At 39.6% G+C, this 126,277-nt stretch overlaps 4 protein-coding genes across 7 annotated transcripts; 1 reads left to right on the top strand and 3 right to left on the bottom strand.

The window, feature by feature from the left end:
* Positions 1-774: 774 nt before the first annotated feature.
* USP13 (ubiquitin specific peptidase 13) lies at positions 775-53,566 on the bottom strand (the record flags this gene model as incomplete). Of its 2 annotated transcripts, XM_080623089.1 has the most annotated exons (21): positions 775-868; positions 1,508-1,592; positions 3,190-3,349; positions 3,871-4,037; positions 5,005-5,148; positions 5,930-5,956; positions 8,185-8,307; positions 8,681-8,769; positions 10,866-11,040; positions 12,928-13,081; positions 14,498-14,623; positions 19,085-19,178; positions 19,441-19,512; positions 21,229-21,416; positions 22,267-22,361; positions 27,542-27,726; positions 27,925-28,067; positions 28,481-28,602; positions 37,143-37,203; positions 41,608-41,733; positions 53,414-53,566. In XM_080623089.1, the coding sequence occupies 21 exons, from the start codon at positions 53,564-53,566 to the stop codon at positions 775-777; spliced, it is 2,583 nt and encodes an 860-aa protein (XP_080479215.1). The 2 variants fall into 2 exon arrangements, with proteins under 2 accessions (XP_080479215.1, XP_080479214.1); XM_080623088.1 differs by lacking the exon at positions 5,930-5,956 and having other exon boundaries at positions 5,005-5,180; positions 8,181-8,307.
* A 2,184-nt stretch (positions 53,567-55,750) lies between these two features.
* On the bottom strand, positions 55,751-61,583 carry NDUFB5 (NADH:ubiquinone oxidoreductase subunit B5; the record flags this gene model as incomplete). 2 transcript variants are annotated; one of them, XM_080622966.1, is made up of 6 exons in its annotated part: positions 55,751-56,995; positions 57,889-57,995; positions 59,015-59,076; positions 59,802-59,868; positions 60,768-60,856; positions 61,457-61,583. In XM_080622966.1, the coding sequence occupies 6 exons, from the start codon at positions 61,581-61,583 to the stop codon at positions 56,875-56,877; spliced, it is 573 nt and encodes a 190-aa protein (XP_080479092.1). In that variant the 3' UTR covers positions 55,751-56,874. The 2 variants fall into 2 exon arrangements, with proteins under 2 accessions (XP_080479092.1, XP_080479093.1); XM_080622967.1 differs by having other exon boundaries at positions 61,303-61,501.
* Positions 61,584-61,724: 141 nt separating this feature from the next.
* On the top strand, positions 61,725-69,110 carry MRPL47 (mitochondrial ribosomal protein L47). Its single transcript, XM_080623951.1, has 7 exons — positions 61,725-61,847; positions 62,402-62,547; positions 63,140-63,200; positions 64,371-64,467; positions 66,075-66,205; positions 68,048-68,143; positions 68,529-69,110. The coding sequence occupies exons 1-7, from the start codon at positions 61,747-61,749 to the stop codon at positions 68,644-68,646; spliced, it is 750 nt and encodes a 249-aa protein (XP_080480077.1). The 5' UTR covers positions 61,725-61,746; the 3' UTR covers positions 68,647-69,110.
* Positions 69,111-70,999: 1,889 nt separating this feature from the next.
* ACTL6A (actin like 6A) lies at positions 71,000-80,078 on the bottom strand. 2 transcript variants are annotated; one of them, XM_080623949.1, is made up of 14 exons: positions 79,960-80,077; positions 78,942-79,018; positions 78,578-78,752; positions 78,110-78,210; positions 76,707-76,804; positions 75,933-76,027; positions 75,585-75,691; positions 75,412-75,501; positions 75,179-75,240; positions 74,744-74,858; positions 74,283-74,363; positions 73,186-73,281; positions 72,006-72,092; positions 71,000-71,436 (listed from the first exon to the last, which is right to left on the bottom strand). In XM_080623949.1, the coding sequence occupies exons 1-14, from the start codon at positions 79,982-79,984 to the stop codon at positions 71,356-71,358; spliced, it is 1,290 nt and encodes a 429-aa protein (XP_080480075.1). In that variant the 5' UTR covers positions 79,985-80,077; the 3' UTR covers positions 71,000-71,355. The 2 variants fall into 2 exon arrangements, with proteins under 2 accessions (XP_080480075.1, XP_080480076.1); XM_080623950.1 differs by lacking the exon at positions 78,942-79,018 and having other exon boundaries at positions 79,960-80,078.
* Between the last annotated feature and the right edge of the window lie 46,199 nt (positions 80,079-126,277).

Below are 126,277 nucleotides of genomic sequence, written 5' to 3' on the forward strand. Positions count from 1 at the left end.
AAGAACTTGAAAAAGAAACATTCAAGAGAAGATGAAGAAACCTGTGCCTGCAAAAATAAAATCTACTATTTCTCTTTCTAAGAAAATGTGCAGGGCACTGGCAGGAGATTGCTTCCATCTCCATTTGTTTCTTAGGTTTATGCATCAAAAAGGTAAACCAAAATACTATAAAGCTGAATTACAACAGATATAACTCTAGTTGTATCTGTTGGAATTTTTCTCAACTACACCAAAAAAAATCTCTCAAATAAGACATTCTATTCTGAATTACACTCACATACCCCCTCCAATTCTATACGCAACATGATTTATCTAAGTGGTCTTGACTGTGGTTGAAAACACTGGTTCCCACTTACCAAAGGTGCAAGTATTTCTCTGTGGTTTTCAACAGATGCATCAACAGAACAGGCAGGAGCTGGGCTGAACCCCAGTTGATGGACTATTTTTGTTCAACCCTGAAACTTCTGTTTTCTCCATATACTAGCTGCAAACTCCACCAGTAATCTGCATGGTCTTAAGGTATCCTTTAACGTATACAAATTTAAAACAACAAAAAACTATACATCACCTAATAGAAATTTGCCCTCTAACACTTAAGAAAGCATCAAATGACTTTTTAAATAAACTATAAATATCCCATGATGTCCTTTGCTTTTTGGCAGCTCAAGGGCTAGGGGTCTTCTGTGGGTTTTCGATTTTCTTTTTTATTGTATGGGGTTTTGGGCTGGTTAAAAAGGCTTATGGCTTTTTAAGGCCAAGTAAGAGATTTCAGGCCTAACTTGGTATCCTGTGGTAAAAATAAATGTATCCCAGGTCTTTGGGAGGTCGTTCTGAGGCACAGACTCTAAGGTCATTGTAGATCACCCATCTGAAAGGAAAACAAGATTGATTACATTCCATGTGTATAAAAATCATCACAAGTTTATAAGGGACTTCTCTGACCCAGACTTCAAGAGCTTAAAATCTAAAATTAGGTACTGCCATAAGAACAAAAGATCAGAGAAACAGACAAAGCTGGATTACTGGCATAGTCAGGAACTAGAAAGGATGAGGGACATACAGAGGAATGTGTAGTTGCAGTTCAAGTGAAGGAAAATCAGATTCCCAGTGCCAAATAAGAGCAGCATATAAAATTCACAGCCAAGATCAGTATTGCAGTACTAGCAGTACTAATATCAGCCCATAATTTGATGGGTTTCTACTGATGGGGAATGAAAGGAAGCTGGGGGAAGCTCACATAAATGAAGCCAGATACAGAACTGACACCCCAAAATGAACAGATTTGGAACAGCAAGTACAGTAAAGCTGATGGTACATTTCAGCACAGACCTCGGCAGTATCAGAACTGACTCATCACATCTACAGTCTGTAACAATACCCATTTCTTTGGTGGGAAATGTATACCTGGTAACAACATTCATGTTTGCCTGCCACCCTGCTCTGTAGAGATGTACACTTCAAAGAAAACATTTGTTCATCCTTTCATGTCTCTCCCAGTTTCACTCACCTTCCTTCTTTTTTGAGATGACAAACATAGTGGCCACTCATTGTGGATGTTCCCATGTGGCTGATGAACCCAAACAGCTCATATCCTGTTTAAGAAATACAAATGGGACCATAAATCTTTTATTACTAAAATTACAATATGACTCGAGGGGAAGCTTTCTTTCTAACACTGGAGAAACAGCTAAGCACTCCTCACTTAGATTCTGCGTCCCCAAACACAGTTTCTGTTAAGACTGCAGCATATTCTTGCTTTAACTAGCAGCCAGATTCACTGTCAAAAATCAAAACAATTCAGATCAAACCCACATAGATCTGTACATATACAGCAGGGCTGTGATCACAGCCCCTACTAGGAAAGAAAACAGCAGATTCATTCCCAGTTCACAGAGAGCACCACAGAAAGTGCCAGGTACGGCATTCACTCTGCACACAAATTAGCTATGTCTGTAAGTGTGATCACAGACCCCTCTTCCTTTTACATGAAGAAAAATTTTGTGGTTAATGTCTCTGGAGAGCTCAACATTGGTTCTTTCTCCCCACCCATTCATGCCATTCACCCAAATTACCACCAAAAGTAAAAGGGTACCTTCTTTCAGGATATTGCATAAGGACAAGGGCCTGGATTTTGGTGGAGAGGGCTTTCTGGAGCCATTTTACAGTATCATGTTGGTTATCACGATTTCAGGCACTCAGTAAATGGTCTCAGTCTATAAAGGCTAAGTACCACAAAAAATTATTATTCCACATCTTTTTTTTAACCTTATGATAATCAATGTTTCCAATGTCTCCAAGAGACTTAAGATTGGTTTTAATGTTATAAAGACCAAAGAAATGAATATTCTTGTATAAGAACAGCAACCACAGAAATAAAAACCAAATTGGCTGTTAATTTTTATTATTTTTTTTCTTTGTAAGACCATTGCAGTCAAGGTCAGAGGTACAAGTTTAGAACATACTCTGTTGCTTGAACTGGTCACTCAAGACACTTCAAAAATCATCATGTGATACACTTCTTTTAGAACCATCACTGAGCTTTGGTACTCTAATGCTTTTACACTTACAAGAGGCTCTTCACCTACTTCACAACTTTGCTGTATATTAGCCCCATCTTGTGGTTTATTCAGTAGTAGTATGACTGAGGATCTCAAAGAAAAACAAACAAAACCAAAAAAAATAAACAAAAGAAAATAGCTAAACAGTACATGCAGGATACCAACTATACCTGCTGTATTCAGATTAAGGAACTTTGTCGAAGGAATTATCAAATCTCCCATCAGACCACAAGAGGACAAAAACTCAGGTGATCTGTAACAGCAATATTATCTTTAGGATGCTCAGCTTCTGAGGATTTAAACACTCTAGGGGTTTTTTTTTTGTCTTTTTATCTTATAGCAATAAAAACAAAAAATAAAGCTAGGCCAACAGAGACATATGCTGTGGCAACAAGAAACTTCAACTCAGGTTATTCAGTGAGTCCAGGGAGTTTTCTGAGCAAATGCAGCCCACAGAATCTAGCAGCCCCACAGAGCTGGACTCAGACCTAGAAGCAAGATTGAAGTAAATTGTCTGAATCACATCCAAAATACCCACAGTAACTACTTTCAAAACAGACAGGAGCTCTATGAATTGCATAGGTTTGACACAACAACATGATACCCAGTTCTACACTGAAGAACAACTTACTTCCAGACCCGTCTTTGACCCTGGGTCCCTCTGACCCCATCTCTGCAATATTGGCATTAGCATTGCTGTCCATATCCATCATGTCCAAAGCAGGCTCACTTTCTTCCTCAAGTTCAGGGTGGCTGAAGATCCATTCCAGTCCACGCTCTAAATTATTGTTCTGTGAATCAAACAAGCAAAACAGCAGCCTTTAATAAAATCTCTAGCATCATACTACTGCTAATCGTTCTTTGAAGAGAGGAAGATTCATGTTCAACAGCATGTACAATTTGTAAGATACATACTCTACCTTCATGAAAACAGTATTCAACAGTCACTCTGCAGAAGCTTGACAGATGGAAAAGAAATCCTCCCACAATTAATCCCCATGACCCCCAGGTTCTCATCTTGAAGATGCACAGTCTTTAGGCATCCAGCTTGTTTCTCAAAAGATGGTAAAAGAAGCTGAGTTTTTCCCCACTTTCCTCCACACTTCAACATTCATGTGAAATACAAACCACCTTCCTTACTCTAACCCAGTCAAGTCAGGCATCCCATGCTTTGGCAGAATAGTTCTATGTGCATCACCCACTAACTGGATTTTTATACACATTTCAAAGGCATCTGAGCATGCACATGTCACAAAGCATGTAACATGAAATGAAACCCAAGTGCTACCAATAACTAACTCCTGGAACTCACTGTTGCCTTCAGCGCTTGAATTGCCAGATTCCTTTGGAAGCCCATGGAAATTATAATTGCAACCATCTCTTCAGGAGGTTGGTTATCTAGCCCAACAGCTCCAAATGCAGCTGCTCCATTGAAAGCAACTTCTCCATATGCAGGTATGACCAATGGCTCAGCAAAGTCTGGAACAAAGAGATATTCATCAGTTTGTTCTTTTGCCCCACTGAAACGGAAATCAACAAATAGGACCTCAAAAGCAGTCCCAAAATCAGCGTAAGTTTATTTCACTGGACCACTTGGGATTTAGATGCCTGGAAAGCCTTAAAAACAACCAAACCAAACATGCACATTACAAAATATCTAGCTGGACAAACTCATACTGAGCCACCTGTAACAACTTGGCACATCACAGAAGTGAAACAACTACAGGAAAGCAGCAAAGAAGAGCATGGAAGCAATGATGGCACCCAAGTCGACACCCAGCTGATAAACATATAGCTGTAAAATCAATTGATTCCATAGCTGAAATACATCAGTTAAGCCCCAGTGAAACTCATTCTCCATTTACATAAGCAACACAAAAGCCCATGGTGAAGTGTGAACTCAACCAAATCAAGTTTCCTGGCAAGGAAGTGCTCAGATATACTCAGCGCTGAATCATGAGTCCAGACTTTGCATGGATGAAATACAGGAAGTGGAGAATATCTAACAGCCCTGTCCACCACTAGATAGCCCAGGTTCTAAGTACATCATGAATGGTCTAGCCTGAGCTACAGGAGGCCGATATGGAAGAAAAACATCTGGACCACAGGATTCTTTGTACTTACACTTGATCACAAGTCAGCTTCCCCCTTAGCAGCACGGACCTAAGCAAAGGGCAGAAAACAGAGAGCTGGCCCACATGATCAGTGAGGACAGGAGAGTACTTCTGGTGTAGCTTATGTTTGTTGTCTTCTAGGCAGAGGATGCCACACAATGGTAAAGATCTGCATATCCCAGGAACAGCTTAGGAAAATCCACCCACACCTCCAGGTTTCCAGGGGTGGGGAAGGTGCCCGTTGTTTCTCTGTTACACATTATAAAATTTCTATTGACTGCCAAAATATACAATCAAGAGTTGAGTTTAACTTACACCTTCCAATCACTAACCTGGTTCTTCCATGTGTGCAATGATCCAGTTGAAAGCAACTTCAGCACCCAGGTTGCCTGTATAGTACACAGCTTTCCGACATGCTTCCAAAGGAAAACCCATCTCTGCCAGTTGCATAACTGAACACTCATCAATATCTAGAGCTAAAAGAAAGGACCTTCTAAAATATAAAAGTCTAATTTTATCCATTATATACTATTTCTTATCATTATTCATGGTGCCACATATTACAACACATATCACAACACATATCGCTTGGATTTGTTTTAGTACTACAATAAGCCCACACCCATTAGAAAACAGCCTTGTATAAATCATTTGTTATGGACATTTTTTATAGTATTTATTATGGACTTACTGGTAATCTTTTGTCACCATAATCTACATTAGATCCTTAAGCATTTACAAATTCCTACAGGACTTTATTTGCTAAAAGCACTCACCACTGGATTTCAAGGGGTGAAAAAATTAGGTGTTGTGCTTAGCTAGAGATGGCAGCCAAAGCAATCACCTTTCTTAAAGCCAGGATCTTGCAGGTCAGAGAAACAACAGCTGCTGGATCTAGCAGTCTCCAGTTGAACTTCATGTCTGAATGACAGGGCTTGACAGCTTCAGATGAGATCAGAGTCCAGAGGGAGACATGATCAGGCAGCTATGACCCTGAGAACTGCAAGATCCCTCTGATGAGCAGCAGATAGAGGGGCAGCTCATATTTTGGCTATGCTGATGTTACTACAGACTCTCAAAGAATCCTGCACTCATGGAAGTAAATGTTGAACAGGTACAAAAATCAGCTGTTATTTAGAAGCATGCAGGGCAATACTTCATGCATTTCTATGAGGACAGAGAAGCCATTAGCTGAGCAGAAGCATGAAAAATTTTTAAGCCACTTAAGTACCAGTCTCAGAAAAACGAGATACGTACACTCCATGACATGGTTCATCATGCGACCTGAAAATTAAGAAAGAAGAAAAAAAAAAAAAAATCTAAACAAACAGGAAAAAACTTAATATTAAAGCAAAGTAGATTCATATGGGAAAAGCAAATCCACATTTTTAAAGTCATAGAAACATTTGACGTTTTCTATGCCTCACATCATATTTTTCTATGATGACATCATAGAAACATACGTTTCTATGCCTCATGCAGGTAACGCATGTTCATCCTCACATCCCTGATGTTTTTGCCATGAATTAAACCAGGGATGTTTCTGCCCAGTAATTTCCCTAACTAACCTCAGAGTGAAGTGTCACTGGTATTAGAAACTGGTAAGAAATATTGCTGATGGCTGACCTAAACCAATTTTAAGCAAGGATCTGTTTTGTTAAAAATCAGGTACATCACCCATAAATTTACACTAAATTTAGGTTAGTCCACTGAGCAAGAGGATAAAAAAGAGTAAGCCTTCATAAGGACCCTACAGATAAGGGACAAAATTAAAAACTTGAGAATTTTTCCCTAGCCTTTGCTCTGACACACAGTTTCAGGTGCTAGCTTCCTTTCACATACATACAGCTTGATATTATACCACCACTAGTGTAAATATCCAAGCAAATGGGGCAGTCATGTCATGGGAATAGTTGCATTACTGGTTTCCTATTAAATACCGAAGCACCCAAGCTTAAGACATCTGGAGGAAATAGCAGCAACCTGGGTCTACGGTCACACTATAAAACCAAGATTCTACTTGCTATAAACCATTTAATCCTCCAGATAAAGCCAGAGAATGAGGAGGGGGGATATATTCTAATATTCTTGTTTCTGAATTTCAGTAAGAAAGAAACAGTGTTCAAAAAAAAAAAAAAAAAAAAGCAGCATAGCATGTTAATCACACTCTTTCTGCTCTACAGCTATTTTAAGCAGCAGTTTGACATCAGCTCCTTGAGACAGAGCCCTTTTTAATGGCCTGTACAGCCCACATACATCCAGAGAAGTGGACTATGCATGCCTGCACAGCTGCTAGGGTCTACTGCAACCTAACAAATCTTGAAATTTAAAAATTAGTAAGATTTTGAATCTTAATCTATCCCTGTAAAGAGGTTTTCTTAAACTGTAGTCCTTCGTGTTTTAAGTATCACGGTACTGTAAATGAATCTATTCTGCAGACATAGCGTGTTTGTTGTTCCACCTTGAACAAAAGTGTTTCAAGTTATTAAAGTAAACCATGTTACTAAAGAGAAAACCATCTGCTCAGAACAGTAACACAAAAATCCTACAGCAAATAATCATAGTAACTGAGAGATTTTAAAATTCCTTCCAATCAGGGTGGACCATTTACTGTACACAAGAACTGACAGACAGATTTAGCTACAGTCCCACCCAGACTACTTTATCACCAGGTTTCAGACAAAATTTAGTACAAAAGTACTCAGAAGATAACAGCAGTTTAGTAACACATCTTATGAAAATGTAAGAAATGAGTAGCTTAACACCCCACCCCACTTATGACACCTGTCATGAGACTCAGCATATTGGTCTGAGTCCAAGTCCTTTGCACCAGCCCTGGGAAGTGCACAGTGACTTTACTGAAAGGGAGTGACGAACATGCACTGAAGGTTGATGAACGGTCAGAAGATGTTCCCTGCATGTAGCTGATTTTCATAAGCCTAGAGGTGTTCACACACTTCTCTGTTCCTTTAAGTCTTACATATCAATGAACATTCAGTGAAGATGAGCACAAGCATTCTTAACTAAGGATGATTACTCGTGCATATGGAAGACATGAAACAATTCTGCTAGTAAAGATGAAGACATCATAATGCAGCACAAGCTGCTCCACTGAGCAGCACTACACTATGGCAAAAGAGGAAACCACCACACAGCAGGGTATACAAGACTATAGTCAGTAAAGCAAATGAAATAATCTATTTCACAAAATAGAACATCCATCTATGAGCACAACAGTTTCACAAGAATACAAATTATTTTGAGAGTCCAGAACAACAGCATCAATCATAAATCCTGAAAACATCCAAGCAGAAAAGCTGGAAGGATCTAGAGTTGTCTAGTAGAGAGGAAAATAAAAAGCTGTGGGGTGTTGTAAGAGTCTTCAGTTATAAAAGCACAAGAGCTGCTTTACTGTTCCTAGCTCTAAAAGATGAAGATTAAAGAGAATCAGTATGTGCTAGAGGCAAAGAGGACTATAGGAGAGAATCAGAAGACAGGAAGTCAGTAAATACCTTTTGGGTCATCGGGAATGATAATGGGAGGAGCAATGTCTGGAAGTTCCTCTTCTCCTGGCTGGAGACCCCTGGCCCGAAGGTGGTTGATATCTAGGAAATCTGGCATGTCTATAGAAACATCTACAAAAGTAGAGAAACAGTCTGAGTTTATGAATCCAGTGAAATGACCTCATGGTGTAACCTACCCGTTCAGAGAGGCAGACTCTGGTACTCAAGGTACAAATACAGCCAGGATTGCCCTCCTGAAAACAGTTATTTGAGAAAGTCAGAACACTAAAGCACAGTTTATCTAGGAAGCCAGATTATATGAAACTGCATTTTAACTCAACAGACCTGACGGATTAGTTTGGGGGAAAGAAGATTCAGCTAAGATCTTTACAGGATAAACCTGAGACTCAATCCAGGTTCTCATTACAGACCGAAGTGTGTACTGCGTAATCTTCCAGATTACCTTTGGCAGAATGAGAAAAATGTAAATCTAAAAAGCACATACCAAGCTTTTTGGGTATCCAGTCAAGGCCAAAGGTGAATTTCTTTATCTGTACCACTAAGTATTCAGGAAATGAAGCAAACCGAGAAGTCCTGGGAAGCACAAGAAATATAATTCGTTGAAGCAAAATCACAAGCAGTACAGATTTCAGTACTTCATGCACACTGAGATGAATAACTTGAGCCCTGAGTGAGATCAAGTGATGGATTTTATAAACATAAACTTCACAAAGACGTTTCCAAGTACAGCGGAGAAGTATGGTAATACATTTCTATACATCCATATCCTGAATGTCAGCTCAAACCCTTGCAGACAATTCAGGTTCTAGGAAGACTACAGAAAACAACTAAAAGTAGTATTAAACTTGCTCACTCAAGGTGTTTTGAAGCTGAATGTCAAGAAATAATTTCCAAATGACACTGACTAGAACTTCAGGGCACAGGCTTAAAACACTTCTTGGACAGAATAGAGTAACAATTCAATCTGCATTTTATTCACTCCCTTTCTAGTAACAGTAGCATTGTCCATGAGGTCACCATTGTCCACCTATAAGGCATTTCATTTAGCAAAGATTGAAAAAGCTGTCATTTGTAGTTTTTCACATGAAAGTGCTGTATAAAATAAATCCTACATGATATTCTTACTGAGCTACTATAATATTTATCAAAATAGAGGATGACTCAAGTTTAAGGGCATCCCTGATATTTACCCAATTAACAAAAAGTTTAACCTTGAACACAGTATAATATTATATGTACCACCATTCTTCTCCTCTCTGAGTCAAGTACAGTAAATGCATCCTAAATATAAGGTCTTCTTACCATACAATAAGTAACTACTTCCTAAATTCTTCAGAGCACCACCTTACAATTTTAGTAACTTGCTCATCTGCAGCATGAAACTTTATAATTCTAAATAGCAAATTATTCTTCATCTTTCAGTATTTGTAAAGACCTAGAGGATGAAGAACAGCTAAATTACAAATTAACCTTGGATATACTTAAAGACCAGAATGTTCTTCCAATATGTTCATAGTTATTACAAAAGCCCTTTAGATTTGTTGCATTTTTCTTCACCAAGTGCACTTGTCTCCCAATTTTCAATACAATGTCAGTGAAACTATATCCTAAGACAGCAATGAGTCATTGGTATGCTAAGTGATCTAAAAATAGAAACTATCTTGTCACTTAGCAAACCAGTTGCAGAGTGCAATTTTCAACCACTCCTTGCTGCTGACATAAAAATGAAGCCAGATGAGAGACTAACTCTTGTCCTCAGCAAGAAATACTGCCCCTGAAAATTGCACTTATCTGTATCTGCCATACTATTTCTTCTTAATGCTTTTTTAAGCCCAAGATGGTTTTGGTTCTTTTATCTACCTCATTATAAACACACAGGGTTTCCTTGTTTAATATGTCCACCTTGTACCACAGCCCCATGTAAGTTACAGCAAACTTAACAGATGCAAGCAAACATTGTAGCATACAAAGGAGATGGGTTGAAATTCAAATGCAAACAATAAATAATATAAAATATATATTTTATAAATATATATTTTACAAATATATATTTTATAAATTTTATAAATATATATTTTATATAATATATTTATATATAAAATATATAAAATATATTTAGAAATTTTATAAAAATATATATAAATTTTATAAATATATATTTTATAAATATATACATAATAAAACCAAAGTTTCCATCACTTCACAAATGCAAAAGTTTCCATTTATCTAAAGAATTTTCTCAGAAGAAAACACTTGTTTGCTTCACCCTGTTTTGTTGTCATACAATGCCCCTCACCATTCTTAGTGAAATGAGACATTAAAAGACTAAGCAGAGAGATCCAGACTCTTCGACTACCTGAGACATAGGATCCAATTTTAAAACATGGGCAGACAATTAAGGTACAAGCATTTAAAGTTCAAGCTCTTAACAACCAGAACACATCACTTCCTGAAGTCTGACAACTGAGAAAAAATTCTTTCCTGCTCAATTGGGCATTACAACTCCTGTCAGGCTTGATCTACACATCACATTTGTGAACCCCAACACTTATATAATGCCAAAGCCCGCTATGCCTTTGTCTGTTTCTCTCTGCATCATGTCCAGGTACCAAAATAAGCATGCAGCACTACCATACATATTTTTAATAGGCAGCCAGACACACACTTACTTCACTCCTGCAGACTTTGCTTGAAGGGCACTGCTCCAGAAGTCCTCTACATTGCTTGGTTCAGAAAAGGCCTGCAGACACGCACTAAATGGGATCTTGGCACGGACAAGCTCTGGTAGAGGTCTCCTTGTAGCTTCTGCTTCTCGCCTCTTCAATTCATAGGCAATTAATTCATCTGAGAAATATGTATCACACTAATAGCTAAAGGAACATTGTCATGGTTATAATGTCCCTCACCAGTCTTATTTTTGAAAGTTTTAGAAATGCAAAACCCCGCTTATCAATAAAACACTTTACGGCTTTAACTAGGTATCAAATCCTTTGTCTGCATTCGGGTCAGGAACTACACTTACAACCACACCTGTTAAACACTTTATGGCTTTAACTAGGTACCAAATCTTTTTGTCTGCATTGAGGTCAGAAGCTACACTTAGAACCACACCTGTTTTTTGAATGCTTCTGTTCATGGTGACAACATAGAACTGGTAATACTGGGCAACAGGCAATTAAAATCTTGCCATGATAGCCAGAATCCTGTGTTAATGAGAACACCAACTACCTGCTTTATCAGCTCAATATGACTTGGAAAATTATTGCTGTTTGTGTCACCTGACTTTCTAGACAGCACAGGATTATGTACAATACAGAAAGAATCCTGACACTGGCAAGCTGAGCAGCACTGTACATTACATTCAAAACCGAGTATACCTCCTGAGCCATTGCCTGAAAATAACATGCCATTTTATAAGCATAGAATCATCACTGAAACTGATGAACAAAGAATGTAAGGTTCTACAAACCTTAGATTTTCAAGTCAAAATGGTCATTTTAAAACATTGTCCCATTCAAGAACCTGTGGGCTAGGTAAAAAGCAGTAGGTGCAACTGTGTTTTGTGCTATTTCAAAGGATCAGATCAAATAAACAGGATAGCTCCTTCTGGTTTTAAAATATTTTTTCATTTCAAGATTATGCAGGAAACCAGAGGAAGATCCCCCTTCTCATGCACCTGTGATGTCCCCTTCACTTCCACCTCAGGCATATGTTTATTTTGTTAACCTACAACACTCCACCACTGACTGCAGGGCAACCAAGATGTGTCAGTACCTCTCTCCTGCTTCCAAGTCCTCTAGCCACCTCAGCTATTTTCTCCTTTAAAAACAAGTATGCATTTTCAGGCAGCTCACAGACATGAAAAAAACACCCTTGTATATTAAATTAATATCTGCCACTTCATCCTCCTTCCCATCTCTCCTAAAGCTCTAGATATCCAAATTGTGCATTTTGGCGTAATAGACAACAAACTGTCTTATAACCCTATTCTCTATCACCCTGTTAGGCCTTATCATCTGCTGCTAATGAACACAAAGCCAATGTGGTGGGAGTTTTGTGTTGGTTTTTTTTTTGGGGGGAGGGGTTTGGTTGGTTGGTTTTTTGGGGTGGGTTTTTTTTTCATTGGTTGGGTTTTGTGAGTATGTGCTTGTTTTTACAAGATATTCATTACCTCGTATATTTGATCCCTTTTTTAGAATTAAGTAGTTTTTATATACTGGTTCACTGTCCAGAACAAAAGAAATCCAATCCTAATGACAATCTTTGGGCACGCATACGCACAAAACACAAGGGTAAATAAATTGTACTACAAGTGGTGTGGCACATCCCTGAGTCAAATCCAGGTTAAGGTTTTAAATCATAAATCACTGACATCTTTATCAAATAAACTGCTACCATTCTCTGTGATATATTGCTGAGTGGTGACACTTAATGGTGGTCCACAGTTTGAGGAGAAATCTGTCTGAAAACTTGCCAGGAGCATCTAGGTAGAATCCTTCTTCCCTAAAAATATAAGCAGGAACAGTATAGCCACAAACTGATGTGTGGATAAAATCTTGTTTAAAGAAAACCAAATCAAGTAACTTTCCCCAATCAGTTCATTGATGTGATTTGCCACATGGCCTTGAACCATCCTATCCGTGTAAAGAGATCATATAGCGGTGAGAACTTCATTCCCTCATGACTGAGAGTCACCAGAAGGTCAGTCAATAAACTAGTTTCTTTCCTTACCTTTGTTTGTTGCTGCCTCCATGGCAACAGGTAAATGCATGATATAGTCCACCCTCTCTGTGTAGCGGACCTTTCTAGACTGGCAGCATTGTGTGCGTTCTTCCACCAGAAACCTGAAAACATCACTAGGGTTTTCTGATCCTACAGAGTTCCTCTGAAAGGAATATCAGAGCAGATCATTTAAGTGATGACTATTAAAATGACCAGAGAAGCCAAAGGCTCCTGATTGTTTTATGGCAAGCACAAAGACAACACATCTTGCACCAGATCTGGCAGCTCATGCTGTCATGATTCTACATGCATTTTACTGCATGTAAGAACTCTTACATCCACAGAGAATCCCACTGAAGTCTGCAATACACAGCAGTATCTCTCTACACATAGTAACTTTCAGAGTGTGTCTCTAATAAATCTGAATGAGTCGAGGTGAACAAAAGAAGATACGAAGGTGGCTGTAACCTCATCTAGGTGTTCCTGCTCTGGCAGGGGGATTGGACTAGATGATCTTTTGAGGTCCCTTCCAATCTCTAGCATACTGTGATACTGTGGCAGGTTACAACAAAGATAGAAAGCTCAGGTAGATAACATGGAGCATCCTTTCAGCAAACAGAATTTCTCCTACCACTCTCAATCTACACTGAAACAGAACAAGCAACTTGTTCATTATCCAGATGGGAATGTCATACAAATAATATACCTCCTCTTTATTGTTCAAGTGAATGTCTTATCAGGCGAAAGCCAGAAAATGTCTTCTAACCATCCTATAATCAGCCCATGTATTTTGGGATATGGAACACAATGCATGCAAACGTGAATAACTTCATCTAGACTGTAACATGAATAAATACCCTCAATTCTTGGGGAAAAAGGGAAAAAGAGGGTAGAAGGATGGGCAAGAAAAGTGCTTTAAACCAAAATCCCATGTACTTGTAAATTCGCTTTTCAGAAAGACATCATTAACATTCACAGTACTGACTCTTCTACACACAGCATTGAGCTGGAGCTCAGTGGAACTAACAGATTTTATACTGTAATTTTATACAGAAATATTCAACTGACGAAGAGTCACTTTGCTGTAGGAGGTGTCCTTCCTCCCATAATGATTCACTGATGTACAGCTGGGATTTGTAAGAGAACTGGACATGGTAATTAGTTCACTCCCAACTATGATATAGATTTGGAATAATAGTAATAGCCAATTCATTAATATTCCAAGACAGACTTCAATATAGTAAACAAATGGATAGCATGTAATCACAAAATGAACAGCAATTTAAAAGGACAATCATGTACGTTTATAAATCTTATAGCCTGTACAGTAATGCTTGACCTTTCTGTATCTCTAGCTGTTGTTATCAGTAGCATTGGCCCTGTGTGTGGTCACACAGAGAAGGGCTGAAGTAAAGAGAAGGAAGAATTAAAGAAACAAGGGTTTATAAATCAAAATAATCAGTGCCATTTTCTAGGTACCCAAGGCTAAAAAAAAAATATAACAAAAAACCTGAGCTACTCAGCTCTGTCTTCATTGTCTAATATAAACAGGGAAAACAGGTAATTCAGATTTTCTCACCTCTACTAGATTTATAAGATGTAGGAAAAATTCCAGTGCATCTTGTTGTCTATTAGAGGAAAATTCTGGGTGGCCTTTACTTATAAAAGCCTTAAACATCTGAGGAGATATTCCATTGTGTTGAGCCTAAACAGAAGAAAGGGAAACCTTTTAAAACATTCTTATTAATTCGTGGACCAAATATCCCAAACTTACTCAACTAGATCTATCTAGGACCCATTTCTGCCACTGTAGAAATGATAATTTTGGTTTCATCTGGTTTTCCATTTTAAAAAACATGATCTGGGGGGTTTAGAGTATATATTATAACATAGTTCCTACAGCATTCACTCTATCTGATTTTTCTATGGCATTTGCAAGTTAAAAGAGATTACTAAAGGTTTCCTAAAGGTTAGTAGTTTCCAGAAGGCTAAAGGCTTACACTGTTTTCTAAAATCTGACTTTTTTTCAGAACCCTGTTACACCTAAATATATGTGGGCATGAAGTACTTTGTGTACCAGCTAGGAGCTTTTCTCAGGACATAACCTTTCCAGATATCTCTACAGAATCAAGCAGGGAACAACTAATGTGTGCAGCATGCCTTCCCAGATGGGCTGCTAAGAAGAGATAAGAATTTGCAAGTGTTGGCCATGTTGAAGGACCATAACATCCTACTTTAGTTTCAGTAGCAAACTACTCTAAACTAGAAAATCTTTAGCTTCCAAGGAAGTCCTAGTTTTTACTTTCTCACCCTCCATACCATTTGAAGAAGCCTTCGAACCACCCCAAATGGCATCCTAAAGACATAACTAGCTATTAAGCCTTTTAAATAACACATTTGAAAGGGTCAGAATCTCTTACTCAAATTTGCCCTCATCCTCCATGACACCAAATCATTTTCAAGACAAACCAACCAGAAGTGCAGCCTTTAGGATTTTAGAGGCTGTTAAAAACTTGGCCAATCTCATTCTTTACTACAGTTGTGCTATCACAGCAATATAAAAATAGAAAAAGCAGCATAAAATGGAAGTCACATAAAACACACACTAAAAGAGCAAAATTTTACTCTTGGTTTCACCAGGTATTCCTAGATCCACTGAATTCAAAAGTAGGTTCTCAATTTTAATGCTTTTTCAATTTCTGGCAGTACACCAGCAACCACATCAGGCTCAGATGCTCCTTAAAGGCTCTCGTAGAGAGACAGTATCAATATTGCTTGAACAAAGAGATATTCTAGGGATATCTGAATCTTGGGTTATATATATTGCTTTAGACTCCTCATCTGCCTTTCATCAAAGCTAGAAGTAGGGAGAAGAATGCACAAACCAGCTCAAATTACTATATACCAGGCTCCCTTGTACATCAGAAGCAAAAATATGGCCATGTGGCATATTTGCCTTGATGTATAATGGAGTAAATTTGGAATCAAGGCCTGTTTCCACCTATACACCTTTTACTCAGCCATTTGAGCAGGGAGAAGAGAAACATGTCGAGCATGACAGTCTTTAGAAGAGGATTGGGCCCTGCCCTCTAAACCCTTTCTACTTCAAGGACAAGTAAAATAGCAAAAGAAATGGCAAAGCTCTAAGTAGAAAATCAAGTCCTAGCTGACAACCCTTTAGGCTTTCAATTTGTTTTTAATGTTAAAGTGGGTACAAGAAAACTGCTGCCATCTCCAGACTAAAATTTTAGCTGCACAGTACCATGAATATTTACAGAATACCTAGCATACTTTCCCCATCAACAGTTGCAGAACAGATCAGCTAAATATAGACTGTGCTGGACCACTGCAGATCTCATATGAATGCTTTTAAAGGCAACAACTCCCCAAAACTCTGCATGAATTCCAGAGACCCAGAAAACTAGAGAACTTTGCATGTAGGAGAGGGGAGAAAAAAAGTGAAAAAATAAAAATAAAATTAATGATTGATTTTATAGACAGAAAGCAGAAGCACTTGAAACCACTGAAGGCCTAAAATCTTATGCAATTATATTTATTATAAATGTCAGTACAACTCTCTGGCTGAGAAAATACTAGCTGTACACATAACAGTATTACTGGGGGAAGGAAGGGGAAACACACCAAACAAAAAAGCACCCCAGATTGACAAAAGCATAAATTTGTATGCCCAGAGAGAGGGAATGGAGAAAGTATCTACACTTGATTTTTCTTTTAAAATAAATCTTCAATACAACAAAGAACAAAAGCAGTAAAAAGCTGTTTCAAATCCTACTACATGCTATGAATTACTTAAGGAAGTCATCTATTGCTACATGTAACTACTACTTTATTAAACTGAACTTATGAACAACACAAGTATTGTGAAATGCCAGCAGATGGCTACTACTTCCTGACAGAGTTTTATACCATCTGTAATTAAAAAAATCTCAGTATCTCATTGCTTGTAGTGGCTGCTCAGCTAAACATGAAAGTGACACTTCATTCAAAGGGTTCAAATCCCTGAACTTCAGCACGTTTTTCTTCATTCATATCTTGTGTGCGTTTAAGAAAGCAGGTAAGTCTGTTGAAATCTACTCCACTATTCCTTAGTCACAGTGATGCATTGATTAAGTTTTAAACAATTTAAAGAAAACAAACAAGATTCATTCATTGTTTCAAAACACTGAATAGCTACTATACAAAACAACTACTCAGGATTTCAGATCATGTAAACTACTCTGTACCAGATCCTCTATCTTTGCCCAAAATCTCCTTGGTATTCTGATTTCAGAAGGAGGAATTCCTGTATCAGCAACTGGTACAGGAAAATATCTATTACCATGGGACTGACACCAAGCTTCTGTGACAAAAGTGTGCATGATTTCTACTGTGTAGAAAACTACAACTTGGCATCAGAGATTCTTTCTCCATAAAGACAGCTCTTTCTACAGGTAGCATTTTCAGTATTGGTTATTAGTTGACCTTTTATTTCTAAATATCCCGCCAATGGAGTCTGTGGGTTGACTCCATATGCTGCTTGGGGTCACAATAACAGGAGGCTTGTAGGGATACAAACATTCTAAGTTCAGTGTTCCCAGTATCACTCTAAACAAGATGCTTCACAGTAGATGGTTTGAGTAATAAAACAAACCCAAACCAACATGTTTGCTTGGGTAGATAACATAGTCCCAACAACTAGTATTTTGGTTAAGACAACTGGTAATTGGATGACTCCAGGGAAAACAAAGACAATTTCAAAAGCAGTAGAGTTTAAGCAGAACAGCAAAACCTGAACTGATCTCACTCCCCAAAGGGTGATGTAAGCTTAAATCAACTTACAAAAAGAGAAGAATTTTTCCATCTCACCACCAAGCTACTGTGATTACTTCACAACATCAAGAAAGAACAAGTAAAAAAATAACCCAGCAAATCAGGTAATGCCCATTAACCTTGTTAATACAAAGAGATCAATAAGACCTTCAAAGATCATCCTTACTGCTGAAACCAAAAGGCTGTTGGACAAAGAATATGAAGTGGCTTTCTGATAGCTATAAGTGAATTTATTCATTGCTGGAGAAGGAGAAAAGCACAAACAGATGAAGACATGGGTCCATGGATATTACAATGCCAAGACATGCCTTAATGATTTTTGAAGCCTAAGAGAAACAAGCAACTTTCTTGTTGCTGACAGAACACCACAAAGGCAATATGAAGATTACAGAACAATAATGGAGTTCTCAAAGCTACATACTAGCTATAGTGAGCTAAGTATCTGTTTTGCTGCAAAAATTATTGCAAATTACAGTAAAAATAAAAGAACAGTCTCCCACTGGTAACACTGACAGAGAAATAAAATTCTGTATTATGTAAACATGAGAGAAAAGGTTCTTTCATCCTCCAGTTCCTCTCTTTCGCATCTAGGATGTTCTTGCCCCTCAGTATTCCTTTATTCTGAAATTACTTATTCTGAGAAAAGCTGATTCCAATATTTTTTACTATTATGAATTATTATAAATCAGGATACATACATTCTTCTCCCCTGGTTGTCTGGCAACTAGAATTTCCATTTATATCAAAACCCACATGCACTGCTGTTCTCAGTATAGATCACACTGGTACAGACATGCTTCTGAGTGATTTTTGTACCATGAAATAACCTGAGTAAAGCCCCAGCAGACAAGACTCTGCATGGTCCCTCCTTCATCTACATGAAGGCCTCTAGCACCACTTAATCTTGCATTACCCAGACAGCTTCTCCTGTACTCAGGTAGAATTCTGTCAGACACATCCTGGAAACAACTCTTTAGCTCTTTATAATTCTTTGTGAAATTAAAGACGCTTAGAAATTTGCTTCTAAATACACAGGATGCTCTAGATAACTTTTTTATTTTGTTCCTCAGAGAAGATAAATGTAAGTTGGAAGTTTTATGAACTTTTGCACTCATCACTGGAGCAGCAGCATACTTTATTAGCAGAACCAGTGGTTACTTTGATGCTTTGCACAAATAGCCCCTGACTAATATATTCCTGACTGAAATCCTGCACATTCCACCTTGCTAAGCATGCCATGACAGATCCACACGTTCTTCAATGCCCACCACCTGTTCCCTTTTCTCAGGATATCACTTTTACCTAGTTACCAGGCTGTACAAACTCAGGCAAATACCTTGTGTTCTTCTTTCATCACCTGCTCAATAAGCTCAGATTTCACGGGTGGCTTAGAGTACTGGCCTGAAAGGAGGCCATGTCCCAGTTTAGCCCTGTAGGGAAAAGAGTGATGGGGTAGAAACAAACATGTGAGAAAAACAAAAAAGAGAAATTTTATTCCAAGCAGAAAAAGTTTACTGTCTTTGACACCCTGCTGAAAGATCATCACCTGCAACTAAGTGGGCAAATCTTCCCATTCTACCTTGTGCCATTTCTCACTTTCAAGCCCACGCAGAGGTGTTTTTTTGCTCTGTCATTAAATTGTTTAGATTCTATTTAACTTGACCAAGTAAATCACTGAGAAGTGTCACTTACATCTGAGTGCTAAAATCTTGCGTTGGATCAAGAGGGGAGTAGTCAAATATTCGTGGAAGGTTTCCTACATACCTGGGCAGCAAGAACAAAGCAGAAACATTTAAATAGTGCAGTTAGATTTACTGAAGAATATCTTAGCAGATCCTCAGCGTGATATATTAGCAGGCTTCCTCTGAGCTAACACGTAAACTTTTGCATCATAGCAGTGACTTAATCTATCCCTGGTGATTGCTTCTGTCATGGAAAAATAGTAATAAATAAATTAGGAAATGGACATTAAAGTTTTGCTTAGATGTTTCTAGCTACGAAAGATATGGTGGTGGTGGCCATCTGGAATTTAAATTCTATTCCGTGACACTGAAATAGCTGCAGGATGGTGTTATGTTTTGATGTCAAAACAGAGCTGGGTTGAAAACCAATGTACTTTTTATTCTTAATCAACATCAGCAAATAAATTCCAAATTTGTATTAGGAATAAAACACATAAAAAGAATGTTTCTATGGAGTTTTTTCAGAGAAACAAAAACTAACTCCTGACAATAAATGCTGAGGTATACATTATTATAGCCAGTTTGTTGGACAGTGAGACATTTGGTACCATGCTATCTGAGCACTGCTTCCCTTGAGCACAAGAAAAAACGGGTTAGGTAGGTACAGCCATGTTGAAAGAACACATCTCATTTCTGCCTAGTCCCTCTTTCATCAAAGATCTTCACTACTTGGTTGATAATAAGTACTCCAGGTAACTCCAAGGACCATGCTGTGGGAAAACAGTCTCCCTTTAAAGTCCATTTTAATATTTCTTAAAAATGGAGGTAGAAAAACTGGCAGGCTATAATCTACAGACTGTACTCCATATGGCTAAAAAAAATATATATATATATATATTATTATATATATAAATATATATATATATATATATATATATATATATATACACACACATCTTCTCCTTCTTCTTCTCCAGAAGGCAATTGCTACATGACAATCTGGAAGGCTTTCCAAAACCTAAAAGCTTTACTCCGGCACACACTCTACTACTGCTGTGGAATGAAAGAGCATTCTGAACTTTATTGCAAACCATAGATAGTCACTTATAAAAAGGCTGCCCTCCTTGGAGTGATGTGATCAGCTTTGAACAGTCACGAATATTTCATATTCCTCTGTTGTGCTTTTGTCCTTTTACTCTTTTTTCAGTGGAAGAATATGCTCACAGTACGCTTTTCATGAAATGAGATTTTAATTTTTTTTGTAAGAATATTAATTTTAAAATGCCTCTGACAGTTTCCCTCTTTTTAGCCAGACCTGCACATAAAAGGTGCATTGCTTTACATTAGCATGGATCAACATTAGCATGCTTGTGCCAGTACTTTTTTTTGCACAAATGACACTGGAGCAATAGAATGATTCTTGCACCTTTAGAGGCATGGGCCACTATAAAAAACCTTAATGTGTTACTGATGATATTGAGATAGAGATCTATACATACATATATGAAAAACAGGGACAGCCTGTGGTTTTCTGACAGAGCAATCAAATTTACAAGGTAGCATATTATTTCCCACCACTAAAGCTAAGTTAAGAAGTTCTGATTTCAAAGGCAGATTGGCTTTTGTGTTCCAACCTTTTCCAGAACAGAATACAATCACTAAATCCTCCAAGAAGTCACTGAACTGACTGAAAGAGACCTGTTTGCAGGTGAGACAAAAATTAAAATACTGTTTTTCTTAGAAAAAGAGATTGAGGAATGCAGCAGCTGGTGGCAATAACTAGTTTGAAGCTACTTACGCTCGCTGGAACTCTGGGATGCTGAAAACGGCTTGCATGACAGCATTGAGGTAGCAGCTATTTCCCAAGTTCTTCATGCCAGTGTATCCTGGGCCATACATGGGCTTGAGTTTCACACCAGCTTCCTGAATCACTTCCCATTCAGAAACTCTTGGCTTTATATCATTATCTCTTAACCCATTCTCTGTCTGAAAGCAAGAAGATGATTTTTTTTCTCATCTAGTTAACTTCTGCAAGAATCATGCTGCTGCCATCATCACCAACTTTGTGATCTATACTCTAGAAAAGAAGAGCCAAGCCAATAGGCAAAGAGAGGTAAATCCTGCACATAGCGGAGGAAATCAGGGTCAGAACACTAGCAGCTTGTTCTGCTAATATACATCTTAGCTCTTTACCACAGACTACTGGCTCTTCGAGTGTTCCTAGTTGTGACCTCAAACCCAGCTGGGAGCTTCACTTCTGCTGGGGCTCTGACCTCATCAAAACACTGCATTATTTCAGGTTTCATATTCCACTTTTAATGAACAGGAATAACTGCTGTAGAAGCTGGTCCCAGCAAAAAAACCACACGAAAAGCTCCAGATCGAAGAACTATTCCCTTCTTTCAAATGGGAAAAGCCAGAATTTATGACACTGAAGTTTCTCAGCTTTACAGCTCAGCTTTCAGATACATCACTTGTTCACAGCTTGTAGGTGTGGATCACTATATTGTCATTTACTGCTGGCACTACTCCATCACTTCACTAAGAATTTCAGATTGGTCTGAAGAACAGAGATGAAACCTTTACAACAGCTGAGACTAAGTTTACAATGTTGCTGAGTAAAATAGGTTTTCTGGGAAGACCATTGGATAAGAATAACGATTCACTCAGACCTCAGAAAATAAAACATGAAGTGTCTGGCTTTACAAAATTAAATACTATCAGAACAGTCTGAAGGATCACACAAATACAAACTACCAGTATCATTCTTCTGTTTCTCTCCCACCCCCAGCTAAGACAAGTCAACAGCAAACTAAACAAAAGACAGATTTCCTACCACTTGCATCTGCAGCATATCAATTCCAAAGTGTGCCAAATGTTTTGCTATATGTGGGTCTAAAACCGGCTCCTCTTCATCAAAGGAATAGACATCTATGAAAGCAGAGAGAAACCAATGAGTATCAAATGTTATTCCTTCTCTTTGTTTACCAACATTTCATTCTCAGTACACAACTGCCTATACAACATGCCTCATTTATATTCACCAAATTTGGTTATGAAAAATGCAGAAAAACGCATAGACATCCATATAGCTCAGTAAGTATCTTCAATGTTCTCAACACAATCACCTGAACTACTCTCCTCAAAAGAAATAACATGGCTCACAGTATTAAAACGAAGAACATTTATAGTGATTATAGCATTTTCCCCTCAAAAAAATGGGAAATTTGTAGGGAAAACAAGAAATAGGGCACGAGGGTATGCAAAATTCTCAGACACAGGACCAGTCCACGTTTTGAACATGACAACAAGAGATTCTGAATTTTTGTGGAGCTGTTACATCAAAAATATGATGTAACATATTGTATCATTGATGGCAGATACATCAAAACTATGAGTATAAAGGCCCAACTACTGCCAATGGTATTTTAATATCTAGTACAATTTAAGGAATCCATCTATGCCCTTTTCCCACAGAGATGCAGAGAGAACTGAGAAATTCTGTATTAGAAATAAAGAGGTGTTTATTGGATTGGACACCACTGGAATGGCCTCTTCCTCTGTAGTGAATGACTACTTGCCTCCTTTGGCCCCTACTCATACCAAAATCCAGAATCCTTCTGCCAGTCTGCCTGTGCTTCTCAGCCACGTCTTCATGTCTAGCATTTTCTCACAGTGACCTTCCCCCATATGACCAGATGTAGGCTAACAGAGAAAACTTAACCAGAAGAAAGATTAAACAAACCCAGAAAAGAGCAGGAACCCACATAACAGCTGTCTGCAGCACAAATATAATTTCTAAAATGTCCTTACCCTGCCCTCTCCTTCAACTATAGACTCTGGCTCTGATGCAGCCCATCCCCTATGTAAGACTTCTAACAAAAAGGCAGCTTCCTTGAAGACTGCTAGTACCAAACACACAAAATGATAAGCTGAAGGTCAGCCAAGAACTCAAAGACCTAATGCAACTTTTTAAACTTATCAGCCCTATGAAAAACAAACACTCTCAAACCAAGGAACTGAACTTTTCAATTGTGCTGCCAGCTGCTGAATAGCCATCAGACTCTCTATTACTGATCCTGATGACCTCTCTGGCATGCCTGTGGCTGTAGCTGCCCATCTGCTGGAATTCCACTGTGTGGTAGCAAGCATACCCAGAAGATACAACTGTTCATCCACATACAAGACGTCACAACATTCTCATAGTCTTCTGGTGAGGTCACAGTGCAACCAACAGATCATGAAAAGTTCAAACTTAAATGGAGCGAGATTACACATCAGTTGATTTTGGGTGAATATTTTTGATGTGGAAGATTTGATTTTGTTTTTCCTCTGCTCTGGCAACTGAAGAGAAAGCAGCCATCTGGGACTACTGACCCAGAGCAGCAAAAATGGAACACAAAACACATTAATCTCTTTCTCAAGCCTAGCTTGTGTCGTGTACTTTAGTACTTTCTGCTTTAGTACTTTTCAACTTAAAATTCATGTGAGAGAGATATAATTCACTTTAAAAAAATAGAAATAAAACAAAAAAAAAAGCAACAAATCGTAAAAAGAGGATGAGATCCCACAAACACAGGTCTATAATGTTGTTATATGGACAAATGTAGACAAGGAATGTAGACAAGCTGGTAAACATGACACACAAAAGCTGGTATCCTTAGAGTGTGAAAGGGCGGAAAGGGAGGGAGGGGCACAAAAAGAAAAAAAAAAAGAAAAAAAAAGAAGAAAAAAAGAAAAAAAAAAGAAAGAAAAAAGAAAAACACACAAACCCACACAAACAAAACCCAAAACAAGAAAAAGACAAATCTGAGACAGATAACAATGTTATTAAAGAGAAAAAAAGCATTATTATTCATATAAATATAAGAAAAATTTACAATACTACCTGTACTTCCTTTTCCTCCACAGCTCAAGATTTACACCTGTTCTGGCTGTGTAGACATCACGCCTTCCTACTTAAAGGATAACAGGCTATGGCAACACTGTCCCTGGAGAAAAAATTGCTCAAGATCCCCAAAGAAGTATCTGACAATTGCCAAGACTGGCATCCACAAAGCAATTCATTCAAGTATCTGTCAGATATGGCTTCCCATGTCAAATCCCCATTCCATTCCTCAAGCCAGTTTCAAACACACAGCCTCAGATTGTCTTGAAATGAAATCTAATGGCATTGTCGAGAGAGGCAGCACGCCACATAGTCTGCAGAGTAGTACTCAACCTATTGAAGCAAGCAACATTTCTGGCACTCTTGTGCATCCTGTCCAAGGTCCAAGAGCAGAAGACAGAAGTTTCGTTCAATTTTTGCGCTGATCCCAGATGCATTTGTTGTCAGAATGCTACAAAAGGCTAATGCTCCAGAAATCTTTCATAATGTATACAAGACACATTTCCTACACAAGCAGCTCTCCTCTGCTCCCTCTGTTCACACACAGGAAAAGTGTAAGTGGAATACTGGCACCACCTCTTTCTCCTCTTACTGTTGTGAAAAAGGAGTAAGTTATATCGGCAGAGGGACTATATGCTTATTACTCCTCTACCATCACCTCTTCACCTCTAGCCCAGGGAACCAGAAACCAGACAGACTCTGCATCACAATCAGCCATGGAGCCCTCTTTCCTGAACCTGTCATCCAGCCCTATTGAGAGGTTATGACTAACACGGCAATACACATCAGAGAGAGAAAAATTACTGGAAAAGAAACAAGGAGGGTTTGGGGAAGGACATCCTTTCTATAGGGAAACTAAGTAAACATCATCCAGAGGAGCAAAGGTCTGTGCAGAAAAGCTGGTACGCCTCTTTCAGAGGGAAGGACGACAGCCTGTCTGTTGTTACTCCAAACACACAACCCATTAAAGAGTATTTTGTTTATTTTGTTGACGTCATCTACCTGGACTCGTGCAAAGTGTTCAACACTGTCCCACATGACATCCTTGTCTCTAAATTGGAGAGACATCAATTTGATGGGTGGACCACTCGGTGGATAAAGAACTGGCTGGATGGCCACACGCAAAGAGTTGTGGTCAATGGCTCAATGTCCAGCTGGAGACAGGTAACGAGTGGTGTCCCTCAAGGATCGGTGTTGGGACCGGTCTTGTTCAACATCTTTGTCAGTGACATGGACAGTGGGATGGAGTGCACCCTCAGCAAGTTTGCCGATGACACCAAACTGTGTGGTTCGGTTGATACGCCGGAGGGAAGGGATGCCATCCAGAGGGACCTCGACACGCTTGTGAGGTGGGCTGATGCCAACCTTATGAAGTTTAACCATGCCAAGTGCAAGGTCCTACACCTGGGTTGGAGCAATCCCAGGCACAGCTACAGGTTGGGCAGAGAAGAGATTCAGAGCAGCCCTGCAGAGAAGGACTTGGCGGTGTTGGTCGATGAGAAAATGAACATGAGCCGGCTTCAGTGTGCGCTCGCAGCCCAGAAAGCCAACCGTATCCTGGGCTGCATCAAAAGGAGCGTGACCAGCAGGTCAAAGGAGGTGATCCTGCTCCTCTACTCTGCTCTCGTGAGACCTCACTTGGAGTGTTGTGTGCAGTTCTGGTGTCCTCAACATAAAAAGGACATGGAACTGTTGGAACAAGTCCAGAGGAGGGCCACGAGGACGATCAGGGGACTGGAGGAGCACCTCCCGTATGGAGACAGGCTGAGAAAGTTGGGGCTGTTCAGCCTGGAGAAGAGAAGGCTGCGTGGAGACCTCATAGCAGCCTTCCAGTATCTGAAGGGGGCCTACAAGGATGCTGGGGAGGGACTATTCATCAGGGACTGTAGTGACAGGACAAGGGGTAACGGGTTCAAACTTAAACAGGGGAAGTTTAGATTGGATATAAGGAAGAAATTCTTTACTGAGAGGGTAGTGAGGCACTGGAATGGGTTGCCCAGGGAGGTTGTGAATGCTCCATCCTTGGCGGTGTTCAAGGCCAGGTTGGATGAGGCCTTGGGTGGCATGGTTTAGTGTGGGGTGTCCCTGCCCATGGCAGGGGGGTTGGAACTAGATGATCTTAAGGTCCTTTCCAACCCTAACTATTCTATGATTCTATGCAGTTGAAATCTACAACTGGGCAAACCCTAACACCTTCAATAATTCAGAGATTCGGATGGAAAACATCCAAGACCAGACTCATGCAAGGAAAAAAATATTCCATCTGGGAGAGAAAAGAATGAATTTTGCTTAAGTGTTTCTTAGGCAGCACTGGTTGAATCTGACTACAGTCTCCCTTCCCTGACACTGAATAGGAGGAAAGACAGGGAAAAGATGGGAAAAAGATGAAAAGATGAAAAACTCAACTGATATGTTAAAAAAGGGGCTGATCTAAACAGCTGTCTCTCACCCACATGGTCATAAGCATAAAACCCAAAATATAATTATGCTACGTGTTCTCCCATTTTTATTTCTCCATACTGCTACAGCAAAGGATTGCTTTGCTTATGACTTTTTCAGCTTCATGCATTTACTCCATTTAATCCTCACACACCATAATCCTCCACAGCAACACTGCAGAATGTCTGCATATTCTCCAAGTGTGACAAAGATATCTCTATAGCTTTTTCCCCCTTTCAAGATCATGAGGCATTTTACAAATGCGCATCACAGCAGCTTCATGAAGATAGGTGTTCATTAGACTGAACCAAATGTTGCCAAAACAGTAAGGAAAACTAGCACAGTTGCCAGTATAAAAACCCCCAACATACATGCTGTTAAGAACAGGCTTTTCTGACTTAAAAATTTCCCTGTTATCATTTCTATGTACATAAGATTGAACCATTTGCCCTAGTAAATGTAGAACTGAAAAACACTGTTCCTCTGGATTCTGCTGTCTCAAAATAATACCATTCTTCTACTATATATCTACTATTATGCAAACCCAAAAAACCTATTTACACTAAATATGAAACAGGAGGAGAGCAGATTAAAAAGGTAAGGGCTTTCTCTAAATGGAGTGCGTGTTAGTCCTCCCTATCCCAATGAAGATTCGCAGACTCACAGGGTTTTCTCTCCATATCACACTCTCAGAAAGATTTATACTAGAAGTACAAACGCACTTTGTAATAGATATACACATGCACAAAAGATAGCTCATCTCAGAACCTGCCAGATGGCTGACCTGCTCCATCAGGAGTGATGGTTCCCAACTTCACTGCTAGGGGATAACCCGTCTCCTTATAGTGCTCCATTGCATGTCCATTCCCCCCACTGCCATCAAAGAACCACTTTCCACAAAGCACAGAACCATCTGTCAAGTTTAGCCACAGATTCTCACGCAGGTCACATTTTGAGCATTTCCAACCACTGCAAGAGAAAACAGGAAGAAATTACAGAAATAAGTAAGTCAGGAACTAGTCCTGTATTTCCAATTATGGTAGATCAAACCAAGCATACACACCCAGCCCAGAGTCATGCAGAACTGTTGGCTGAGTTGCTGGCTTTAATTCTGTTACTCTGGACATTATTACAGAACCTACAACAAACCAATCTTATTACCCTTACCTGGGGGGAATTCTAACACCGTTGTCTAACTGTACGAGTGTTTTGGCATGTTTAGATGCCTGTAGTTCTTCTTCCCAGGAGTCAGGGTCCTGCTTCCTGTAGGGTGATTTTGCACTGAGGAGTGCATCACAAGCTATCGTCACCTGGAAGGCAAATGTATGTCAATCAAAACCTAACATGATTCAGTGACTAGACAGAACTTGGCATTCAGCCCACTGCCAACCACTTATAGGACTGAGTATCAGTAAGACTATTTATATACTTAAATATGCATGTAACCTTCTGGATTGCAGTTTTATTTTAGCAGAAAAGTAGACACATGTATTACGTGAGTTTCCCTGGGACAATCTAGCATCATAATAAGGGAAGGAATACAGGAGGTAAAAATGAAATGCAAGAAACAAAGACAAATCAGAGTTTTAAAAATTATTATTACAGCTGATTAAAAAAGATCTTTATGTAAAACCAAGCACCACACATGAGAAAACAATGCATCATCTTGATAAAAACTGAAGCAGAAGACAATTCCTATCACAACTTCCACACACTCACTGACCAGTGCTGGTAACTCTTCTATATTAGGTAATGGGATTTCATAGTGATCAGGAAATAAAACGAGTTTTGCTTCATCTTCATATTCAACGTCATCACTGTTCAGATCACTGTTTATCTCTAGATCTGGAAAACAAGATGGGGAATGTTAGGAGATTGTCCTGAAATCAAGGTTCCTAAATTGTGGCATGTGTACCATCATGAAGCATTGCTCGCCCAGCATCAGCCAGCAAGTTGATACTGTCAATAAGTAGTTTCTTTTGGCTATGCATGTTTGCAAAATCCTGATCTAAACTGAAATCTGACCATCCTGCAAGAGAATGCTCTGAGGGCAAAGATTTCCATCTTAATCTCATCCCCAGTCACACTTGATTTGGCCTCTCTCCAAGCAGACATCTCTGTTGCAGACATCACATTCTGGGAAGCAGCTAATAAAATACTGCTCATTTTGGACAAAACCAGGATGTAACACTGTTCGTGTCTTTCACCCAGGATCTTGAAATGCTATACAATATAGAGACCAGGTCACACTACCCATGTCCAAATTGCAGAGCAGGAATAATGCACCTCTGTTTCAGCCCCCCCATATTTTCCAGATGACAGGACTGGCTGAAACATGCTATGACTCTCATCCATCTTGAACCTCTGGCCTTTCTGCCCATGAAGATGTCCAAGGCTGGAAGTATTCACACATCTCATTCATACTCTCAAATAGCTACACAGCAAGTACAGTTTTACCAGCATTATACCTCTCTTGCAAACTCCACTCTGTAACCAGCATAAGTGTTTAGAAAACACTTACTAACAAAGCTTTCCTTTGAAGATAATGTCTTCCATAGTGTTTGTGTATCCTGTTATTCCAGTGTAAGGATGACTTTTTTGCTTAAAAATGTGCCTGCAGCTAAAACGTTCATCCAGAAATAAGCGTACCCAGAGAGAAGCCAAGGGGGTATATAAGTAGCTAAATCACTAGTATTTTTATCTCTAGCTTCATCAAAAACATAATTATCCCATAGTGACAAGACTGAGTTCAAGTCTTGCTCAGCTCTTTCCAGGACAACTGAAAAAGTTAAGACCAAACGTGCAAGTCGTCTGACATTTCACAAGATTCAGTTGCAAGAGTAGCCTAGGCAAGGATGGAATGTTCTGCATTCTTTTCTCATCTGAGATGCTGGATTGACTGTATTTCAATGTACCAGACAGTCACTGACAGAATAAGGTTCAACCAAGAAAGAAGACACGTTAGCAGTAGCTGAAGCTGGCTCTTATTTTCACTCTAAGTACATGTATATGCTTAATGGCTCACTCAATACTAAACAAGCATTGGCAGCAACCACTGCACCCAGAGAATGACTGAAATCTCAAATGTATATTTGGCAGAGAGGTGAGAATGGCAGAAGCCAGATTCAGAAAACTACTCTCTTTACCTAGTGGGCAGTAACAGCCTGAAATCCTAAGTGATAAAAAAAGTATCAAAAGATATTTTAACTTGACCTGGAAAGATCACTTCTTCAGAACAGCATAATTCAGTTTCCATTCAATTCTTGGCTCACCTGCTCACCAGACAGTCCTGAGGGGTGGCAACCCCCACTGTCAGCGACTTCCAGCAGCATGACCTCTTTCTCAGCAGTAACAAACAAAAGCCCCTTCTTATCAGCTGAATATAGACACAAAAGCAAGGACTTCTTCTTATACTGAATGACATTTATAAAGAAAATATTAATTCATTACTAATTCCTCAAATCACATTATTTTCATAAGGATCCCTTCCGTTACTGCAGCGTAAGAGATAACCAATGACCTCACTTTACTCTGGGCTTCTTTCCCATCTTATATTACAATCCTGTGTTTTAATAAAGGAGTGAATCTCAACAGACATGGTCTGTAACAGTAAGGTTTTTCATTCTCTGAAGCAAAGAAATTTAGTATCTCCAAGTTGACACAAGCAAAGGATCAGAGATTTAATGCCCTGAAATTTGATGGTGACCAGGATAGCAAAACCAGAAGCACTGACCATCTCCTAAATATGACAGAGGTTCTCCAGAAACCATGAAAACTCCGTGTATCTTCAGCTCGCTTTAAAGACAGCAAACGCCTCTTCCAGGGCCTGCAGTCACACACCTCGCTTAGCCACCAGAGGGAACCTAAGGACAGCTCACATCAACTGCTGTTACCTGCAGACATGTGTGAGATGGGCTGGTATTTTCATATCCTTATGACACCGACATTAAGCTTATGGTATTTAAAATCCGCTGTATAGAAACAGCAATGATACAGTTCCCTGGATTCAAAATTCAGACACACTTCAGCTCATCTCACAAGCCGAACAACAGCCAGCTAGTAGCAACTTTACTGCTGCTGACCTGACCTGCATTTGAACTAGTGATTCAGGGATAAAAGACTGAATAGCCTATTAGCAATCATCCACTGCCACCTATGGACATCACACACTTAGAAGCATCATCTTTTTGTGTCCAGTGGGTAGGGAAGTAAAGCTCCTTTTTACCTTCGTGGGTCTCATACCATTCACATTACCAAAAAAGCAGAAAACCATGTCCGTCAGCATGGCATTCTGGGTATCTGACACACCGATATGGCAGCATCATACTTCCTATTTTAAAGAAAGATACATGCAACTTCATAACAGGAAAAAAAAAAAAACAAAAGATGATTTAACTGGCAATTCAAATCACTTTTGAAGGTGACCATGTAAAGCTGATAGACTTCTACTCCACACTCCTGTTCCCTCTGAATAGGAGTTAAGTACTGTCAGTACTTTCTGGCAACTATCACTCTGAAGACAGTTTCTCAGGATTCAGACGCAGTACATAAGAGTGGAAAGGACTTCTAAGGTCACTGACTGAAATCCCTTGCTACAGCAGATGACCACATAAACTTATCCCTTCTGTTGACTGTCAGACAGGCCCCTTAACGATGTCCAGCAGAAAAAAAGCAAATCACTACTCATCCTTTTATACCTTGGCTTGTATGTGCTGAGAGCCATAGTTGGAAAGTTCAGTAAGAAGCTCTACCTGCATTATATTTTCCATGCCTGTACAAGAGCCAACACAGCTAAGAAAGCACAAGCATAGATATAATAGAAACAGACAATTATTACTTTTGAAGGTAACAGAGCCACACCAAATGAGGGCAGAGGTTGACCCTGTAGCCACCAGGCACCATCTGCAGTCTGTAGGCAGCTTTGAACTTAGATTTTAATACTAGAGCAGAATTTCAGAGAGGAGTAAGAGTAACTGTATGAAAGAGGAGCAGGGGGAAATTGACTTCCAAATGCACATTATTTGACTAAAAATTACTGTAATACTAGAGGGACTGAAAAATATGAACCTTCAAGCACTATACTTCAGACAAGAAGAACTTCTGAGGAAAAAAAAAGGCTTTACTCAGTTCCAAGACTGAGGCACAAGACAACCAACCAGTCTAATCTTTTTAAAGAGCTGACAATTTGATGGGGAATGCCCATATGACATTGTGGACTAACAGCTTTACGGTGTCTCCCCAGGGCCCCAATTAAACTCTGTGGTCACTAAAACAGTGTCCATAGGTCATAAGTGTGGTGTTGGGAGGACAGGATGACAGGCAAAGCAAAATAACAAACATTACAACAGGGGCTTGACTGATGTTATTTTGGGCAAGTAGTCAGTAGAGTTAAGTTTACTGCAGCTCATAGGCATCACTTTAGTGATGGTGAGAAATTCACTGCTGCTGAACTGATTGAAAACAGCAGCTGGAAGTGGAAGACAGTACTGTAAGCCAACCCATTGGAGGGGAAGAAAAGGAGTGGAGGTGCTCAGATCAGATTTAGACAGGTTACCAACAGACTGCACAAATAATAGTGGCATTAAGGAGACTCCAGCCAGGACTCCTAAACAGGATTTCCTGTGCATATGGATGTATCTATCTCATATGAACGGGAACACAAACACAAAAATAGAATGAGAATGTTAACTAGCAAGCCTACAACTAATTTTGAAACCCCAGAAAGACATCTTACGAATCCGGGCTTGACCCTGCTCTCTCACTGAAAAGCAATAGACAAATCTGTATTGACTTGGAAGTAGAGGACTGAGTCTTTAAATCAAAATGTTTCTTCCTGAAGCCTCTAAATAATAATGAATTGCAGCAACAGCACCTTGCAAAATAAAGGCTATTCAATTCATTTGTCTTCAAGCATATCTGAAACACTGACCTCACCAGATGAGCTATTTAAAAAAAAAAAAAAAAAAAAAAAAAAGGGAACAAGAAAAAACCTCTTTAGTAATGACAGTCTCCTTTATGGCAAAAGGAAATGCAAAACTTTGTACTAAGATCATTTAGATAATTTGCTAGCTGTAAAAAACATTAAAATTGCTTGCTATCAGTTCCACTTCTACTGCTGGTGAGTTCACACAACTTTACTGTGCTAAAATTTAAAAATATTGCCAGAACACATTCAAATCCTCCTAAATCAAGCCTTCCACTCATAGATGTATCTTTAAGTACTTACTTAAATACATATAAACTTAAACCACTGGTAGTAAAAGTCCTCTTCAAAAGCATCCATACTGAATATAGGGTTCTGCTACTCCCTGCTATGAGATTTAGGACAGTTAAGCGAAGCTGTGGTGAAATGCAGCATGGCCACTCTTATGAATGGTCTTTACAGTTAGAAACAGTAGTCATAAATACATTCACTGTCACACGCAGGCAGATGCCACCCAGGAAAAGCCCAAGAAGTTTACATGTTCCCCAGAAACTCTTAAGTGGAAGTTTTGTCTTCCTTTCCAAGGCCTTCTCTGAGACCAGCTGTGTGTCATGGATATGGCTCCTTAATGAGACTCCTCTCACCAGCAATTACCATCCCCACAGATTTGCTGACAGAGCTGTTCATTTGAGAACTTCAAAACACTTTCAATTGATGGTCTAAGTTAGCCCTGACTTTGCTCTAAGCAGAGTGCACACAACTTGCTGCACTGGCAGATCCTGCTATGGTAACTGATCTGGAAGAGGATGTCTATGGACAAGTTTTACAACAGCCCCTCTGTCAGCTCTGTTTAGCCTAGAGTTCAGACTTTGGCAGGGATCAACAGGTGCCTAGAAGAGAATACCAGAACAGGGCAAAAATGCAGTGATTCCTCCTGTGAGATATACCTCCTACCTTCCAGATAACTATCTAGGGAGTTTTGTTTGCTGGGGCAGTGAGGAGTGTGCTTGCCTGGTTGGTTTTGAGAGATGAGGGAGATACTGCATGCAGCTGTGGTTTCTCTATTCAAAAAGAGAGGTTCACTTCTTATTTATAAAGCAAAATAACTGAGAACAAAATATAAAATGCTGCTCTACTCCTGATATTTCACTTAACTCTCCCTGCTGCTGACAACCGAGCTGACATTTTCAGAGAACCATTCACACCATCTCTCTCAGAACTACTTTTCTGAACAGCTATAGCTAATTTAGACATCACTATGTACACACAGTTAAAGCACTTCTCGTCGTCTTTGCATTTTCCAACATTTACTTCATGTATAGTTTAGTTACTAGCACATTTAAAAATCTAAAAATGATTTTTAAAACCAACCACCAAACTCTATTTCCTCATTTTCCAGTATCTTCCCAAACCATTTATGATCACATTAATTCATCAGAATTAGAACATTATGAAGGACTCTGCTGATAACTACTGTAAGAACGGGGCCTCCAATCTTTTTAACACAAGGATCTTTTCCCTTATTCTACTACCCCTTTTGACCAGGGTCTCATAAGGAAGATCACAGCACATCCTGTTAACCAAATTGCTCTTATTCACATAATCACCGAATGCGTAGGGAGATTACTACACACAGTCACAGAATATTCTTAGACCCAGAACCATTACTTCACTTTGGAAAATCCATAATGGTTCTTATCTGTTAAAGCATATTTATACAACTTTCCCTCAGTTCTCATCCATTTGTTTCCTTCCAGACGTAAAAATATGAAAACAAAATTTAGTAATGGTACTTTTCCTTGTCCCATCATGTCTTTTTTTTTTTTTTTTATTTTTCTCCCTATACCTGGTATCACATTTACCACACTGTGGTTGATTTAAACAAGAGTTTGCATTCCAAAGACAACAGTGCAGCTGGTTCTTATCTGAGAGCCTTGTGAAGTCATGGGGAGCTACCATCTTGTCCAATCAATTAATTTTACAGACTGGATATAAAACCTCTTTGTGGGACAGCCACACATATTGACAAGCACAAAGTATCTTCAATCTTGCTAGCCTAGCTAACAATGCAGTGAGGATACTATTCCATGCATCATGACACAGTCTGCCCTAAATACCACACCAAATCCTCTGAAGCTTGCACATCTGAGCTGAAGTAACCGTATCTACACTGCCTAGCAACACCTAAATAACCTAAAGGCAGCACATCCATTTCAATGCACAATGTTTTATTAGTTTTCCTGATTACATAGAATACTCACAGGCAACACCCTCCAGCTTTCTCCAAAAGAAAAAAAAAAAAACAAAACAGAGTAAGCTCAAAACCCAATTTTATTATTATGCACACACACTTTGTTACGGATCTTTTAAGGTTTAGGGAAAAGATAAAGCTTCCAGCTGACCGACCCAACCAGTCTGTGTTTCCATTGCATTTGCTGGATATCAGCAGCGCTAGAAAGTAATCAGTAAGTATCCAAAAGATGTTGTCCTAATACTGAGGAGATTGAGAAGGGTTTAGTATCTTTAATAGCTTTACATCAAAGAGGATTATAAGAAGCAATGTAACAAATGCCCAAACTGGACCGAGTTTGTACACAAAGCTTAAATCTCCAGGTCTTCAGAGAATTCTTCAAAGACACCTAGAAACACCATGATGTTAGAGCTATCCATAGATAATTATCTATTCCTGTTTGACAGGGTAAGCCCTGCATTGCAGGCTACATATATGGGCTGATAATAGCCAGCTTTATGCAAACTTCTACCATAAGTGCCTAAGGTCATCACAATGAGAAAGACAGAACTAAAATGGCCTGGTAACATTAGAAGTCCAGCAGCAACGAACCAATGAGGAAGAGGTTGGATTAAGAGATAAAATGCCAAAATTTGGCTAACCATCTCTACTGCTGTCACATGCAATCAGCTGGCCTCTCTGCGCTTTGATTTCCTCAGCTATGAACAAGGACAGGAATAATTATTTGTTCTTTTCTTTAAGTATGACCAAAAAAATAATAAAATCTGCTGAGTCAAAGAAGTGAATACAAAGCATTTGGATGCATAGGAAGGATCAGAATTGATACCATCTTACTCCCAGCCAGCGGGGGCTGCAATGAAGACTGCAGTAGAACAGAACAGATGAGATACATTTTCAAAAGTACATTAGATTCCAGAATGTTGGATTAAATGGAGATAGTTCCATGTGCTAAATCCACCCCAGTGGAACTACACCACCTTCGTAAGTCTCCTGGGACACTTAGAACTGCTGCACCAGACTTATTCAGTGGGAACAAAATGCTCATGTGCAAGGATGGAATTTGAAGACTCCAAAATGGCACAGCAGAGGAACTATGCTACATACACTGTGTGCCAGAATACCACAATGACAGGAGCCTCAAAATGCAGGCAGTAGATCAGCAAGAATAAAATTAGATCATGCTTTTGTACTTATTTACACTCATATTGCTAACACTGTACAACCTTTGCTGCACTGCAACCAGCTTCGTTCTGAACCCATTATTTTATAAGCATCCAGTAAATTGACAGTAAATGGCATTTAGACCAGCATCTGCAAATTAACTCCTTAACTGACTTAACTCCTACAAAAGAATTTTCAGTTCTTTATGACTCATCTTTAGATTTCATTTTTCTTTTCTTTCTAAGCCCTCCTTTGAAATCTTACTCCAAACATTAACAACAATTTAATTGAATACAATCGGCAAAGTCCTCTTAAAGACACATTCCACAGACCAAAGTCATTCCAAGGGAGGCCATGCTATTGTTTCCCTTTATCCATAAGAGCTGCTAACTGTAAAGAAAATGTTTAACCTCTTCACTACCAGGAAAAAAAAAAAAAAAAAAATCACTATTTGCTATTAATACAAAGAGAATAAATAATAGATGAATCAGCTCCTTTCCATGAAGCAAGGTGATATAACTGTGGACAAAACAGGAAAAGAATTGGTAAAGAAATGCTCATGATATATGAACTGCTGCATTAATTACAGGAGAGACCATTTATCTAACAACTTTGAAATGATAATAACCCTTCCTATGACCAGTTGCTTAGCAGAACAATGCCACACTGAGGCCCTGTTATATCTAAACACTCAATCTAACTAAACATTTTAATAAAAGGGTGCTTTGCCAAAATCACAAAGAGAGAGAATTAGTCAAAAAAATACCTATCAGACCCTAAGCTGTTGTGAGAATAATTGAGGGCCTACTTTTTCAAACAAAAAACCACAACAACCCAATACAATCAAAACCAAACAAAAAATCATTCAACCAACCAACCCAATCCTCTTCCTCAACCCCCCTTCTTCCCCCCAGAAACCCCAAAAATAACAACCGACCAAAAAGAAAAGCCACAAGGAGCTCCAAAGCCAGACAATATAGTGGACAAAACGCAAGTTCACATGCAGACAGTGTCAGAAAAGGACTGTGTGAAAACAGTTGTTCACAATACCTAAAAATAGCTTAGCATTCCTCCTTTTTGGTAAAGCTCCACCAGATGCCCCTGGTACCTTCTGGAAAGAGAGAAAGAAACAGCTTGAAAAAAATCTATCAATTGAAGCAAGAGTAAACCAGCAACAACCCCATACCATTGCCACTTCTAACACACATCTATCTGTTCATGGTCCTACTATTAAATCACAGTCCTTGCTGAGCAAGAACTCCTCTTCATTCACCTCTGACAAGGGGACTCAACTCATCATTGCTTACTACCCTCATGGAGTGAGAAAGCCACCATCTGAATCTTTCATACTTTGCTCTGTTCATAATTAAACACAGCATGACTCATGGTCATCATGGGTGACTGCTGCTCTGTCCACAAACAGAAGCATCTACCATCACTCAGACCTATCAGCACTTGATCTCTTATAGTATTTCTTAATGCTAAAGCTGAATTACAGAGGGGAAGAAAAGGCTATTATGCACATAAAAGATTCAATCCTTCATAACTAATTCCAGTATGAACACTTTGCTGTGATCTATTAGTTCAGCTAATTCTCTTCTATCCAGAAAAAAATGCCCTTTCCAATAGGATCCATGCCTGCTTCCATTAAGATCAATCCAAGTTACCACCATGCTTTCTTAATATTAGAAAGTATGGAGGAAAACCTGACAACACCCAAGCAATTGTTTGAGAAGGTGGGTTTTTTTTTATTTTATAATTTAAGTAAGTTCCACAGCTGAGAGCAGTAACTTCCAAGTGACATTCCATTTCAAGAACTACTTCCCCAGTTCAAAATACCTCATAATAGGGAAAACACTAGAAGCCAAGGAAATGTGAAAGGCAATGCACTTGCTTCTTAAGCTGTTTATCAACAGCCATCATTAAATCAAATCAAGATAAATAAGCCTCTGTGGCTATAATGCCAACATGATGTATTATGTAGTATATAATGTTAGTATAAATGGTGAGGTTGTTGAGTAACTTTTTTTCCTTTTTAATAGCAATATTGGGATACAACAGGTGGAGAGAAACCAGCCAAGAACCTGTCAGCCCAGGGAAAGTTCATGTGTACCTCTGCTCCTTCGTAAGTGAAAGGGTCAGATATTTTGGGTGGTTCCCTTCACCATGTAAATAAAGCTTTGGCCAAAGCTACTGCTTAAATCATCAGTGAAGTCTTATACATCATAGGAAAGTTTTCCATTCTTAGAAAGAGCAGATGTCAACTAACACTCATTGGCTGCACTTAAGAACAGAACCTATTATCCATATATACAACTCCTAGCAAAGTGGAGTTGGGGTCACAAATCCAACATTTAGGAAAAAAAAAAAAAAAGTCCTCAATGAAGTGAAAATAATAAGCAGAACTTCGCCCCCCCCCCCCCCCCCAATACTACTGAAATTTAAGCAGTGGAAAGGAAGTTGCCAATAATCCAAATCTATTTTTAAAAAGCAGCAGCAAGATACAACAAATTAAACTTCAATAAGAGAAGTTCAGGTTAGATATAAGGAAGAAGTTCTTTACTGTGAAGGTGGTGAGGCACTGGAAGAGGTTGCCTAAAGAAGTGATCAATGCCCCATCCCTGGCAGTGTTCCAGGTCAGGTTGAACAGAGCTTTGAACAATGTGGTCTAATGTGAGGCGTCCCTGTCCACAGAAGGGGGCTTGGAACTAGATGATCTTAAGGTCCTTTCCAACCCAAACCATTTTAAGATTCCATGATAATCCAATTACAAATATACTATGAGTGCATATTTGAGTATGAATACATTTCTTATGAATAAATACCATACTCCAAGGATTATAGCTTCAGAACTAAAAAAAAATGTTACCAAAACTAGGAAGCTCCAATTGAATTCTGATGCCACCAAGTGGGATATTGTGAAAGTCATTAAGACTAGGATTTCAAAGAAGAATAATTTGCATGGAGTGTTTATCTGCCAGCCTGACATTAAATATTTCAGCCTGATTTTCCAAACTGCTGAATACATTTGAACTGGAATTGCAGATGCTCAACAGTCCTGAAAAAAACAGAAACTGACAGGGTTTTTTACCTTGTTTCTCCACCTGTCATCACTGAAAACATTCCCCGTTCACTAAACTATTTTGGCTTCTAACAGATGTGACACACACAGCAAATGGGAGTCCACACAATCCATCAGCAGTGGGACTAAATTCTGTTAGTGATGTTTCTCATACAAGGTGTCAGTGTAGCCTATTCTCTTTAACTGCACCATTGCCACATTTTTTAACAGCACAATCACTGAATAATATAATAACCCATTACTGTAGGAAATTTCATGCTTCTCCGCTCAGTGTTTTCAATAGGGCTGAGGTATTACTATAGCACCAAGCTAAAGGTCCACCCGGGGCTGAATACTACCCAGACGGTTGCATACACATCATATACTACAGCAAAGTGGCTGATTTAAAAATTCTGAAGAGTGAAACTCTGTGAAAAGAAAAAAAATATACAAAAATTTTCTTTTTTAATTATCTAAGAATTTTACCATAGGGTGCTTTGTAACATGCACTTGTGTACATTTCTGACAATTCAGCAGATGCTTCTGGTGCTGATCTGCTACTGGCAGATATTGCAGATCCACTTAAGCCAATAGGCTGAAGATCTGACCATTATTTTCTAACTCATTGTGACAAAATACACGACTCATTCCAGACAAGTCTGGAAGCAAACAGGAATTTCTGCAGCAACGCAGCGCATACTGCAAGCAGAATGCCAAGGGAAGCACAGGCAAGAATAGCAGCCTCACTAAAAGAGTCCTAAGATAGCGTATTCAATGTTTTGGCTTTACTGTATCCCACATCATCAAAAGATCGGCTTAAAAAAAACACACCCAAGGAAACCAAAACCCACAACATAGCATGTGCCAGACACTTCACAGAATTGTACCAGTGAAGGCCTGATGTTTCATACTGCCCAAAGGAAAACATGGATAGCACGTAAGAAGCAAACACCCATTGTAAACAAAATCCACAGCTAATCTACGAGGAATCTTATCTATGAGCTATGTCAGATGACACAATCTTCACCTGCGCTGTAGAGTCAAACACTCTTTCCTACCACATGTCCCAGTGCACCAGTGTGTCACCACCTTCATAGATAGCAGGCCCCTCTGCTACATTATGATTCACAGGGAGAAAACCAGGAACCACTGAACTAGATCAAATGAAGAACATCAAACAGCAGTCGATATATTTGTTCTCTTTTGGAGTTCTGTAGCCTAATCTTTATGAAGGAAAGGAATTTCTGAGGCCTTATTTTAACCCCAGTTTACCTCAATATTGAAAATTCCCAGGTCATATGCTGGGAAAAAAGTTACACACAAGGAAAGGTGACAGGATTTCTGCCCACCTGTCTCTAGTCCTAGATATCATCTTTCAGGAGTGTTAAATTCACTTGTAAGAACTGTTGCTAAAACTAGATGAGGCCCTCCAAAAACTCAGTTAAGAGTGTGAAGGAAAATACTGCTATCACTCTTGCAAGGAAAAACAATTCTAAAGTGTAACAAACACCATTAAGAACCTCAAACTGGAGACATGCAATCCACCTCACTGTAATTCAGATAAAATATGAATAGCCATCTACTGGAAATAAAATAAGTGGTCAGGGCACTGTACATATCTCAGGGCCTTCATCACCCATGGGAAACAGTGCTATAGAATGAGAAACATGAAGTATTCTATCCCACTCCAAGCAGCTATTTTAGCTCCTCTATCTTGCCGAAGGGGAGAGAGCTTATGGGAGAGCAAGCTGTAAGCACACCCAGTGCCTTCCATACAGCTCCAATCAGAAGTCATTAACAGCCCTTTAGAGATACTAGACCAGCCACACACAAACAGATGTTATGAAGAACAGGTTACAACTTACTGTAGATATGCAGTGATATTACGGAAGAACAGTGAACATGAAGTTTGTATGTAAACATCCGTATGTGTGTGGGTGTTAAGACTCAATGAGAGCAGTGTATGGCTCTAGAATCTAGCATTAATTTAAGCTAAACTTTAGATCCCAAGTCAGGATTAAGGCTTGTGATTTAATTATACAGAAATCTTAGGATGAAAAATCCCACTACCCTGAGATAATACCTCATATTAAAACAAAAACAGAAAAACAACAAGTAGTTCTACCAAGGCTTCAGAAAAGTAATTGGTTAACTACAGTATGCACGTAATATGCAGAAAATATGCATGGGATAGGCAAAAGCATGTAGTGAAAAAGATCAGTGGAAGCCAGGCAACTGGCTGCCTTGAAGTTCTGATTCTTTAGGGTCTTTGATTCACCACAGAACTGAAGTTACTGGATTGGCTGGGATCTAAGCACCTGAATTTGACATCCAAGCCTCAAATCTGAACGTATTCATCTCTGTCATTCAAGATTTGGTCTATGTCAGCAATGCGTTACCTAAATGAGACCCAAGAAATACTGGGGTAGTTAGTAGAGAAGCCACAGGTCTCACCTCTATCACATGTCGCTTCAGATGCAAATATACACACTGTCCTGTTTTCCGGTAATGCCTCTCAATGTGTTCCCTTCCAAATCCCAGAAATGTGTTCATGCACACATAGAGACCTCCTTCTGAATCCTAAAACGAATGACAAAAATAGTTACAGCACAGAAGGAACAGAGTAGGACAGAAAAGACCTAGAAAGCAGGAAAAAAAAATAAAAAAATGAAAGAATGAAAAAATAAAAACATAAAAAATAAAATAAAAAAATAAAAAATAAAAAATAAACAAAAATTTAAAAAATAAAAAAAAAATTGCAGACCCTTTCTGTTATCAGACAAGCACTTAAAATACACCTTTCATAGCACACTATGGTGTTTACATTAGTCATCCTCTAAAAATTCCACACCATATCATGGCCTTTAGAAAGTCACTGGAATGGGTCACTTTGAAGCTACAGATTAGCAAGTATCCAAATTGGAGGTCTACAAGTTAGTCCTGAAAAATTCCATTTAAGTGCCTGATCCACAGAGATTTGTAGATGCAGAAATTTGTAAAGCGTAGAAATAATCAAGCACAGCCATTTGAAACAGAACTTTTTTTGGACATTTGATTGCAAGAACAACATTCCAAATCAGAAGCGCGGCAGAGCTCATAGTCCAGGGATTCAGCCACAACTTCTACTGTTGATCAGAGTTTCGTCTGAGAAAAACAGATCTCAAGTGATCTTACAGCTCAAAACTGGCTAACAAGAAAATCCCCAAGCGTTTTGTGAACATTCTTCAGTGCCTATCAGGGACTCTCTCTATTCATGCAATTAGAGTGCTTGGAGACAAGGGTACTGAAAGGAAATACAAAGATGTATATTCCTGGTACTGATCACAAATGCTGACATAACCCAGCAGGAGTCTTGTCACTTTCTGTTCTCCCAAAAGCTGGGTGTTGATGCTGACTGTTACTGGGGTCTTGTTCCATTTTAATGCTACTCCTAGATCTCTCTTATATATTCAGACTCCCAGAAAGACTTCCAGTCATCTGGTTCATTGGTGTTGGATCAATTTTTTAAGCCCTCCCCAACATGTATTGTTATGAGTAGATGGTGCATAACAAAGATTGAGCCTCTCAGAAGCACCGTGACCTTCCTTTTATTGTGAACGTGTTTGTGCTATTGGAGCACAAACACAAGTACAGAAAAGCTCACGCTATATTCCTCAAAGAACATGAACTATAGGCAACTTGAAAAGAAATTAAGTAAATAAATAAATATAAATCCTGACATCCAGAAAATAAAAAAAAAAAATTACCTTAGGCACATACATGCACATAATCATGTATTGAGAATTGGTACATCAACAATTGCTTTGACAGGATACCACCTGATAGTGCCACACCTGAAATATATTCAGTGCAGTAAACCATGAAATTCTCTCCTGCCCAGCTTACCTCTCATCAGTGCTCTTCCAGGCAAGAACCTGTACTCTACCTCCAAGCCCTAGCAGGCCCCTTTCTCAGAGCGAACACAGAGCTGTCCATCATGCTGCACCAGCCAGTCACTGTACCAGTTAGACTCTTTCCAGTTCAGTGCACTCAAACAAGCAGCAGAGGGCAAGTCTGACAGAAATTGTAGCTGATCTCCAATATTCACCTACCTGCACCAGGTTAATACACCTTATTCTCGTCCAGAAAAAGAAGCTGAAGGGCTAATAGTGTTGAACAGTTGTTGCTCATTTGATACCTGGCATAGACCAGATAGAACCTGATAAGTCTCTCTCCTCCCACTACGAAAACTAGGCTTGAATGTGCCTCTCTAAACACAGTTATTTCTCCCCAGTCTCTTTCAACGACTGGCACTGAGTATTTCTAAGGTCTTGAAGGAACGCAAAGTTCCAGATTACCTACAACCCTCATCCATACCTCTATGCTACACCTTCAAGCATGTTTGTTTGAATCAATACAACTCCAGAATTGAAGAACTGTCTCAGACACCAACTAATACTGGTACTTCCACAGTGCGCAACACAGCCATGGAGCTGAGAAACACACCATGAAGACAGACCTGAGAAGGATGATTTACCCCAAGACTTTAGAAAATGTCTCTTCCACTTTTCTTCATGTGGAGCAACACTTACAAGCTTCAGTAACTCAGGTTTAGCAAAAGATAAACATGTAATGATCTATACAGCTGTTGCTTTAACTAACTAAAGGACAAAAAATTGCTCTGAGTATTCCAATCAATCTGAAGCATAAGGGTTTAGACTATCTGCCATTCACACTTAACATATAACAGGAAGTCATTCTTTCAGCATCTAAATACCACAATGATTATCTCTGCAGAGTAAATAGCAAACTATTTAGCCATCTAATTTCTGATCCACATAACACCTACCTGAGATTCTATTAAAAATAAAATAACCATACAGCTCCTTTAAATCCAAAGTGTTCACAGCTTTGAGAACACGGCTGATAGTTCAGATTGTGCTCAAAAGTAATAAAGTAGTTAAAACTGATAAACTGCTATGCAAAATATTCTTAAAATACAGTTGCATTTAAAACTGTAATTATATTAATTTAATTAATTTTAATTTACCCTACTCTTTCACAGATTTATCTATTTAAGGCCCATTATATTTTTGCTGTCTACTCTTACATCCTGTATTCTAAATCCTTTTGCATTATCTTCCCCTGTGAGAAAGTCATGGATGTGTCCTCTACAAGAGAGTCCTATAGGTACCCAACCTAAATAAAAAGACATAGGGTTGTCACTCTAGGGTCTCAGGAACTTTGTTTACAAATTTGTTTTCTTGGAGACCATCTTCTCTTTTTCTGGAGGGAATCCAAGAGACCACTGAACCGCTCTGATAAGCGGCCTATGACAACAATCTGACACTTTCAGTCTATGAGCTAAATGTAGAATCTGAGTAAGTTGGTTGTGGTCACTAACAAAACAGTTATTTCTCCTGGAGAACGCAGGCCTGCTATTCTCTCACACAATTTGGAAAGAATTGGACAGACTGTTCAAAAGCCCAAAAGGTCGCAGCAAAACAGGGATGTGTGAAAAAGACACCTTTGCAGAAGGCTGTATAAAGGATTAGGCCCCTGCTTGGTGCTTAAAGACTGTGATCTAAGACAAGCTTCATGCTGGAGAACTTAACCCTACTGAGTACACAACCAGTTCTGGAAGGAATAGTATTTTACATACCCTGTGGCATATAAATCTTTGCAACCAACAGTCATTTTACATATGTGTGAAAGTTTACACTGGAGAAAGGCAACATATCTAAAGTACTGAAGACAATATCTTATACCAGAAAAATATAGCTTGTCTCAAGAATCAAAGCTAAGATGGTCACAGCAGAATCACAGAATGGTTTGGCTTGGAAGGGACCTTAAGGATCATGTAGTTCCAACCCCCCTGCCATGAGCAAAGACACCTTCCATTAAGATTAGGTTGCTCAAAGCCCCACTTAACCTGGCCTTGAACACTGCCAGGGATGGGGCAGCCACAGCTTCTACAGGCAACCTGTGTCAGGGCCTCACCACCCTCATAGTGAGGAATTTCTCCCTAATACCTAACCTAGATCTTCCCTCTTCTTGCAGAACCCCTTTAGGTACTGGAAAGCTGCTCTAAGGTCTCCCCAGAGCCTTCTCTTCCCCAGGCTGAACAACCCTAGCTCTCTCACAGCCTCTCCACAGGAGATGTGCTCCAGCCCTTTGATCATCTTCGTGACTTCTTCTGGCCTCTCTCCAACAGGTCCATGCCCTTCTCGTATAGGTGGCTCCAGATCTGAATGTAGTACTCCAGGTGGGGGTCTCACCAGAGCAGAGAGGGAGAATTACTTCCCTTGACCTGCTGATCACTCTTCTTGCGATGCAGCCCACCACACGATTGGCTACAAGCTCACACTGCCAGGTCATGTGGAGCTTCTCATCAACCAACACCCCAAAGTCCTGCAGCTCAGGGCTGTTCTCAAGCCATTCTCCGCTCAGCCTGTATTTGTGCCTGGGACAGCCCTGATCCACATGCAGGACCTTGCATTTGTTGACCTTCACGAGGTTTGCACAGGCCTCCACTTCTCCAACTTGTCAAGGTCCCTCTGGAAGGCATCCCTTCTCTCCAGTATGTTGACCACATGACACAGCTTGGTGTCATCAGCAAGCTTTCTGAGGGTGCACTCAATCCTGCTGTCCATGTCACCAACAAAGATGTTGAACAGCGGCTGTCCCAACACTGACCCCTGAGGGATAACACTCATCACTGGTCTCCACTCACACATCAAAACATGACTGTAGCTCTTCAAGTGTGACCATTGAGCAAGTTCTTTATTCACTAAGTGGTCCATTCATCAAATCCACAACTCTCCAGCTTAGAGAATGTCATGCAACAATAGCATCAAATGCTTTGTACAAGTCCAGGCAGATGATGTCAGTTGCTGCCCCTTATCCACAAACACTGTAACCCCGTTATAGCAGGCGACCAAATTTGTCAGGCACAATTTGCCCCTAGTGAAGCCACGATATACCAGGTGCTTTACAGATACAAAGGGAGATTCAGTCCACACCAGGGAGAGAAGTTATGCTTTCTTTTTTAAAAAAGGTCTTCTTACTTATTTAGATGGCAATTCATGTTTTGCAGAGGAGCAAGGAAAAAGAGCTAAAATGCAACAGGCTTACCCCCTTTCAGGCATGAAAAACAGAGCAAGGAAGCTGGTGGACAAGAGGTGTGGTCAACACAAACTCCAGTCCACAAGGAAACAGAGAGAATATCACCTCACTTCACATATGCTTATGACACCACAGACTTAACAGCTTTCCAACACGACTAACCTGATCAGGATTTGAACTAATGGCCCGTATCTCATTACCAAACCTCAAAACGTTTAAACCCCTCAGGGAAATCTAGGGTTTAGCAATTTTAGACAATAATGAATTTATAAAACCACAGCTGCTGTGGTGATCTACTAATGCAGCAGTTACATACTCAGGCAAATCTACTACACAGCTATTTTCTTTAGGTCCACTAGAACAACAATAAATATTGCTAATATAGGTATCAGAAAAGAGGGCAAAATTGCACCTCAAGTCTTCACACCTAAATATAAAGAGAAGTTTGCTTATCCTATCACACATGAAGTAAAAAGTGCCAGTTATGACAAAGGGTCACTGGCTCCTCAGTGCATTTGGCCATGGTTTCCATGAGAGCATTTCACTACAAAACCCATGACCATACAGAATTGTTACAGGCTCTATTCAGACTGTTTATTCATCAGGAATCACCATAATTAATTTGGCTGTGGTCACAAGACCTTTGCTGCATAACTGCAATCCAATCTTGAATATATTTAGAAAATTTACAGGACCATCCCTAACATACACATATCACATTGAATCTCACAATAGTGTAACTAAATTAAAGCAGAAAAGGAATAATAAGAGAGTAAAATTCGGCATCTGGTAAAAAGGAGGAGAGGGAGAAGCAACAGAAAAGGAATGCGACGACACATACATAAGCATTAACGCGAAAACATATACAAGCAGTGAAGAGGAGGCACGTACTACTGGAACTGGTAAGACAAGAGAGATGGGAGGGGAAAAAAAGAGCTGGACTGGGCAGAGAAAGAAAGGACAAATGATCTGAAATAAAGTACAGGATTTCTAGTAACTGGACTGTTAGCTCCAAGTGGTAAAGAAATCCCTCCCATACCCTCCCATCAAAACAAACAAACAAAAAAAACCACCAAAAAGAAACAAATATATGTTACTATTTACTGTTTTGTCACACTTTGCAATAACAAGCAAAATACTGAAGAAATGACGCATAACCGAAATAAAAAATATATCCAGTTTCTGTGGTTCTGATATCATGCAGACAACCAGATGAAGTCATAACAGCAAATATATTACCATTCTGAAAGGTTTACAATTCATCATGTTCTGGGCTAAATGCCAAGTACTAAGGATGGCACTGGGTATTTCCCTACAATCAGATTATTCTGCAATTGCTTGACAAAGGTGTCTTATCTCCATTGGAGCTTCTAGATGGGCACACGGACAAGGCCAATCAAGTGCAGCACTCGTATTTCCTGGCAAGAAAAAAAAAGCTGTTCGGGCAGCCAGTCACTAAAATGAAACCAAATCACCATTCCAAGAGGTGGATTGACTGTTCACTCACATGCGTAAGTCACTGGCAGACTCCAGAACAGGGTATACATGATTCCAACACAGTATTCACAAGTCACATTCACAGGCAGGATCAAGGCTTCGTCGTAGGTAAGCAAATATAATGGTAAAACTACTATTAGGTACTTCTAATCTGCAACCAGGAACACAGAACTTCCACCCATCAGTCAACACTGAGGTCATATTACCCAGGTGCAGATTGTATGAGCCACTGACAGAGATCCCATCAAGGTTTACTTCCCAGCTCTAAGAGTGCCACCCATACTGCTTCCACGGCAGCTTTGAGAAAGCCTGATGATTTTTGCTTTGTGCAGAGCCCTACCCATACAGTTCTGTTGGTCACAAAGACAGTGCTTCCAGAACAGAAAACATGGGGAAGAGTTGAGCGGAAACCTAAAGGCTCCACAGAGATTCAGCAGAGGTGCAGAGTTGTCCATTCATCTGTATTTCTGTGTTTATCCTCTAGCACTCCAGGTAACTTACAATCAAAGTCTGTCTGCTACTCATAATATTCCAGCCCATCATTGCTCTGGATAACAGGATAACTAATGTTCGGTCAGTCATGGATATAGAGGGAAAGGCTAGTAAGATCCAAATTTAGATCAAACACACAGAAATGTACAATGCACACATACAACGTTTTTTCTCCAAATCCACATAGTTACTTCTCACATTTGTGAGACACTGCAGGCACAGCCCTTACTGATTTTACCATTCTCCAGCTTTGGAAGGCCATTTTGTTAACCTTGGTGTCCTGGTGCGCACCCAGCCAGCAAAACACTCACCCATGAGGCAGCTTTGGTACTGCCCTGTGATGCAATCGTACAACACTGCTCTGATTTTTCAGGTGATCACCCACAACCAGGCAATTCATTCCCTCAATAACTTGGATATAATTTTGCATCTAGGCTAAAATCCTTTGTCTGGAATATTCGATTTGTCTTGGTGTATTCATTCACCTTGTTTCCTCACTGCTGCTCCTGTCCCATCAACAGAAACAAGATACCAGGCTACCCCACCCAGACAGCAGCTGTAGTGAGTAATTTTCTTCAACAAATATTGACCAAAGGAAAAGCCAGATGAGAGGTGCTTATTTCTAGAAACATTTATGCAGCATGGTCACCGATATCCATGATACACTGCAAACTCTTAAGGATTTTCAGTCCTAGCTCTGCTGTTTATAAGACAGCAGAGCTTCAGAAAAGTCTAGCCTCTGTGAACTGTCCTAACATAACCATTACAGAGCCCCCCAGTCACAGAAATTAAGTCAGCAAGATTCACAGAGGAAGCCATCGGAAGCAGCAAGGTGTTCCAGCAGAACGAAGCCAAGCTTTAGGCTGCTCAATCAAACAGTTCTGCAACCTACAGAACCAGTTTGGTCCTGTTACTGTATCAGGCTCATGACCTGTGCTGTGGCTGTAAACAATGCCCTTCATGGAGAAGCTTTCAGAGCATATTCATTTAAACATATACAGCCTGAACGCAAACCTTTCTTATGCTCCAGTTTGTATAGCTTTCGTAGCAGCTGCCTCTCCTTCAAATATGTCTGGTCCAAAATGATAGAAGGCCTTTGAGACTAGGATCCCATTAAAAGACAGAATTTCCAGCTGAGTACTATACTTCTATTGAAATAATACTACTAAGACAAAAGATTATATAACACAATCTGCTGTCCATCTGCCAAAAGAGGAAGAGAGGTCACAGTGGAGACAGGAAATAGGAGACAGGAAACCTCCATGACAGGAGCACAGACACAGAAAAAGTCACCAGGAGGGACAACCATGTATCAGATCTGAAAAATGAGAGGTAGAGGACTTCATCAGCCAAGTTGGAAACAGGGAAGTGGTACTAGGCTACAATAGCTAGTTGCTGGGCCAGTCACTCAATTCCTGTATAAATAATCAATGGTTATCTGGAGTAGAGGCCCTCATCAGATAAAGTTTTTCTAGAAGCCACAAAAAAAAAAAAAAAAAAACCAACCAAAACAAAAAACACCACAAACCACAACCAACACCCAACCACCAACCAACACAGAAAAGTCATTAAAAATTAACTCTAAAAAAAGCATCTCTTCTAATCTTATGAGACAAGCAAACTAAAAAGTGTCACAGAAATTTGCCTCCTGTTTCTGCCAGCTTTCCTAGAAACCAACTCCAGTATGTTGTTGGAAATAGGCCAAATCTAAGGACATGAATTTCTCATCTCTCTAGTGGTCTTTCTAACAATACCACCTTACTAACAAGATCATCATGCTACAATTAATCCACATGGAAAAAAAAAAAAAAAAATTACACTGAGTATCCTCTTGTACCTCCCTCTCCTACCTCACACTTTTGATCTGAACTAACAACTCTCTTTGTAGCACAAAAGTACCACTGTTCTCAGATCTTCACCCCAGGAAGTAAGATTTCCAACTCATGGAAAAGGAATCTCAACCAATTTGAGAACAATCGGTGAAGCTGCCCATATCCACTAGAGCACCAACCCCAGTGGTCCTACACTGTTCAAATCCGGACAAGGGGACACAATGATAGAATGACAAAGCCAGGTCTCCCAGCCACTTTAAGCTTTGCACAACTGAAAGTTAAAGGTGGAGCATTACACCCAGTACCTCACTTCCTTTGACATCCCCTGACACAAATAGCTTTGGTTTTGACCATCCCACACTTGGTCCTTTTCAAAACTGCTGCAGAATTTTTTATTTATAAATATAATACTACTTTGTACCTTAATGCTCACGTCTGATGGTTAGTGTATTTTAAAGATCACAAGACTTCCTTACAGGAAAAGTAATAATACACAATTAAAAAGTAAAGTAAAAAAAGTAAAAAAACTTGAGTATAGAGTTGCCGTGTGACTGGATACAACACTTTAAAGACACAGACAAACACTCAGAAAATTTACTCCTCTGTGAGGAAATTTGCTTTGGAGAAGAAAAAGAAACAAAACAAAAAAAAAAAAACCAAAAACAAACAAACAAAAAAAATAAACCCAACAACAACCAAAAAAGGTAAAGCTTGAGAGACAATTTTACAGCATTAATTAAAGAAACTACTAAAGATCTGGTACTGAAGAAAAGTGACAGAACAAAATAATCTCACATTGAGTTGACTCCAGAGACATGCTGAATTTTAACTGTAACAAGGAGCATATTTAAAATGGCAAAATGAGTTGACGTGAAGAACACTGAGAAAGAAGCTTACAAAATACCTCTCCCATCAAAAAAGTAATTTGGAATTTTACCATGGATCATAAAACCAAGAGTGCATTTTTTAAACACTGATCATTTGCTTTAGTATTTAACAAAAAAAGGAAAGTATGCATCTTCTTCCAAAAAGAGGCAGACACCTCAATAGGAAGAGGCTTGCTTGGGTTATACATAGCTGACCTAAGAAAACAAATTGCAAAACTAACCTAATACAAAGCCTAAACATATCCCATTAGCCAAGGCAACAACCTGTCTGTATCCCTTCATCTTCCTTCTGAACAAAAGACTGAAAAAACACAGTTCTGCTATTTTCAATTTGTAAATAACATTGTTTAACCCAAGAAAAAACACACTTGCTCTTTAGCATTGTCATCCTATAAACAATATTCAGTATTCATTAGGTTATAAAGGAAGAAAAAATAAAATCCGAGGTAAGTCTTTGCTCAGCTAAGGTGCAGAGTGGTATGGGCTTGAAAACAATAGAAACTGAGACTAGTTTCATTTTTACTGGTACTGCACAGGTTCCGCTAAGCCTTTTGCCCAGTGAATGCCTATAATTCAATTTTAACAAAAAGCTTCAACAACAGAGAATAACATTGTCCAAAATCTGAAGTCTCTTTCCAATAAAATCAAAAGGCTGAAACATTTTGGGGAGAAATAAAAAAATAAAATCACACATGGCAATTCCAACTGCTTTTGCTAGTTTTATACAGAGTGTTAAGTTTTTCTCAAATATTATGTTCTGTTCAAACACATTGTTTTGCTACACACAGCTTTTGTTGTGTTTACTTGAGGCTTGTTGAGGGATGTGATTGCTTTTTCAATCTGCAGCAGTATTTAATATCCCTTCCTACTTGTTAATAGCAACTTTTATAAACCACAATTCTGAATACGAATGAAAGTGTTGCTAAAAAAATTAACCATGTGCTCATCCGAGCAGGAATTTAAAGGAAAATTGCTGTACATTGATTTCCTCCCTAAAAAAAAAAAAACAACTTTATGAAATATATAATGCAATTAGCACCTCTGCAGCAGTCTGCTTTGGCAGTTTTAATCTGACTGCCTCCCAGAACAGTCAGGGCTGATGGGTGACACTTGAGATCTGAAGAGTGTGGGTAAAAATAACCTCTGTTCAACAAGACATGATGAGCACCAGACAGCTGAGTCACCTTTAAACCAATTTTGATTTTCTGAATTAGAAAGTATTATCAAAAAGAGGGGGTTAAAGAATTAAAAAATCTGTTTGAAATGTATCTTTCGTTGAATATTCTGTAATGTAAACTCTGAGCTTCCTTTTGCTTGCTGCCATTGACTTCAACATCAATACAGTGCTCAACCACACCTCTGAGAAACCTCAACTTCATGTACAGAAGAAACTTATTAAAATTTCAGCTCCATTTAAAAAGTGTAACTTCTAAGCACCTGTTTTTTACAAAGCATTTATCATTCCTATTAATGATAGTTTCCAGCATTATCAGCAAAATTAAGAATTAGTCAGGCCCAAAACTGCTGCTGAACACGTACAATCTGTGGAGCTCGTGGGTGTTTTGCAAGACAGCTGTAACACCATAGAAAGTTTCCTGTACATCAAGCATTCATTTGACAGCAAAATAAGCAAGCTAGTGGGGAAATACTACAAGTTCATTGAAGCCCAGTGACAAAACGGAAACCTTAGGAGAGAGTGTTTCAGAAGTACTCTCACACTGATTTTCAGGAACAGCCTTTACTTTGGAAGCTTTCTCTCAAGACTGCAAAAAGAAAAATGAGCACCGACACAGCAGAAAAGCAAAACGATCGGCATCTACTAGCGGAAACATGCCAGCGAGGCGGCCAGCTACTGCCCTTTTTTACTACCCGTGTGAAAGCAAACACAAATCTCCCTACGGGAGCGAGCAGATCCCGGACGACTAAAGCCCACTTCCCAGCAGGCAGGAAAGTTTCCCCAAATCTGCTAAAACCCCATATTTAAGCAACCACTTCGGACCGCCTTAAGGAGAAAGGGAAATACACGAACAAGCATGACCACGGCGTACGAGCCGGCAGCGATGTGCCGAGAGGCGCTCTGGTGCAGCAGCCCGCGGGCACAGGACGCGGCAGGGCTGGGCCTCTACCCGCCGCGATCCCCACGCGTGGCGGGGTAAGCCCGGCAGCCTGGCGGGGGGTGGGAGTGAAGCGAAAGGAAGCCTGGCTGCGGAATAAGCCACGGCAGGTGGAGGCGGGCGGGCTGGTAACGGAAGGAACAGGCGAGATTATGAAGTCTGTGGAAGAAGCAGCGACCACGGGAGAGACAGAGACGGGGTGTTCCCCGACTGGGATGCGATGGAGAGCGGGCCGCGGGAGGGGCGGGTTTCCCGTAGAGCGCCGGCTGAGGGCAGGTCGGGCGCCGGAGGGGAGAGGGAGCGAAGGCAGGCGGGGGGGCTTCGCTGCACTCACAGGCGAGTCGTAGGAGAAGGCACACTCCGTCTTGTAGACCCGGTCCCCCGACTTGGGCACCCGGATTGTGGGCATGTAGGGGACAAGCAGCTCGCCCAGGTCCCCGGCGGCCATCTGCGCATCACCGCCGCTGAAGAGCGCGGCCCGCTGCATGTTTCTTCACTCCCGCCGGCCGACAGACGACGAGCAGGCAGTGCGAGGGCAATAGAGGCGGATAGTAGCCGGGCCCGGGGCAGGGCGCGGCGGGAGGCGAGCCGTGCCCGCAGGAGGGAAGGAGGAGGGAAGATGCTATTTTTAATCCAATGGCGGCGGGAGCAGCACCAGCTGCGGCGGCGGCACTTGAGGGTCCCGGCGCGGGCGGGAGGAAGGGAGGGGCAGGGCGGCAGGGGCGGAGCGGACCCCCGTGGCCTCCGCGCGTCCCTCGGCTGCCGGCGCCGGGAGGTGCCGCCCGTGGGGGCGGTGCGGGACGCTCCCCTGAGGTGATTCCCGCCCCCGCGCGCGTGCCCCGGACCACCGTTAGGTGGCAGCCGGGGGCGCGCGGCCGTGCTGCGCCCCGCCGAGGCCCCGCGGCGGCTCCCGAAGGGGTCGGCTCCCTCCCTGTCAAGTGTTCAAGGCCAGGTTGTACGGGGCTGGGAGCAACCTGGTCTCGTGACAGGTGTCCCTGGCCATGGCAGGGGGGTTGGAACGAGATGGTCTTTAAGGTCCCTTCCAACCCAAACCATTCTGTGGTTCTATGAGAGAACGGAGGCTTGGTCTCCAGGTCTCCCTGAGTAGCTCAGAGCAAGTTTGCATTTGACCAGTAATGCTGTGCTACAGGAGGCTTTATTTATTTTTAAGCAAGCAAAAACTAAGTGTATATTAATTCTCAGCTGCAAGGATCTACTAACTTTACGTGCCTAAAGTAAGCTTTCAGACCCGCCCTGCAGCTAACGGCAAAGGCGCCGTGACCATTGGGTACACTGGGCGAGCGCGGCGGCCCCGCCCTGGACAGCGCTGGTGGTGGTGCCTGGGGGCGAGCCCTGACCCAGTGGTGTGTAACCTGCCAGAACGAGCGGAACGGGCTGCACAGAGGAACGGGCTGCTGACATGCAGGGCAGGAAGACGCAGCCCGAGGTCTCCTAGGAAGCCTGCTGCAACACCAGCAACTAAACTCATGTCTTGAGAGACGGGACCTTTAGCTTAAAATTACCTTTTTTTTTTTTTTTTTTTCCCCTGCATTTGCTGTGTTTCTCTTTGCTTTTCACTTTGAAATAATACAGATGGGGAAAGGAGAAATGCAGTGAAGTAACTTTCTGGGCAAAAGTGACTTTTCTTCCCCCCTCCCCCTCGATATCTAATAACTATTACAGATGCCTGACAGCAGCAGGATTAAAGAAATGACCAATCACTTCAATTTAAGATCTGTAACGTAGATGAATAGCCTTCCACCTACAGTCCACATTATATCCAAAGATTCAATCCAAGCAGGGGATGTGACCTTGGCTAGAACCACTGTTTACCTCAAAAAATTAAGTTTCAAAAAGGTGATTCTAGTAAAATCCCAACTAACAACAGACTTGAATATTAACTTTGTATCCAGCTACAAAGAAATAGGCTGTGAGAGTGAGACCAGTGCAGTCTGTTCTTAGTATTCTTTCTAGCTTGAAAGAAGTGTTTCAAGTGTTGGGAACAGTGTGAAATACTAGGGCCAACATATGATATCAGTGGAACGAATGGCCTTGGGCTTAGTTGAAGAACAGACATTGCATCAAAAACTTGTGAGCATCGTTGGATGCTGAATAAAACCCAAATCGATAGAGTCACCAGACAGATTTATCTTACCTGAGAAAACTTTGTGCTTTTATAATGGCTTCCCTCATGATTAACTCAGAATTTATGAGAGCCACAGTAATACATACAAGCCGTCTAACCTGACAGATTGCCTCAAACAAAAAGGAAAAGTCATTGCACTGTGCTAGGAAACAGCAAACAAGGCAGTCTTTGCTTAAAATGGTCTGTGTAATGTTGCTTCACATAAATTTATGTTTTAACAGCTTCAAACCACAAGATGGCCAGGGGTTATTTTGGCTTATATCCTTGAAAAGTAGAAATTTTGAATTGGACAAATAGTTTAATGTCACAAACTGTCTGGGGCATCAATCCATCAATCTCTTGAGGCATTTAAAAGCAGAGGAGTACCACAGCCTCCGAGGAAACACACCCCTCTAGTGGCAAAAGTCTGCCAGGTAAAGAGTACCCTCTATATTCCCTACATAATTGTCAGAAGTGTAGAAAAACACCTAGTAAAGACTATCCTTCCCACAACTACATGTGATTCTTCATGTCACTAGATACATATTTAATAACATGAAAGTTATGTGACAATGGTATGTATCTCTAAGATTTTTCTGAAATATTAATGTATTACCTTGCACTGCGTTTTCATCACTGAAGATCTTTTCTGCCACAAAGGGAGTATGTGGCTCTGTTTCAGATATATTACCATTTAGAGTATGAAGCAAAAGTACCTGTTACACTTTTAAGCCTTATTTAAAACCAAACCATTGAACAACCAACCAAAAACCCCCAGAACCATGGAGAAATATGTTCAACAGACAACAATTTCTGGATGATCTACATAGAGAATTGCCCAGTTCAAAGGTTGTTTTTTGTTTGATGGTTGATTTTTTTTTTGGTTTTTGGGGTTTTTTTTGGGGGGGGAGGTTGGTTTGCCTTTTTAGGAGTCTGTTTACAAAGTCTTTTACACACATAGACTCTATATAGGAGGTGAAAGAGTAGAGAAGCATAAATTATGCATATACAAGAAAAAAAAAGTTTAGAACTGGTGGCAATAATAAAGGAAGAACAGCATGGGTGACACTATCAGGGATGAAGGCTATTAACAGTTCTCTAAAGAGAGAAACGTATGAAATCATGCAGAGAAAATAACAGCACATTGTTGAACAATATGCAAGTTGGGAAAAAATAGAGATGAATTCAACTACAAGTAATGAGAAAGAAACTATTTGCCTGAAGTGGTACATATAATCCTAATATTCCGAACATCTGAAGATATTTTTCTTACTTAGTTATTCTTTCACAAATTACCTGGGAACGCTTTGCACAAGAAGAAAGTCTTGCAGTTTCTCATACCTTTCATTGAAAATTTTTAATACTATAATTCACACAATGAACACTAATAACACCAACTTGTTTCATATATATTAGGTCACAAAGCCCATTCTACACCTGTGTTCTAGAGAAAAGGAATAATTGTTGGCAACTGACATAAGGCATTTTCTCTCATTAACAACTTTAACAGCTATATGAGCTTAACTACCACAGAGTTTCTTTCAAATTATGGGAATCAACAAAAACACGGTTTATTGATTTCCATCAGTTAACAGCAGGATGTGTATTACATAGCTCAGCCACAATCTGTTGGTATGCATTTAAGACCATGTATACAGTCTTAAAACTGCTTAATTGTCAGGTGTGGATTTCATAGAATTGTCAACAAGATTTTTATCAGGTGTTTCATAATGATACCAAGGTCCATCGCCCCTCTGTCTCATTAGTCTGCGTGCCTCCAACTCCATCAGCCTAAAAAAAAAAAAACCAAACCAACAGACACACTCAACATGAAGTTTATTGGATTTGATCATATGTATATCAATGTCAGCAATGAGTTTAGCATCTATGGTTAATAAATAGATGCTAAGTATGCTAAAGATGCTAAGTATGCTAAAAGATGCTAAATATGGTTAATACTACTGAAACATAGATAACACCAAAATATGAAGGGCTCAACTAAAACATGAGCTATTACAGCCTTCTAGTTCAATTTTTTTTTTTCAGCAAGTCATAGAAAAGTAATAAAAATACTTGCAGGAGTTCTGTCACAGATTCTTGGCTAGTAAGGGGCTAGACAGTTTTGATACAGCTTTCAACTAAGAATACATAGATGCAAGAAAATCAAAAGTAAATGTGATAGTAGAAGGAGTTATGCTGTCTTGGTCCAAGTGGCAACAGTTCATGGAACTCAAGACTTTCTTCCACCACCACAGTTTACTCTAAGTGCAGAACAAACTCAGTACAATGTCATTCCTGCCCACAAAATTTTCAACAGCAACAATGAACAGTATCAATCCTGTAAACTGTCACTTAGCTGCCCAATTAAGTGATGAGCATTAGCAGAGGGAAAAAGAGCTGTCCATCTGCTGACTCAGGAAGACAGAGCTATACGTTTAAAAATACTAACTGTTCTGAAGAGCCGCTGTTGTTTTACAAGACTGCCCTTGGATCCTGGTAATACTGAGAAGGCACAGACTACAGATACCCTAACTTCCGCTTTTGCACCAGCCAGTGCAGCAAGCACTCAGGGTAAAGTGATACAGAAGTAAGCATGTTACATCAGCATTCAACTTTGTAAGTTAAGCAAAATGGTCAACTACAGTATGTATCAGGTTTTTAAACCCCTGAGCTATATAACATACCTCATTTGAGTTTTCTTTGCTTCAACATGAAGTACAGCCATCTCCTTTTCATAGTTCTTTTCAGGGGGGTCAAGGAGGTAACGAGCTATCCAGCGACTTATAGGGTGCTGGAAAATATAAAAGCAGAGATTATTCCTGCAATTTCCAAGTAGAAATGTCATCATAACTAAACCATTTTGCATGTTTCTCGTCCTGAAAACGTCATCAACACTATGAGTGCTGCCATTCAAACCATAATAGGAAAGTTAAAAACACGCTCAACTATTTGTAAGATCAGAACTCTCAAATGCCATATTTCTTTTGACATTTTTGATGGCAAGATAACCTGCAGATGACTATTCTGTAGCAAAATTAAAGGCTAATGGAAGATGTGATTTATTTTCTTTCTGTGGAAGTAAAAACTTCCACTGTACTTACAGAAATGGACTCTAAACCTCTTACCATATTTCAGTGACATTTTAAAGTTTTGTTTCTACATAGAGGTCATTTCACTACGAACAAAAGTCTAAGTGAGTTGAAACGGTCATAATAGAATCACTGAATTCAATTACTTCCTACGAAAAAAGTGCTTGCAGCAAGAAGCCACAAACTAATTTTAAGAAAATATAATAAAATGAAAAAAGTATAACTGAGAGTTTCTGAATATAAAAATCTCCAGTTCTAGATATAAAAGCCTGTGTAGCGCTGGACTTTGAAATTACAGTAGCAAACAGTACAAAGAAAGTAATGTCACTTTAAACTCCAGTATCTTAAGATGTTGTAGTTCCAGAGCAAGAAACAAGGACAAAAACTGCATGGGAGAAATAAAGAGAATAGAAGACTGTTCTTACTACTTAGGAATATTATAAAATAATTCTTGACATACAGCTTCAGCAGTTTACTTGCATATAGTTACAGACCATTCATATCTACTTTTGTCAATAAACAGATCTCCTACAGCAACACGCATGTTCCATAAAGCTGAAAAAAGCAAGTTTACCAAAATCATAATTGCAGAATTTGAGTTCTGTTACACCAATACACAAAGGCCATCCTCATTATCACATTCCACACATTTTACTCCCAAAAGTATCATCAAGAGGAAGGTTGTTGATAAACATGCCACCCTTTTACAAGTTACACTCACTTTGTAGTATTCCCAGTACTCTGGAATATAACCTTCAGGAATTTCTGCAAGTTCAGCTTCACCTGACAAGGAAAAGGAAGGAACATTTAATTCAAGTATTTTTCTTTTATGTACTTTATATTTTGCTTTGTATATTGGGAAAAGATCATTATTATACATGGAGGGTACTTAATTCCTCAGTCTGAGCTCTATTCAGAAATATTTCCAGACACTTCACACTGTATGTATCTAGCTCATAGATTAAGCCACACAACGAAGTGTAAAATTAGCCGCTATACATAAGAAATAACTATGATCAAGTCCGCACAAACGCCCTTTAAAGCTGAAAGCATGGATTTTTCCTAATTTCTTTATTAAATCAATTCCATATTATTACAGTAGTAGATTTAAAACAAGTATTGCCAAGCAGAATTTTATTGCTAGATAAAAGCGACAGCTGCAGTGTATGCAGCCTTTTTAAAGTATGCCAAACAAAGTAACACAGACTCCTCATCTGAATACAGAACTGTTCTCTAAACCTCACCGATGTTTGAAAGACTGTCAAAAGATGGAATTCTTCTGGTTTTAAAAATGCGGTAATCTTCTTTTAAAAAAGCAACAACTACAGAAAAATAAAAATACTGGAAACATATTCCATGTACTTACAGGATTACCATAACTATTAGGCCTATTTCATGGTCTCCCAAAGAGCAAACCTTAAGAGATCACTTGTTTCTATCTGGCATGCTTAGTTTCCATTTGATAATTTTTGACAGTGTACTTAGCTTAGTCATGATAGAGCACTCACCAATGAAGATGTTGACATATGTTATAAATATTGCCGCTGGTATTCCCGTCAGAAATATATAGAATCGCTGTACAGGGGATAAAAGAAAAAAGAAACAGTACAGGAAACTCAGAAGGGTGACAACATTTAAATGAGGTTAGTCTGAAAATGATGTAAGAGCCAATAGATTTGCATTCATATGTTAGATAAGGATGCTGTATGTGAAGACATATTGCTGCTTAAAACGGCTTAATTAGAACACAGAAACGGTGATGCTGTGTCAGTCCAGGAGCCTATTTAGTTCAGCTTCCCATCTCTCAGTCTCTGCAGAAGCAGGCAGTAATGCTTTCCCTGAATGCTGTCTCAGCATCTTGTGATGACCAGCTTCAGCATTTAACCATACCAAGGCACTAACACCAATGTAATATAATCCATCATCCATCATAAATACAATCACTGCTGGCTTTGGTAACTGGAAGACAGATAAAGGATGCCTGATTGCACAAAGGGGGTTATATCAAGTTGGTTGTTACCGATCATAACAGGCTTTACCTGAAACCTATAGCTTTTTAGGGGTCAAATTCAGGTCAGGCTTCCAAAGTCTCATCTCTGGTGCTAGTGATTTGGGTAACTGAAGCCAAACCCTGCAGAAGTGTAACCTAATACATTATTAAAAGGAGGCTATAGTACAAAGCATTTGTAGGTTATGCATATACAACATATGCACATAATTTAAGAATGCTACTACAGCTTTAAGTACCTATCACAATCTTTGACATTCAGCCATTCTTTTTACTTCATCTTGCCCTGATTTTACAACACATGACAAAAAAATCTTTAGGAGGACTGGAAATTCTTATGTCAGTACTGCCAGCCACATTTTAGATGCTGTCATGTAAACAATAGAGAAAATTGTATCTTAGACATTTTTACACCATTTGCAAAGGATGTGTTACAGTGAATATAGTAAATTTGGTTTTAACTCACCAACAAGTTCAGAAATCGAGTATCATAAAATTTTGTTGCCTTGATAATAAACATTCTTTTCCCATGGCTGCTGCTATGTCGTACAGGAGCTGAAAATTGAACCAAAGTATTATGTGTTTTTCTCCCTTTGGTGACTGCGCCAGGGCAAGGTTAACAACACACATGGAAAACAAACAAACAAAGAGTATACAGCATCATCTGAATAGTTACAAGCTGGTTTTCTGGAGGATATCAATGTACCTACAGGTCTACTTCTTATTTTGCTAAGATGAACCTATTTTTCTTCTAACTTCCAACATAGGTCTACTTCTGCCTGCAAGTCCCAACAAAGAAACCACCAAATGTCATCATATGGGGCCAAGTAAATTCACAGATGAGTAAGTTTGGCCTCCCACCAATTTTGATCCCAGTTCTATCCCAGAAATGCAATTTCTGAGGGGAATGATAACACATGTTGCACCCCTTCAAGGGATTTTCTTCACGTCGAATGCGTTTACACCTGCACAGACAAGAGCGGAAGCAATGGTAACCGTACCGCACAGCAACCCTCTCCTGCCCCATTGCCAGGGCAGTGGGGAAAGGCAGGACGGGCGGCCCCTCATCCTCAGGAGAGCAGCTCTCCCACGGTCCCCAAGGTCACTTCGCCCCTGGCACACCCGCGCCCCTCATTCCCGCCGCGGAAGCCCTACCGACAGTGCCGGGGAGGCGGGCGGCTCCGCCGAGCCAGGGCAGGTGAGCGCCCCCCGCCGCGCCGCTCGCCGCCCGCCGGGCACCCCAGGCAGCCGCTGCCCGGAGAACCAGGCTCATGGCCGCCATAGCGGGAACTGGTAAAGGGCGGGGCCGGTGGCGGTGTTTTCCGCGGCGGGATGAAGCTAAGCAGCCGCCATCTTGGAAAAGGGCAAAGTCTTCTCTCACCTTCCTGCGCCCTTGCGGCCCGCCATCCGCGGCGCTAGGCATTGTGGGAGGAGCGAGGTGGATCATGGCGGCCGCCGGGGGGATGTCCGCCCTGTGCCGGCGCTTCGTGGGCTCACTGCGACTGTCAGGAGTGCGGCCGAGCTTGATGGTTGCTGGCATCCCTGGGTGGGCACGGCACAGGGCGGGGGAAGCACAGGCTCAGGAACTGGCTGGGGTGGGCGCGGGCGGGTCGCCGGGAGGAAGGAGAGCTGCCCTTAGTGGGAGGTGGGCTGTCCAGGTGTCCTGGCCTCTGAAACCACGGCTGAGTGTTGCCAGTGGCTTGTGGTGTGAGGCACTGTGTAAGCGTGAAGCGCTTCTTTTGCGTGTTACTGTTTTGTTGTCATGCATCACTGTGGCGTGGATTTTCTTTGTCCTTATACCGTGTGTTTACTGCTTTTGTCGTTTAGCTGAAGTCAGCGTTGGAGGATGTGTTCTTATACTATGTAGCTCAAACTTGTTCTTTTAAATTTCAAACTTATTTATTTCTGAGTATACATAAATGATAATTAGATGAGACGAGGGGAGGAGAAAACACCACTGAGATGACAGTTTTATGAAGAACTGAACCTATGCCTTTCCTCCCTGAACTGTGGCATTCATCTCTCTGTAGAACAATGTTTGCATTTAGATTATTATTTTTTTTCTTATCATATGTGGTTTTTCTTGTAATTTTTATGCAGGTTGACACCAAATCTCTTCCACAAGAGCCAGGCAAAAGTTGAGCTTCTCCATCAGTTGAAGTTTCTGCACACTACTTTGTCTCAGAAAGGTCTGGAGGAGTTTTTTGATGATCCAGTAAACTGGGGAGAAAAAAGTGTAAAGTCTGGTGAGTTTTACATTTATAATTTCTAATAGAGATCTTTGAGCCACTTATGCTCAGCTGAAATCTGACATCCTTTGCATTATAGGAAGCATTCATAGGTACACAAAACTTTTTTAATGTGTATATGTACACAATACTTTTGCATCTTTATACCTGCTAATTTTATTTTCTTGTGTGTATTCTGTGTTTATGAAAGCAAATAGCTATTACGCAGCAAAATACTTTACTGTAAATCCTCTGCCTTGCTCTTAAGTGAGAGTGTATCACAGAAGAAATGGTCTTTGATAAAATACATGGTAACTGTGGAAGAAAAATATTTCAATGTAAAGATTCATTTTTCATCTTTCTCTGTTCCCAGCCTCTTACAGACACAAATAAAAGTACACGTAATTGCCTTTTTAAAGTGTTTGTATGTGCAAAGAAAAGCTGAGTATCCACAAGGACAGCTTTCAAATGGTAGCTCTTTTTGAAAAAAGTGGCCCGTATGCTGTAATACTTCCAAGCCTGCTAATGGAAGCATTTCTCATTTTTTCTGTTGGAATAGGAGAACTTTGTTCTATTGAATTGACGAATTTTTTTGCTTCCCTTTTCACAGGGGATGCATGGAATATAAAGCAACTGAGGGCTAAGAGTAGTGAGGACTTACACAAGCTTTGGTAAGTATGTTTTAGTGAAGTAGCTGCTCTTGTTTCAGAGCAACTCTGGATGTTTTATTAAAATGTGGATAGTGAACTTACTAGTCAGTACATTTAGCTAATGCAGCAGCCTGCCGTATTGCTCCACATGCTTGGAACAGCCCAAGTTTAGGTACTGCTCAGCATGCACACGCTATACAGCAGGTGGCTATGTGACAGCTGTGCCCCATGCAGAGGGATCAGGTTTGATATGAAGAGGCTGTGCCTGGACCCTTTGGAGGTTGTTTGAACTACAGGACACTTGGGTGCAAGTGACCTCTGGGGGAGGCTGACCATTACATTAGATTAGGTTCCTCAGCTCTGAATCCATTCTGGTACCAAAGTCTTTGAGGCTAGAGATTGCATCACCACTCTAGGCAACCTGTGCCAGGGCTAAGATAGTTAGTATTTAATTATTACTGTGAATGGTTTTTGTTTTGTTATATATTCTTCTTGCTGTGTACCTGTAAGAATCTGGCTCTGTCCAGGCAGTGGAAGACTACTTAACATTAACCTTTTTCCTTGTTAGCCTTCTTTATTCCAGGTTAAGTAAGCCTTTATTCCTCAGCCTCTGCTTGTATGTTCTTGTTCAGCCTGGGGAAGAGAAGGCTTGGGGAAGACCTTAGAGCAGCCTTCCAGTACCTACCTAAAGGGGCCAACAAGAAAGCTGGAGAGGGGCTTTTACAAGGGCACATAGGCTAGAAAAAGGGGGAATGGCTTAAAACTGAAAGAGGGAAGATTTAGATTAGATAATAGAAAGAAACTCTTTACAGAGAAGGTCGTGAAGCCCTGGCACAGGTTGCACAGAGAAGCTGTGGCTGCCCCATCCCTGGTAGTGTTCAAGGCTAGGTTCGATGGGGCTTTGAGCAACTTGGTCTAGTGGAAGGTGTCCCTACATGTGGCAGGTGGGTTGGAACTGGATGAGCTTTAAGGTCCTTTCCAAGCCAAACTGTTCTATGATTCTGTGTGTCTGCCTTCCCCACCTCTGCTGGGCTTTCTGCAGTTAGTACCTTTGCCTCTTCATATGGAGCTAGAAGGCGTGGGATATGAGATCAGAGGTTGAACAACTCTGCTTTGTCCAGCATGTTAGTGACTGAATAATTGCTAAAAGATCCAGAAATTATTTCTGAAGTACTATGCTTTCTGATCTAGGTATGTCCTACTGAAGGAAAAAAACATGCTTTTAACTTTAGAGCTAGAATCAAAACGACAACTCAAGCCTATGCCAAGTCCAGAACGATTAGAAAAGGTAACTTTTTCATGCTAGCTGAAAGTATGAGTCTAAAATAGCTGAGTGAAAGATGAAGTGTTTTGAAACTTAATGACTTTTTTTTTTTTTTTTTTTTTTTAATATATATTCTTTTCCTGATTTTAGTATGTGCATAAACACTGCTCAGCACAGTGGGAAAGGTTTCTCTACCTGATATATAACATTAAGGAATATTCTGCTTTCTTTGTGCTAAAACTTCAGTATGCTCTCTCTCCTTATCCTCCACCGTTGCCAACTTCTTGCCTCTGACATTGTCTTCCCCAAACTTGTGCTCTTTAGTTCTTTGCTGTGCTCACATTCCCTCCTTCTCTTGCGTTATTGCAGTTCTGCTGCTAATTTACTGAATTCTTTCCTCAGTATCTTTACCATTGGAATCATCATTTACTTGTAAATCCACTGCCATCTCTATGCTTATGTCTCGCAGATGGAAACCTCCACCTTCACTACCCAGTTAAATAATCCAGCTGTTTGACATGAGAGATATTCTCAGATATCCCCGTATGCATCCAAATTAATTTGGGAAAAGCGTTTACATTGTTAATTTGAATTTCTTTGTATGTTTAATAATTCAGCTGTTATTTGCCATTACATATATCTGTAAAAGCATTATGATTTCTCTGTTTTCTGTCAGATGTAGAATGATTCAGTCTCCTCCTCTTGTCATTTAATCACTGTACTTGTAAATTAGGGAAGACCCAATATAAAACTGGATCTCAGTGTATCTTTTTCTAATGTATTGTAATACGATTTCTTAACTGTATTTTGTGATTCCCGTTCTGAACAGCATTTTTGACTTAGACCCACCTCTACACATCCCTATTCAGCAATTATGAATCACAACAGAACTTGTTTTTGGAGGGAACTTAACTAAGTGGCCCTAATGCTTTAAAAATCAAATCTTACTAATTGCCTGTAGCCCAAGAAAACTAGAAACCAAGCACCAGTTAAATACTATGATTGCACTGAGACAAAATACAGCAATCTGCTTATTAGAATTGGCTCTAGCAGCTTCCCATGCATTTAACATGTTGCCATATGTAATGCGTGTTACAGTAATATTATGGGACAGATCTGACTAAAACGCTTCAATGCAAGTGGCATGATTTAGTCAAGGCAGCTTTCTAATCAGCCAGTAGGTGTTATTGAGGCTCTGACCCAACTCCAAAATTAAAACTAGATTAACAAACAGCCAGTACAAATCATCTGACAGAAATACATAAAATATATGCTGCTGCTTCTACTTCTGCCCTGCCCATGCATCAGAGCTTTCTATACTTCTGGCATCAGCATTCGATCTGGCTTTGTGTATTATTATGCATCTATGCTTTAATGAAATAGACCATCAGTTATTTCATATCTCTTCTGCTTGTAAGTTAAGTTTTAAAGCACTGGTTCTTTACTGTTCTAACACAGGACCAATTCAGCTGTTTCACTCACTCCACAAGTGTGAGATCACCGATGACAGAACTCCCAGAGTGTTCAACCTTTGCTTTTTCTTTAGATTTTGTCTTATATCTTCATTTGAGATCTTAAATTGTCAGTATGGTGTTTTGTTGGCCCATCCTGAAACTGTTTCCTATTCTCAGGTAGAAGAGTCTATGAAAAATATAGATTTGGTTGTCAGAGAAAGAGAAATTGCTTTGAGGCTTCTACAAACTGGCCATGAAAAGCCAGTACCTGGCGAGTGGAGACATGACTTCCTAGGACGCACCTACTGGTATGAAAAAGAGAACCTTTTCTTCTAATTCTTATGTGACTTTTGCTTGTGGAAAAGTCTCTTTACATGAAATCCTTTTCTAATCAGGAAAGCATGCATGTAGTGTATAGAAAGAAATGTTTTCTGGCTAGTGTTCATGTCCTATTTGATTTTTGTTGTTTCTTTGGGGGTTTTTATGTGGTTATAATTGTTGCTAAACAATTCAATAGCAAGCTTTACCATTAATTCTAATAAAATTAGTTCCATGCAACTGATATGATTTCTGCACTGTAACTATTCTGCAACACACAGATGAACTAGGGAGTACTGCTCAAGTTGAATCATTTGGACTTCCCTGGTTCTAAAGCAAAATCCACATACTGGGAGACAACTACCCAAAGTGTTGCATGAGACCACCTAAACATCCCTTAGAATTCCCTGCTGCTCTTGGCAGATAGTTAACTTAGAAGCTTCTAAGAATTATTTACTGTCCAGATGCTTTCAGTAGTCTGTAACTTCAGGTGATGACACTGAAGGCTCTGGCAGGACCTGCTATTTCATCAACCAGTATTTTACCCTCATCATATTGGCATTTGATGCACTAATTACAGTATTAAGCTTGGCAGTAACAGTGCAGATAACAGAAGGTTGCATTTGTTTACCTGTAAAATACAAATCAGCATAGTACTAAAACGCACCAATGATTAGATTTAGATCTCTAGGGATGAGACTTCTTTCTGTATCTGTGACTCTCTTAAGGTAGCCAAGTACCTCATCGTCTAATCAGCGAGATGCAGGAATGGATAAACAAGATTACTACTGTCCCTACCTACTAGCCAGTGAAGCCACAGCCAAGAGAAGGGGCTTGGTGGAAATCAGTGGGGAAAGACCCTGTTGTGCTTGACTGTAGTCTGGTGCTGTGGATAGGACAAGGGGGAATGACTTCGAATTGAAAGAAGGTAGCTTTAGAAATGGATTAGGGAGAAATTCTTCACTGTGAGAGTGGTGAGATACTGCTACAGGTTGCCCAGAGAAGCTGTGGCTGCCCCATACCTGGAAGTGTTCAAGGCCAGGATGGACAGGGCTTTGTGCAATCTGGTCTAGTGGAAGGTGTCCCTGCCCATGGCACGAGGGTGGAACTGGATGGTCTTTGAGGTCCCTTCCAACCCAAACCATTCTAAGATACCTCTCTGCTTGGAAAAATTGTCCACAAAGAATTTACGCATTTATTTGAAAGTCCAGTCCCCAGTTAAAGCAGGGGGAAGGCTCAGACGCCATGGAGTGTTTTTTAAGCACATGCAGAAACTCTGCAGTATATAGCAGTAGGTCTGACGCAATCTTGATGCACAGGAGTATGCAGGTAAGTAAGTCTTCAGAAGCCATCTGTGCAGCCCATACACAGGAGATACTCCAAACAGACATAATAGAGTGTATTTAGAGGGAAAGACATTCAGGCAGATATCAACTTGACATGATGCTCCAACACTGGTATTTTAAAAGAAAATAATAGTAGAAACAAAACTCTTCACACACAGTTTGTTCACATCAGCTTTTGAAAGTTTTGTTATGAAGGAGTAACTTTAAAATATAAGTGTAAAGAATCACAATCTGTGCTGGGCCCTCCCTTCAGACTTCCAATTTTTAAAGCAACACTGCTTTCTACACTGAGAGACGCTGAGTTAAATATGAGCTGTAGTTACAAACCAGGCCAGCAACAGCGCTTAAAGCAAACACCCACAGGCAGATTCCGTGATTCCAGTGAGACCCCTTTGTCACTGTGCTGTGACCAGGCGTACCTGGTAGAATCCAAGAATGAAGACAGTAAGTGTTCATTCTATAACCAGTTTTATCTGTCTTTAACAGGTACTCTTACAAGGAATGGCCAATACCATGGTACTTGAACAAAAAATACAAAAAGAGGAAATTTTATTACTTACCTCATGTGGAACGCTTCATCAGGTAAAAAGATGTTTTTGGCATTTAAAATAATTTTCTGATCCGTTCCTCAGTCCTCTTTATTCCACTTTAAAAGGAAAAAAATAGTAGTTTTCCTATTTTACAGTTGGTAGATGGAAAATAAGGCTTTTTTAAAATAACAGCTTGCTCTGTTTTTTGTAGTTCCCATCTTAATCATTAAGAGGCTTGGTTACCTGTGAAGTTGCAGTACAAAAGTAACTTTACATGCAGGTTACCTAAGGTTGAATTTTTGTTGAATTCAAAAGCAGAAGAAAAAAAATAATTTGCGTTGAAGGCATTTTAGCTTATTGAAAATAAATGAATACTGAGCTCATGAAGGTTTTTAGAAGCAATCTAGAAATTAACCACTCTGACTTCTTTATTTCAGGCTCAGACTTGAACAATCTTTACGCACAAGGGCAAGAAGGCAAAACTTAGAGAAAACGAAAAAGAAGCTCTTGGAAAGGAAGTTCCCTCACCTTGCTTTAAAATCTCAGAGCCAGTAACACACTGGAAGCGTGGGAAGCAATTGGTCAAGCGTTTTTGTGACTGGAACATGAAACAATTCTGAAATCAGTGAACAACTCAACTGAGCATTCCCGAGTCTCCTTTTGGGGTTTTTTTTATTCCCACATTTGACCTAAATTAAATTTGTGACTGGGAATTAAAAGCAGCTTCAGTGCATACCTCTAATCCTAACAGCTGTTTCCAGAAACACTTGAAAAATTACTTATTAAGTCACTTTTATAATAGTGAGACAAGTATCATTAATAGCGAGACAGGCATCATTAAAAGTGAAGAGCAGCAACTGACTGCCAGATGAAAGTATGAAGTGTAGAGATAGTTACCTGGTTTACTTTAACAAACACTTTAAAAGGAGAGACCTAACTGTCTCTGAAACTCACATACAAAGCTTTGTTCCTTGACATCCGAGTTACAGATACCTCACTTAAGTTACACATGCTTGCTTTATAAAAGCATAGGAACCCATGCTGTTGGTCTGCTAGAGAAACTTTTTCCCTGCTTTAAGCCTGGCTAGTTAGAAAGTCTGAAATATTTAGTATGTGAACTTTTACCTGTGCAGGTTTTATATCTAGATTTCTAGATAGCTATGACAAATTCAAACATTAGAGCAATGTTTTGGGTTGTTTGTTTGGTATTTTTTGTTTGGTTTTTTTTTAGTGTGCAGAATAGTTTGAGGAAGATAGTAATACTTGTAAAACTGAAGTAGAAAGGGACTGGTGCCACTCTCAGTTGATGGTGAACACCTATTCAGGAAAGCTTTTAACCTTCTGCTGAGATGATGTAGAATTTTTGAATGAAGTCTTTTAGGAAGCAAATGTGCTATACAATACAACCTGATGAAACACTGTAAACTCCAAGGAAGCCAAAACCGTAGGAGATACACGAGTCTGTCTCCATCATCAACAGTTACTCCTCTGTGTCACAGAAAATACCCATTTAAACAGAAACTCTCTACAGTGGTGAGAAAACCACAATGTGTTTTGCTCCCCAGTATAGTGATAGGACATTCATAGATACTACCATGGCATTGCAATTCTGTCAAGAAGATAATCAACCTTTATCTTATAAGCACATGACACAGAAGGAAAGTTTCAAATGCATAGCCAATTCCTGAAGAGAAACAAAAAAAGCCTACTTTGTATCTTCACCTCTAGGTATGAGCTGTCCAGTTAATCTTAATGCTTCACTGATGCCACAGTAACTTTATAAAGCATTACTCCTCGCAGCTTGCAGGGATACAAGTTCAGCTGACATTCCACATTCTACTTCCATGCAAACCAGACTGAGTCTTTGTCTTCCAGTCTGACATCACTATCTGGTGACATATCACCTACTGTAGCTGACTTAAGTTTGCCTCATTTTGTGAGAGAAATATGGTTTGTCAATAGTTTAGAAAATTTGGAGCAAGCAACTTTGTCTCAAGCAACTAATGGTTATCATGATAAGACAAAAGCAGGCTGTTTTGATAAGTTACTTTATTGTCTGAAGGTAATGTGAAACTTTTCAACTAGAGGCCTCACCGTTATTTACCCGCAAGGTTTTTAGGATAGAAAAATGACGCAGTACTGTTCACATTATTATTTTTTTAAGTCAGTTAAATGGTATTTGGTTTGCCACAACTTTGAAGATAAGGAGCAAAACTTCATTGTGTCCCAGTACAGAACATCACACCATTGTAAATTAAAGCAAACTTAACAGCAACATAGATCTGCATCTTGACAGCCAGTTCCTGCCCTCCAAAAAATTAAAAATCGTGTTGCTTGCTGACCCTGAGTGTGCACTCTCTCTCCATAACAGGCACTTACTGACCCTAATGCGAGTCAGCTCCGGAGCTATACCAACAATAGACAAGTAGCAAATGGCCCTTTGAGTTACAGCTTCCTGTAAAAAAAAAAATTTCAAGCCACATCCTGAGGTCTTCTAAGATTATTCTCCTAGTCTTGCAGAGACAATTCTTTACCTCAACTTCCCTGGCTAAACCATGTTTTGCTTCTCACCTACATCACAAAGATATTATATACATTCTTAGGAATCAAGTGGAAAGCACCAATTGTTTACTGAAATGAAAATGCTCCATAATAGAAAATTAGCAAATCAGTGCTTAATGTAACATTCAGTACATGGAATGTAACACTTTCACAAGACAGTAAAAGCTCACACTGAACCGGGTCACCTATAATACAGTACTAACCAAACTCCCTTGTTAAAAGCAGAAGAGTAACTTTCTCTTCAAGTATGGACGAAGTTGCTCAAATATAAAAGACCAAATTTTATTTCTGAAGGGAGAAATAAGAGCAATTTAAGGCCAAAGTACCAGCAAGGAAGACCAGTATGTGAAAGTAGACAAGAGATTTTTAATAGATTTGCACAGGTATTTGCAAGGTTATGCCTCTATCAGCTAACCTGTAAAGCTGTTCCCAGGAAAAGATACTAGAGAAAATAGACATTTATACAAAATTATAAAATGCTTGTTAAGTATATTATTGCTTTACAAGGGATGTAAACATCCTTTTTCTATGATAGTACCAATTAGGTCTCAAAATTTCTAAGGTTTGTTAAAATGGAACTTGAATTATGCAAAAAAATCCAATATAAACTTTCTACAAAAAAAGTCCATCCCATTCCTGAGTATGCTAAAGCTATAAAACAGAAGGAGCACTGAGCAGGCAGCAGTTTTCACAGTAAGAAGTTTAAGGACATTTTCTTTCTACACACTGTTTCCCTCCTTCTTCATATTCTTGTTTAGAAATCCACATCTGTTGAAAAGTACCCTACAAGAAAAACAAAACAACTCAATAAATAAAAAACAAAACAAATGAAAGTTAAGTGAAACATGACTACTTTTTGCTAGGAGGAAAACCAAGCAAGTCTTAACATTAAACAAGCTAAGAGGACTTGACCTGCTTATCTTTTCCTTGGAGATTAATATTGCTAGCAATTAAACAAAAGGCAGGAAGTTGCACTACCAAAAGCCAATTTCAGTCTCCCTTTTCACTGCTATGTTAAATCCCCACAAACCATTTTGGTACTCAGTAACTTGCTTCTGCATTATATTCCTGAGCTTCATTCTACAAGTTTGCTACTTTCAAGATGTACTACATACATGACATTTTTACCTATCATATTTCAAGCCTGTGCCTTGCCGTTAAAAATGGGAGAACACAGTGAGTTATTTTTTGATTGGAAATGCTCATATTGTCTTGTTCTTTAAATTGATTCTCTTCACCTTACTACAAAGACAGACAAGATTATGACTGCTACATTAGCACAAACTCTGCAATGCACGCTTATGCAGAATTAGGTTTTTGGACAAGCAACACAGTAACACAGGTTTACTAACCAAAGAAGCCAAAATCGAACCACCAATCCATGAGCTGAACCTTCGCTCCACTGTTGTGTTGTTCGCTATCAACTTCAGACGCATGCTCTGAATAGAGGAGGTAAATGAAAGAACAAATCAGACAAATAGTAAGCTGGTGACCTTTACGGACAAGCGAAGGCAAGCACAAAGACCTTAGTGTACATACCAACATGCAAGTGAAAAGGTCATTTTTGTTAAACTTGGAATAATGCTCATCTGTCCTGTACTTAGAATTCAAGAATAGCCACAGTGGAACAGAACGTGTGTAGCTTTTATCTTGCCTCCCAACAGGAAGCAGCAACAAATGCTTAAGGCTAGAAACAGACCAGGCAGAGAACAATAATACTCGCAGCATATACCATTATCTCTAACACTGGACTAATTAAAGTGTGCACTGGAACTAAAATGTCTAACATTGCTGCAGTTCAGCTGGTCCTTTCTGGACCCATTCATTCCTTTTGCTTTCAAAATGCCTTACTGTAATAAAATCTTCACATTTCAATGGGTTCCTCTTCAGCTATTACAAGCAGCAGCAGCAGGTAACTACCTCCCTGTTTCTCATAACATTTATGATTTAAGAGTTACTGTGAGTAGAATATTTTCTGAATACTCAAGAAATTTCAAGAAAAAAATTCTCAAGAACACTCATGTAAGGTATTAATATTTTCTTTGACACCAAGTGATTAAAAACCAAGTATGTTAAATCACAAGGTTTTATCTATGAGTAGGTCAAGTTCTCTGTAGAATCCCTGTGACAAAGTGACAAGACCTCAGGCAGAATGACTGAGTTAGTCTAAAGTTAGTCTAAAGTCTAAAGAATGCCTAAAGTTAGTCAGCAACACTTCAGAAGAGAGGCCACCAAGGGAAGAAGCAACTCTTGCTTAGGGACAATTACAGAACTTAAAATCACAATCTGAAAGCAGGAATAGAGAAGTAAAATATTCAGAAAGCTGTTATCTCCTGAAATTCATGTCATACAAGACTTTTTCAGAACTTTTTTCTTTTCTTTAGAGAAGGGGGAGATTTCTTACCCCAGAGAAATTTCTCCAGCTGTTGGGATCCTAACAAAGTCAGACTTACAACACACGGTTGTATATTTATGTGGCAAAACCCCAAAATAATAAGTAACTCAATGCAGTAATTTAAAGAGCTGTTTTACCGGTGGAGTTTTCTGGGACAGCTCTCTGTTCAACCTGTCTGTGAAACTCTGTATCAGAGTGTTTCCTCCCGCTACAATCACGCTGCCATAGAGGCCCTAAAAAGAGAATAATCAACCCAAAATGTTAACTCTGAAATCATACTGCAAAAACTGTTTCACAGAATAGAGGAATGGCACATACGTATATCTTACCAACAGCAATAATACATCAGTTGTGTGACACACTTGGCAACAATACTACCTCTCACAGTCCAATTACTTTTTAATCGCTTAAAAAAAGTTTCAAGACAGCTTAATATTGAACTATACAAGGAAGACAGAAGCCACATGATTAACAATTCTAAATGATTTCACAGAATATTTTCTAGTATAGGAAACCCTACACCTACAGATACCTCCTGTATCCAGATTGTTTTCTTACAGCTCGATGGTCCAACCACAAAGGAAAGCCCCACAGCACTGCAACGGTTTTCAGTCTCACTAACGCTGTAGCTGGTGAACACAAACCAAGTCCTTGCCTGCTAAGCCTGCCTGCCACACCAGTTTAAGAGGGAAAGTTTTTGAAACAACCCCCACGCAGTCTGTATCAAACTTGAATATTTTCAAATTGAGAAAGTTAGAACATAGTTTTAAAAATAAAGTTTCCCTTTAAACTCTCTTTTCTTCCTTCTACTCTCTGCAGAAAGTTCCATAAGATTGGTTACGTTTAGAAAGTATAACTGCCATGCCCAGAAGTCCAAGGATGGCACTCAAAGTTATGAACACCAAATGCTCGTCTGAAGCAAATCCCACGCACCCTATGCAGTGCCAGCCACAAGATCTGGATAGTAGCTACTTAAATACTGGTAGAAACACTAGGTAAATAAATCCTGATTTAGCATTCAACAAATTTGACAAAATAGTAAATTCGACAAAACAGTAATTGTACATATTCCTATATACAAATGGGTAAGTAATACTTGGAGAATAATTCTCATGTGTTTATCATTATCCTAGGAAATCCACATTTCTTCATCAACAGTGTTGTAGTCCCAAAAAATTCTATCAGCACAGAACTATCTATGCCTTATAACAATACCTGTCTGACTAACACTTACCGGCCTGATGTCTATATCACACATTCCAACACTTGTTGTGACAACGTGGCTCACACCCAACATCGTGTTACCAGATAAACCCTGGAATTAAAATTAGTAATCTATACATCATCACTTCAAAAGAGCAAGACATATAAAAGCCCCAAATGAGTTCAATTTACAAGTATTACTAGACAGGCATTTTTAGGTATGGTAAAAAAAATAATAATAAAAAAAAACCCACACCAAAAAAAACACCCAAACAACCCTATTCCCCCATTCAGCTCATCATCACCCGGTTTGAACATTTTATTCTTCACTTGTGCAACATTAATAAAACACAGGCAAATTCTTCCTGCAGAACTGCACACTGTAAATACACACATACAAATCATGAAATTAAGAGCATCATACAAAAGGAAGCCATGTGTAAATCTAGCGATTTACAGCCTTTCAATTCCTACATAGCATAGTTGGTTTACCTTTACATTAGAAGGGTCAAACAATCCCTCAGGGATTTTTAGACGCTCAGCACCAAAGTCACAGTTATAGCCATTAGGGAACTCATAATGAACTGTCGGCATCTGTGCTGCTACCCTGGAGCATCAGCCAGAAAGCAACACATTAAAATGCTATGTAAACAGGATGTTAAGTTACCCGATTAGCATTATAAACTACGGTTTAAATGGGAATATTGTGATTTATATGACTTACACTTCCAATATTTATTATGAAGTCATGCATCTTGGAATATTAAATAAAAAGCTATCACCTGTATGTACGCTGTATTTCTACTTTCAGAAACAAACATATCCAAAAAATACCTCTGTGACAAAACCAGCCAACAGCAACGAACAAGCTAAGCACCCCATGCACAACTGATAATTAATCTTACAAGAAGGAAAACAGCGACATACTGTTCATCATAGGTTGAATCTGATACTTGGAGGACAGAAGCCTGGAAGTCCTGAATGACACACTATGGAGTTAAGAAGAATATGGTTAAAAGAATTTCAGTCTTCGATTTTATATAAATACTGACTTTTTGAAGAATTTAGCTCTTCAAGAGGAAAACCTGATATACTTGCAAACAAAACTTCTTTCTGGGTCAGCTAGAGAAGTCTGAGAGTGGGAGAAATGGCCTACTTACATTACACATGTAGTTGTGCCAAGACCTAGTGACCTGGGGTAACTTCTCTTTTCTCTTCCAATTTGCTGGTGACCCCTCACGAACTGCCTCCTGAGATTTTACAAACCATGATCATCAGTTAATCATTTAAACCTCTCCTCAAGAAAAAGCTTATTAATAAATTACTTTCCCACCTTTGAAGCAATCATATATGGAGGAATTATCTCTATGTTCATTTCCTGAAACAATTCTCGGCATTGCATAGTTATAAAGTCTCCTGCAAGTGGTGACTTCACAATACCTTGAAGACAAAAAGAGAACCAAAAAAACCCATCACCCTTGAAAGCACCGAAATCATAAATAAACTCTCCTAACAAACCATTTGTCAGTGAACACCATTAGAACGTTCTGGAGTTCCCCCTCCCCCCCCCCCAAATTTTATGGGTTGCACAGATTTAAAAACAGTAACAAAAAAGTAAAAGCAGAAAGCAAGCTAATTCAACCTTGGCACTACAATGCTGTTAGCCATAAATTTTTTTTACCTTGCTGAAGTACATATCCATCATGTACTGGGATAGCAGTGGTGTGTGTTGCTCCACTATCCAAAATGAGACCTGTAGATCTCCCATTAGCAAAACTAGCCAAAATGATTATGGAAAATAATGTAATTTTCACTTCAGGGAAAAAAGTTGTCTACAACTACAGCATAACTAGGCCCCAAGGTGTTATTCCTTGGCTCTACAAAAGGATTTGCTGTTTTCCAGTGTGCATCGTTTGTCTACGCAGTGCACAACCCAGCATGAATGGCATTTAACTTCCAGCTGTGAACTGACTTGAGCTCTGGATGTACAAAGGTGAGACTTCATGTCAATACTATGCAACAAGCTCTAAGCACATTCAACTAATTTGGAGTCTGAAGCTGAAAACATTAGTTTAAAATAATTACAAATATTAATCTTAAGGCTATGGGAACTTCAAGCTCTAATTACTGTATTTAGTAGTATGGACAACACAATTTTAGGTCTGTAACATTCTTACCCATGGTATACAATGGGAAAAAACTAAAAGAGACAACTAATAAAAAGACATTGCCTCCAAGCAAAATAGCCAGATTGAGAGCATTTCAAAACTGAGCTCAGCAGCTTTAAAGTTCATAAATGGAATTTATTTATTTCCTCCTTAGATGTTTACGGAAAAATTAATTTGAAAGAAGAAAAGTTAGACATGCTGTTACACTAGGAATTGCCTATAATAAGTTTACTGTAATTTCCTGGGGTAGGTGGAAGGAAGAAGCAGTGAAACATTCCAAAGGATACGCTGTTAGAACAGCAGTTTTACACAAGAAAAAAGCAGGGATGTTGTAGTGTTCAAACATCAATTCAGTCAGTTTTTCACGCTTTGCTCTAGTATTCCACTAGAAGAAAAAAAAAATATACCAAACCACAAATAAACAATCAAAGGGAAGGTATGTTTATCTTGAGGACCATTAGAGTACACTAGAAGAATGCTAACATATTTCCCTAGTAGTTAGAATTATTATAGCCATGTTTTCAAATGATACCAAAATTCATAGAGACAGATTTCTAGCAATCTACTTCTTCAGAACCTTTTTTATTCCAATTCTACTACATTACTACTTATCTATCACACAGAAATTATATACGTTTTCACTGCTACAACAGATTTCTTTACACTCCTACAGCTTTCAAAGTCTCAGTCTCTCAAAGAATTCTATAAAACAAGCAGCATGCCTATTTTACAAGGGGAAAGATACAAGTAACTTGCCTAGTTCAAAGAAATCCAGATTTTCCTGTTTCCAAGGTATTTTCATACAGTTCTACTGTACCAGAGATTAAGCCATGATAGATAGATATATATATCAAAATATTCTACATATTACTGAAAACATGAAGCTTTTTCCAAGCCAATACATTAAAGGTTAGTTCTCTAAGGAGACTGTTAATGGGATCCTCTATTCAGACACACAATGAGGCATCAAACATGAAATAGCCATTGCAAATTTATCCATACTCCACACACTACAATTCAATGCAAGGGAATAACGAAGAAGAAAATTCTTTTCATAAGATTTTATTAAAGAAAGGCATAAATTTTGTATGGCTATCTTCTGTATTCTGACGTTAAGATCTGTCCTTCATATGCTGCACCGTATTAAACAACAGAAACCTCGTCCATACATTTTCCCAGGAATTTCTTTACATCCACTTCACTTACTCAAAGGGCCATTTACAGAAATGAAGACAGAAAAATGAAAACTTCTCCATTATTCTCTGTCACGCAGTATTTGTCATAAGGCTGAATTAAGTGACAGATTTTCAATGGCATTTTATTAAGTGTAATTTAGCACATACTTAGACATCCAAACATCTTTTTGCTTTTATTCTAGGCAGTAAAGTAAGATTATATTTAATTTTTACTTCTTTTCAATATGTGAAAAACAATAATACTTTCTAATATAACTCAAGCAAACTATTTCAAATTGGGTTTGGCCTTTGGTTTTTCTTCTTTTTCTAGGCATTTTCTTAAACAGATTACTTCTCAAAACCTGGCAAAGTATTTTAAAATTGCTAGTTTTGTAGATAAGTTTTAGCACTTGTAACCTACAAGCCTGTGCCAGACTTGTCCCACGCTAATATTTATAGAGTCAGCAAGAAGATACAGTCAAGACTTAGCAAAATGCAAAGCTGCTTTTACTTACTGGTGCTTCGGACATAAGGACAGGATGCAGACTTGCTTCAGATTTAATATGCATCTTGTAAGTGTGATCCAAAATTGCCTGGAAACTATCCCAGTCTTCAACTGTAACAACATTGAAGTGAGTGGATTAGTTACTTCTGAGTTTTGTTCCATTTGATAATTGCACAAAAGTTTTCCAAAGCTTTTTTTGAGTAGAGCTGTTTAGCTAAAAGATACCCTCAGCAGACACAGACTTCTTTGCAGCCCTACAGAATTCTCTTACTCTGTAATCACCATCATCATAACACTTCAAGAATTCCACTGAAAGTTTGAAAGTTGTAAACCAATCATACTTCATGCTATTTGTAAGTCAGGTATCCATTCTTATGGCTTCTGCTGCCATACATAGCCTGTTTAAATGAAAGCTATGACTTTTTGCTGTCTAGCAATGCTATTTCACAAACAGATACAAAATGACAAAGCACCATACTCATTCCATTTTTTAAAGGTGAAATTGCCTCCATATTTTCCCTTGGAACTCTCAGGGCATTGGTGTCTATGTAGTAAGTCGGGCCACCTTGTTTGCCTTTGTCACCATCTATCTCCATCAGAGTACTGCTGTTGTCTCTTTCTAGCACCACGCCAATGGCTGTTGGAAAATCAACCTGTAAGGCAAAAGGTAAGCAATATATGAGAATTAAAGGAAAGTTTGGGGTGGGGTTTTTGTTCATTAATTCAGAGCTTTCCTTATACAACACAGAACAAAACCCAACATATTCTGAGAACTCATAACTAAACAACAGACTTAAAGCATAAATTCATGTTGCAATTCCATTAAGTCACGAGATCCTCACCTTTGGACAATCTTCACCCGCATAGCCTGCTCTCACTGTATACGAGCCAATGTCAAATACAAGAGCCCCAACTTCATCTGAAAAGATTGTTAATGGAGAGGTTGTGAATGGTTATTATACTCTGCTACAATCCTGACCTTACCCTACCCACTGCCTGTTTTGCTTGCAAAAGAAGAAAAGCAAGTCAAGGCAGCTTTTTCCAGGCAAGGAGAAACTTCTCTATACAGAATTCCAATTACCTGAGAGCTATCAGAAGACTGCAGATAAGTTTCAACTGGGACATTGCAATACCTTTCATTGGCATACATAAAAGGTGAATTTAAACAACAGAGGGAGAACATAGTTACCTCTAAATAGATTACAAGGTAAAACTTTCAGGAAGTGCTAGCATAACAGTAAGAGGAAGCCAGGTGAGCCCAGACCTCCTGGAGGCGATCAGAATTAGAAAGGTGGGCCTGAAAACACCAGGTCTGTAAGTGAAGGCTGTCACACCATGAAGCACCCTCATCCTCGTGGGCCCCGATCCTCACTGAGCTGCTCTGCACGTCCTGAAGAAAACCAAAGCCTGAAACAAAATACCGGGGCTTTCATTCTCACGGAAAGGTCTGCAGAAGTGCTCTGGGAAGAAACTACATCCCCGCTTCCAAAGAGCGGGGCTTTCCCCCTCCACTCGGCACCCGAGTAAGTGCTAATTCAGCCAAAGGCCACGGCTTAGCCGATGTCCGGAGGAAGCATCGCAGCTAAACGACGCCGGCAGAGACACAAGGCCGCCCGCCGCCGCCGCCTCCTCCTCCTCCCGCACGCTACCACCCCCCGCCTAGTTCACGGAGGGGCCGGGAGGGCTCTGGCTCCGTGGCAGAGAAGCGGGCCGCGGGCCGCCGTGCCCGGGCCTGAAAGAGCCGCGGGGAGGCGGGAAGCGCCCGGGAGAGGCTCGCACGCGCCGCCTCATGGGACGGCGCCGCGCTCAACGGTCGCGGGGGGAGGGGAGGGCGGGTAAGCGAGGCGGTGCCAGACTCACCTCCCCCATACACGCCGCCGCTCATGGCTGCCACTGGCTCCAAGCAGCGAGGCCCGGGTATCTGCTGGCTCCTCTTCTCAGCAATCCAAGCAACAATAGCACCTTCACCTCGCTCTCCGGCGGCGCGTCTGCCCAACCTGCAGGCCGTCGCCTTCCCGCCAATAGCAGAGCTCCTACCACTGGCACGCCCACCTCACAGACACCCCCCCTCCCTCCGCCTCTCGGGCACAAGAGCCAATTGCGATGGGCGGAAGGCGGATCATGGCGTGGATAGCCAATCATGAGGCAGGAAGTAAGGGGCGGGTTGGTGAACGAGGCGGTGTTGGTGTAGAGTGTGGGAATAGTGGTGTAGGAGGGTAGTAAGGTGTGGGGAGTGGGCTGGAGAGGCGGGAAGGTTGCTGGGTTCGGTGTAGTGGGGAGAGGTAGCTCTGGCATCCTGAGGGTTGGTGGGGTGAGTTTGGTGCCGTCTTATGGGTGCAGAGGAATGGGGTGAGTAAAGAGCTGAGGAGAGAGGCTGGTTGTGGAAAGGAGCTACAGTTGCTGTAGCTGGGTTTTCCATGAGTCCTTCCTGTGCTACTGCCACTGCTCCTTTGGGCTCTTCCACTGAAAATTAAACGTGATTAAAGTGTATACTGATATTGCAGCCTTGTGGTGTACTTTTCTGGCTTAGGGCACTCCTTTGAACCTCAGACCTCTATCCCTGAGGCTAACTTGCCTGGCTTACTGGGCAGTCTTAATTTGCCAGCTCAGTTGCCAGTTTAGCAGTTGAATTTGTAATCTGGATTTCAGATTGCCTTGTATATCATTAGAGTTCTCGGCTAAGCTTGGTGTTCAGCCAGAACATCCAGAGATGGGAAAACATGAAGTTGTAGGAATTAAAGGAAATGGAAGAAAGAGGTGTACTGTAGAGATACTTCTAATATTAGGAGCTAATATTAGAGAAGAGTAAAATTCTAACTTGAGAATAAAGTGCAAGCACACCTGGTGTGCACCTTTTTGAATTCCTATATGAGGGGTTTTTTTTTTTGGAGGGGATGGGAGCTGGTTTGGTTGTGTGTGGCCTGCTATAACCATGAGTGTTCATTTCAAGTTCACATAAGATGTATAGCTTATTTATGTAATACTATAGTAAGGATCTCCAGATTATTAGATTTAGTTAGCATAAGAGAATTTTACTACATTTACCTCTAAAGTGTTAGAATAATGAGTGCCATTAATAGCAACTAATTATTGGACTGTATATAATTAAAAAATGTTTCTTTTATTTTCACCATAAGACAAAATTTAGTGGTATGAGTCTCATTTTGTCTTATTTTGATAGAGTTCAGATCTTCCTACAAAGCTGTGTGTGGTTTTTTTTTCTAAGTTGTGACTCAAGTTTCAGTGATATCATCTTATTTACACTGAATATAATCAGTGAGGTAAGGAGAGGTGAAATTTACATTTGGTGTACCCCGTAGGGTTTTGTGTTGGTTTTTTTTTCCAGGAAGTTTGTAAAGCTGTTGTGACTAGAACAGATTATGACCAATTTCAGCAACCATTGTGCTAGTGAAGGAGAAAAGCAGTCCATGTGTGTATGTGCGTGTTTAGCCTAAAGCTCTTGAGATGCTGCAGTTAATGTCAGGCTGCTTCCCCCTTAAGCCTCATCCTGAATCAAAACATACAAAAAACAGTAAAATGCAACAGTAAGGGGGGTTTAAGCATAATTATGAGAATACCAGGAGCTGTCTGGACTTACTGACTCTCCAGGACAGGGAATTTAATTTGGCACACAGTTTGATTTTCTGTTTCTTTAATGAGCAGACTTCATAATTTTATCATGCAATTAAAAAATATGAAGTTTTTACATAAGCTTGATAATATAATACAACTACAAAATTTAAATGCTAGCATTAGAAAGATAAATACTGCTCTTTGACTAACTATACCTCAAAATGCATCCCGATTTTGTATTGTGAAATCTGTTGAAGTTAATTTGTTAACATGATATCCAGTATGTGGCACTAATACTTAAGGTAGAGTTGTTTGAGGGGGAGGAATTAATTGCAGATGGGAAAAGCTGTTCGGAAAATTTGGAATTACAATGCCAGATGATCTTCATTTAGCTCCTGCTTGTACTTTATTTTGTCGTAATTATTCACTGTATTCATATGATAATTGACACTTTAAGCCAGATCCTGCTGTCTGCACAAGAGCTGCTTGTGATTGATCTGCAAGCTGGAAACAAACACAGCATTCTGCTGCTTTATTTTTCTTCAGTATTTCTTCAACACAGAAGAATTCCCAGTGATGCCATCAGAAAACGTGTGCCAGGGTAAAAAGGCTTGTGGCTGTGCGAGGCATGGAGAGAGGGTGAGCCTGTAAAGATCATCTTTACTGCTCCAGAGGCTGATCTGGATGGAACTGCAAGGTAATGTGCACTGGAAACCATTCTGATATCTAGAAGCTTCGGGATTTGACAGGTATAGGGAAATAAAGCCAAATTTGTGTAATCTTCAAGAAGCCTGAAGGATACAGGAAAGGAAATTTAGGCTGACACCTCTCTAGGTCTTACTTTTCTCTGCCTCACACTTTCATAGGCATTTACATCAGTGGAAAGTGTGTAGTTTGATAACATTTTACAGTGACGTTGCTTTACAGCAGTGGGGATAACCATACGAAGTTGAGTGCACAAGAGGAATAGACACCAGGCATCTTTTTTCTGCAGAGTCCAACCTTGCTTAGTGGTGCAAATCTAGGATTATTTCAGTGAATTCCTGCACATCATCCTATGTTTCTATAAGAGCACGTGAAATCTAGAGCTTTGCCACCACTGTTCACAGCATACTCAAATGCTTTGGTTTGGTTGGGGGTTTTTTAACTGTTTTTGCTTAGTTTCTCAGAAGCAAAGATTATAAAATCAAAGTAGATAGAAACAGTGAATGTGTTTTATCTGAGTTCCCATACTGGTACAAATGGCTATAGCACCTTGGCAGGAGTTGCAAGTGTAGGTATAATGTGAACTACATGCTTTTCATGGGAATATCACATACTGCTTTTCTCTGTGTTTCATTGTATATAATAACTCTACAGCCAGATACTAACATAAATTGTAATAGGAATAAACAGAGGCCTCATTGTAAAAATGAGGCATGAATCAAGACACCAAATAATGATGTTTACTAGTAACCAAAAGTTAATCCATGATAGTCTGAAGAATCTGAAGCTTCCTGATTATTTCTTTGAGGTCTTTAAAACTTCTTTAAGACATAATTTTTTCAAGCAAGTACATTCATCTTTTGGTAATATAAAGCATTGTGGAAAGTGATGTGTATGTCAAGCCAAAACTTAACAGAATGATCTTCTGTTTCTCAACAAGCTGCACTTCCCTAGTGGGTCATGCACTTCCTAGATGGCCCATTGCTTTTCAACATTACTATACAACTGCCAGGCAATCTCTCAGACTGCAGTGCGAGCTTTTGGATGTGACAGCAGACTGGTTGTGACAGTGGATTATTCATAACTCTGTATTCCTTATTGTTTCTTGATTGCAAAGTTCATGTTAAAAGTTTTATTTTTCCTATTTTCAGAAGAGGTCTTTAATGTTTATGCGAACTAAAAAAGTGTATGTAGATGGAGAGCAAAATAATCGTTAACACTCATTCACTCAAGAGCTTTGTTATGACCGCTCAACATTCCACTTCCTTTGCTGAAGTATTTGGATACTTCCTCAGTTTTAATACTTTCCTTCCCTACTGGGATGCTGTGAGTATAACTACACTGTCATCCTCCTCCTGCAGAGGAAGTGCTAGAACACAAGGTAAATGCTAAGGGCCCACACCTGACAGGGTTTTTACCTCGGACTGGAATCCAGATACTGATTTATGGTTCATATAAAATGTACTAAAGTCATACATCTTAAACCTGGATGTGTTACATTATAGCCACTGTACAGTATGTTTAGGCTTAGTGATTGAAAATGGTGAGGAGAGGAAATCTGTCTGAAATCTATCTGTGACTCCAGCAAGGCAGTCATGGGGATATATGTTCCAGAGTCTTCTTTTGGAGCTGGTGTGTTTAACTGGTCCTTTTGTAAAAGACCCATGACTCACTCTTATTTTAGAACATGATAGGAGGAAGACGATATGGTGCTTGTTGTTATTATATATATAATATATATATATAATATAATATATATATATATGAAGTCAACTTTGCATCACCAATAGATGGGCTAATTAGTTTTTGGAGAGAGGAATGAAAAAAAAAAAAAAAGAATGCATTTTGAGATTCCATCTTACTGGCTGGAATAATAGTGTCTTGGATACACTGGAGAATGGGGAAAAAACCCTCATTGTATTAGTTCTGCCTTATTGTTCTGAACCATAAGTGGATCCTGTGAAACAAAATTAGAGGACTGTGGACCACTTGTTTTTCTAGCTCAGGCATAGTATGAATCACAGAGCCAGATCAGGTGTGAAAGTGCAACATTTGCCTGGAACTGGTTCTCAGGTAATTAATAGGTCTGCTGGACTAAGGCCAGCCCTGGTCAGAACTTAAGTTGCCTGTATTGCCCTTCTGAAATGAGCCTCGTATATACATGTGTCTCATTTGGCTCAGATCTGGCAGAACTTACTGTTTCAGGCTTAGTGCTTGGTCTCTAGTCACTTTGGATTCTTGCAGGGCTTATTTGCTTGGCAGCTGGGCCAAACCCGACCTGGCTCAGTACCTGTCATCTGTAGAAACAAAGCTACCTACAGCTGAAAGCCAGCTTAGTCTGATAAACAGAAGATCTTTGTGCCAGCTGAGCGTTACCATTATATGAGGCATTTTGATCCCTTGCACTTCCCACTGCTAGGGTGGAAATTTAGTTATAATAGCTGAGCAGGTAGCATGGAGTACAGATCTCCTGTTTCTTGGTCAAATGCTCTGTCTTCAGGCTTGCAAGATTCAAATTTCTATTCCTAACTTCCCAGGAAGGGAAGTTGCCTTGCTAGCAGTTTGAAACTGTGATACCATGCAGCTAAGAATCATGGCTCTCTGCAGCCACAGGTAAGGAATCCAAAAGAAGAGCTTCCTGATTAACCTACTTCTCTGAGAGGAAAGAGCCCTGAGTCCCTGTTTCTGCAAATGCATACTTTACTGAATAAAATAAGGCAGTTTGGGGAGTAGAGCTGTACAGATGTGCTAATGAATGATCTTATAGGAGTCATGACACTTTACATTACTTTTTTGGAACCCTGTTAGGCTTGGAATCTTGGCCTGGTTTACTATAGAAAGCTATTTTCACTTGACATCTGGAAACGCTTGCTGTGAAGGGGAGGTTTTGGTGTAACCATGTCTATTCTGTGCAGATTCTACCACCAGGAGAGGGCATAGGCAGAGCAGGGGCAGACACACGGCAATCAACATCAGTGTAGCAGGTTTTGGAATGCAAGCTAGAGTCCTGCCGGGACAAGGTATGGACTTAATTTTTCTAGATTTATTTATTATTGTATCACAAAAAAAAAAAAAAAAAAAAGAAAAAAGAGATTGTTATAAACAGTTATTAATCTGTAGTGAGGAAAAATAATAGTGTATTTGCTGGATAGGCATGATTGCAAAGAGATTGTCACTTTTTTCCTGAATTAATTCAGGTCATTACTATGACAAGTACATATTTTATCATCCAAATTGAGTATGTAAAGCAATGCAATTGCACTGCAGCAAGAAGTCTGATGCGGAAAAGGGTGTGCTTTTATACAGGAGACACTGATTTACACAGGAAAGCTTAGGATTGCAATGTTTTATCTGAATACTTATTCACAGAAAATCTGTTTTCTGGGGCAGTCATGCTACTACTGTTCAAAAGTATCAGCTGCTAAATTACAGCATCAGGACACATCTGTATTAATATGCTACATATTTAAAAGTCATTACAGTGGTTGATAAGATCTTTGCATGATCATTTAAATTGCCATAGCAGGTAAGTTCATGCCATTTTTAATAACTATTATAATTCTGATTTTTATATCACATGCAAATTTGTAATCCCTTTTTCTTCCACTTATGTGATTATCTTAGAGTCAGATTTTTCTCTCTCACCACTTTTCCACTGGCACAGTGTCTTTTATTTCAGTGCAGCAGAATTGTAGCCAAGAGGTTCATCAGGCCCCAGACATCTCTCTTGCAAGTGAAATTGAGAGAAGTAAGTGTTTCCAAGTATTGTTAGGAAAAGATGTGGTACAGAGCAGAACTTGACATTTGCAGAGGATGAGCTTTCCTAGAGTTCTGATATATCACCTTACCTGTGTGGGCAGTCTTCATTATTTTCTCCTTTATACGAAAATTAGCTTTGGCATAGGGAATACTGGCTAGGAGAGTGGTCAGGGGTGTTCTTTCTCACAGAACGTAAGCAGCATGTAAAAGCACCGCTCTGTAACAGTCTTGTTATTTTGTATTCCTTAATTTCTTGAACCTTTTACCTATACAAGGCTTTTAGAGGGAGAGTTTTGTTATCAATCATGATACTTGTTTTCTCTGAACAATCAAAAAAAAAAAAAAAGATAGAAAACTAGCTCTGCGGGATCCTTGTGGCAGGGGAGAACTAATGTCAGCAAGAAGTCTCAGGTATTTTTAAACTAGTACTGAAAACTAGTAAACTAGGAAACTGGGCTTATGCTACATTCTGGTTTCTTACACAGATGGTAAGGTTACAGCATAAGCTATATTATATTAGCTGACAACATCTAGAAGCGTAGACTGCATAAATATATGAGCTTTGATCAAAAATTTTTGCTTTTTGAGATACACAAAAGAATCCAAACATGAAACCCAACTGAAGGAAACCAGGCCTTTCAAGCTATATTTCTCAAGCAGCTGCTTATTTTCAATGGCTTGTTTAGATCTGCCTTAAAGTTGTAAGCACAATTCTCTGTCTATACTAGTGCTTTCATGCTCACTAGTGCTAGCACAGGGATAACCAGTCCTGAGAACTTAAGATCTGTGATGCTTACTAGAAGTTCCAGTGCTGTGTGGATCCTGAGGCTCTGTTAACCGGTGAGAAGTGTGGTTCAGTTGACTTGGCAGCCGATGGTTAGTCTGTACTACCAGCCCTGAAAGTAAGTCAGCAGAGATTGCAGATGTCACCATCACTGGTGGTCCATATGACCTGTGACTTGTGTTGGAATGGTTGGACTTGCCACTGTGCTCTCTTGTCAGAAATACTCCAGTTTTCCTGCCCTAGGGTTCCCCAGCTGAGGTTGTTTTCACCTACTGGAATATTCTGGCAGATAGTCTGGGAGATCAGGAGAGGCTGCTCTGAGTTTCAAAGGTGCTAGACAACAAATGCTGGAATTGGAAAAAAGATGAAGTGAGAGTAATGAATTGCTGGGTTTGGATGCAACTGTGTTAAAGAGCAGACTTTATCTGCGAATTTGATTAAAATTGAGTACTAAAGGATGCTAATAGCAGTGTACTCATATTCAGATGTTTTCATTTTCTGAATGCCAGTACTCTCTATTCCTTAGTTTATCTCACTGAATTTCACTGTAATAATATTCCCAGTTAAAGCCAAACCATGGAAAGGCCAAAGAATGCTGAAAGCTCATAGTTTCTGCTACTAAGGAATGTTCTTATCTTTCAACACAGACATCCTTGACATCAGCTAGTCTATCTGCAGTATTGCTAATGGAGAAGCGCAAGGACAGTAATGATGGGTTTGGCATCATCTGATGAGGGACATATCTGTCCTCTAGAAGGACAGTGAAAGAAAAAAATATTTAGCTTACTGAACATGTATTGTTCAGAACATATTCAGAGCTTAGGAAACAAAAATAATTACTGACTCCTTTGATTTTTATTTTTTTATATAATGGTGTAAGGGCCTTTGTAGACATAATATGTTCTGATAGATGGGGTTTTTTTAATTTATTTTGACTCTCTGTTATGTAGTGCATTAGGCCTGCTAAACCCTGAGCTCATTTTCTCCAGCTAAAAAGCAGATTGGCATAGGCACATCTAAGAGGAATGACAGACCTTGAAAAGTATGGAGAAGGCCCTGTGTGATTGTCTTTTACAACATGTGACTATAGGCATGTTTAAATGGCTGGATTCTGCAACATGCTGCATTTCACAAGCATTTAAATTGTTGGTCCACAAAAATGCTGAAGATTTTTATCTTCTGCTGACTTGAGTGAGCTGATCCTTTTCTGGGATTAATCACTTAGAATAAAATCAGTAATACATTACTTATTGGATGATTCCTGTCTTCAGTCTTTTTTTAATATACTGACCAATTTTTAATTTAACTTTCTTATGCATTTACAGATTTTGGCAGTGTATGGAAAGGATTCTTTAGGGATTGAACCCAATTTTTCATCAGGTATTGCGTATGTTAGATTCAGCAGCACGGCTGGCACAGTGTCACAAAATGCACGTAAGGTTCTGTCATTGTGCCTCTTCTTAAGACTCCATCTTGTCCCCTGACTGCACCTCTGCACCAGTGTCTTCCCCTTCTCTCAATTCATTGGCTGGATTTGTCCCTGTTGTGCTGCCCAGAACAGTCACGTGCCAATCTCACATGCAGAGACAAAAGCAAGTTAGTAGGGTTGGATAGAATAAGAAAAAGATGACTGTTTTTTTAAGACCAACTATTTGCAAAAATGCAGAAATTTGCTGTATATTTAAAAATACTTTCTGTTTTTATATCTAATAACATTTCACACAAAATATGTCCATGACAGATAGCATTTGTTCTTAAAAAAGCAAGTTTGGGAACACTGGTGGTAAGAGTTTTGTTCGGTTGTGGTGAGTGTAAGGTAGGTGGAAAGTCTGTTGTTGGGTCTAAATTTCTGCAAACAATAATTATGAAAAAATTAGCAGCTTAGATTTCGATCATCAAAGAGTAGACTTATGGGAAGCATAGAGCACACATTGGCCATGTTTAGAAACCACAGAAAGTGCAAAATAGCACTTGCTGTCCTCCTATCAGGAGAATGTAATATCACAGGTAATGTTACAGTGAGGCTTCACTTTGCTCAGATCACAATATTTCTGTCAATTATAACCCAGCAGAACATTTGCTAGTATGATATTGCCAGCATTTAAATAATTAAAAATGTGTTGTTATCAGCAAATAAGTAGAGTACACCTAATGGAGCATTATCTTTTGAATAACATTTCTGTTCATTACATATTTTGTCATAAAATTCAGTCACTTGGAATGGCTTGTTCAGCCTTTTGGAGGATGGTCATAATACAAGTATACTGCCTTCTTTCTGATAGCAGGGGGATAGTACATTCTGAAAATAATAAAAATGAAACCCTTTGTTATATAAACCTTTTCAGTGATAGCACTGAAAGCTCTTTTTAAAGGATTTAGAATCTTTATTCATATTGTACAGCTGGGGAAACATTTTGTGAGAACTTAACCCAACAAGCTAGTAGTAGAGCTTGAGTTAACTTGGGTCTCCTTAAATTTTAGCTCACTGCTGTATTCATGAGGACAATCAGGGGCCCTTCTGCTCACTTGATTACATTTTGTCTCTTGTAGATAGTGATTGTGTATAGATCTAACACCTTGACTAGAAACAAGTGAAAAAAGGAGCAAAGGTGCTTGTCTTCCCCATTGTTATCTGCTTCCAAATTTTGGAGCCAAACAAGATTTAATCAAATCTCCAGTCTGACCAAAAGCATCTGGAGGGTAAGGCTCATTCATGCCTCATGTCAGGAGGCTGTTTCCAGGTGCAGAGTGACAGTGCAGCTTGTCCATGCCTTTGTCACACCTTGAAATGGAGGGCTGGGGGTGTTGCTATGCCTGTGAGGAAATCTCACTATTCCAGAGCAACTGTTCTGATAAAGACTCTTCTTTCATGTCAACTCCATTATTTGGTGAAGTATTGCACTTCCCTGTGCAATTACCAGCTCAGAGACTTCTTTCTCAGAGATTTCTTTGGTAGAAATGTGTATGCTGCATTTAGAATGCTGAGTCTTCTTGAAGGACCTGGATATAATTTTTTAACTGAGGTGTTGACAAAGTTTCTTGCCTTTATTCTTGTATGGGCAAGCTGGGCTTCTACAGCCTGTCTAGCCCCTTCTTGAAGAACACCTGAATTTGAATGCATCTAAATTTCAATGAGTGCTAAATTTTACTTCAGAAAGTTATAACTAATTGAATTTAGGCAGCTAGGTTCAGAAATAACCTAGTTGCAGCTGCTGGTTACTTATGTTTCATTTCAGTTTTGAAGTGGGGCAGAGTTCAAATACATCATCTTACGTGTTTTCATAGGGAATTCAGCGCAATACTCAGTTGTCATGGTAGAGCCATTCCCATCCACCTTTTACATAATAGCTAAGTAGTTAGAGCAGCTACCTCAGTTCTCTCACTTCCTCAGCTCTTCTTATTTCATCTCTGAGAATTGTGCCCTTTCCTGTAGGTTATGAAATTATCTGAGTGCTAATGCTTTCCGGTATGCTCTTTGAAAGTTGGCTCATGTGCATTTAGGAATCCAAAAATCCTGAGGTCTAAAGAAGAGCAAGTAAAAGGATGCCTGATCCTAAACTGTAATTGGTAACATATGCAAGCAGGGCTAGAAGATGCTCTTCTTGAGTTTTTACACAGAATTCCTTCAGTTTTACTGAGTTGCATGAAGAAGAGTGGTACAGGTGCTAAAGAATCTGAAAACACGTTTCCTTTTCATCTTACTTGCATTCTTTTTCCCACCTAATTGTAAAAGAATTAACCACACCTAAATTTCTCTAGCTCTGTGATGTACATGTCACAGTGTGGTCAAATCACTGTGATCACACTCTGCAAAAATAACAGAAAGCTTTTTAATTTGTTCTCTAATATTTCTTCTTTGTCCTCTAATTTGTCTTCTTTAGGCCAAGTATAGTTATCCATAACACTAAATACAACTGCTAATATGTTTATTTCTAATGACATAAGCATAAGGACTCTTGCACAAATTGTACAAATGCACTGTTAGGAAAAAATGAAGGTATGAGACCTAACATGAATAAATAAAACAATAAGTAACTTTATATAACACTAAATGAAGTGAATAGGAATAATGAAAAATGCATCCACTCCTGTCTGACTAGCACTGTGAGCTATTTTAATGGGAAATTTTAACATAATTGAAACAAAATCAAAAAACAAAGAAACCCCCAGTGTGTGAATTATTAAAATAATCAGAAACCAATTTGCTTCAATTAAAAACATAAAGATGCTCCCAATGCTTTGATTAAGAAAAAAATTAGAAAGTTTCTATTCATCTCGGCAGGCATGTCTGCAAAATGGAAGGTCCCTTGTGCTCCTCTGAAGCCATTTAATGCATATATGAGCATAGATTCTCAGAACTATCTATAATGCATATAGTGCTTTCTGCTCTCAGTGGCTTTTTTCCACACTCTCTTTACGTCATTTGCCATTTGTGAGGGTTGCCAGGGTAATGACCAATCATCCCTGGAGAGATGCCTGCTAGTAAAGACAACATAAGCTTTCTCTTTTTTGGTATTCTGCGGTATATATTTGAGAGCTATTCTAATGCCAAGATTGCAGAACTAAAAGTTAGAAGGGAGTGAAAGTTTACAGAGTATGAAATAACAGCTTACAACTATTAAGGTAAGTGAGATTTTTCTTTTTTTATGTTAGTAACAGCTCTGTCTGGACTTACTGAAAACACCAAGCATCATTACCAGTTTTATTCACTATACGTGTTGCTGACCTTGAAATCAGTAATAGCAGAGAGGTTTTGCTTAATTTGAACAATGAAATCTTAGTAGTGCTGCACGTACAGCAGGTCAGGTTTTTATCCTCTTTGTAATTATGAATCCCACAGCCTTTCTCACGACTACGTTCACCATATGCATCCACTCATCCCAAAAATATTTTCAGAAGAATTAATTAAAACCAAAAAACCCCACAGTGTGTTGTAATGCAGATTACAGAGCATTAACTGTGGTTGCCCCTAAGGCAAATGGGAAGTTCTGAAAAGTCTTCATTGTACTGTATGTACATAATAGGCCACATTAACTGGAAACTGAAAATCTAGAGTTGAGCCTTATCCTATAAGATGTTGAAGACGTGTTGTTTTTTAAATTTTGTCTATTAAATAGACACTTGCAGACTCATAGGCAAAATCTTTGTTCACCTGTAGGCAATTAGAAAATAGAGTCTCCAGATTATTTTCTGGAACTGATCCCATCAGTGGAAGCTGGTGGTAAGAAGTGCCTTGCAGAATGAGCCCATATTTTGTTCTTCTGCATGTGAGGACACATAAACACTGCATAGGAAACGAGGAAAAAAAAATCATTCAGAAGTTCCCAATGACTTTGGAAGTTTCTGTGAAGTATTTACATGTGATCTGGGTTGTGATACATATGATTGAAGTGGCTGGTTTGGGGTGGGTTTTTTTTGAACCACATTGGAATAACTTCGAGGCAAGATCATGTTTGTTGGTAGTCTGCTGTTTGTGGCCTGGTGTCCTGGGAGAAAGGGAATGACAAAGTGATTGTATTTTTCTACTGTAGAATTGCTGAGGCATCAGAATTCAAAATGGTAACTATCTCACCAAAATTACTATTTACAGCTTAATATATTTGTACCTATGCATTGTGCTTCGCATCTTGGCAGTCTTACATGTTGTGATGGGCACAACATAAACTAACCAGAAGAAAGCATGTATATTTTTCACTTGTATTTTCTGCTTATTGCATGTGCATATAGAGTGTGAGTTTGACTCACACTTTTCCCCTGTGGAAATATATGTCTGGAGTGTTTAATTTTGCATGGTAAATTCCAGTTGCTCAATTTTAGATGTTACTATGTATTGAGATATGTTTGTGATAGCTTCACATTATCAGAACAACAGAAGCACAGCAGTAAGTCTGGATGAGTATATATGAAAGAACACTGAGAGTGACAATTTTAGTCTGAGACAAAAGTGATCTTTTCATCACGCTTTTGAGAAAATAGGGTTTTTTTCCAGAAAGTATTCTTTTTCCTCTTTTTAAAAATTGTTACTGTTTTTTTGAAATCTCTGTTCTGGATATCACTTTTAAGCAGTTTAAGATATAAATAGTTAAATGCTTAGACTGGAGGAAAAAAACCAGTAAGCTCAAAGAAAATCATTATCTAATGTTCCTAGTTTATCAGCATTCCATGTGATTTCACCATTTTTAATACTCTGGGAAGCAAAAGCACAAAAAAGATCATTTTGTATTATCATTGGTGGTGTCTAATGAGAGAAAAATAACATGATGACAACTAGATAAGGCATGTTAAATAGTAAAGTAGGTTTTCAAAGGAGAGATTCAGAGGTAAACCTTTCTGGAGGAGATGGTGGATAGCAAGCCCTAGTCTTTATCTTTCTGTTCAACATTTTCCATCTGCTTCTCCATCTCTCTTTCCAACTTGAAAATGCTCTGTAACTGTATTATACAGAGAACAGCATTTACTTTCAGATAGTGGGACAGAGAGACAGCTGAAAGGAGGAGAAGGGAATGAAGTCTGCATTGTGAGTTGTTCACAGTAGAATGTCTGTCAACAATTAGGACAAGGTACTTGGGCTCTGGGGAGTAATGCAGGAGACAGGCAGTTCTGCAGCAACAAGTCTCAGAAATCAGGAGGCAAACAGACTGAGAGTAATGAAGGATAGCTCTAAACTTAGGTGAAACTAAGTGGGTTTGACAGTGCTCATAATGGGAGTGCGGTAAACTAACCAAGTTGTAGAGAGCTCCAGGGAGCAGACTAGGAAGAAACAGGGTTCCTGAAGCATCTCAATGAAGCTGGTATACAAGGTTTTGGGTGGTTAAGCTAGAGAGGGTAGGTTGGACAGAGACAGACACTCAAGTCTGAGATACAGTATTTACCCATGACACAGTGTAAGTGCTGTTTGAACAATTTGACCCTTTTAATGCCATTGCAGTCACAATATCGCTAGAAAATTTGGAGTGGCAAATTACAGTTGTTTATCTTTTACTTTTGAATACATAGAAAAGAAGAGGAAGAATTAACAGCACAAACTGATGCACTGACAAAAAGTCAGGCTTTAGAGCAGGATGGAAAAGTATGGCAGAGGCTAGAAAATGAGGAGATAACTCATGAATGGGAAGATAAGTTAGAATGACAAAAGAAGCAGTGCTTATCCTAGAAAGACTGAGACATGCTGGATAAGTGCAAGAATATATAAAAACATTCAGTAGCCCAAACTTCTCATCCTTTGAGAAACAGAAGGCAGAAAAATAAATGAAGGTGAATAATCATCAGGTGAACAATAATTTCTAAACAAAGTGTATGACAAAGCAGATCATTACTGATAAAAGTATTAGTACTATCACTGCACTAGATAGCTCAGCCTAAGCTTTGGCTGTTGCTGCTAGAGGTTAATTCTCCTGAGACCTGATGTATTATTTTATCTGATAGGTGTCATATATGATCTGGTTTATCTTTTTTGTTGGTTGTTTTTTTGGTGTTCATTTAATGAGCAGTATCTCTCTTAAAGGAATGCTGTGAGTTTTATTTCATGACTGTAGTAATTAATGAGACGATCTGATGAAAAATTTACTAGTTTATTTTTATCTAACCAAAGCCCTGTGGTTCTGTGTTTTTTGCTGCTGTTGTTTGGAATCCAAACTATTATTGCATTACCTGGGCCTGACTGTTCTCTGTTATGAATAAGCATAGCTCTATTACTTCTGGGATATGGTGACATAACTCCCAAACTCTGATGTGAATTCATGGAATACACGTATTCAGGGCATTAGATAAATAATATAATTGCATGGACTTAGTTAAAGTGGCACCAGAAAGCACAGAAATAGTTGTGATATAAATGTCTGATTTTTAAATTATCAGTTATTGGCATTTTTGAAAAAAAGTGGTGAAAATGTGCTTTATCATCCAAAGTTGCAATCCGGGAATACAGGAGGAAAGTTACTGATACTTGACCAGAAGTATGCATAGTTAGGAAAGACTGAAAATTAGTAGGTATTGCAGATCTCTTCAGTGCCTCTTTTAAAGTCCATGTTCAGGTTTTCTTTGAAGAAGTGATTTTAGAGAATGTGTCCCATGGTTTAAAACAGAAGTGGTTGCCAGAAGATGGGCATTTTAAAGCACTTTATTAAAAGCTTCCAATTTATAATTTTAGTCATATTTTCAAATTATATAACTTGAGTTTCATTGCACGTCTGTAGGCTCTAAGTTTCACAGAGACATAGATGCTTTTGAACCTTGTGAGACTATGGACAATATATGTTATTCTTTGTGTAGTGTTTTGAGTAGTCATGCTGTTCAGGGCCTCAATACTTAGATATGCACAGCCCTCTGACGTTCCCCAGTTCATCCTGTGTTTCTGTTGTCGTTACAGGGTCAAATTGAAATAATCCATATAAGAGCTTGTATGAAAAACTTTCCTGGAGAGCAACATCTGTTGTCTGGTGGTAATAGTGACTCAAAGGAGCTCTCTGGGAAGAGAATACAGTCTGTCTCACATGAACAGAATGACTCAGTAGCTCACATTTGGAAAGAGAAACATTCTCCAGGCCTCACAAATGTGATTCTGGAGACTCATTACATGCATTATTACATGCTTTTGAGAAGCACTCTGACACAGTGCAATGCAAATGGTTTCTGGCAGCCATGATCCTGGCTTCCCAGAAGCAGAAGTGATACCAAACCATCTGCAATGCCAGTGCTGTAGACTGACTCTGATTCCTGTCTGATTCCTCAATGGCAACACATGTGGCTCTCATTTCACATGCTTGGTAATAAAGCTGAGTAGGGGGTGTAACAGGTAAGGACTCTTAACCACTGCCAAAGTTCCAGATCTTGTTAAGTCCTGACACAGGTTGCCTTGTACAAGCTATTCTGCATCACTGGACAGAGCCTGTCCCTGCCCATGGCAGGGGGGGTTGGAACTTGATGATCTTAAAGTCCTTTCCAACCCTAACTATTTTATGATTCTATGATTTTGTGATCATCACAGGACTCTGCCACACACATGTCTGTTCATTGGTAAGTATGTAACAGCTGAGACTATAGGTTAACTTGTTTAGAGAAATTATATTATCTGAGTATTATGGGCTATGGACATGCACATCAGATTTCACAAAGACTTCATTTTACTTCCCATTTTATCTAAAATTTAAGTTAAATTCAGTCTCCCTGTAACATGATTGACCTTGATATTTCAGGCCTACAAATCAAAGGAGCCTTATAGCCTCACCTGGACAAGTGAACAAGCATCCTACCTTAATGTGCTGCTGATTGGTGACTGCAGTTCAGTTCAGCTGAAATATGTATGGGTGTTACAGTCCTGTCTTCTTTCACACAGGCTTGCATCCTGCAAACATTGCCCTATACAAATAAAACTACTCGTTAAGTTCTATGTGGTAACATTATGTAAAATGCTACAGACCTGAAATACTGAGCAGCTTAATTGAGTGCAATTCCTGTTGACTTCGATGGGTGTTTTATTCAATTAGGGACTGCAGAATTTAGATCATTGCCTTTGGCTTACATCATTGCAAATATTAGTGATGCTTATAAAGCTTTCAGGGATCTTTCAGGCTTTTAGTCCACAAATTGACTGCAATGTGAAAGTCTTGCTTGAGGCTAAAAGGAGTACTTATATCCATCTCATCTTTCATTTACTTATTCCTGAGTCTTTCTGTGCTATTCCTTTGGGAGTGCTCATATAAAATACGCAATTTAACAAAGAGGGGAAAAGTAGAGTTGTCTCGATATAGCAAGATTCAAGTTTCATTTCTGCACTTTAGAAGTATGCCTTTCTTATTTTCCTGCCTAAAATGTAGAAGTGAATCTGATTAATTTCAATTCTCATAAAATGATGAAATTAAGTCACAGTAAATTTAGAATGAATATTGAGGAAAATTAACAGTTTCCCAGGGGTAAGCATGGATACAGTGCTTGAAATTTTAAAACTACACTGGTTGTAGCACTAGAAATATTAACAGAAAGAGGTAACCTGCTTTGGCCAGAAGGGGCTGGATGGCTTAAAAGAATTTTCATCTTTCTAATGTGGATGCAAGGTAAAACCAGTGCGTGAGATACTCTACATGAGTAGCACAAGCAGGCCTTATGTAACTTAATTCTGACCACTCAGCCTCTGATCACAGTAGGCTAGATACCCTTATGCTGGCTCTGTGTTAGCCCCAGAAAGAAATGGAATACAGTTTCTACTCTTTTCCATTCAGTGCTTTGGGGGAAAACAGTGAGTAAACCATTTCACATATAGTGTGTATAATTGCATTTAATACTTCTTATCTAGAATCAGCAAAGAAATGTCTAGAAACATATATATGAAAGTAAATGAAAACAAAAGAGGTACTTGAAATGGGCATAAGCACTTTTAGGACATGTACTGTAGGAATCTGATTGCATTTCATGCAATATATTCTTACCATAGATCTTCCCAGAAAAATCTGCAGAAAGAGCTAGGAAAAGTCACACATATGCACATGCATATCTTTAGGCCTATTTAGTAAAATTTGAGAAATGTATCAATGGGAAAATAGATACACATCCTGGCGAGAACGCTGGCTATTCTGTTATTTTAGATGAAGTGAAAGGTTGCCTTAAGTGGAAAAAAAAGAGGTAGCCTCTTTATAGAAGGCATTTTTTTTGCTGCAGCAGTGAGCACAATAAATGCTATCTGTCAGGGAAAGAAACAGGCTATTTAAATTCAGGCAGCATAGCATCTTCAGGCGGAAGGGCTATTTTTAACTTCAGATGTAGCTTAATTTAGAAACTGAGCAGTTGAAGTCCCTTTTTTTTCCCTACTCCTCCAACTGGAGATTTTTTTTTAATGACTGTAGATATCCTTGTGTGAAGATACTGAGTAGAATAAAAAATACATTATCCTGAGCTGCAAGGTCATGAAGATGCACAGCTAAACAAAGCAGCTTTGCAGCAAAATTGTCATACATGTGTAAACACAGAGATTAGATTAGATTGATGCACTATTTTGTAAGCATAAGGGCCATTTTCACAATTTGTCATAAGGTTGCGTATAATTTTTATATCCATTTGTGCAAGATCTTACCAAGATCTGTATTATTTTATGTAGGAAGTGTTGTAATTGCATATAGTTATATACAACACATGATAAAGAGAGTGTAAATTTCAGTAGTTTCTAAGGGGAAATATTTATGAGAAAACTGGCACTGATTCCCTGCATTGATTTTTGTGAACCAGCTTCTTGTATTTGGCTTTGTTTCCATGTTAATTGTGAGAATTGAGAAGCTCATCTTGTTACAGAGGATACTGAGAATTAGGAATTGCAGATTTTACTCTATTAATTGATTACAGGCTTTTTAATATATTCGGATTCAGAATATGGAAAAATCCTCTTACAAATGGAAGTACTTCCAAGACAGCTTGTTGCAAACAGTCTTCTTGTATAATTGCATACTCTATGTCACTCAACATTCATCTATTGAATTGCAACAGCATTTCAGCATAAAACTTGAGTCTAGCTGAATTTTGTAATTTACCTGTTCCAGCTCAGCCAAAAGCGATTCTGAAAGCTATTCTAGTTGCATAACAATAACAAAAAGCAGAGAGAGACATGTGCCATTGCAACAGAAATAACTTCATTACTAATAAGCTGAATGTGACATGGAAGTCGGCTCTATTTCTGAGCATAGTGACACCTTCGCCATTAACTCTTAAGCACATACAACTTCTCACCGTTTCTGAAATTTTGCTTAAAAGGCTGAGCATTTTTTCATATACAGAAAAGATCATTTTTTCTGTAGTTACCTAAAATCCTGCAATTATAAGTGAAAGCTTCTGCTGCCATTTATTCTTTAACTTATGACAGCTAAAATTAGGGCCTTTCATTCCATTGTTTTATACACAGGATAGCATGATGTAATGTAGCAAGAACATCATAAATCAAGTTAGAAATTTAGACTTATATTCATTAATGTTCAATGGAGGTTAAAAATAAATAGCACGTAGAGCTGGACTGCTCCTGAATTACCCACTTTGGATGGGTATTCTTTCATCTTCCTCTTAAACATCTGTTTTTTTAGGAATTCTACTTTCCCCAGCTACTTACTGTGTGGAGGAAACATGGGATTTAGCAAAGAAGCTGTTAGAGGCATTAGACTCTGCAGTGAGATTTCGTTAATTCTCTGCTGGCCAGACAAACCTGAGTTAATGCTGAATTTAGTCTCTGGGAAGCATTTTACTAGTGCTATCAGACTATGAAATTCAGTCTGTGATGCACAGTTTGGACTGGGAATATGAATCTAGAGCCCTTTCTTGAAGAGGATTTTCTTTATAACAAAGCAGATACATTGCACCAATATTTGCTGAAGTGTTTCAACTTTACAAAGAGAATGTGTTTTTCTTATCAAAGGCTTGATCTGAAGCTTGTAGCAAAAGAAACATTCAACACATATACTTGGCTAGGTATGTTGGCATGCTGACAGGAGGCAGGATTCAGTTTGCCTGTTAAAGAGGTTTAAAAAAAGATTAAAAACCATCCAAAAGGAGTAGTGGGGCTGTCAAGAAAAAACTGAAATCTTATGGAATCATGGGTAATAATTTTGGTCTTAAAGAAACACAGGATATTTTGAAAATAATTTTCTGAATTGCTTTATAAAATTTAATTGACTTAAAATGGTAACTGTCCATTTGTATCTGCTGTGTTTTCATTTAGCTTGTAGTACAGAGGAAAAAACTATTTTGAGAGCAAGTAGTAGTTCTATTTTCAGGCATTCTAACACTTTACTAGCACAATGCAGCTATGAAGAATTAAGGTGACACACAGATGATGAGGCTTAGGTAAGGCTAGACTTGAGTTTCAAGTAAAGCTAGGGTTTCTAATAGAACAGCGCTAAAATACTCTGATTCATCCTTATGAGATCCTGCCATTTCAGGCCAAACTCTTCTGATAAGATTATAATTACAATTACTAGTAAGGCTGAATTAGAAAACTGATAACTTTTGTTTCTGTATCCAACCTAATGATAATAATTAGTTCTTATTTAGTAGTTTGCATCCACAGATCTCTAAGTGGTTTATAATGAGTGTCAATATCATGGCCTTGTTTTACAGAAATGAAAGCACAGAAAGAGGAAGTGAGTACCTAAGATTGATGAGCAGCTTGGTAACAGGCCTAAGAACATATCCACATCTTGTAACCCAGGCCCAGGTCTTATGTTCTCCTTATCTATCAAACCAAAGCAGTATTTATATTTTCATCTTGGAATCTGAAGCCAGCTTTATTGTGATTTTGACTTGGATTTCTAGTAGTTTCAGATGGAGATGTTATAATTCAGAAAGGAAATTCAAAAACCCAAAACAAACAACACCCAGGCTCGGATTTTCCTACCTCAGGGTTTCCTACAAGATTCCTGCCTGAATGTCCAGACAGATTTGTGTTCCAGAAACATCAGTAATCCAAGCAGGCATTCAGGTACTACCCTGCTAAGAAATTCCTGCATAGCAGGATGGCTGGATAGAATACCCACAGGGTTTCATGAGCCGCCCCCTAAGACTTTTCACTACCATGCAAATTCTTAACTTTGTCTCCAGAAGGACCGAGATGCAGATTCCTGAATATATGGTGCTCTGTATATTCTGTGTCTTTACCCTTTTATAAAGTCTTAGCATGACAATTCACATTTCCTTTTGTAAAATGACTGCTGTGGAGCTGGAAATATTTTCTGCAGCCATTTACATCTCTGATTTCCCTGAGACATACTGACATTTGCTCCACAATGAAGCAAGCCTGGTTTCCTCTGCCTTTCCTCCTCTAAGTAGCTATCAGCTATTGAGACTGGGTTACTTTTAAAAGATGTGGTAATGGTCCATGCTATAACCTGCAGGCTGGATCCAGACCCCATCCAGGAACTCTGAGAGAGGTGGAACCAGACCTCTGAAGCCTCCTGAGTTATATCTGTGCCTGATCCCAAACCAGTCATTACGCTTTTGCTCTCTATGTAATCTGTGTATACTACTTCTGTTCTCAGGGAATCACATGCTTAATGTACTGGCCTTTCCATAAGAATTTTATTATAATTTTGTGTCTAAAAAAATTTAAGCCTCCTCTTCTGTATCACTTGTTACAGATTTTTTTCACTCGTCAAAGAAAACGTGTTAGTATTTTCCATGCCCACAAATCACAAGAGGGAGGACATGCAGTAGACTGAGTTTCTGTTAATCAGAATGCTGTCTTCTCAGAAATGGAAAATTGATTTTATCAAAGTGTGACAAATTATGGGTAGTAAATTTCAGAAGTAAATTTCAGAAGTAAATTTCAAGATATTCAGGTGAATACAGAAGACTGAAACAGTCATACTGTGTATCTAATTATAAAAATACAATATGCTATGCCTGTATAGGGATTTTCACAATCAGTAAGTAAGCTGTTCACAAACATACGTAGGCAGCATCGTCCTGTGTTATATAGATAGTAACATCTTTCATCTTGGAGAAGATTGTCATGGGTGAGATACTAAAAATAGTCAAATTCAAGAGTGCATGCTCCGTAGAGGGGATCAAAGACTCAGATGATGTTTAGACATACAAACAACCAGAAATATTAGCGCAGGAAAGAGTGTGGTTGAACCAGTTGCTGCACTGATAAAATCTGCTTCTTCTAGCTTCAGCAAAAATTGTGACATAGAAATGGAGTGCAGAAGCACAGGGAAAGAAATGTGTAAAGCAGTTCCTATTGCCTAACCTTACATGCCTAACATAAGTGCCTAAATGAGTGTCGTGGTTTAAGCCCAGCCATAAATCAGAACCTCACAGCCTCTCTCTCACTCCCCCCCTTCCTCCCCCTAGCTCCTGGAGGGATGGGGAGGAGAATTGAAAGAATGTAACTCACATGAGTTGAAATAAGAACAGTCCAGTAACTAAGGTATAACACAAACCACTGCTGCTACCACCAATAATAATAATGATAAAGGAAATAACAAGGGGAGAGAATATAACCGCTCACCACCCGCCAACTGATACCCAGCCTGACCTGAGCAGTGATCTAACCCTTCCGGGTAGCTGCCCTCACTTTATATAGTGGGCATGACGTGCTGTGGTATGGAATACCTCTTTGGTTAGTTTGGGTCAGGTGTCCTGTCTCTGCTTACTCCCGGCTTCCCCTCCTCCCTGGCAGAGCATGAGACTCAGAAAGTCCTTGGTCAGACTAAACATTACTGAGCACCAACTAAAAACATTGGTGTTATGAGTGCTGTTCCCAGGCTGAAAGTCAAAAACACAGCACTGCACCAGTTACTAAGAAGGAGAAAAATGACTGCTACTGCTGAACCTAGGACAATGAGGAAGATAAGTTTTCCTGGCTATTGGAAGATTAAATGCAGAGAATGTTCTGAATTAGAAAAGTAATTCAGAAGCCACAAGTACGACATCTGCTCTGAAGCACCTCTGGAGGAGCCTGACACTCCTCACTGATTATGTTGGAGACTTAGTTAAGCTAAGTGCCCACCTTAAGCCCCTGAGTTAGGTATCAAACTCATGCAGTAGTGAAAACCCAATCCATGTAGGGCCACTTCAAAAGCAACTTTGCACCCAGAACTACAAACCTAATACTGATAATATTCTTTCCTTGTATCATCACCTTGGGAAACTTCAATTTTCCCATAAGACTTCTCTTTCTGTTCTTTATATGACATGCAGATCACGTACGTGAAGGCTGTATAGTTTGTCTGAAAGACAAAGTCAATGTAAGAGAGTACCTTAGATCTGTGCATTGCATCTGTAACCGAATCTAAAGTCAGACAGACTCAAGGACTCACCTCTTCTGTGTTCCTTCCTAGAGATGGGAGGTTATTTCTCTAGACAGGATTGACTTTTGTAAAAGTCCCTGGCAGAAGTGTAAATTGTGCTGTTTAGTTCAATAAGATCTCTGAAAATAGAGAGAAGTTTCTAATCAAAACAAGAGCAATACCTTTTTGTGCCATATCTGATTTAGTAAGAAAGCATCATGTATTGAAAAGCGATATACATAAAACCTGGCTTTTCATTAAAATGGATGAAATTTTTTTAACTCAAAAAGGATTACAATTTTTTTATTTATGGTTAAAAACGCTTTAAAAAAAAGGAAAAAAAAAAGTTGTTTCTGAAAATTTTGCATCCAAGGCCTAGCTTCAGAAAATCTGTTGAATTCTCTGTCCTTTGCATCTGACTTGCAGTACTATCAACACTTTTTGTGTTTCCTTGTTGCACTTGTCTTGTTTAATACAAGACAAGAAGCCATGTGGGTGACAGCTCTATACCAACAGATCTTTACAGACAGATGCTACGATTTGATCCTGATACACACTGTGTGTTTTACTTACTGCTGCAGCCAGGACTTAAAAATATAAACACCAGCTTTTTTCCTTATGTATCTTCATAAAAATGCCTGTTCTGACTTAAGATAACATTAATAAGAAATTATTTTTAGCCTGAATGAAGCATGGGGACAGTGACATTAATATGTTTCATGGAGCAAGAAAGGATTTCTTCCTTTTGGCTGACACTAATCTCCAGTTCTTGCATAAGCATTCATCATACATAAATAAAGTAGTAAGAGGAAACTTCCTCCTCTTATTAAGTGGCCCTTTACACAGAAAAGATTGAATTTAGCTGATAATGTCACCAGGAAGTATACGCAATGTTTAAAATCCGGATGGTAGTGTAAATAACTCTGCTGGGCAGGCATGCTGTGGTGGCAATGGTAGGTTATGTGGCTGGGTGCTACATGGAGGTATACTGGGGGTTCCTGCAGCCAGGGGACCCAGAGGAAAAGCTGAGAGCCCTGCCAGGTGCTGGCTGGCCTTGCAAGAGAGGCTGATGCAGCTTGGGCATAGCCAGGAGCGACTGCAGGAAATTGAAATGGTCCTGGGGAGCGCAAGCAACCAGGAGCATCACAAACAGCCTTGGAGAAAGCACACAGTTTGTGCAGTAGAAGTGCTGGGGGATTTCCAAAAACGATCTCCTGGAATCACAAAACCAATTCATCCCCATTAAAGGTAAGAGAAGTGCACAGAGCAAGAGGCCCCTTGGCTTAACTGTGAGCTTCTGAATCTGTTCAAAACCAAAGGAGAAGCATACTAGAAATGGAAAAGCGGACAAATAACCATAGAGAACTACAAGGGCACTGTCAGGGCTTGCAGAGGTGCAGTTAGAAAAGCAAAAGCTCAACTTGAATTGAAATTTGCCAGAGATGTCAAAAACTACAAGAAAGGGTTCTTCAGGTATGTAAACAACAAGCAGAAACAGAAGGCAAATATTGGCCCACTGTTAAGCGGGAGAGATGAATTAGTCACCAAATATGCTGAAAAGGCAGAGGTTTTCAACACTTTCTTCACCTCTGTCCTTACCAGCACTGTGGGGCCCTAGGCCTTGGGAACAAAAATCCTGGTTGACGCAAACACTGGCCCACCATCAGGGAAGGAAGAGTTGGTATATGAACCACTGCAGGAGCTTGACCCTAACAGATCGGTGGGCCCTGACAATATCTACTTTACGTGTTAAGAAAACTGGCTGACGTCATTGTGAGGCCACTCTTCATAACCTTTGAGAAGTCATGGACATGGGGGGACATCCTAGAAGACTGGAAGAATGCTAATTTCACCCTCATCTACAAGAAGAGCTCAAAGGAGGACCCAGGAAATTATAAGGCCGTTAGTCTTATTTTAGTTCCTGGAAAGGCTAGTTCTGCGTGAGGGCTATCACAAGTCAAATGAAGCATGTGATTGGGAAAAGCCATCATGTATTCACCAAGAGCAAACTATGTTTGACAAACTGGTTGCCTTCCAACGAAGTAACCTACTCAGTTAATGCGAGGTGAGTGGTGGACACTGTCTATGCGAATTTCTCCCAGGCTTTCAGTATGATTTCCTACAGCCTTGTCCTGGAGAAACTGATGTGATACAGTCTAGACAAGTGGTCCGCCTAGTGAGGGGCAACTGGCTGACAGCAAGGTGGTGGTGAATAGCTCCTCTTCAAACTAGCAACTTGTCACAAGTGGGGTCCTGCAGGGATCAATACTGGGCCCAGCACTGTTCAGTATCTTCATAAGTGATCCAGATGATGGGGTCAAATGTACCCTGGTGAAGTTTGCTAGTGATACCAAACTGAGTGGGTAAATAGACATTTTGTAAGGGATAGCTGCCCTGCAGGAAGGCCTGGATAAGCTGGAACAGTCAGCTAAAAAGAACCTTATAAAGTTCAACAAGGTCTACTGTAGGGTCGTGCACCTGGGTAAACATGATCTAGGACTGCAGCACAGGCTGGGATCTACACGGCTGGGGAAGGGAACATAGAGATCCTGGTGTACAGCAAGCTCAATATGAGTGAACAGTGCACTGTTGTGGCAAAGAAAGCCAATAGGATGCTGGGTTGCATCAAAGGTAAAGAGAGAAAGCAAAGATAAAGAAGTCAGCATCCCACTCAGTGTTTGTCAGGCGACACCTGGAATACTGTGTTCCATATTTTTTGGTCTCTGCTCTGGAAAAAAGACTGAAGAGGGTCCAGAAAAGGGATACAAAGGTTATAAAAGTACTGGGAAGCTTGCATATGAGGAAAGGCTGAGAGAACTGAGTTTGTTCAGCCTAGAGAAAAGAAGGCTCAGGGGAGACCTGAACACCCTGTTCCAGCATTCAAAGGGTGGCTGCAAAGAAAATGGAGGCTCCGTTTTTACAAGGAAAGACAAGGGGTAATGGGTACAAGTTATAGAGAGATTCTGGCTGGATACAAGGAAAATTTTTCACAGCAAGAGCAATCAGCCACTGGAATAATCTTCCCAGGGAAGTTGTGGATCCCAGCGTTGGACACTTAAGATTCAGCTGGACAGGGAGCTGAGCCACCTTTCTAGACTGTGCTTTTGCCAAGAAAGTCTGGACCAGATGATCCTTGAGGTCCCTTCCAACCTGATATTGTTATGATACTGCTATAGAAGAAAAAAGTGTCAGCTTGCCTCAGAAATGGTGTTACGAATTTCAGTTTGGTCCTATGACAGAATTAAGCACAGACCCATTGGTTAGAGATTTTGCCACTATATGATCAGTGTTAGATTAGGACTTACAGGAGAGATTTTGAAAAGGAATTTTGTGTGCTGAACACCACAATGCCATTATGAAACCCTGTTGCTAGGCTGACTCTCCAAAACAGCTTAGTGAAAGGCTAGTTACTGGACAGAAAATATTATATAATGTATGGTAACAATTTCACATTAGCTGAAGGACAAAATAGGAATATGTTAATTATTTTCTGTAATTTTGTTAGATTTCATGTTTAGTTCTTGTGTGATCAGGTTGTTTTTCATTGTCAGTTTTGGTTGTAAGGTCGGTTGATTAACCAGACCATCTGTGGCCCTACAATTCTCCTTGATACAGAGCAGAGAGAAATCATTTCAGTTGAAATAAGAATATAGAAACACTGAGCAGAGATGCCCTCAACGAGAAAATTAGGAAATGAAATCCCTCATACTTAGCATGGAATAGCAAAATCAGAGTGGGTATATTCCCCTGAACTGAAAAATTAGGACTTGAGCAAGGAAACAGACTTTTACGCTGTACGGTAATTCAGCCTTGGAGATGACAAAAGAATGAAGACAATTTTTTGGTATTAGGAATCTGAGTATTATTTTCTTGAATATGTAATTAAAGGTAAATATCTGTTACAAAAATTAGACTAAAAGAAAATGTCAGGGGAAGAGCACAAGGACAAACAAATTATTTAAATATGTAAAGCAAGACGTTTAAATATGTAAAGCAAGAAATGAGCAAAGTGGTAGCAAAGACAGCTAAAGGGAAATGCATTTTAAAATTCTAGCAAGTAGACTTTAACTTCCAAATGTAACTACTTTAATAAATGGTTTTGGAAAATTATACATAGACATACAAAATATCCTCAACCTTGTGGTTGAGAAATGCTGTGAATTCAATGGAAAAACTAACACTAACACTGTTCAGATGCATGTTTTGTGGAGAGAAAATTTCTGTTTCCCTGATGTGTGTTTATAAACAATTAATTGATCCAAGTCCTTAAATTCATGCAACTTATCTGTATTGGTGCTAAACTCTTCCAATGCCAAAGAAGACAGACACACTTATAAGTCTACTTGTTGCACCGCTGTTAAGCTTTACTATTCTTTTAAGTTGTTTTTTTTTTTTGTAATTTTTGACTGTGAGTAGACAATAAGTAATCATAGTTACAAGCATGTTCTTCTCTGGGCAAAACTCTTGCTGAGCATCATGCTTCCACATCTCCAGGCCTACTACTGTGTCATCCCGTTATTTCTGGTGCCAGCAATTCCCCTGTTCTTGTCTGATGTGCGTGTGCCTATACTGTGGCTTGTAGCAACCCGTTCAGCTGCATTTAGACAGACCCTTTAAATGTCTCTCTGACATCGTCTAGCTGGTATTTTTCATGTGACTGATGACACAAGGTTTCCTGATACAGCCTTTCAAAGGAATGGGCAAAAGAAGCACAGCATGATTCTCTAGGGGACATCATTTTTGATACTTGAAAAGGCCCTTTTAATCTTGGGCTTTGAGAGACTGCGCCCAACATGCTAAGGAGATTTAGAACATCCTTGTTTAGATTTTTTTGCCTTTGGAGATTACTGTCTGGTAGTTAAGAATGAACAAAATCTGACGTAAATTCTAATTGTTCAATTCTTCATGGAGAAGAAAATGCTTCACATTAATTTCAGCCATAGGGGTGAGATTCCAGGTGCTCAAAGTGACAAGTGTGTATAGGGAGAAAAAAGATAAGTGTTAATGAAAGGATATTCATAAATGAAAATAACACACACAATTTCTTTAGTAATTGGTATTCCTGGTTAGGTCATTGTATTGGTACTTGTCATTTGCATAAAGCAACTGTTACAACTTGTGTACACAAACAAAAGAAGGTGTATTGTACTGCATATAAAATGTAGATTTGGTGTCAAGTAAGAAGGAAGTGGGACACCTCATACAAAGGCCAGGATACAGATTAACAGTTTGGTAGCTATGACCCACATATCAAATGAATGTTAAGTCTCAGTTTTTAGTATAGTTGATGAGATCAGTGATAATTCTATCATGCAAATTATGATGATGCACTATAAATTACAGCTGCTGGCATGGCAGCAAAGCTTCCTGGTAAAACAAATTTAAGTGATGCAGGTAATTTCCAGAATGCTCATGAAACTGCAGTAATGTGGGATTTGTAGTGAGTCTGATTTTTTGTTTTGTTGGGCTTCTTTGGGAAGTTAGTTTGTTGTGTTTTTTTTCCTATGACTGGCAAATAGCAAGTGTGGACCTATTTTAGAATAAATCAAAACATTGTTTTATCAAAGGTAGATCATAATACTCAACATATTCCATATGGTAATTGGGTTTTTTAGGAGCAATTAAAGTGATCTTCATCCACTTAGATTCCAGTAACTGATATCCCACAGGAAATTGTTCTTGAATTTGGGAATTATGGTGGTGAACACAGGAATTGTGAGCTGGCTGAAGTGCTGACTAAAAGTAATATTCAAAAGAATATTCAAAAGTAATATTCAAAAGTGACAAGGCTGGACAAACGTTACTAGTGGTGTTTCTCTGGGGTTAGTCTGGGAACCTGTGGTATTTAACACATTTACTGGTGTGCTGAGGTGAAATCCCTAGATAAGAGAAGTTGTGAGGTACTGCCAATTCTGAGGAAGACAGGGTTTTGTTCAAAGATAATTAGACTAACTTATTTACTAACTTGCTGGTAATGTTATATAAGTAAGTAGCATACTGTATGAAGCCATACACTTTGAGTTCAATAATAACTTCGTCTATAATTTGGGGGTTTATGAACTGCAATTAACAGAGGTGGAAACAAATCTGAGTGTACTTGTAAGTGGAAGAATGAATGCATTTTGAAAATGGAACATAATAATGGTAGAAAAGATAATGCAATCCTGGAAGGTGAGAGCTTTTTTAACAGGTAGAAGAAAATACCATCTTACAAGGAGTGTTGACTCCTCTGGAGTATTTCTACAGTTGTGTTTAGCCATCTTCAGACGAATAAAGAGAGCTACAGGATGAGAAAGGGAATGAAGCTCCATCTTTTGAAGGGAAATTAGAAATGCCTCATACACCCAAACAAATAGAGTTTTCCAGGGCAATGAACTAAAATATACTGAGAGCAAATATTGATAAATGGATAGGTATCACAGTATCACAGTATGTTAGAGATTGGAAGGGACCTCAAAAGATCATCTAGTCCAATCCCCCTGCCAGAGCAGGAACACCTAGATAAGGTTACACAGGAATGTGTCCAGGCGGGTTTTGAATGTCTCCAGAGAAGGAGCCTCCACAACCTCCCTGGGCAGCCTGTTCCAGTGTTCTGTCACCCTCACTGAGAAGAAGTTTCTTCTCAAGTTTAAGTGGAACCTCTTGTGTTCCAGTTTATACCCATTACCCTTTGTCCTATCATGTGTCCATGTTGACCAAGTGTAGTGTCAACTGTTCACAGCATGTTCAGAAGTTTTCTTTTGTGACGGGGATAGTCGACTGGTGTTAATTCCAGAAATCTGCAAAACATTTCCACGTAACACTGACAAGTTGTTTGCCAATAAGACTATTGCCAGGTTGGAAAAGACCGTTAAGACTATCAAGTCCAACCTTTACCCCAGGACCTCCAAGTCCACCACTAACCCATGTCACTAAGGGCCTCATCTACACTGATTTTGAACAGAGATGGTGATTCCACCACTTCCCTGAGAAGCCTGTTTCAATGCCTGATCACCCTCTCTGCAAAGAGATTTTTCTTAAAATCCAATCTGAACCTCCCTTGGTGCAGCTCGAGGCCATTGCCTCATGTCCTATCACTTATTACTTGGAAGAACAGCTCGACCCCCACACCTCACCATGTTGCTCTAGGCTCTGTCCAACCTGGCCTTGAACACTGCCAGGGATGGAGCATTTACCACTTCTTTGGGCAACCTGTTCCAGTGCCTCACCACCCTCACAGTAAAGAACTTCTTCCTTATATCTAATCTGAACTTCCCCTGTTTAAGTTTAAACTCATTACCCCTTGTCCTATCGCTACAGTTGCTGATGAAGAGTACCTCCCCAGCATCCTTGTAGGCCCCCTTTCAGAAGGCTGCTCTGAGGTCTTCACGCAGCTTCTCTTCTCCAGGCTGAACAGCCCCAACTTTCTCAGCCTGTCTTCATATGGGAGGTGCTCCAGCCCCCTGATCATCCTTGTGGCCCACTGAGCCTTCTCTTCTCCAGGCTGAGCAACCACAGGTCTCTCAGCCGTTCCTCATAAGACTTGTGCTTCAGGCTCTTCACCAGCTCCATTGCCCTTCTCTGGACCCGCTCCAGCACCTCAATGTCTCTCTTGTAATGAGGGACCCAGAACAGAACACAGGATTCAAAGTGTGGACTCACCAGTGCCTAGTACTGCCCAGGGGGACGATCACTTTCCTGGCCCTGCCAGCCCCACAGTTTCTGATACAGGCCAGAATGCCATTGGCCTTCTTGGCTGCCTGAGCATAAGCTGGCTCACATTCAACTCCATCAATAAGCATGCCCGGATCCTTTTCCACCGAGCAGCTTTCCAGCCATTCTTCCCCAAGCCCATAGCATTGCATGGGGTGGTTGTGGTTGTTGTAGTATCATTAAAAGTATTCAGCAGCCTTAGAAAATATATACCATGTTTCAAATCTGGTCTGCAGATTACTTACAAAAGAAAAAATTATTATTTTTTTGAGATCTTACTGAACTTCCTTCTGTTTGGTCTTTTGAACTTGGATCTGGTGGTGTCACTCCCTCACCTTTGCCTAATGAGCCAGCTCACCGTGATGATAGCTGCTGCTGTCTGGTTTTGACTTTCAAGAGCTCCATAAGTGCGAAGTGTGATGACATCATGCTCCCCAGGGTGTCAGTTATTATCTGCTAAAAATAGGTACAGGCAAGCATAGAATAGAAAAATCAAATGTCTGTTTAAACCACCAGTGAATGGGAAGGTAAAGAGACAGAGCTCAGCTGAGGGCCTCTTTTTTTCAAATGCAAGGATGACACTGGGCTGCAATCCTGGCAAATGTTGCAGATGATGCCTTAAGGACCTATGAGCTAGGAGAGTCCACAGAGACAAGTTCATCCCTGGCGCAATTCCAAAACTGTCATGGTAAGTGAGCTTTTTTGTGTTTATTTCCCACTGGTTAGGTTATCTGATCTGAGTAATCTGTGTTTTGCAGTTCTTAATGTAAGTGTAGCTGTGGGATTCATAGCATGAGGATGTCAGTGTTACTGCCAGTATAATCACTGTTCAACTAAAAAATCAAACACAAAGCAATATTCATATTGTAAAATGAAGTGTTCAAAGGCTAAGAAATAATGTAAACTAAAAGCTATATGCAGGTGTAAATGGTGCCTCCAATCTCCGAGTTCAGGAAAGTATCCTGCTCTGCTTATGTTTTGGGGCTATTTGGTGCCAATTCTTTTGACACCAGTTATGACCTTTAGGCTGTGATCTAAGAGCTAAGACAGGATTGAAGACAAAGGTCACATTTTCAGGCTTTATCTTAATTCCAGTTCTGTAATGTATTTCTGTTTAATGTTTCTGTGGTACTAGCAAGGTGCTTCAGATACTAAGCTGCTCCAAATAAAAGCTTATCTAATAAGGAAAATACATAAATAGAAGCAATATAACATGGAAGTTAAGATTAAGGTTGGACTAGGTGTCTCACAGCCTTGGAAAAATCTCATCCTGGGTTGCTTATACTAATTAGGCCATGGACAGAAATGTTCAGCTAGGCTTATCAGTGCTGTGAGATGATTTTCTAACCTGATGTACTCATAACGGTCTTTTCTGCACTTCTTAACTTACTGTCTTAGGGCAGGCAGGGGTAGAAATACGAAGTTATGACTCTTCCAGACAAGTGGCAGAGATTCTTATTTCAAGCTGCAAATACTAATCAAATAGGCCAAAGTATAATTTTTTCCTCACGCCTCTGGACTCAGCTTTATGGTGATTCAGAAATATCAGAAATCACTTGTAACTAGCACTTGTCCCCTTATCAGGGAGAACAGCCTGTTCTCCCTCCAGCTCTTGCACCCTGGGCCCAAACTGCCTGGTATCCTCTTTGCAGCCAGCACATAAGCTATGAACACAAGTCTGCTGATCCTACAGTGCCTGACTCATGTCTCTGTAAACCACTTGCAGGAGCCTTCCCCACAGGGAACGAATTGCTTGATGGATGTTGTACTGCAGGTTATCAGAGTGCATGCTAAGGAAGCAACAGATCCATTACAGTAATTATCTGTTTTACAAGATCCAATTACAGGAACTTTGTGAAGTATAAAATAGTTTGATTTTACCCTGTGTTCATCCTGTAAAAGAAGATGTCTCTAAAAGATATTTCCATCCTATCATTATGTCCTTGTGCTGATTCGTCTGTGTTCAAGGTTGTTTGGAGCCAAGGGTTTGATTTTGCCTTTTTGCTGATAATGCTTTTTGTAAATCTGATAATTGTCATGGGTAAAGCTGAAGAATCCCCGAGTCCTTTGCTTCTGGGGTGTTACATGTAAAGTAGAAGTTTTTTTGCAGATCAGAAAGCAGGGGACTGTTGTAGGAATTGTTGTGTGAAATTACATTGTCTCTTTTAGGTAGGAATTCAGACTGTGATTGCGATAGTCCCTTTTGTCCTTTAAAAATGAGAATTTATGACTCAAAAGGTGTTCTGCTGTCAGTCACAAAATTTTTACCATTGTACTGAATCTTATTTTTAATGATATAATATCCTGTCCTTTTAGTTGCAAGTGTGGTGTTTTGAATGCAAACTGATTTACAGTCATTTTCTTCAGTCTGCAAAACAGGCACAAAAAAAGGAAAAAAAAAGGAAAAATAGATGGAAGAAATTCTATATTCAGTGATGGTGGCTGGAGTGGCAAAATGTAAGATAACAGAATATAACATAACATAATAAAAAACTTTTATTGATGAATTTTTCATCTATGCAGTTCTTGTGAGATTAAGTTTTAATTATTTTTTTTTTAGGAAGAGGAATATTTTTAGGTATCTCCTTAAAACTACCTGAATGAGTAACATCTGAAGAAATAGAAACACAGAGAAGTTTTTACAACATTAAATGTATAGTTTTTAGCAGGTGGCCAACTTCTTGTTTAGAAAGATTTCCTGCTGCATTGAATTTTCTTTGCTATATCTCCCAGAAGGCTGAATGTTGTTATCTCCGGCAGACAATGCAGCAACATCCTTATTTTGTACTAGCAAATGATTTTTCCATTCACAAGCTGTTTCAGTATCCCAGAGCATCTCACTGCTCTAGCATGCATTCACCTGAATTTAGAGTGATTTATTCATAAAAATATTATTCTCTCTTGGTTTGGGGGATACCATCAAGGATAAAGGCATATGCAAAAGCACAAACAACTGAGATCTTCTGGCAGACTCTGTTTAATGCTTCCACCAGTACATCACTGATTATAATGCCAATAGAATAAAATATCCTCTACAAAATATAATTTCCTGTTGGAATGTTGGCAAAGTAGCGCTGATGTGGCATACACTTACTGCATCATATGTAGGTGATGGCACCAGCTTGCACGTTCTATTTTCAAGGTTAAACAAAGACGTGTACAAAATAACTCTCACTGAAAGGTAGAGCTACCTGAGCCTTAGGTCTTCTGACTTTAGCTGAGCCTTCAAACCCTTGTGCAATGCTTCTTGTGTGCAAATGGACCTACTGTCTATGGAAGTTATCTCAGTGTAAGTAGAAGCCAGGTAGAAAAGTGGACTATGTAAATGACTGTAAATGGATCTACCTTTTGGATTTTTGTGGAAAATCTAAGGATGGTGGACTTAAATAATCAATAAAATAAGGATAAAAGTCTTAATAAAACATTTGCGGAATTACATATTTATCAGTTTTACATAATCCAAGCTAGATCACACTGAAACAATGGACAATTCAACAAAATATATGCCTGGAAAGTATTTAGGTCCAATAGCAGGAAGCTGAGTCAAGATAGATTCAGACTGGAAATGAGGCATATGGTGCCTGTTAGTGTGGGTCATTAAACATTAGCATATCTAGACAAGAAATGTGATGTTTCACATGCACAGTAATCGAAGGCTTTTCTTCACACATGGAAGTTGAATTAACACTGACAAGTTAAAGGATCTGATATATGAACTACTTAGGGAATACAGTTGACTATTGCTCTAAAATGTCAGACTAAAAGATTAGAATAATCTCTCTGGCTGGAAAATACATGAGTCTATATCAATGTCTCTGTCCTATATGTGCACAGCAGATAGAAAACAAGAGGAGGTTTTCATTCTACTGCATAAGAATATATTAATAGCACCGTTTCACCATGAATTTTCATGATAAGATAGTTAGATCATGTCAAATCCTGCCTCATCACCAAGAATACTTGCCATGAAATTTCTGACATCAGAAAAGGGACATCTGCATTAACGTGAAGCTTGAAGATTGTCTAATATGTAAGTTTGTAAGATGGAGTCCTAATCCAGAGAAACAGTGTTGTCAGCAGTGCTTTTGGTTTGAATTAAAGCTTCAGATTTGGTCTAGTCATTGATGCTGATCCCAGCTTTTATGCAGGACATAAATTGCATATGTTACATTTTCTATCATGCCAGGACACCATTCTCTAATGCAGATACCAAAGCTGAAGTAAATGGGAACAGGCAGTGTTTTCCAGCCTGAGGTGCCAGGCCATTAGACAATTCAGGTTCCCAAGTGTAGATGTAGCATAGATATTCAAGTTGAAAGATGTCTCAAAAATATGTCCAAAGATGCATATTATTCTGGCAACATGCTGGAATCAGCTATTACTGCTGACACTCTGCCAACCCAGTGAAGGAGTCTTTTGATGTATTTCAAGAAACACATAAGTTCAGTGTCCTGTAACTTCGTCTGTAACCACCAGCCTCTCAGGCTGTTTTTGTCTTTTTTAATCGTTAACTTTGCACTCTTGTGCCTTCCTTCCTCTCTAAGCTTCCTTTTTGTGAAGATGAAACCTACCAGTGCAGTGTTTGCCTATAGGCATCCTTTTCTCCTGTGAACACAGAGAACCCTGAAGAACAAATAAACTGTTTTAGTTGCTGATCCTGCACGTTTGCAAATTCATTGGGAGATTTGGCTCATGTGTAAGACACAAGGGAATAAATGTCAAAGGACATGAAAAGAAAAGCCTTAGTAGGAACTGAGACTATAAGAACAAAGAGTGCCTCCAGACTGCAGGAGTAAAAACCACTGGGAAATGTGGTATAGTATGACAAAAGCTGTAAGAACGACAGTTCTGAGTCAAGCAGTGAATCAGAGGGGAAAAGAAAAAAAGAAAAAGGCTTGATCCAAGTGAATTAAAGCCACTTATATTCCTGGAAATGAATTATTTCCTCTTTATCAAAAAAGAAAAAAGACAAAGAGTTTAATTTATAAGTAAGTGTTGCAGAAAAAATTACATGGTAATTTCTGTCTCCCAGGCTTATGTTCAAGGTACTAACCAAAACTCTTGACACACTGAATGACTTTCTGTTGTGAGTCTCAGCAGCGTTGCCTGCACTGCCTATTTGCTTTTCAGTACTTCCTCTTGGAGGCTTTCTTTTAGTCTATGTTCTCAGCAGGCTCTTAGAGGAAGCTCTGGGTCTTATTTTGTGTCCAGAATAAACAGAAAGCAGAGTACTGTCTTCTGTGCATAAACTCTCTCTTTCCCTTGTGAATTTACAAATACTGTAGGAAAAACAACATGTTCACAGAAATAGCATTTTGTTAAATGATCACTCAAAACTAGTGCTGAGGATTTAGTTCTTTGCTTTGTCAATCGGTTCAAGTGTATCAGTTACACAATTTACTATTTATGTCTTGAAGGCCTTCAAGGAAGTGCTTCAGCCTATGAACCATCTGCCCCCTTTCCTATCTTAGGCTAAGAATATTTTCATTCCATTCATCTCTGCTTAGATGCAGAGTGTCTGAAGACTGTTGCAGAGTATCTGTTTTCAATGCATGCTGATGTTTTGCCAGTCATACGTCATGAGCGGGCGTCCTCCCACTGGTTTGAACAGTATGACCATGAAAGAAAGCAAACAGTATCTGCATTATGTCCTCCAGAAGATAGATAGAAGTTAGAGGAAGTATGCTTTTGTGCACTACATTTCAGGGCCCTGCTCATCAGTTTTCTGGTACTGCTAAATTTGTTTCCTAGCGTTTACAAATGAAATTCAATCAGGGCTGTAAAACAGAAAATTGCATTCACATGCTTTGTAGATTAATGATGACAGGCATACTTTAAAATGCTAAAAAAAGAGATCACCTGCAATTAGTCTAAAAAAGCACCTAATCGCCAATATGAATCTGAAAACCAAGACTTCAAATAGCTGACTTCAGTCTGTCCTATATACTTACTAAGAATGTCTTTTGGGGTTGATTTTATTGGTTGTTGGAAATCAGTTGGAAATTATTGTCTAACATACAGTTATTCATAAAACTGTATCATTTAATAACAAATATGCATTTGCTAATGAATGCATTTGGGTTGCTGCACTGAACATACCCAGACTCCTATCCTCCAGTCATCAAGGAAGATCTGTCATTCTTTACTGGTGGAAGAGTACAGAACGACTGGGGCAATTTCCTGCAGACTTTTTTCTGGCTTTCCTGGTGTGAGGCCCTGATATAGATGAGATGCTGCTATATCACATAAACCACTGGGTTAGATTAACCAGGATATAATTAAGATTACAAAAACAACCCCAAAAGATTTATGGGATTACAAGCAATATTATCTTTCATTATCCCAAAGAAGTTTTATTTCTCGCTACTTCCCTAGAGAGAAGAGTTTAAAATTGCCCTATTATGGGATGAGGACTGTCCAATAGATAGCCAGAAAAATTAATCTGAGAACTAGCATGGGCAGCTGGAGCCCAACCAAGACACTTGTCACTGGTGATCCGCTGAAGCAAAACTGCAGCAGAGATTCTGCCTGCTGCTGCTGCAGAAAACATCCCCAGCAGGTGCCACCTAAAGAAGCTAGTGACAGCCTGGCCTGTGAGAGTCAAAGATGAAGCAAGGTGAATGGGAATAGTGGGAAAAGGAATTAATCTTTGTGTGCTGGAAAGATCAAACCACACCGCACTGTTGCAGTGTTTGGAAGTACATTTTGTCCTAGGACCTGACTCACTGCCAATTTAAGTCATTGGTTTAATACACAGTAATGCAAATAAGCATCAACCCCTTGGTTGCCTACTTGTACAAACACACATTTATGTTGGATGCTTGCTTTGTAACACAGTAGTGAATCTACAGTGCTAAAACACCATATGTTTTGCTGTGCAAAGGGAACCAGCTATCACTGTAGCCATGTCACTAAATTATATTACAACCCGTGGTCTAATGACATTTGTATAGACCTCCAGCCCTCTACTATTTGTCACTAATCAGAGTAGTCTGAAGATAATCATGCAGGGACATTGTCCTATTTGATGTTCTTTACCTCAGCTAATGATTTCTACAGTGCGCACACAAGCCCGTATATCCCTCTTTCTCCAGTTCCTTTTGCTATCTTCATTTTTCTTTCTTCAAGCAGAAATAATTGAGAGATCAATGAGGTCATTGTGCCAGGTCTATCACTCAACTTCCCAGTTTCCTGTTGCAGTGGGATCTAGCAGGAAACTTGAAGAATTCCAAGGAACAGTCAAATCTCTTTTCATAGTTGCTCTGAGAGGCCTACCATGCCTGTTGAATAGGGATAGTTGAACATGATTTAGGCTTAAAAAATTAAATATCTTTTTATTGCAGTATGCCTCATCCAAATGGAGACAGTATTTGGTTCCTATTAGCACTTCTGAGTGCTCTTGTTTTCTCTTTTTGTTTTAGCAATGCGTAAAAAAAGTAAATTCTCTTCCCTGTTACTTGAAACTGCAATGAATTTTATTAAATGAATGGAATTGTTTAGGATTTTAATCAATGTAGCTGCAGAATTTGACCAGCTATCTTAAAACCATTGTATTTATTTTCAATTTAAAATGTTATATTTATTTTAAACAATTGTAGGGAATATCCTCTTATATTGACCTTGAAAATGTTATTACATTCCTGTTATTACAGGAAATACAACATTTGCTTGCTGAAATGGAAAGATTACATGCTCAGTCATTTAGAGCTTCATACGGTAATCATGAGGAAAACAGCTCCTTTTTTAAATGTAGCTGTCAAACTGACAGGTTGCAAAAGAAACATATTCCCAGCTATTCAGCAGTTACAAAAGATTGAGGTGATCCAGTTTAATCAGACCAGCAAAGAGGGAGACTCGAATTTGTTGAATTCGGTTCATTTTTTTCTGTTTGTTCACTTAGGCTGGTACTAACCACAGGTTCATAACTAATTCATAATAAACGTTTGAGCTGTTACTCATTCCAAGATGGCACTGAACATCAAATACCCATTGATTGTAAGACTGCAGAGACTTGAATAAAAATGCAACTGCCTTTTTTGAGAAATGGTTTAGCTTGATCACAACCACTGACATAAGATGCAGTTATCTCCAAGTGCAAATAGCAACTGATTCTGGCAATTTCCTTGTGCCAGTTTTTCCAGGGGTATTTGATGTAAGCAGATGTCTCTGAAAATAGACTGTGGGCACACTATGTGGATCATTCAGAAGTCTTTTCTGAAAGACACACCTCTGTGTCTGCTGTAGTTTAGACAAGGTTGTATAACTTTATCGACCCCTGGCCCTTTGACCCTCTCTGTTGCTTAGCTCCACCACTCTAAACCAGCCTTTTATTCTCTGGAGTAGTGGAAACCTTGGGTTTTTTCAACATGTTTGTTAATGTATTTGCTAAGATTCTCGGGACTTCTTTGCAAAGGTGCTACTGTTCTGCTGATTGACATTCAGCATGGGCAGGCAGAGCAGGCCAAAGAGAGAAGCAAAAAGCCAAGAAGGAACAAAAGCCTTCAATTGTTCCGAATGTCTTTGAATCAGCAGCTCTGGGCCCTTCCCAGCTCTTGAAGGAATGCCAGTTCAGTGGAGTGAGTGAAAAAGGTGTGTGTGGGGGCGACTGCATCTCTGTCAGTTGTGAGAAGCTTTATTTTAAAAAGTGCCTCTTTTGTTGCTAGCATTACAGAGGTTTGAATGGTTCAGAGGAGCTGGTAATGGGTAACGGAGGCTTTCTTATTGTGGCCTGTTGCCCAGTCAAATCTAGCCCAGGTCATTAGTGACTAGAAACTGTTACCATGTTAACACAGTCTGACAGATGATGTGAACTGTGTTGGAGTCCAGTTTCTAGCAGGAAAAACATCACAGAAACCAGTATTGCAGTTGTCCCTAACTGACTCTCTCTGCAAGCAAAGGGGGCCGGAGCCTTGCCAGCGGGTTCATTCAGGGCAGAGCTGAGCTGAGGTATGCAGCTAAGCGCTGTTGTAGCAAGCTTCCTCCACATCCTTCCCTTCTCTGTGAAGAAAGAACATTAGCCTGTGAAGCTGTCAAGCTGATGCTTTCCCCAGCATTGAAATGATGCACAGTGAAAACAGACAAGCAAAATAAACAAAAATAAGGAGCACCTCAACTAAGGAGCCCTGATACCTTCTGGTAAATGATACACAGAAGAGCATGAATGGTTTCATTCAGAGTTTTGCACCGAAGCCCTTGTGTATATGAGGAAAATAATTAACACACCATTAGCAGTTATGTTAAAATGGAAATTACTTCTTTATTGTAATCTCTAATTTTATTTTATTTTTTTTTTACTGTTTCTTTTTTGCCTTTTTGTTATTCAGACTCTTGTACTGGTCCTGTTCACTTTGCTTATAATTAATTTCACTCCGTTGTTTGCTCGTTTGTTCTTCCATCTGTACAGCTCTCATATTGGGTAACTTGCTCAGCAGCAAGGGTAGAAGGAAGGCAGGTGGGCAGGCAGTTTGAATTCTGACTTTGGCTCTGCCACTGGTTGCTTGCCAAGCTTTTTACACAACTCTGTGCCTTACTTTCTCACAGAAAGAGACTCATAGTTGAAGAACAGTTTAAAATCTTTGACAAAAGAGAAATGTGTATCTATGAGTTCTGTTTACTGAAGGAAAACAGAAATGAAACAAAGTATTTTATTCCATTTGCTCCTTAAAGAGTGAGTTGATTAAACCCAGTTAGCCACTGCACTTCATTTTCCTTTCCTGAATTAGGTCTAAATGTTGAGTCATCATCAGTGTACACATCCAAACCACCACAGACACCTTAGTTTTCAAACTGTAAAAAGTTGAAAATGTTCTAGATCCTTCAGCCCATTTAACAGGTGTGATCTGCAAATAGCAAATCTTAGTGACTAGTGAAACACAGTACAGATCTGAACTCGCACTGCACAGAGTATGTATTGCTCTCTCCTTAAACTTCAGTGTTCTCTCTATTCCCTCCCACCGGATTTAATTTGGATAAAGTGTCCACCAGCTGGGCTTGCGAGTTTGTGAGGGCACAGCTGCTGTATAATTTTGTATTACAGTCTTCTAAACTGTTGCAGATAACAACAGAAACAGCGTCGTTTCTCTGCCTAGGTCACGGTGCCATTTCCAGTATTGTTAATTCACTATAACTGAAACACTGTTCCCTCAGGAAAGGCTGGGGTCATAGCAACAATGTTGATGCACGTTAAGAGCCAGCAGCAGCAGTATGCTGAAAGGATTACTAGTAATTGTTTCTGTCCCTCTGTAGACCTGGAAACCCAGCCTGTTTTATCAGATCTCTTCTTTCATGACCGTAAAACTCTTCTGGTACCAAAAATTCTGTAAGTTAAATGGCAAAACTTGAAAATTTACCCAGCTTGAGTAATACTCCTGACATCTCAGTGTAAGCTAAGACTCGAAGTTCAGAGGAAGATGAGATATATCTGTCATTACTCTAATACGCAACACCAACTGTAGTGAAAATTTCTTGCTGCACTACATCTGGAGGTTAGCTTAAGTTCCAAAACTGAAGAATAAACAGCTTTTGCCATCTAGACAGTAATGCAACTGCAACTCACAGTTTGCTGATCTTCACCAAAGCATTTGCCAGTATGACATCCAATAGCCTGGTATCGTGCAGTCTGCAATTAGCAACGTTTATCTGTGCTCAGTGGGACAGTATTCTGGTTAGGTACAGGGGGATTTGGCTGTGAAAGTGCATTCATTTGTTGGTGGCACTATGTGAATACATATACTAATAAAATATTACACTGTTATTTTCTAAGATACTGGGTAGCAGTGGAATGCAAGAATCTGTCATTAAAAATGTGATAAAGTAGTTTTTGTTGTGATTGGAAAGTAGCTTACATCTGTAAGAAGTTCTAAAGCTAATTAGTGGATCTGATCATGCTTCTTCACTTGGCTTCCTGTCTTGTTCCACAAAAGGGCCAAACAATCTCTGGACAGATTGAACAGAATAATACTTCTTCAATACTTCTTTCTTCCTAATTCCACAGTATTTTACTGCCCATGTCACTTACTGAATCCTTTATTAAGCTTCTTTCATGACTATTCACATTTTCTCTTTTATCTGTTCATTCCACTTAGTACCTGGAACACAACTTTGATGTACATTCTGCTCTTCATTTGTTGAAATAACTGAAAACTCACCAAAACTGATCACATGCTGTTCTATGTGCAGTTAATTAATCCTTGTTTGCTCCCTATTGCCAACACTCTAAAATTCTTGGGGTTTATGACCATGCTAGGTATGCAGTAAAGTAATTGTAATTTCCAAAGCAGGATCTAGAAAATACCATTCATAATAGTTTGGAGAAGAGCTATTTGGATGAAAAGGGTTGGGAGATTTGTCAAACTGAGAGTTAAAAAGGGATCTTCATTGTTTCTGCCCCTCCCATCTGCTGTTCTCTGCAGCTGAAAATGAGGCAGAAAGCCAACATCATGACATTTGAGCAGACAGCAGTTTATGGAAGCGTCTATTACAATTCCACACCCACACTCTTGGTAGAAAGGAGCCTTCTCCCTGGCCATTTCAAGCAAAATCATTGCCAGAGAGTTACAGCTGATGTGAGGCTTCATCCTCTGAGTCTGGGATTTGTAGGCAGATTCTTAAATTTTTCTATGTAGGTTTTAAATACAGATTCTCCTTCCTCTGCCTCACTTAGTGATATTAAACACTGGTGAAATACCCTGCAAATTACCCTAAGTGTGTGAAACCTGCTACTGATCTCTCAATGTTGCAACTGGTCTTCGAAGGGAACAGTATAGATCAAATGTCTTTTTCAGCCTGTATGATTGTTGTTACTGTTTTTCTATGAACATTTGCAGTGGTTCCACAGGTATCCTTCATCATTGTGCCTGAAAGAAATATTAATATATTATTCATAAATACATGCATACATAAGGCCATACATAAAGCATATTTGCATACATACGCACTCCCCTTTCTCCTATTTAAATAGTGTTCACTGATTGTTCAATTTTCTTTAAAGGATGAATCACCTGGCTCACTCTGGAATCAGGACTCTAGACTCAAAGCTGTGGCTGCACAACAACCCAACTGTGTAGCTTCATCAGTTATTTTACTGGACCTCCAAAAGTAAACGTACTTTCTGACATCCACTGTTTCTTCAGTCTTCTAAATAAACAAGAAAAATATTATTACTGTTTCTCCTGACATTCTTTTTGCTTGTTCATTTTTCCCTTTGAATTGAGTATTAGAGAATAAGCATGTGGATATAAAAGGAACTGAATTATGCTGGATTGGCAGCCCTAGAAACTGAAGTTCTTAGTAGACACTAGTAAAACACAGTGAGGATACTCTCCTCCAGCTGCCCAATTAAAGAGTGATCCACAGACCAGAAATGGTGGTGAGCAGCTAGTGCAGTTGCTGTATGCATTCATTCTTGGACTTCTAGAGAGACACGTATGCAATGTGAACTTAACTGCTGCCTTAGATGCATTTCATGTACAGCATCAGCTGATGTGCAGAGATCACTGCTGCTTGGTGCTGTGAAAGGTCACCCATATGTGAGTGCTTAGGGCCACTGGCAGAATGACAAAAGATGATCTGTCATGCTTCAGTCATGCAGCTGATCAAGTTGAGGGGTCCTGAAATGAGTGAATGTTGGACTTGATTAAGAATAAAACCAGCAGACTGAAGGTAAAGCAGTAAAATAATTGCTTTCATATTTAAGAATGAATTGAGGAAGGGGTATCTGAATGTGCATATGTTTTCCCATCATGGATAATGGGATATAAAGATAATATGTGTAATCCTGTTTAGCACAGTAATTAAAATGTATCACTAAATTAAATGAGCTTTCAAGTCTCTGTCTCTTCTTAAAGCTTGAATAAAGAAAGATGTGAGATTCCTCATTTATTAGTAAGGGGTATCACCATTTTAATTTTTAATGGAAAGGTAAGGGGAAAATTATGTAGATTAGCACCTCACTTGAATAGCTGTCTGGACTGCAGCAGCAGAAATGGTGTCAGACATAAACAAAGAATGAGGGCAAAACAAAATGGAAGTGTATGTACTGCCAGAACGATCTGATTTAACCAGTAAAAAAAATAATGATGATAAAGAAAACCAGTGTTGCCATTACAGAGGTGTCAAGAAAGTGGATTGCCACACTGATCAATTAATTCTGAAGTCTGAATGAGCAATTTATATTTTTCTTTTGCTATACTAAAATCAGTCAAAGGGATGGTGTGATTCAGTCACACCAGTGGAGGGGATTCCCTCTGGATCTTTGTCTCATAGTTACCTGGCTTGTTTGTTGGTTGGGTTTATTTTTGCTTTAACTTGTCTCCTGAACAATATGATCCTGAAGTGTTTTGGAAAGAGATTAGATAATGGGCTGATGAAATGTAGGGGCTTTCTGGAACATGGAAAGTACCGGTCTGACAATGAACTCCGCATTTCTCTTGAACCAAGAAAAGACATGCATAAAGTGTAGTGGTATTTTTAGCCATTGAGATTATATGTGTGCTGTCCATCTTTATGCCTTTTGGTCTCAGACTCTGCCAGGACAGGGGAGTTTTTTAGCAAGTATCTCGTTACTTCCTCTTACCCATTCACTGTTCTAACATGTGGCGGTCCACAAAACTTCTATCCAAAGGGTGTTTAGGGTGCTGCTTGGCTGAGGTTTGCAGTTACAGTGGAATCAGTACAACCTCCAAACAGGTTCCCTTCCTCTACCTTCCCTTTGGAGATGTTTCAGACTCATTGGGCAGGAATCCAAGCTCTGGAGGCCTCCAGTAGCATTTAATCTATCAGAAACCAAAGTTACTGTGTTGGCTGTAGTAACTCATAATTCAAAGAGAGCATGTTAGAGAAACTGATCTAGATATTGATTTTAAAAACTCCTCTGGCACTGTATCTCAGCATTTCTCTTTCACTGCAGAACAAATGGATTCCTTACATAAATTCTAAAATAATACAAAACATATTGCTGAACTGGCATAAGAATAGCTCCCTTAGAGGTAGCTCTGATTTTGCAGAGTGGGGTTTGGCATATGAAACCAGTGATCAGAAGCAGAACTGGATAAAAATTGGTTGTAAAATATTGCTAGTAGCCGGACGGAGGATTTCTGTTGGAGTAAGAATTCATAACTTCTTTGTATAATAAATGACTAGACAGACTACACAATGGGTGAGACGAGTTTTATAAGGAGAGGCAATTACTTTTATTTGTATCGTTGGCCTAAGAAAAGACATTGCTCCTTGCAAACTTAGCTTTGCTATTAGCCTTGGACCACCGTGATGGCAGCAATGCCACTCCTGTAAGACGAGTTCCCCTGCTGAGAACCATGTCCTGTGTGCTTTATTTTCCCAGTCTGCAACTGCAGGAACTTCCTTGACTTCCAAATGAGTCATGGGGATAAATGACGTAATTTTTATAAAATGTTTCAATTTGCTCCACTGGAAGGACGAAGACTGATAGTTTCATAATATGTAACTACCTAAATATCATCCTAAATACCATCTGAACTTTTCTGGGGCTTTGCTTACTGCTGCTATTTTCCAGAGCTGTTTCAAAACATAAGATGAGAAATTATGTGCTTATTCTGGGGCTGTATCTTGTCAGTAATCACTACTCGAGAGTTCTGAAGATTGAATTAAGAAAAATACAAGGGAACACTATCCTTCTGTCAATTTCTCCCTTTTATAATAAGTTAACCAACTTATACAGTGACATAGTGACTCTGAGAGAGTTTTCTTTTTCTTCTTCAGGTATGGTCAACAAAATCAAATCCATTCCTTGTTGATTTTTGTTAGGTGATCACTCATTAAATGCAAAGTAAACATATTGCTGAATGAATGGATAAACAGAGGACAGATGTATTGCAGTGCAGGAAAGCACACAGCAGACTTTGCAACCAGGACAAAACTATTAAAATAGTAGGTTTCAGTCAGTTAAAGGAAGTGCATACATGTTCTGTACAACTGGCTTAAGGTAACCAATGAGCTGTTCACTGCAGTACATACTGTGTGTTCCAACGTGGCCACAGCATCCACAAATTAGCTATTTCATATGTTCTCAGGTCTCATGTTGGCTGTGAGTGTAGTTTGGCAGTTTGATTGCAATTTGATCATCAGATGTGGAAGGGGAGACAGACACACCGGGGATGATACACCCTTGGCAGGCAGTCCCTAAAGGTCTTTCTGCTTCCCACATGCAGGTATGAGTGCACCATTGAGGGATGCTGCATTGCAGTGTTGAGAGGAATACATGAGATTTGAGTATGCGTTCACACACATCACTTGTACCTTCTTACTGCCATGCAAAGGTCAGTGGACTTACTCCTTGCTACTAACCAAGGAGAAACACGTGCCCTACTGGGCACAAAAGGCGAGATACGACTTCTATTGATCATGCCCACCGAGTCCAGGGCTGCTCACGAGGAGGTAACGAAAACGTGCTTTGGGGCCTCAGCCGGTGTCGCTTCCTGACAGCGGTGAGCAGCTCACGGTGTCCCTGCAGCCCCGGGCTACACCTCCCGTCTCAGCCAGGCCAGGTCAGGTCAGGTCCTCCCGCTCCTCCCAGGTCACTGCAGCGAAGCGAGGCGATATGGCCACTGAGTATCGGGAGCCGCTGCAGAGCAATCCGCTATCTGGGTGCTCGGGAGGTTGAAAGCTTCATGGAAAACGTGTGCTCCTCATGGGCGAAGGGAAGCAGCCTTTCTGGTCGCAGCTGACTGCCGATTCGGCGGACACCCGTGTGCCAGCCGCCGCTCCGCGGGATGCCGCGTGTTCCGCCAGCCTGTTCCCAGCCCTGCCCTGCGCTTTGCTCCACCCCGGCCCGCAGCCCCCCTCCGGGCGCCCCGCCAGAAGCCGGGTCCCTGCCGCCGTGAAGGGAAAACCACCCGCTGCCGGCACTCGGCGATACGGCCGCACAGCC

Source organism: Psittacula echo (genome assembly GCF_963264785.1).
Source record: "Psittacula echo genome assembly, chromosome: 7".
NCBI classification, from domain to species: Eukaryota; Metazoa; Chordata; class Aves; order Psittaciformes; family Psittacidae; genus Psittacula; species Psittacula echo.

Bases quoted from the DNA above. Each gene is read 5' to 3' on its own strand.
- MRPL47 (XM_080623951.1), top strand. From the start codon at position 61,747: ATGGCGGCCGCCGGGGGGATGTCCGCCCTGTGCCGGCGCTTCGTGGGC. The intron at 63,201-64,370 runs GTAAGTATGTTT...TTTCTGATCTAG, and splicing joins GAGGACTTACACAAGCTTTG to GTATGTCCTACTGAAGGAAA. The intron at 64,468-66,074 runs GTAACTTTTTCA...TCCTATTCTCAG, and splicing joins GTCCAGAACGATTAGAAAAG to GTAGAAGAGTCTATGAAAAA.
- ACTL6A (XM_080623949.1), bottom strand. From the start codon at position 79,984: ATGAGCGGCGGCGTGTATGGGGGAG. The intron at 75,502-75,584 runs GTGGGAAAGTAA...GTAAAATCTCAG, and splicing joins CATATATGATTGCTTCAAAG to GAGGCAGTTCGTGAGGGGTC. The intron at 74,364-74,743 runs GTAAACCAACTA...TTTTAATTCCAG, and splicing joins TTGACCCTTCTAATGTAAAG to GGTTTATCTGGTAACACGAT.